Below are 115,895 nucleotides of genomic sequence, written 5' to 3'. Positions count from 1 at the left end.
GGTGGGCCTGGTACTTCTGGTGTTACTGAAGTATCGTCTATTGTAAACACAGACTTGAATTGATCATTAAGAGCATTAGCCTTATCTGTATCATCTGTGATTGTGTTCCCTTCAACTGTCAGGGTTGTGATTCCAGTATTACGACAATTTTTATGAAAAGACCAAAACTTTTTGTTGTTTACTCTAGGGTCAGATATTCTTGACACATGATTGTAGTATGCTCTGCGGCATTCATGCTGAGATGACTTTTTTATATTTTTGTAGTTGGACCAATCACTTGCTAACCCAGTAGAATGGGCTTTATTATATAACCTTTTCTTTTTCCTACAGATACGTTTGGTTCTGGTGGTGACCCATGGTTGGTTAATTGAATCTAGAACTAGGATATGTGTAAGGCACAAGCTCCATACAATCCATACACATTGCTTTGAAGTCATTCCACATCTTCTGTACACATGACGTGGTTGTATTAGAGCTAGTGAAACTTGAAGTAAATTCTGTAATAACTTGTGATAACAGTTGGAAGTCAGCTTTTGCCCACTGATAAAGTTTTCTTTTAGCTGGACACCTGTACTTTGCCGTAATGAATGATTCAACATAAACTGCATCATGATCACTGATTCCTGGGATGGGGATTCATTTATTTATAAGATTTGGCCTGTTTGTAGCAAAAATATCCAGAGTGTTATTTCCCCTAGTGGGAAAGGATGCCATTTGTGAGATACCTGAATCACAGAACAGTTCCAGTACTAAGTTACAAAAAGACACAGGGTAATTATCTCCAATGTGAATTTGTAAGCCAGTCAATGTTAGGGAGATTTATGTCTCCTCCAATCCAAATAATTGCCCCAGGGAAGTCAGTTATTATATCCTGTATAAGATTACATAATGACTGAAGATATGCAGCAACACTATTTGGTGGTCTATACACAGCCAGTACTATAAGTAGCTATAGGTGATGATTTAGCTGGAGTTTGCAAGCAGCTGCTTACGTTGGTTGTAAGAGTTAAGCTTTCCCAATTGTACATCTTACTACATGCCAGAAAGACACCACCATAACCATCATTTCTGTCTCGTCGAAATACTTCGAAGTGTTGTGGTGCAAATATCTCAAATGATGAAATGGTAGGATTTAGCCATGATTCTGTACCAACTATTAAATAATGTTAATAACAATCTCCCAAGTTGTTCATCAAAAAGGTGAGGCCAGAATATTGTGATATTCTCACCACATACTGACTATAGGAAAATGAGTTGCAAAGTAGCTATAGCTTACTATTAAAACTAACACCTAATCACTTTACAAATAATAATAGCGTTTTAATTTTATGAGTACTACCAAGAGTTTCTACACCATTATAAACTCTTGGTACTACCTTTTGCTACCAATCCATATTTCTGTGTGTGTATTCAACTGAATTTGGCTCAAAGAACATAAGATGGCCTTAAGTACAGTGGTGGAGTAATTTAGCCATAATTTGATACAGAAAGTGTCCCACCAGAGAGTTTTCAATAAAAAATAAACGTAATTTTGAGAAAGACCATGGCCATTTCTTGGTGCCTGTGAAGTGCACACTTGTACCTGTACCAACTTCCCTTGGCCACATGACACACATTTGTATGTCTTGATAGCAAATAACAGAGTGTGCAATGAGGGTTTTTATAGCTGTGATGTAGGTTCTATAAAACTCCATGTTTGTGTATCAGCGTTGAGGGGTCATCCGGGTCAAGCGAGTCACATTTTCTCCGGGTCATCCGGGTCCGACCTGGTTTACAAATTATCCGGGTCGTGCCAATTTTCTTTTTGGGCCCACTTCTGACTTAGAAAATTTTTCTCGTTTGGTGAACTTACCGTTTTTGTTTGTTTTACGTAGTCACATTACTCAGGGGGTTGGTGTATCTCGGGGACAAAACCTTCGAATCAACCCAGCTGGGTTCCTCGGGGTTCTTCTTCTCAAGTGATGTAGCGAAGTCAAGGAGCGAATTATACAGGCAGCTAGTCCATAGATATTAGAGCCTATCTATGGGTAGTCTTACTAGGTGGAAATTTCCTTTGCCATCTCACAACACACGAGATGACTGAAACATATTTGCCATGGGCTGAACTTGCTGGGAGTGGAGGAAATGAAGGCTATAAGAACATGAAATAGTGAACACTGAGTATATCTATATGGTATGATAGTGTAAACTGCAATTTGTTAGTTAGTTGGATTTCCTGAGACTACATGAGTAGCTATCTCATGTATCTTCATTTGATATGTCAGTCATTCAGTGTCCAGTTCAGCCGAGGGTTCAGCTTGGTGATCCCACAAAAAGCACAGCTAAGTTTGCATCATTTACTCAGGTGAATTGGCAGGGAAGCACTCATTTTTGTGGGCCCACTTCTGAGTTAGAAAATTTTTACATTTTGTGAATTTACCATTTTTTGTTTGTTTTACGGAAGTCACATTGTTCAGGCATAGATTATATATTCCCCACCTAGGGAATATATAATCTATATGGCTTGCCATTTCTAATCCTTTTAAGTGTGCACATGCAGTACTAGTTTCAGTAGTAGGTGTTCTAGAAGCAGTTCCGTTGGGAGCTATAACATATACCATCATTCTATTATAATCCAATACTATAGTGCTGCTGTGGTGAAACTTCATGTTTACTAAAGGAGATTACGGAACCCACTATGACAATTACGGTCATGTCACTAGGCCAAGAGTTGTAAGATCACTTCAATATAGTGACCTTGTCAAGTATATAGGTCCCAAACACAACTGAGATGTACTTCATGACCTCATTTATAAGACCACCTCAATATACAATAGTGACCATGTCAAGTATATAGGTCCCAATTGGTGTCTAACTTGGTCCGTTGTTGGGACATGAAAACTCATGTACTGTATTAATGACCACTCCTATGATATGTTTATTGTGGCAGCAGTTGGTTTGTTAGTAGTGCTATTTGGGAAGGCTATGATAAAAGAATTTTTTTTGTGGGTGTTTTCAACTACTATAAGCTAACAAAGCCATTGTCTAGCAAATCGTTTTGTGCAGCATATCGATACTGTTGCAACTACTGTGACAAATCGCATGGTACAAAATAAAGGTGATATGTGGGAACCGTTACTTGTGTGTTATCTTGTGAGGTCATGTGATCTTGTCACAGGTGTTGATTGTGGTATTTCATAATGAGATGAATTGTACGGCACTATCACCATGATGACAACTTCAGAGACACTGGTATGATAAGTTGTGTGATTTTTTTTCACACAATTAATTGTGCCACTCTGTTGTTAGGCAAGGTTAACATTACTGTGGACACCTCAACTAGTCCAACACGAAATGTAGCTACCCTGATTTATGTGACATGTTGCCATAGTGATAGCTGTTACAACACAAGGTTTGCATGACAACAGCGTACTACTGTATCACATTTCCGCCATCGTAACAGGCCTACCAAATAAGCATAATTGAAGCCTTACTACAGAGCCCAGTTGGAGTGGTAGCACGGACCATAAAGGTGGGTGTGGTGGTGTGTTGTTACCATCTTGGTGTGTGTTGTGAGGGCCATGTACTTCTCCAGCCTCAGAATGGCTGTGTTGTCAAGGGGATAAGGGAAGCATTTATTGACTATAACAAAGTGTCCACCCACATGATCAAAGCTGCTGCAGGACAGGTGAGCACCAACCACATTCACATAACTATTATTGTTGCCATGGTTACAGAAAGGAGCATCATCACACAAACTACAATTGTGATGTTACCATCTTAAAGAGTTCTACTTCATCAGTGAAGAAAACTAATGATGCCATGGCAACTGGTGGCATGTACAAGTGAGCACGTGCTACAGTATGTAACCAGTCATGTCCATTTAACTGTCTGTCATCACAGGACTAATCTACTGACATTCAAGAAACACACTTCACAAGTCTTAGTTATATACATATACTATCTATGAGAACACTCACCAGATAAGATCCTCAAGTGGATAGTAAGAGTATTTGTATTAATATACCATCATCAATACCTCTATAGGCATCATTAGAAAGTACTGGTTCCAGTACAAATAGATTGCTGTTGTGTATTTTGCAAAAAGTGCATCATCTGACTGTGGGGTATGTTCTTGTAATGCAACTGTGTGGCAGTCATTTGACAATGTTCATTAAGTGTGATAACATACAACATGTATGTGGCTTTTACATATGCATATCTAGTATGACATAGCTGTACCTGTTCTCATGACACCTAGTTGTCACTGCTAATGTGTGCATGCCATTGCTGTAGAGCAGGGTTTTACAGGGGGGTCCACAAAATTTAATTTCACAGATTGGCAGTTCTCCGTGCAAATTTCCCCATTCAAAATTTGCAGTTTACTCAAATTGGCATTCCCGTTTATGTGATGTCAACAATTGATTAAACTAACACACTGTCACTTTATGATGAATCCGAAGAACAAATTGTTAGAGAAAGGGCCTATATATACTACCATATCAGATTGGTTTGTTAGTCGGCTTGATGGTGCACCCTCCTTGCTATCTAAGCCAAAATTTTCTATTTACCATCACTTGTTTCCAACAGAGAATTGAAGTTCCCAGCTATGAAATTCTGTTACAGAATTAATGAACTTAAGGTGACTGATATGTTTATAAGGATGATGACGGACGGATAGTGAACCTTTATGTATCTTGTACAGGATGGATTATTTAATCCCAATGATGACATGCACAAATAAACCATGTGTTTGTGTTGCATGTTTTGTTATACTTACAAGGATGACATTTCTTACAATATAATATTATGTATTGTACACTGACTCAAATTTAAATGTTGATGATCTGAGGTGTTTCTTGAATGTCAGTAGACTCAGTATAGGTTTGTCCTGTGATGGACGGAAAGACAGACAGTTAAATGGACATAACTGGTTACATACTGTAGCACGTGCTCACTTGTACATGCCATCGGTTGCCATGGTGTCATTAGTTTTCTTCACTGATGAAGTAGAACTCTTTAAGACGGTAACATCACAGTTGTAGTTTGTGTGATGATGCTCCTTTCCATAACCATGGCAACAATAATAGTTGTGTGAATGTGGTTGGTGCTCACCTGTCCTGCAGCAGCTTTGATCATGTGGGTGGACACTCTGTTATAGTCAATAAATGCTTCCCTTATCCCCTTGACAACACAGCCATTCTGAGGCTGGAGAAGTACATGGCCCTCACAACACACACCAAGATGGTAACAACACATCACCACACCTACCTTTATGGTCCGTGCTACCACTCCCATTGGGCTCTGTAGTAAGGCTTCAATTATGCTTATTTGGTAGGCCTGTTACGATGGCGGAAATGTGATACAGTAGTATGCTGTTGTCATGCAAACATTGTGTTGCAACAGCTATCACTATGGCAACATGTCACATAAATCAGGGTAGCTACATTTCATGTTGGACTAGTTGAGGTGTCCACAGTAATGTTAACCTTGCCTAACAACGGAGTGGCACAATTAATTGTGTGAAAAAAAATCACACAACTTATCATACCAGTGTCTCTGAAGTTGTCATCATGGTGATAGTGCCGTACAATTCATCTCATTATGAAATACCACAATCAACACCTGTGACAAGATCACATGACCTTACAAGATAATACACAAGTAACGGTTCCCACATATCACCTTTATTTTGTACCATGTGATTTGTCACAGCAGTTGCAACAGTATCGATATGCTGCACAAAACGATTTGCTAGACAATGGCTTTGTTAGCTTATAGTAGTTGAAAACACCCACAAAAAAATTCTTTTATCATAGCCTTCCCAAATAGCACTACTAACAAACCAACTGCTGCCACAATAAACATATCATAGGAGTGGTCATTAATACAGTACATGAGTTTCATGTCCCAACAATGGACCAAGTTAAACACCAATTGGGACCTATACACTTGACACGGTCACTACTGTATATTGAGGTGGTCTTATAAATGAGGTCATGAAGTACATCTCAGTTGTGTTTGGGACCTATATACTTGACAAGTTCACTATATTGAAGTGGTCTTACAACTCTTGGCCTAGTGACTCATATGACCATAATTGTCATAGTGGGTTCACTCAGTATATTACAGCCACACAACACCCAAAACACTACAGCAGAACCCCTCTATACAAGATATGTGTGAGAATAATTATACTTTATAGTTTACACCAGCACAAAGGAAGAGAAGTTCCACTGTATCACACAGAAATGATAAGATCACGCACCTCTCTTTGCTGTCTAATTCAAGTCATCATCTGTTGTACCTGACTAGCTCTCTCTTCCTAACAACCAATCAGAATAGCTCGAAGTTTAAAGACGTCAATGCTAATTACCATTTTCTTTTGAGCTTCTTCCAGTTATTGTAGCAGATTGATCTTGTCTTCTAGTTCCTGTGATGATGTCATATAAGCTCATGCGATGTCACATGACAATAGAGTACACACCTTATCTGTGTCCCCTTGTGTGATGACCACTTTTACTGCTGTCCGTTGTTTGCGCACCTCTCCCTCCTCACGTACAGTGTAGCCTTGTGGTAAACAAAGTGTGATTTGCATAACGTAACCACCCACTTAAAAAGTCCACAAATTTTGACCCAAAATCAATGTCTGTTTGCCATACACTACACTGTAATGAGGCCAGCCAAGTTAAGTTACAATAACAGATTATATACTCACTGGCTTCTAACTTGCTACTTCTAGTTCCTTCAGTGACACATTCCCCTGTACAACAACAACAACAAAGACAACTTCACACCGCTACAAGTATCAAGAAATGTTCCACCAACTAGTAACAGCTTTACTACTCTCCCCCTAATGACTATTTACACATTAGGGTTACCGGTAGCAGGATGCTCTGGGAGCAACAATGTTTTTGAGATTAGCAAGTTGTCTTGCAACATTGTAGAAAACCACTAAACACTATCTCTGTCTCACATGACTATCATCAGTTTAGCCCCACCCCCTTACACTGCAAGGTTAAGCTCGGATATTTGATGATACCCGTCTCGTTCCTTAGCTCCTCTTTCAGCTGTGTCATCAGATGCCTGCCTTGAAGCAGGTCTTTGCCAGTGTCTCCTGAGTCATCTGCTCTATACCAGTGCATCCCTGTGACAATTCGAAACAATGAGCAATATTAACACACATTGTGTCATCAAATATGCCAACCACATAACAATTATTCAAATACGTGATTAGCAGCACCACTTCTAACATACAGTAATACAAGCATAGACATGCCTGGGACTATGATGCATGACCAATCTCCTTTAGTAAACATAAAGCTTCACCACAGCAGCACTATAGTATTGGAATATAATAGAATGATGGTATATGTTATAGTTCCCAACGGAACTGCTTCTAGAACACCTACTACTGAAACTATAGTACTGCATGTGCACACTAAAAGGATTAGAAAATGGCAAACCATATAGATTATATATTCTCTAGGTGGGGAATACATAATCTATGCCTGAACAATGTGACTTCCGTAAAACAAACAAAAAATGGTAAATTCACAAAAATAATGTAAAAATTTTCTAACTCAGAAGTGGGCCCACAAAAATGAGTGCTTCCCTGCCAATTCACCTGAGTAAGTGATGCAAACTTAGCTGTGCTTTTGGTGGGGTCATCTGAACTGGACACTGAATGACTGACATACTGGCATATCAAATGAAGATAGCTACTCATGTAGTCTCAGGAAATCCAACTAACCAATAATTGCAGTTTACACTATCATACCATATAGTGTTATTTACTCAGTGTTCACTATTTCATGTTCTTATAACCTTCATTTCCTCCACTCCCAGCAAGTTCAGCCCATGGCGAATCTGTTTCAGTCATCTCGTGTGTTGTGAGATGGCAAAGGAAATCTTCACCTAGTAAGACTAGCTGCCTGGGTCCTACATATATTTACTTAAAAACGTAATGAATTCCTTGATATATACGGGGAAACTTTAAGTAAGGTACTCCATATCTATTACGGGATAACTTTAAGTAAGCAACGCCACTTATATTACGGGGAAATTTTAAGTAAGCAACTCCATACCTTATACGGGGAACTTTTAAGTACTTTTCAAAAGATCACGTGATCCATTAACCTTAGTGTAGACGTGCAAGACAAAATGGCGAATAGTCAGCTGTAGCATGGTGCCTTTGCGGCATCCGGAATAGCTGAGAATTGGTATCACACTAATTCCTGACATCCAGTTGTGGTAAGCTAGTAATTATACACCTATAATTTGTATCACCTAGTACCCAGGGGTGATTTTTTGAAAGGGGGGCTAAGCTGGACAGGGACATAGGTACTTAGCCAGACATCAGAAGATACCAAACCTTCTCACAAGGCCCTAGTTGTAAGATTCATGTAGTATCCATGGTAAAATTAGCTATTTGGAATCAAGGGCGGATACAGGGGGGGGGGGGTCATTGGGGGCTCTTGACCCCCCTCCAAAAATTATTAGTACACCAAGATCGAGATACTCTAATAGAGAGCAGTCACTCTAATAAAGCAGTCACAGTATTAGAACAGTGTGTAGTGAGCTATTTAAGGATTTTTATGTACTTTACCAGCTATAAATGCGTGGTTGGTGAGGTGGGCAGCTATTGTCAGCTAGTTGTGACCTTTTTTTTTGGTCTCACCTTATCAAACCAGAAACAATGTAGTGCCTCAGTTAAATTTTGACCCCCACTTTCCATAAGTCTGGATCTGCCCCTGTTTGGAATAATGACCACATTAGTGTGCAAACCAACCTAGGGGGTCTGGGGGCATTCCCCCCAGGAAATGTTTGAAAATTAGGCCCTATAAAGGTGAATCTGAGAGTATTTTAGCAGTTTTTCAGTGGAAAATAATGGAAGTTTATTATTTTATCATTCAAATTTTACCTTTCCGTTAAATCAAGACTGATTGCAATATGCATTGAGTATAGCTATCATGCATTCCTTTTTACTTGTAGCTACCAAGCTTTTAGATATAGCTAGCTATATGCCATAATGCATCAGCTCCTCTTAGCCATGCCTAATCTGTGAAGCAGAAACATGTATAGCTAAGTAGTAGTGGTGTTGAACGTCACAACTATGATGCATGCTCCTTAGCCTATTTGTTAGCCATAAAACCAATGAAGTGTACTGAAAATGGAATGCAATGAAGGGTACTAGTAGCTATTAGCTAGTCCACTGGCAATCCTTAGCAAAGTGCAACTATATTGCATTTATGGACTTTCTGAATTTATTGTTGTGATAGTCAATTTATTAGATCTGCCAGGTTATGAAGACTGAACTATAGGCTAGTTACAAATGCCAGCACCATAACCCACAGCATGGGGTCATATCAGAAGGTAACTGATACATATTTTATATTTAAAGCAAAGTGGGTGAATATGCTATAGCTGCCTTATGAGACTGCAAATTTCCAAAGACTACAGTTTGCTAAATGGCTGAATTGGTAACTACATATTATACTGAAGCTGATAAATCTAACCAATTAAACCAACTAACACTTTTTGAATCATATAATTTATTTTAAATATAAAAGCCACACTAATCACCTCTTATAGCCACACTGCTAATCATTTGAATAAAACAAAACCCACAATTACAACTTTTGTAACTGGAGATGCAACCTACAATCGAAACTTGTTTTTGAAGAACTTATAGGAAAAGGAAGCTATATTCTACTGGAACAGAGTTGAACAATAGGTATAGTTACATAGACATTATTTGTGTTGGTAGTGATGTATATAGTTCCTGAAATAATGATACACACAGAAGATATAGGGTTTTATTAGCTAAGTACTAAGGAAGGGGGGCTACAGCCACCTTAGCCCACCCACTCCCTAAATCCGCCCCTGGTACCCACAGTACAGAGGGAATTAGCTATATGGAGATTCACTATTATAATGGCCTTTGGCATTAGTTTTCTTGGCTTCGTGTTGGTTCTTTGGAATTACTTCAAAGTTGGGAAGGGAAACGGTGGGGCATTTTCCACTTCAATTTGTGAATCCCCACTCATTCCTCACCCTGCCCATACTGTGTTAGGGGGATAGGCATTATGGGAATAAAATTAATGTAGTTGTACATTTGATAATCATAATGGCCAATTCAAACCACGAGAAACCAATTAGTTGTAGCAAGGTATCTCTCAGCTTGTTTAGTCCTGTATATCCTTAAATGCACCTATCAATGTAATGTCCGAATACCACAAGTATGGGCTGAGGGTATGAACCTTATACACAATGATATTACAACATAAAAATGGTGGCAATAGTGGGGAACTTGCAATTGTACAGAGGGGTATTGGGAGATGTGGTGATAATGCATGCACTGCAGCAAGTGGGAAGGTGAGGCATATACATCTACTTACAAGACAAATTCTGATAGTTTGTATCCACATCACAACTTTGGTCTGGTTTTACTTAGTCACATCACTTGATCATACATACTACCTTATCTAATGGTTCCATGTCGTAAAAGCCACAAGTGAAATTCCTTTTGGCTACTACAGTTGAAAACGTAGTGAAGACCCCACTAACATGGCTATTTTGTCAATTATGATGTCATTGTGGATAGAGGTTTACCGATATAGGTTTTTGCCATTTTCCGATATCCGATACTGATGTCTCCTAAAGAAATTAAACCAATAACAGATGGTCGATCTGACATTTGCAAGGCACAGTTTTCAACAAATGTATATAACCAGCCATAGATAATACTACACCTATCTATGATCTACTGTAGCTCTTTTATGCTAAATGCAATCTATGGTCTATGTTTGTGGTGTCGCTTCCATTGTGCAACCCAGAAGCACCACAAATAATTATTTTATGCATGCTCCCATCAAGGCTTAAACGGATTACTTTACATTACTTCACATTTTAATGGCTGGTAGAGAAGACAGATTCTGCCTTCCTTAGTTCTCCTGTGGCTTTTTCATCATCTCTAAAGTACTGGCTTTTACTATTTCATTTTAAACAATGGATAAGCACTTCAGCAAGGAAACAATCACCTGTGTTTGTATGGCTTCTAGCTTTGTTCAGCACAGCCTCAATAAACAAGGAGCAGTGACACTAAAAGTGCCACTGATTAAGTAAGAAACCAATGTAATCCCACTGTGTGGATATTGCTAGCAATATCGATTCTTGTAGCACCTTTACCAATTACCGATATGGGCTAAAATTCCCATATTGGTGGCCAATCTGATTATCGGTACACCTCTAATTGTGGATATGGTCCATTAAGGGAAGGTGGAGGTTGTATTGTTAAAATTTAAGGGTGCCCAAGAGCAATACCAATGCAAGATTTGAAACATTCGTTGGATGCCAGCCACTACACTTGTATTACTAAAGCCTGGCTCAAAGTCAGAATATAGATCACATATACATGCAACTGTGTATATCCCCTCCTAGCCATGAACCTCAAGTTTTGCTACATGGGGGTTTATATTGTCGATATGTCTCAGTACATGTAGGCATGAAATTGTAATTTTATGTCAATATCACAATTACATAATAAATATTTCCTGCTTAAAGCTTGTCATATTCCATTTTAACGTCTGTCAGGAAAAAATCACATAATTGGTATAATCATTATCTTTAAAGTAAATTGTCCACTGATCAATGTCTTTATTGTAGGAAACCAGTTCTCCTGTAAACCACTCTCAGTCATATTTTGCCTTTACTTTTCCTCCTATCTTGGGTTTATTGTTAGGACTGGCATCCTTCTTTTTCTTGCCTGCTTTAAGTCATCTTCATCATTCAAAAAGTGTTGCTGCTTGTCTGGAGGACCATAGATAGCTGCAGTATCTCTTGGCTTCTTTTGCTTTGTAATCGATTCTTTTTAGCATCCTCTGATCTACCAATAGCATAATTTTTATGACATTAATCATTAAGCCATTAACTAATATATATTAACAGTATTGTAATGTTGCACACACAGAACAGTCAGTAGGGGTCCACAGGTGCTGGCAATCTCCCTTGTTTCCTGACCTTTCTCCATGAATCCAAAGCTTATTAATATTTTTCTTTCTACCTGTTTTTGTTATAACAGAATTTAATAACTTGTTTATCAGCACATGTTACATACAAGACTCTAATTACAGTGATAATTGTGTTGCAAATAAGTAAACAAATGTAATCGTATTTCTTGTACTTGTATGGTGTGCTTAGATAAGAATCAGTGTGCTGGTAATCCTGTGCATAGCTCATTTGGCATAGCTAACACAGACATTATTGTCCGAATGTGTGTCCCTCCTATTAATTTGTAAAAGTTTGTTAGCCGTATCATTATCATTATAGCTATGTCCCCGTTACACAGCATTTAAACAACACTTAGTAGAAAAGCCATTCTGTATTCAATCCAGTCATTATGGAGAAATGGACAATTCACTGGGAAACCATAAATGCCACTGTGTGGCCAGAGCTACAGAATCAACACCTTGCACTGTAAGAAATTGGACAAAAAGGAGGACAAATGAAAGCATGTGAATGGCATGATGTGTGTGTGCATTGTATATACTACAGTATGCCAAAAGGCAACGATCAGCATCTAACAGCGAGCTTGTATCCTTAGCCGTTCTGACTGAAGGCAGTCCGTCATTCCAAAATTCTGTTTTTAAAAATTCTGTTTTTAAAAATTCTGTATCAATCTATCCGAAACATTTATTGGCTGTTTTGAAGATACTGTTAGGTTTGTTACTACCATAAACAATGAAAGTTTAGCGTGGCTTTAGCAAATTTGACAGAAATTTGCCAAACTTTATTTTGCCTATTAGTTATTTTTATACTGTTCAGTACTGGCCATATACAGTATGTTTGCCAAACATTTCCTGCTTTGCATGCTGATTCGCCAAAATATTTAAGTCACCATCATTTATGGTACCTAACTAGTGCTGCCCATAGTTGCTACATACCTACAATATTTTGCTAGGGTATATTAACACTTGCAAATATTTTACTGACCCTGTTGATAGTGCATTAATAAGCATAGAGGCTATTCTTCCAGCCAACTTAACCAGTCTACATGTATTTATTTAATTCTTCATATGTTACCACTAATATTTATCAACAGACTTCAGTATTATCAAACACACTAGTATAAATTTTGGTTAGGGTCTGCTCAGTTATTCACTTCAACCCATGCTCGCCTTGAGCTTAGAAAAAATTACCTTCGTATGGACATTGAAAGTCATCATTTTGCTAAACAGGCAATACTAAAGTTATGGTTAAGGTTGACACAGATTAACATATTGCTATATAAAGACTTTTCATATTTACAGTAGATTGGATAATGATTGTGTTCTTCATATCCAGTACAGCATCAATGATGGACTTCTGATACGGATAAAAGGAGAGAAGCGAAAAAGATTCAACTAAAGTTAAAACTTTACTGGCCTCGGCACCATCCAAAGAATCATTACTGTGATGGGAGCTCTGAGAACTAAGTGTTGGTGCTGGGCAGTCAGGTGCTTGGACTCTCTTCTACAGGCACCTATGCACACAACACAGTATTATTTAATTTTGTATGAAGATTCATGAGGTATAAGACTCACCAGTGAATGTTCAGTTCTTTTGGGGTTACGTTGTAATAATTCTGAGCAACTGCTGCAAAGAGGCCTTCCTTCAGGACTGCAGTCATAGCATAGAAAATCTGCAGCCTCAATACAGCACACTTCATAATCCATGTGGTTGAACCGTCAAAGTCACGTGATCAAAATCAAGTGCTAAAATCACGTGATACTGGCTAAGGCAGCGAGTGATCATAGAGGGTGTGCGCGATGGTACCACAATTGATTTGGAGCAGCCCAGTAATAAGCTAATAAATACGGTACTGTAGTAGTGAATTCATGGGACGGATTGCGTGACAGTGGAAGGCAGACACGTCACAACTACAGATAACTAAGATCACGTGACGAAATGACTTAAAATTCTCCCGTAAAGATGACGGAGATGATTACTTAAAGTTACCCCGTAATGAAGACGGAACACATAACTTAAAGTTACTCCGTAAGTATGATGGCGCTGGTTACTTAAAATTTTCCCGTAAAGGATATGGTAATTTTTGCGTTTTAAGTAAATTTCTGCAAGACCAGCTGCCTGTATAATTCGCTCCTTCAAGTTGACTTCGCTACATCACTTGAGAAGAAGAACCCCGAGGAACCCAGCTGGGTTGATTCGAAGGTTTTGTCCCCGAGATACACCAACCCCCTGAGTAATGTGACTTTACGTAAAACAAACAAAAACGGTAAGTTCACCAAACGAGAAAAATTTTCTAAGTCAGAAGTGGGCCCAAAAAAAAAATTGGCCCGGGTCGTGTGAAACGAAATTGTTCGTTTGATGACGTGAAAACTTTTTTTTTTCCCGGGGTGCCTGCACCCCTTGCCACCACCCCCAGCACCAGATGGTAAAAGTGCTGGACAAAAAGACTGTAAACTCAAAAATCAATGAGATGGCAACACTTGGCCTTCCGAAATAGCAAGGTCAAGTGCTCCAATAGTCACAGGGCTGCCACGGTGTGACCTTGCTCCAAGCAAGCAGGTCACTGCTGACCTGAGCAAAGAGAAGCTGGTGGAACATCTAATCCATGATACAACACTGCTGTAAGATTGGCCCCGTTGAGTAGATAGCATAGAAGCTAGACGCTTATAAGCAACTGTAGCTGCACTGCCCATTCCTCCAAAAGTGGAGAAAACCAATGGAGTGAATGAGCCCATTTCAACATCTCTTATTCTCTGTTAATACATCCTTTGTTTATCTCTTTCAAACCTTCTGTACAAGGAAGAAACCGCTGTGTGGAAACTTACGTGACGTGGAAACGTGGAAACTTATAAACGCTAGTCGCGTAGCTCTTTCGTGAGCCACGCCCACTTATCGCATTACAAACATACGCTCAGCTACACCCATTCATTAGTAGGTGCAGTCTGTAAACACGAAACTGTGTTCGTCGCTGTCTGCAATCCTACGTGGAGCCACGCCCACTAATCGATTATTGTACGAGTTGTATATATATAGTCCAGTCTTGCAACAGGATAAGTACTTCTGTGAGCCACACCCACTTTAATATATCGGGAAATTGTAATACTAGGTATCATAGATAATATCAGGGGCCGATCTAGGATTTATAAAAGGGGGGGGGGGCTAAGTCAAGGTACTAATCTCTTGGGTAGAGGTGTACGAAGCATACTTCCCAGCATGCGAAGCATGCTGGAACTAGGGGGGTCTGGGGGCATGCCCCCCCAGGAAAATTTGAAAAATTGATGCTAAAATACTGCAATTTGGAGACATTTCCACATAAAATCCCTAATATTTTCTGCCTGTAGATATTTTATATACTGCCATTAGATTATAGGTATGACTCTCTGAAGCATTTTGCTAATGAAAAAGTTTGGGTAGGTACAGACAACCAAGAATAGGTGCATGTTAGAATAATAATGTTGAAAGTGGAAAATTTTGAAATTTGAACAATACAAGATTGAATTTGAGAGCATTTTCAATGGTAATTGTGTACCTGAATTAAGTATTGCCATACATATTAACTACACAAGTAGATGAATGAAGCCCTTTAAACAGACCAATGCACTTCATTGTATGTATAGGTGCAGGAAGATTTGGAAAAATTCCGTAACAGAACCAACTACATGTTTCCAGTGAATGTTCTATTAGAGTAGTTAGCTGACTGCTCTATTAGAGTATCTCGATCTTGTACACCTCCAATGCTGATCCGGGTCCTTGTTGCATAAACTTTAGCATAAATCCACTGATAATACCTTGGAAAGATGTTTATAAGGTGGTTTTATGAGTATTTGTATTATTAGTGATCATATAATTATGCTAAGACAAAATTTCATTATAATACTCAGCATATTGATCAAGTAAAGCCTAAATATGAAGGGGGGGGGGGGGGGGGCTTCAGCCCCCAAACCCTCCCCCCCCCCCCCCCCTGGATCCGCCCCTGAATATATCTATGATCATAGATACTACACCCCTGTAGTATCTATGCTATGATATATCTCTGTAGGTATGCACGAAGCCACACCCAATTGCTGTCTGTAAACTCAAGTAGCTACGTGCATATAATATCTATGCTACGTGGAACCAAACCCACTGACTGATTTTAAATTATAAACTTACCGCGCGGGCTTAGTTATCACATAACTACTCGTTTACTCAACACGAAGCGAACGCTCAAAACATAGTCTCGCTCGCTCGCTCGAGACTACGCGAAACATAGCTCTTATCGCACGCCTCGGCTTTAATTAATCCGTGTCAGTGGGTCATCCGGGTCAGCAGTTGTGACCCGGTTTCAACGCTGTAGCTATCTAATTGCACAAATTTCACAAAACACTATTATGGGTGTACATACACGTAAATACCCTCTATAAAGGTCTAGGTGTACAGGGGCGAATCTAGGATTTCAGAAGGGGAGGTGCTAACATAATGATTGGTTGGCTAAGAAAAGCGACAACTGATTAATACAACTAGCTATAGTGTGCGAAGCACATGCACTCAGCATGTAGAGCATGCTCTATCTAGGGGGTCTGGGGGCATGCCCCCACAGAAAAGTTTTGCAAATTTAGCCTATTCAGTATTAAAAATTGGTAATATTTCTGACTGAAAAATGATGCCACTTTGTTTGTGATTAACAATGCTTGTAAAGCATTGTGAGTCACCTAAGTGTAATAATGATGAAATGACACCATTATTCCAGAACAGTTGTAATACTAGCTGTCATATAAGGGCACTGCCAGTAACTAAAAATATATTCTTTACATAAAGAACAGTAAGGGGAAGGCTATGAATATCAGCTATACATGATCAATACTTGCCATTAATTTTGTGTTTGATATACCTTAATTTAGCGGAACATTAAATTTAGCAATTTAGAGTTGTTTTTTTTTCCAATTGATTTCATCATATCACGAATTAATAAAATTTATATGGCAAATTCATCAATATACAAGATCGCTAAATTTAGTGTATTGGTATAGCTAGTGTGTTTTACAGTCTCATGGCTCAAACTATAATGTCTAAACAGTAACAATGAAGAGAGGGCTTGAGAGGGCAAGTATACACTCACCATGCAGTGTGTAGAGTAATCATGTGTAGAATTTTCCAGCTAGGGGGTCTGGGGTGATGCTTCCTCTGGAAATTTTTGGAATATAGCTATCACAAGATTGAATCTGGAAGCTATTTTAAACTAAATACTCTATTGTACTGAAAGATTGTGGGTACAAGATGGATGAGTTCAGTTGTAAGCAATTTTAGAAAAACATTACAGAACTACATTTTTGAATGATATTGGATTATAAGACAATACATAATAGTGGATTGTCAAAGACAACACACAAGATTGGATTTTAAGGTCATTGTAGAGATTTAAAATGCACACAAAACTAACTTCAACTTTGTAGTACAGTATATATATAGCCACAGACTGTTCTGTTGCTATTTTAATCTGATTTTTTACAACTAGATGGCCCCATCACCATATTAATTTTTTACAACCAGAGTCCAAAGTCACTTACATATGCAACAACTTTTTGGTGACAACTAACCCCCTTAAATAATGTGACAGTGTAAATGCTGTGGTATCATTTGAGCTTATTAAGTTGAGCTTCAAAGGATTTGGGAGTGCAAACCCTGTATGACATTAAATTTTATTATCTTCAATTGATGCTAGATTCAGATAAATGCAGCATGGAACTTTGTTACCAATAAAGCAAAAACAAAAAGTTCTCAGATACTACAGCCTTGTTAACTGTATACATGCATGCTAAGAAATTAATTGTTTTACTTAAGCATGTTAACCCAAGCATCAAGTTTGTGGCAACAACTGAAAATGCCCACTATAAGGCCACATAAACTTAATTATTAGTTTCTCATCCCCGCCCACATGGTCGTTTTTCTTACCTCATTAAGGATTTTTTATACCACTGGTGGATGAGTGCAACTATCCAGCACCTTCTATTTGCTACCTTGCTAGAGCAGTCTAAGAAAACTGCATTCTGAGTCATTTTAGCTAGCTAATTCAGCTATTTGGTCAGTAAAAAATAAAATAAAAATCTGCCCTCCCGCACTGCTATTTTGAGTACAGGAGGATGAGAAACTAATAATTAAGTTTATGTGGCCTAATATTGAACTATTTGACAGACGTTGTTCTCAGAAAGTGATTAGTATATGGCAGGATGTTTGGAGCAATGGTAAGATAGCAGTGCACAGGTCAAGAAAACAAACTGGCAACTTCATGAAAAAAACATTATGATGGATGTTCTATTAGAGTAGTTGACTGTTCTATTAAAATATTTCGATTTTTAGCAGCTTTTAGGTTAAGTCTCACACCAAAAGTATAATTTGAACCCCTCTTAGTAATTCTAAGTAAAGATTAGCCATTCTCCCTTCTCTTTCCATCTTTTCATTGCCCATGCATACGTATAAGATGCAATTGCATCTATACTGCAACTTCTAGAAGTTTCCTAGCTTGCACATGGTAACATTTTGGAGGGGGGTGCTTCAGCACCCCAAGCACCCCCCTAAATCCGCCCTTGGTGTATACAGAGCAATGAACACTTTTAATGAGTGGGTCACATCAACATTTTTAATGTACAATGCTCTATAGCTAGCTGAGTCATCACAATCAAAGTAATTAAGAAAATAATAGGCAGACATTATGCATTCAAAAACTAAAACAAAACTGAGCATTCTAGAGGCAATTGAGATTATAGTACTACTGATTAGCAGAACTTGGTGAAAAAAATGCCATAAGACATTATTTCCTGGCTGATTTACCTTTTGGGGAGTAGAAACATAGGCGATTCTAAGGGGGGGCCAGGGGGAGCCAAGGCCCCCCCTGTTAAAAAATAACTTTTAAAAACTCTTGGGGAAAAGTTGCTGTATAGATTGGCATTGTTATTTTTAGCATTTTTCATGTTTTTAGAACAAATTTTAGGCTGTTTTCAAGCCTTTAAATTGCAAAAATCCTGCAGCTTCTGGGGGTTGCACCCCCAGACCCCCCTGAAAATTCTACTTTATACTATAGCCAAACAACAATAGCTATGTTGTTCCCTACTGGGCCCCCCTGTAGGTCAGGTCTAGAATCGCCACTGAGTAGAAATATATAGAAGTGTGATTGGGAATCAATGAGTACATGGTGAACCCATGCATACTGCATCAAAAGAAAGGATGGTGCCAGAGTTAAAGTTCTCATCTAAATGCACTGCTGCCCCATGCATCTATCAGCTATTGCCTTGAAATTGCAGTGGCCATTACACTTCACTTTCAGCTTTGCTCAGCCGGTTACACAACATTACAAATGAAGAACAGCAGGAGAAGTGCCACTGCAATCAAACCAGTCACCATGGAAAATACAGGTGATTTCAATTTACAAATGTAGAGAAGCCATCATGCTACTTCGAGTCAACAACTTATATTAAGCAGTCAGCAAAAGGAAATGGGACCGGTAAGTCCATGATGCATGCATTGTATGTACTGTGGTATGCCAGAACACCCAGAAGGCACCTGAAGCATCATTGAACAATTAAAAAATATCAAGCCCATAGCTGTCATCAAGTTATGCTTATCTGAAGGCATCAAGCAGGCAGTTAAATTTTATTAAATAAAAATTTCATAGCAATCTATTGGATGCATTTAGGGTCGGCACTTTTGGGTTTGTTTATACCTATCTGATACTGCTCAGGCACCAGCATGGCATTATGAAGCAGTTTTTTGGGTGATATGTTTGGCCACAAAAACCCAAACCTCCATGATCCCTAATACAGTACAGTGTAGCTGCCAAAACTAAAGGACTAGCCAATTGACTCTCCAATGGCTGTATGACTCCTTCAAGTTGGATCTTCTTTAGCTGGCCATGGTTAACAATTCTTGTCTGGCTGCATAAGGTATTCTATGGACTGACTGTCTCAGTGTATGACACAATTTGAACTTGTGGGGTAATATTTAAATTAGGACCATATTTACATCCTGGACGTTCCTATTGGACTCTTCTCCATCCTTCAATAAGTGACTGGGTTTATTGGAATTTGATACCACTACCACAGCCAACTGTCAAACATTCCATCTCTATCAACCTCTAACAAAAAATCTTCAATATGCAATACATAGATTTACCACTTCCTCATAAGTGTCCCAGTCCTCTCTACTGAAATTCCACTCCTAGAAAGCCCTGTTTCTCAAATAGGGCTGGCCAGTTGTATACCCTCTGACCAACCATTCCATACAACCACCCTCTGTAAAGTTGGGAGCCACTCATCAAATCTTAATTACTTCAAGGTCCTCAGCTGTGAAGGGAATCAATTGGTATAGCCTTTTCCTATTGTTGAACTGGTTGTGTAGTGAAGGCTGTACCAATGGATGATGTTATCACTGTTAGTACTTGTAGACTGAGTCATTGAACCAGGTATATGTTCAAGGCTTCGGGTGTTGTCCTTATAGCCCCTTTACTCCATTTGTCACCAGCCTGGGATGGTTATAGCAGTGGCGTAGCCAGGAAAAATTTTTTACCGAGGCAAAGTTATACATTGACCAAATTGAGAGGGTCTATTTCTGACTCAAATGATTCACAAATACTTTTAAGCATTGGTGGTACAGCATTGGCAGGTTGGATGAAGGAACTGAACCGTTTCAGAAGACACTGGGCATTTTTCTACATGCCATAAGTAATGCTCCAGCATACTACAGTATACCATGCTTCAATTATTAGATTAGTTTAATTGCATGCAACACAACTTACTCCGGAGATATTTTGAGCAGTCAGGCCATCCATGAACTGCATCCATGAGCTGTCATAGTCATGCACACTACTTTTTATTGATCTGATGTAATGTTTAAGTCTGAGATAATTATCTCTTTCATGTGATGCTCAACTGCATGTGCTAAGCATGTCGAGCTTGTCTGGGGGAATGCTCCCTCAAGGAAAATTTTGTATATGCTTTGAAAAGGCATGTGGAGCAGGCTATTCTTTTTTATCGTAACTGCTAATGCATGATATGCATGATCAATTAGCTCAATGTAATGCCATGCAGTTAACTCATTGGAACTTTTGAAAAGTAACGTAAAGACAATTTACATAACTAGAAATGATCAAGCAGTGTAATGAAAACAGTGGCTATAATCTGTATTGAATGCTCTATTAGAGTATAATTTATTACGATGACTGCTCTATTAGAGTATCTCGATCTTTTACAAATTCAAGCCACGAAAAATAGAATATATGGCTGTAGTGCTAAGCAGGGCTGGAGCCTATGGTGACATTGTGCCTTTCATGGTGCTGGACCACTTTCAGCTACTGGGGTACAGTACTGCTGTCTAGTAACGTCTGAGTAGAAAATCCGGGGTGCCAAAACTCAAGCCTGCTCAGCCTGTTTTTGAGCATTTTTACCGAGGCAGCTGCCTCGGTTGCCTCAATGGTAGCTACGCCACTGTATAGCCATCCTGACTTGGAGGTGGGAGCTTTGCTGTACCACCTAATCTCAACAATGAAGGTACTGAATGTGTTAGAGGTGCATCTGTTGTTTGTATAACAGGTAATTAAATAATAACTCACCTACTCAAGCACTGACTTGTAGAGAAGTCAAGTTGACTGTACTGGCTGCAAAGAATTCAGTATATAGATGGTCCATATGTGCATGCAGTGAGATTTTCTTTGTAACAAACTCCTTGTAACTTGTGAATTTCATTTAATTGTGCATGCCTTCCAAAGCTCTTTTACCCTGCTCTTCTGAGTTTCCAATTCAATTTATCAACTTCTTTAATCAGCAATCATCTGTTGCAGTTGCTGCCTTACCTAATATCCAATTCCAGATCTAGTATTTTCCAAGGGGGTGCTAGGCTGGGGCATCGGCTTGGATAAGTGGTACAACTAGTAACTATAACTACAGTAGTATAGTGTGTGAACTGTGAAGCACACACAGCATGAAGAACATGCTGCATTTGGGGACAGGAACATTTGCAAATTTGGCCCTTGCTTATATATACAGTAGTTATCTGTGTGTTCATATTACAATGCAGCAATACTGTAAGTGGCCATGGGTAAAACCATAACATGCAAAGTATCAACAACATGACATGTGTAGCAAGTGAACCTGTTATAAAAAATTACAGATTACAGCCATGTTAAGTTGGTCTGCATTAATAATTACCATTGATCAGTTATAAAGTGGAAAATACATAGCTAGGGGAGAGTCTATCATGCTTTTAAGTTTTATTCTCAAAATTATTCCTGAAATTTGTGCTAAATATAAGCATATTGGTTAATAGGGATTTTAATATAAGTAACTGCCCTATTAGAACTATGGATTCAAAATAGACTGCTTTAGAGTATCTTGATCTTTTAGATTGTTTTTAATGCACTGTTTCTGTGGTGTATCCAGAAGATATTTCCATTATACTTAGAGACCCGCCGATTATGCTCATAATTTTACCTGTTATGCTATACTGCACTGCTCAAATATTTACCTATTATGCTTAAATTTATGCTCAATACTTGCCTATTGTGCTCAAATTATGCCCAATTATTTATGCTTCAGTTCCTAATAATTTCCAGTTTATGGATAAATAATAAGTGGTTGAAGCACAAACTTACTTGTCAAAATGCATATCACAAAAAAGATCGATATACTCTAATAGAACAGTCAGCTATGTGATTGTTTTATTAGGGTTACTGACTGTTCTATTAGAGTATATCGATCTTCCTGTGATAGCTGTTTCGATAAGCAAGAATTCATACTATTACACAAATATTCTACCTATTATGTTCAATGCTTTCAAGCACCTATTATGCTCATAATTATGCCAGCGTAATCGGCGGGTCCCCAATTATACTGCAAGAAAAACTTATGACTTTGCACCATTTATTCCTAGAACTCATCCAGTTATTACCTATTACCTATATCAGAAGTTCATAAGCACTGAATAAGCTTGAGCTCCTGCCTATATATTATTAATATTCCCAAAATTATTCTGGCATAATAGATCTATGTTCCCCATAACTAGTAAGTAACAGTTCAGCATAGCAATAGCAATTCTAAAGTTGACATACAGAGAATGGGGTACACAGCATAATGATGTAATAGCATTGCTGTGAAATAAAGTAGAATTCAGGGGGTCTTAATTCTATTGACTTAACTTGATGTCAATGACATTACCAAGATGAAATCACAACCAGCGATAATTATAGTCTATGTCGAAACTGTTTTCAAAGAGTTTTATTATTTATTTTTACCAGGGAGGGAAATTACTTATGGTTGAGAATTTCTAATTCATACTATGGTTATTATAAATTACCTCTTTTGGAAAGTTGGAATATAAGATGATGATGCCACTTTCATTGTTTTTGCTGATAAATAACTTTATATCACTCTTATAACATACTTTTAAATGTAATGTGCAAGTATATAATTGTATTACAAGAGATTATATGTATATACAGTGGTCACATTCGGATTATACATACGTACCACAACTGTGGTTGAGATCGAAAGCGCCACACTGTGGTATATATACCATGATAACTGTGATATACATAATGAGTGATATACCACACTTTGTGGTGTATGTTTTTGTCATATCCTGAGTAATCTATAAAATACACAGTGGTCATGTTTTGATTTATCTAAATATAATAGAAAATGTGTGAAACTTGATTAGGTTCAACCCATGTATCACGTTTGCAGCTACAACTGATATTATCCATTATATATTTAACCAAAGGAAGCTATTCTCAGAATAGCTTTTCAAGCAGAATTGATGCCTAGACACAACAAAAATGCAAAGGATTTTTAAGCAATCGGTATGACAGGATGCTTTGCACAATGATGAGATATGAACAAGAAAAGTGTTCAATTTCAGCATACACACACTCACGTCTGGTCTTTGTTACTTAAGTTTAATGATGGATGTTCTATTAGTCGAGAGTAGTTGACTGTTCTGTTAGAGTATTTGGCTCCATCTTGTGTTTTAGATTATATAGCTATACCGTTCTTATTCTTTCCACCATCTATTCATTGCCCATGTTAAGATGCAATTTCACTTGCAGTATAACTTCTAGCTAGCACACAATAAAATGCGGAGGGGGGCTCCAGGCACTCCACCTTTGCTATCAGTTCTTCTTGATGTAACAGATATTGATGTGTAATAGTTAAGTAGGTAGTGTTTGTAGTTATTAACACTAGAGGTGTATATAGGGCACAAGATATGTAATATATAGGGATGCACATGTATTGGAGAGTTAATTGTTGTTGTAAGCTGTGAGAGTGACAAGTACTAAGATTGTAACATTAACACAGTCATTCTAATAACTCATTACCATGGAGTTATTCTACCAGTGTTTCTTCCTAGACATGCTTAGTAAGTATCATCTTGTGAATGGTCTTCCTTGACTTCTTCTGGGAATTCCTTAGACACCACTAAAGACAACTCTTCTACATGGGCAAGAGATATTTGAAGAGCAGGAGACTACAAAGAAAGTGAAATAGCCCTTCTTCATCCCATAGCGTGGATAGGTTCTCCTCACAACATCAGTGTTAGGAGTACTGTTCATTGGTCTAAGTTTTTCCTTAACTCCAATCCTTAAATCATCACTGGAGGCTGTATAGTGCATGTGGGGGATTCTAGTGCTTCATGCCTGCTGCTGTAGCTGATATAATTCAGTCTGTTAAAGGAAATGCTTTCCTAGACTTTCCTTTCTTCTGGCTACTCATTTCCTAAGCAAAATTAGTTTTCAAGCCTCTATGCTATCTAAGTAGTAGCTCTATACTAGCTCACTAAGCCTGAAGTTGCTATTGAAGCACTCTCCTCTGAACTCAGTAGGACCTCCAAGTGTAAAGTTCTGCTAAGATGCTTCGGCATTCTCAGTATGAACTCCCCAAACATCATGACATTTACGGGCCTTTTATACACATACATATAATGACATATGTATACTTGTAATAGTTTATTGTTCAGTTCTGGAACAGTATTGTTGATCAGTTCTGGAATTTTTTTATAAAAAGGTTACCATGATACATGTATATAATATGATTGTTATCATCTACATGTACTAATTGATTGCGACATTATTATAAGTGGTTAACTCTTTACTTTTATTGCTAGTGCTGTGCAACAATAAAAAGCTACACTGGAAAACGTAGTCATTGTGGGTTACAGCTGCATGGCATACATGAAGTTGATCTAGTTGCTTTATGCTGGAATTTTGATTTTCAAGTATATACTAGGACCCAAATCACTCATTGCATTCGAATTGCATATAGCCAGTGAGCTCATGATATACAAGCCTTTACATTCAAGACTTGCTATTAAGTAACACCCAAACATTATTACAAGCCTTTCAACTATATGTACTGCGTCTGTATAAGTATACAAAATTTCAGTCAATTTGTACACAAAGATCTGTCACTCCAGTAAACTGGATACCTTCCAAAGTATAGTTATGCTGTAGTCAGCTAACAGCTTATCTAGCTAATGAAAGCCATACAAGCACCAATTACATTCATAAGTTATGTAACATAATTATTATAATTGAGTGCAACCACTACTAAGGAGTATATACCCACACTGGCCAGATGAAATACAAAGGGACCTGATCTGCATGCTGTTTGACAGTCTCAGTTGAAAATCCATGCACCTGGACAAGCTTAGCCAGTGTCGAAGTATGCAAAAACTTGGTGTACCTATTAGGAAGCATCATCACTTTTATCAGTAGGTACTGCTCTTACATGTGCAAAAAACTATCTTTATCTGAGTTATAAAGTTTACCATCAATACTTCTAATAGGTACACATGTTTCATTCAAGCTTTTGCATAATTCTAGATAGGTTTTGGCAAATAAAAATTATTTGCACAGGTTGTGTGTAACAGTATGTAAAGTATTCCAAGCTTGACAGTAGGCTAGCTATATGGCCGCAGAATAAGATTGTAATTTAGGATATCTGGTTTCATTTGTTTCTTTATACATCATTTGTGAGTGATGTATAAACTTTTGAGACTGAATTTAGAATTCATCCTAAACATGGCTAGTAGGAATTTTTCATAGCCTCTTCACATGATTTCGTATCACCCATCTCTCTACAGAATATGATTAAGCTGTCCCTCTATTATTGGTGTACACCCATTGTATTAAACTTTGAATGTGGTCCTATAGAGGCTAAAGCTACTCTGTATGTTGTTGTTCCAAAATGCATATAGTTCACTAACTTGAAGGAAGATACACTCATCTTTCAGATATTGACATGTGGGAGTGATCTTGTGGAGGTCATTGTTGAAAATGAACCATGTACATCCCCAACCAGTTGCTCTGTCACCATTAGTAACTCTACCAGCAGAATCATTAGGGGCACGATCATCATAGGTCACTGTCTTTGAATAATGTTCACAGTCACTGATCTGGTTCAACAGTTTCACTTCAAACTTTCCCCTCAGTGGCCATGTTAGCTCATCATCATGTGGACCCTTCATCAGGTACAGGAACACTGACAAGTGAGTACCTTTACCTTTACCAAAACCAGCAGAGTAAACAGCAAGGCACATCTTGTATCCCTTTTCATGAGTGTAGAAAAGGTCACTGTACCATCTAGTGCTGCCTCTTTTTAAAATAGGAAATTTGGTTGTCAACGGCATTAGGCTAGAGTTTGATGTCTCCATCATTATTAGCTGAAAAGACCATCGTGTCAAATTATTACTGAAAATGTCATGGATAATAGTGCTAGATATCACAGCCTCTAATTTGGCACATCTACTTTGGACAGCCTCAAGTTGTTTTTTCATCATTGCTAAATGATTATGTACATTCTTGTTTTCATGGATCGCCAAGTCTTTATTCATCATCTTGTCCTCACACCCTATATTGTGATACTTGCACTGGACCACTTCAAAAGGACACTCCTTTCTGTGTGCTTCTATGTCTTCACAAGAGACGTTCCCTACCTCACACCTGTTGGGACAAGGTAGGGGAAATTTGAGACACTGTTCCTTGTGTTTTCCCTCAATAAACTGATGTTCTCCTGTAATGTGGCAGTACTGACAGTTAACCTTACGACGTGGACATTCCTTCTTAGCATGATCAAATAGATATTGATGCTGCAAGGTTATTCCACATTCATTTAAACACTGCTCAATTTCCAATAGACATTCATTCCTATGCTTCTTCATATCTTCACGAGGGAGATTTCCTACCTGACACTTGTTGGGACAGGGTATGGGAAGCTTGGGGCACTGTTCCTTGTGTCCTCCCTCAATAAACTGATGTTCTCCTGTAATGTGGCAGTAATGACAGTCAACCTTACGACATGAACACTCAGTCTCAATGTGGTTGGTCAAATATTGTTGTTGAAACATCTTCCCACATTTCATGGAGCATTTCACCATCTCAAAAGGACATTCCTTCCTGTGTGCTTCCATGTCTTCACGAGGGACACTCCCTACCTCACACTTGTTGGGACAGGGTGAAGGAAGCTTGGGACACTGTTCCTTGTGCTCTCCCTCAATAAACTGATGTTCTCCTGTAATGTGGCAATACTGACAGTCAACCTTACGATGTGGACACTCAGTCTCAACATGACAGGTCAGATATTGTCGTTGTAACATCTTCCCACACTCATTGGAACACTTCACATCCTCAAACTGACAACCATCACTATTTCCAAGGTGATTGTTGATATCATTCAGTTCACCCTGCCACTCACAACCTCTCTCCTTGTTAGTACACATTACATGAAGTCTTCCAATCTCTCGATCGGCTTGTAGGTTTGGAAAAGAAGTAAGCTCACTACTCTGGCAAAACGGGCAAGTAATAGCAGACTTCTTAAAATGCCAGAAAGAAAATAAGCCTGTATTAGGTTTGTGGAGATTCTCATAATTCCCTAGACAGGACTTGCAAAAGTTCTGACCACAACATCCACTCAAGTAAGCGTCTCGACAAGTATGAAGACATATCTTACCGAGGGGTCCGCCACGCTTTAAATCTAACTTATCCGAGATTCAAATCTCTTGGAATCCCCATGCAATCTACAAGAATCTTCTCAAATCTCTGAATCTCTGTGAAATCTGCAAAATCCATTAAAATCCATGGAATCTTTAAAATCTTCCTAACCTTCGTGACAATATTTTACAATCTTTAAAATCTCGCTGAAATCTTTGAATCTGAGACTACCACAATCAAATCTTAATCTTCTTGTTAGTAAATTTCAGTAAACGTTTGTTGCTGCAGACCTTCAGTGCTGGTCACTGTAAAGCATTAATACAATAATACAATAATACAATACAATATTTTACTCAAGCTCTTGCTTGTTAACACGTATTCTTGCGGCTGTCTTGCACCTAGGCCTGTTCGTCCACGTGTACTGTGCGATTATTGGGTTCTTGTAGTCTACGTATATTGCCAGAGATATAGCCAGTTGTTCCCGCGAGGTTGTTTCTTCTTCGCAACGCCTTTAGCTACTTGACGAACGCGTTGCGGGACAAGCTAGTTAGTGACCCTGACTCGGATCTTTGTTAGGTGAGTCTACATACTGAATTCACGCCTGTGAAAAGAGTGAGCATGGTGCATGTACGGATTCATATCGCTCCTGACATAATAGCCAAGATAAAACTCCAATAGCTAACAGCTACATCTCTGAGCTCTTTAGCTAAATCAGGAGTAGCTAGCACGTCTCGTCAATATTCACATTCTTGAAAATCATCATGCAGTAATTATAATCAACACATCTCAATCTCTATATTCTAGATATAGTATAGACCTCGATATAGACTAGCCAACATTCATGCGACAAATGAAAAGTTTAGCTACACATGTGGGACCCCTGCTTTTAGTGATACGAGAAGTGATATTTGCTATGTAGTTTAATTTGTTATCCCACTCATATGGGACCTCAGCTGTGAAGGCTACTGAAAGCCTTTGTCAGTATAGGGAGTCAGAGACATGCTGGCAAGAAGAATACAGAGAAGACTAATAATCCCTGCTATGGCTCCATAACCATAGGCACATGTCTTGATTGTATGTGGCTGTGGATCAAGTCACAACACAGCTGGCTGGAGTCTCTGAAATCTTAAGGTTTTGGTTACAAATAATTTGCATGCTTTTGAATATTCCTGCACTGGTATCTTGTACCAGCATCCCACAACATTAAGCTCAGGTATGAAAGCTTAGTCCAATTATAATTAGCTATGTAGCAACATGCACTATGTAATGTGTAAGCTTAACTCTACCATGCCAGCAAGTAATGTGTCCAAATGATATCATACTCTTAGCTGAACAGATTCGAGCAGATTAAATTACTATCTCATCTATTACTGTTTAGTGAAAGATAACAGGAGATGAAGCAGCAGCCTCAGGAACTATCCACTACCAGTTTGGAAGTTGATATACTTGCGCTGAACGCATGAACACATCTGATACCTGATACCTTGAAATGCATGAACGCATCTGATACCTTCGCTTAGCTGAGTTTATGTACATATGTATATACATACAATTTACAATACACGCACAAACTTTAACAAGCATGCTAGCTAATAATTTATATCTCAATGGGTCAATGTCCATATCACTTTGCTAACTCAGGTAGACAGTCTCAATGACAGTTGCACTATAAGTTATATTATATATAAGTGTGGAATCTATGTGTAAAATCTAATTGTGTGGTATCTTTGATATCATATTATTCCACATTTGCTGAAGTCAACTACTCCATTGATATGCTGAAGTTCCTGTACACAATTATCGAGACAATTATGCAGTCCAACTGTCAGCAGTTGCAAGAGATGTCTAAATAATGATATAGCTAAAATGTACACAACTTGCATGGACATGGCAAAACAGGATGATTTTAGACATATTATTTGATGCATACAGTACTATAATACAGCTATACATGTGCGGCATGAAAATCTAGGGCAAAGTAGTAGTTAATAATAGTATAATTAAGCTTTGCCAACTCTAGTGTGAGATTTACTGAGTTTATGTGCGTATGCAGGGCTATTTGATTTGATTGAATGCTTTAGCTACAGTGACCAGCACTGAAGTAGTTTGCTATGTCACTATCTTGGTTGCTCAGTACAAATGAAGTATGTACAACTCAAGATCTAGGCATTTTTTCATCACTACTGAGATCACTACAAGGAGAGCTAGCTCTTAGTCATGATTACTTACTATGTGAGGTAACTGTATAGATGCATTGGGAACAGTTCCATTAGGTATAGGCTAACTTGCTACATGTCAGCCGCCAATTTATCTAGGCAAATTAGCCACATATACTAAGCTCTATTGCTGGTAGTATGCAGTATTGCAATAGCTAAAGAGTAGCCTCTTCAGTAGACTCGTACCTCGACTCATACCAGGCACAGAATACGGCTCCACAGCACTACAACATAGTATTTCAAATCTTAACTGAAATCTTAAAATCTTGTCAAATCTCAGTCAAAATCTTGAATCTTTCTTAAGATTTCTCAAATCTCAAATCTAAGTTCTGCGTTACGGACCCCTCGTATCTTACAGATATACCGATCATGCGGAGTGTCTACAAATTTGTATTGATATCCGCTCTTTTCGATCGCCATGTGTTGCAGTTGATTGCAGCAAGTGCTGATTCAATCTTCAGACAAATCCTACATGAATAGAACGCGTAACAATTATGATTCCGCCATCCTACCAATTCCTGGCGCTGCGGTAACCGGTATAAACATAATATTATATCGGTCACGTGGGATAACTAAATTTGATCTGGTACAGAGGTTTTGAGGGGTGGTTGCAGATCTGTACCTCTGTACCTACACTACAGTGAGTGCCTGTGTGTCACTGGACCCTTTGACTGAGCAGAGGTGTCTAGTAAAATATACCTACGTACCCGTCTAAGTCAAAGGTCAAGGCCACCAAACTCGTGCCAAGTCAAAGGTCAAGAGGAAATATTGTAGTCAAGTTACTCAAAGATCGAAAAAGGTTCCGTTAGCCACAGGTCAAAGCGAAATTTTGGCGGGTCAAGACGGACAGTCAGTGTTGCCATATTGTGAATAAAGTTCATGGATTTATGAAAATTTTTAGTTGTCTTGTTTGTGAACCTGAAATAACCTATGAAATGAGCCTTAAAGAAAGATATATTTTATGAACTTTTGGCAATCTCAGTTGCTATCAGTTTTACCACATTTGCACACAACATAATAAAGTTGGTGGAGGTCTAAGCAGGTTGTGACCTTTTGTGGTTTTGTTTCACAGTGCCTACTTGCCTATTGACTCCACCTATTTCGAGGGGTAGCTAACGAGCCAAAATCGTCTATGAAATTTCATGATTTGAAATATTGGTGTCCATATTTCATATTTCAAAGAACATTTCACTTCATATTTCTCCGTAAAATTCAGTAATTACAAATTTTAAAATCCATAAAATTCCATAATTTAAATTTACAAAATCCATAATTTTAGCTGTCCATAAAATACCATAACTCCCGTTACATCTGTTCTATCGTCAACTTTCAAATGTACAAAATTTCAGGCAATATTTCATCTTTCAGAAATAATTTCAAGGGGACCTACGAAATTTCAGGTCATTACCTACCCCTCGACCTATTTATAATGTGTGAGCTATTTTCGGAGGGTGACCATTGGATTTATGAACTTGCAGTTTATACCAGGGACATTCATTTAGCCAATGTGCGATTAACTCTTGGAATAGTCTTCTTGTGGAAGTTATTAGTGCTACCTCTGTAAATAATTTTAAAGAATTATTGCCGGGAGATGCACCATGCATACACAATGTACTAGTATTTTAAAACTTGTTAATTTAAAATGAAGTAGGGATCTATGCAATAAAAAGTAGTGAAACAAGAGATGAATGATGGTCAGTGTTACAGCATACAGTAGCTCAGTAGGATGTCCCTACTTTGGCATTGAACAAAATAATAATAGCTAATATGCCAAAGTAGGGACTTTCCCACTGAGCTATGCTGCAACACCATCGTTCATCTCTTGTTTCACTACTTTTTATTGCATAGATCCCTACTTCATTTTTAAATTAACAATTTTTAAATACTAGCTCGTTTAGTTGTTTTTTTTGTGGCATAGCTGGCTACAATGTAACTTGTATTAGTCCATGCATTACTTTTCCGCATCTGTAGGAATGGGAAAGACAGATACCATCACTTATAAACATCTTGCCCATTTGCTCAGTGAGAAGTGGAGTTCCCCATATTCTGTGGGTATGGGCAGGCTTTGCTGTAGTTCGGAGTTCTCCTTGCTGCACTCTTCAGTAATGTGTATCAGGGGATCCCGTTCTAGACCCAAGCCTCCCTGTGTGCCTCCAGCCATCGACCTTGCTGTTGCTGAGGAGTAGCTACCTGTCTCCTTTAGAGCAATAACACTAATTTTATAATGTGCTTGCTCCTCATAAAAATAACTATGTCTATCATAACAGTGCAACTTGTAACTGTTCTATCATACATGACTGTTGTATTAGACTCGAGCTAATTTAGAGTATATCTAGTCTATCTAGAGTCGGCCAAGGGGGTGTGCAGCTAGCTAGACCTGAGGTGATCTTGTTTATGGTTAAGTAAATAGCTAGCTAGATTGTTAAGAAGTTGGGTCTCAGTATGTTAGTCCACATAGATCTTTATTTGGTGGGCGTGCATGGTCGCAAACCTATAGCGAACTGGATCCTAATCATGCATTATGCATGTTATGGCTAGTGTGTGTGTGTGTGTGTGTGTGTGTGTGTGTGTGTGTGTGTGTGTGTGTGTGTGTGTGTGTGTGTGTGTGTGTGTGTGTGTGTGTGTGTGTGTGTGGTTAATAAGTTGCTGTTGCCAGGGCCCAGGGATATTGTTTTGGCAGTCCACTAGATAAGGGAAACATTTGGTGAGTTCTAGGGTTGGAGAGTGTGAATGCTAACCCTACCTCACCTCAAACAAACTCACCAAAATCTTCCCTTAATACAGACAGTGAAACACATCATTGTGTTTAATAGGCAAATCTTAGTAAGTGTATAGGGTCGAGTTATTTGGTTTCTTCTTCTCCCTGTAGGCTCTACTGACAGCCTTTAATTTAATATTGTTTTCTTTTTTTTTCTTTTTCACCTATATTTTTCTTTGGGGTGCATGTGGTGCTTACTGATGCGGAAGAGTCTTTATCGTGCAGTATCAAACAAAATGTATCTAAGGTCACTCCTAATAAATTCTGTTTACTGTCAGCCTCACTGTCAGCTTTAAAGTTCCACTATTTTCTGATCTTTCTTACATACTGTGCAGGGTCAGTAAAATCTATGGCAGAAGTATACATATTTTGGTGGGTTCCCTTCATTTTGGAGGTAGCTAGTCCCTAGCCGCATAGTAAAGCGTCTCACCATAGTCATTACCACAGTTTGTCATGATGTGGCAATTGAGTCAGTGTTACAAGCCTTATTATTATGGTGAATCTTTTCACTATGCCAAGCTGTGGAGGATGAGACATACCTGGATGTCAGTGTGCAAGGATTTTGGGGAAACTGTCATCAAAATGCTTTCTTTGATGTAAGAGTTTTTAATCCCACTGCTCCTATATAGTTAGTTGTCGTGTCGTAACACAGCAGTTTCTTCTCTGTATAAAAGGTTTGAACGTGACAAACAGCGCAAGTACGAGCAGTGCCGGCCTGTAAGGGATGTTGAAATGGGCTCTTTTACCTCATTGGTATTGGGGGAATGGGTGTGGCCACTACTGCTTACAAGAGGTTGGCATCTCCGTTTGCAGCAAAGAGAGACTAGAGTTATAGTAGTGTAGTGTCCTAGCTGGATTAGAGTTTTTCTTTACTGAGGTCAGCTGTAACCTACTTGCATGAAGTCAGATGAGTCTCATCATGGCAGCCCAGTGACTATCGGAGCATTTGACCTTGTTTCAGGTTAATTTGTATAAATACTAGTAAAATGTGCATATTTTCATGAGTTGATCAACTGATCTTGGCCTGACAAAGTTTAGTAGCTATCAGAAGTATGGCTGGCTCTTCCACAAGGTGAGGGAGACATTTCCCCAAATTCCTTATCCTGGATCCGCCATTGCAAGTGGGTGACACACAGGCGCTCACTGCAGGTAGATCTGCGACAGCGGTCAAAGTCTAAGTCGAAGGTCAAGGCCACCAAAATCGTGCCAATTCAATGGCCAAGGGTAAAAGCTTCCAACCCACAATCGAAAAGTGCTAAAATATCGTCGCTAAGTCACCGGTCAAAGGTCGAAAAGGACTGTTAGTCACAGCTCAAAGCGAAATTTCGGCCGATCAAGACTTTGGCCGCGGCCGCAGATCTACCTACAGCGCGTACCTACGTGACACCCCTTTGCATTGTGTCAATCTGCAAAAAAAAATGTTGTCTCACGTGATCAAACTTCCGCAGCTAGCTTCTCCATTCGTTTACCGGCGATATGATCTGATCATCTGAACTTGCCAGCTAGGAACTGGTAGGATGGTGTAGTGTATATCAAGTAGACTATATTATGTTTGATCATATAGGACATGTCTGAAGGTCGACACATGGCCACGCCAAATGAAAGGAGCGCCGGATATAAATACAAATTTGTAGACACTCCACATGATCGATATATTTGTAAGATATGTCGCCATCCTTGTCGAGACGCTAACTTGAGTAGATGTTGTGGTCAGAACTTTTGCAAGTCCTGTTTAGACATTGGTAAGGATCTCAACAAACCTAGTACGGGCTTATTTTCTTTCTGGCACTTCAATAAGAAGACCGCTGCCACTTGCCCATCATGCCAGAATAACGAGCTGGATACTTTTCCCAATGTACAAGCCGATCGGGAGATTAGAAGTCTTCATGTGATGTGTACTAACAAGGAGAGAGGTTGTGAGTGGCAGGGTGAACTGAATGACATCAACAGTCACCTTGGAAACAGTGACAGTTGTCAGTTCGCAGACGTGAAGTGTTCCAATGAGTGTGGGAAGGTGTTACAACGACAATATCTGACCGATCATGTTGAGACTGAGTGTCCATATCGTAAGGTTGACTGTCAGTACTGCCACACTACAGGAAAACATCAGTTTATTGAGGGAGAACACAAGGAACAGTGTCCCAAGCTTCCTTTACCCTGTCCCAACAAGTGTGAGATAGGGAGTGTCCCTCATGAAGAGATGGAGGCACACAGGAAGGAGTGTCCTTTTGAGATAGTGAAATGTTCCATTACATGTGGGAAAATGTTACAACGGCAATATCTGACCAGCCATGTTGAGACTGAGTGTCCATGTCGTAAGGCTGACTGTCAGTACTGCCACGTTACAGGAGAACATCATTTTATTGATGGAGAACACAAGAAACAGTGTCCCAAGCTTCCCCTACCCTGTCCCAATAATTGTGAGGTAGAGAGTGTCCTTCGTGAAGACATGGAAGCACACAGGAAGGAGTGTCTTCTTGAGATGGTCCAGTGTGAGTTTCACAATGTGGGCTGTGAGGAGAAGATAATGCGTAAGGATTTGATGATCCACAATAGCAAAAAAGCATGTGGTCACTTAGCAATGACAAAAAATCAACTTGAGGATGTTCAGACTAGATTTGCAAACTTAGAGGCAGTGATATCTATTGCTGCTGTGCATAATGTCATCAAAAATACTGTAAAACAATGGAGTTTTCAACTAGCAATGATAGCCAAATCAAACACTATCCTGATGCCAGTAACAATCAAAGTGCCAGGTTTTGTTAACCTATGTAAACCTAAGCGAGCATGGTACAGTGAATATTACTACACTTATGATAAGGGATATAAAATGTGCCTGCGAGTTGATGCTGCTGGTGTTGGTGATGGTAAAGGTACTCACCTGTCAGTGTTCCTGCACCTCATGAAAGGTCCATATGATGATGAGCTAACATGGCCACTGAGGGGGACATTTGAAGTGAAACTGTTGAACCAGATAAGTAACTGTGAGCATTATTCATTGTCGTGGGCGTATGATGATTATACTGATGCTACTGCTAGTGGTAGAGTCAAAGATGCTGTTAATGCTAGAGGCTGGGGAAAATCACAGTTCATTTCTAATGAAAACCTACACAAAATCACTCCCATATGTCAGTATCTCAAAGATGATTGTATCTTCCTCCAAGTTAGCAAACATGGTTACATTTTGGAACTACAGTAGCTAGCTCTATAGCCACATCCAAAGTTCAATACAACATGTCTGTACCTTAGTACTGTAGATAATGCACACAAACAGTTGAAAACAGAAGAAATCTATGGTTGTTACTCTGTATTGCTCTTTCATGGGTCAGTACCAGATATGTATATATACACACATTGCAATTTATTGAAGACTGCTTTATTAGGGAGTTTAATGGTAATTCTGGTAACAATTACATACTGTGCAGTGGTCATCACATACTTAATTGATGTTAAGTCTTAAACTTATATTATGTCAGTGGTCTCTTACTGTAAAGGGAATGGTATGTAGTACATCCCATGGAATATGCTGCTAGTACTTAGGACCAAGTATGATTATGTGAGTACAAAAAAAAAGATTCAGTGAAGAGGAGCCAAGTGGGTATTATCAGACTACAAGCAAGCAGTGTATCATAAGTCTGTCAAGTTAGCTCAATTCAACATTGCAACATCGCCATTTTACATCTAGATTGACTTCTATAAAATCATTTTTGAAAACCTAATACCCATTTCCCAACAAGGTAATACCCCCATGATTGCCATTAACAACCGCACCAATCATATTATAGCTTTTATTCCTGTATGATAAGAGTGGAAAAAGTCCCAATTGTAGTAATTGCGCATGAATCTGACTAAATGACTTTGTGAATGATCTAAGTAGTTGTACTGTAGTATAACAATTGAAACTTAGTTCTTGTGTTTTCTTGTGGGGGTTTTCCACTGCTGGTTGCCCATCTAGTATAATAATAATAAACTAGGAAACCTTATGTCTGTAGTTCCTGACAGATGGTCATCTAGCTAATGAAAGTCATACAAGTGAAATTTATGTTCAAAGTCTTGCGATTAAAATGTTGGATTTCTTTGCCTTATATGATTCATTTTCAAATGTGTTGGTAATATTCTCTCACACAAGTGAAACAACATACGTACATGCACTGCATATGTCATCTAGTGTTCCTTGCCTGCCTTCTTCAAGCAGTAATAGTAGAATGCATTATAAACAAACACACATCACGGATCATAATATCAATAAGGTTTAAAGCTTATACAACATTTATAAACTCACACATCTTCCAAACTGCATAAATTATTGACATTCTGTCACCATTGACAACTTCTATTCAGTGGAATTCAATGAGTTAGCTACTTGCAATTGGCTCACTAAAAAATAATGAGCCACATAGTGGAAATATCTGAATGTGTACCATATTCATAGCAGTGGTCCAGATCAGCTCAGATTAATTTTGAAACCCAAAATAAATTTATAATTAAATAGGTAGCCACTAGCTCAAAAGTTAAATAGTATAACTTATTAGAGTTTACTAACTTACTACCTTATTAGAGGGAGTATTAGAGTTTACTGGGGGGGGGGGGGGTAAGTATGAGACACCTTGCAGACTTGATTAACACTGCTTGAACTTGGCATATAGGCGCTGCTATTGTTGGCATATAGCTACATAAAATTGAGCATTACAATTCCGACCATGCAAAAGAGTTCAACCCATCAGTTACTGGCTATTAGAAGCGATGTTCGCTGATTGTGTATTAGCATTTACACTGATCTTTAATAGTCTTAGTTGACTTGTGTAATAAAGTATTCCTCATACTGACTACCATTATTAGAGTTGAGCAGTCCTGTTTGGTAGCTATACATTATGTTGATAGCTGTTATGGTGACTTTATACTATAAGGATACCGCAAGCAAGCATCATAAATCCACCTCATCTATTCTCGCATGGTAGAATTTCCGCTGCTCCATGAAACTGATATCTCAATCAAAATGTGCAAAAAGTATTAAAAGTTATATGTCTACATAATGCTTGATTCCCACCAATAAAATCACAATAAAAATAATAAGCACTATATATACTTACTTTTACAGTGTTCATTACCCAGTACGTAATGTTGGTGTGATCCTATATATGTGACCCTATTTTGGAAAACCATACATTTGGGCACATAGACCAATTTTCTTTTTTATACCTACAGTGAAGCACTGAGTGGTTATCTAACTTGTGTGAAAATTTTGTGATGATACATTGAAGCATTCCAAAGATATGGCCAATTTACTGTCTAACACATAACAAACTAACTTTTCAATATCAGTTTATAGAAGTGTAGGTGTGAAAAATTGATGACAAATCACTTTGTTGACAAAGATCTCTTTTCCCACAATCTAAAATGGATGAAAAGAGATCCTTGATAGTTTAATCATGTGTTATTTGTACTTTTCCTCAATTAAATCACTTGTATTATTGTCTAAAGACAAGGAAATGTTTGGCTTTGGGAATGAACAAATCACCCAATTTGTAAGTTAATTGCTGTCCCACGCATTGTGAAACTACAACATGGCCTGATATAATTGAGTATATCTCCTAGAATAAAGAAGCTATGGGAGTGAAATTTCACAGTAAGAAGGCTTAATAGTTGCTTTATCAGAATATGCAAAAAAGTTAATTTTATAAAAATCGCTGAAATTTTCAATTGAGCATTCCCACAAATTTTGTATGTGCATGCCCAAATGTATGGTTTTCCAAAATAGGGTCACATATATGGCACGGGTAGACCTAGCTGGTACAGCAATAAGTATTATGTCTTGCGATTGTATTATGTACTGTATTATGTATTCAGCCTCGTGCATTACTGTAACAATGCCAAGTTCCTGACACCTGATTATACTAGATGCTAATGTTATGTCTGTCAAAGATGGTGTGGGAATGATTTTGTTATAATATGGACTATGGTCAACTGCCACATGGCTATTTCAAAAGCAGAGTGCACAAGGGTTAATGTTATGCAATTTGTAATATTGTATTCTTGCTGTTCGCTCCTTCTAACACGTTAAATGCCAGTCCACTATTGCCAAGACTAGAATAGCATTCCTTTCCAGCAGTGGAACTTATGTGATATCCTGTGGTGCATGGGCTAAATAGAACACGTGATGTTACTGTACTTTATCCCTCTTGAGTCTATTCTGGGAGTTGAGGATTTAAAACTTGGAACACATGCACACATGGTTTGATTCCATTCTGTTACCATCTACTACAGCTATAATAATAGGTATATATGAAGACAAATTAATACATCGCATTATGTGTACTATGTACTATTCAGCTAGTGTTATGCCACAAACTCTATATACAGTAAAGGATTGACTATCTGATCTACAGCAATACAACCGGGAGAATAATATAATTATTATGCTCATTTTTTTCTTCCTACATTTGTGTGCAAATTGTTTTAAAAGTTTCTTTTCCCTGTGAATACAGAATACATGGGATCAGTAATATCCAAATAATAGAAAGCTGTTATCAACTAAAAAGTATGTAAAATTACACAGCCATTCACTTAATTACTCTAATAGAGCATACACTTGTTGACAAAATACTCTAATTGAACAGTCAGTTTGTCATTGAATTTCCATTGTAGCTACATTTACTACTCAGTCAATGATTTGCCGCTCTGGATCTAACTGCAATTGTTGACTGTTATGTAGATTGAATTTTGTCTAAAGTCCTTCCTACTCTTGTTCAATAAAATTGTGGAACATAATTACAAAAAATTATTATGCTCCACATATATGTTATGGCAGTGTAACTCTGTACATGTGGGCCTAAATAGTACCATTACAAATGGCACTTCTATTGTAAGTGTGACCTATAGCTAGCTATATATGCATGGAGCATAAGTCTGCATAATAAACATTCTCAGGGATGGATCCAGACTTTAAAAGGGGGTTCTGATCCACTCTGGAGCCTGGTAGCTAGTTGTAGTTTCAAACTAGCTACCTAATAACTAATAATGTTTCATAGCAAATAATCACTCTCCAGCAAAGTTTCATTATTAAATCTTACCATTAGTTCTTTAACTAAAGCATCTATTACTTGGAATTAATTGTAGCTAAGTTATACATAACTCTAAAACAAGTGTAAAACATTAAAATGATAATGGCTAATAGCTGTTATCTTAGAGGCATTTATTGTGCATATCCGTAATAAGTATATTATAACAAGTTGAATTTGGTTCACTGAGCTCAAGGAAAACTTATCAGCAGCACTTACCAAGTAATTTTAAGACTCTTCCAATAAATGAAGTTCTATGGAACTTAACTGAGACATTAGCTAAATTACCCTAATAGTTAGAATGCTCACATTTTTAGTAAGAAAAGGTTAGTTTACACCAACACGATAACAACACAGTACACTTTACATAACCAAAGTCTCATTTCAGTTTACTCAGCCAAGTATCTCGGAGTTACAATTGATTCCAAGTTGTCTTTCAATGCACATGTCAATTACATCTGTAAGAAAGCAAACTCAGCACTGGAATTTCTCCGCAGAAACTTCAGATCTTGACAGAGAAAAATAAAAGTTGATCTTTATTTAACATATGTTAAACCGATTCTTGAATATGCTGTGTCAGTATGGGCTCCCCATACCAGATGTACAATTAATAAGCTAGACAGTGTACAGAGACATGCTGCACGATTTGTAATGTCAAATCATTCTCGGACAAGTAGTGTCACCGATATGCTCAACTCACTGAACTGGAACAGTGTTGAAACTCGAATTAAAGAACTACTTTTGCATACCTTCTATAAAATCATCTATGAATGCGTAAATTTATCACTTCCAAGTTACATCCAATATTCTACACAAGCCACAAGGGGCAATCAGGTAAAGTTCATTCAACCATCTAGTTACCAGGATTGATGCATACTTCTATCCTAATGCCATACAGTTATGAAATAATTTACCTGATTATATGTGACCGGATCTGTGAAAAGGGGTCTTCCACACACATCCAATTCTATGAACTTGGAAGTCCATAACTTACTGGTTAAGAATGATACAAATTTCCTCCATCCATTAATCTATGATGGTGCTCACCAAATTTGAAGTCATATAACTTTTTCCAATCTCAAGTTATGAATTGTCAAAGTTCATAAATTGGATGTGTGTGGAAGACCCCTTTTTGCAAATCTGGTCACATATAGTAGCTATCAGCACACAATCTCTTGACTTTTTCAAAGTGTTACTCACAAACATTATTAATTAACAACATATTGTAGCTAGCTATTATAGTTACTCATGTATAGCAGGCTATGAGGTAGTTAGTTGCAATTATACACAATAATAACAACACAGGGAAAAAAAATTGTTTCTCAGAGTGTTAGCTAAGACCTGAAATTTTTTCCTGGGGGCATGCCCCTAACCCAAGAGTGGTGTCCATGTCTAATTTTTTGGTGCCAGAAAATTGTTAACGGTGGCCTGACATGCAGAATGCAGATTTTTTTTTATTTCCCCGGGGGAACATGCCCCCAGACCCTCCTAGATTTAAGTGTGTACATAACTGAAATTTGGAAACTTGTCACCAAAGTTCTTGGAGCCACGTGGCTACCCTAGCTAGTAATTTCAAAAATTTTGTCTGAGTCAAAGCCAAGCCGTAGGCTACTGAGAATACATCACTTGGGATACATACATCATACATGCTTTGCTAATAAATTTGTTCTTATAATAGCAACATTCATCAATATAAGTAAATATTGTTATATGGCGGCCAGGCTTCAGCCCAGCGATAAGCGAGTGTATCCGAATCATCTATCGCACACTCCTTGTGTTCTTTTTGTTTCGTCTGGCGAAGCACTATAGTCTGTTTAAAGGTGAGATAATATTAGAGCCGGCCTGAGCAAGGGGGTGTCACGTAGGTATGCGCTGTAGGGAGATCTGCGACCGCGGTCAAAGTCTTGACCGACCGAAATTTCGCTTTGACTTGTGACCTCGCTTGTGACTAAGAGCCTTTTTCAATCTTTGACCGGTGACCTAGCGACAATATTTCAGTACTTTTCGATTGTGGGTAGGAAAATTTTTCCCTTGACCATTGACTTGGACTTTGACCGCGGTCGCAGATCTACCTACAGTGAGTGCTTGTGTGTCACCCCCTTGCTGGGGCTAACTGTGTAGTCTCACGTGGTCAGTACGTTATGCCTTGGTTAGGGGGAGTACCCTATGACATGAAAAGTGGTTTGACCAGGTCAGGAGCAAATCCAGGATTTTTCAGGAGGGGGGTCTCTGGGATGGGTGAAAGCTAATCCCCTTAAAGTGTTCACATATAAATGTGCCCTTGGGAAAACTTTAACAAGCATCATGTGTGTATCTAGCTGGAAACTTACACGTTATAGTGCAGCGGTGAGGGGTTTGCCTGATATGTACACCCAAGGGCAAGGGTATACGTATCAGGCAAATCCCAGACACGTCCACATTACCAACTGTTTTTGCAACACTTCCTAGTTTACTGACATCCGTGTTACCAACCATTAGACCTTTATTTGGTGATTATTAGTTTCTCGTCCAGTCTTTCTAATTATTATGATACGGGTGGGAGGGTATTACCATTAGGCCATCATAATATTAGCTAATACACTGATGTACAGACCTTGCACAAATTGTCTTTCTTCCTCCCACAACTTACATTGGTTTTTTTAGTTGCAATTGTGGTCTATCGACTTCATCATAGTGGGATTTCAGTTGACTGTTGAAAAACAGTCGAAAATAGAATTCACTGCAGTAATTGCCAAGGAAAACATCAGTTCTACTGGCAATGGATAGTGTACTGTAATGTTAAAGTTAAAATGCCATCATGTTTCAACACAAATTATGATGGTTTGGTATCACGTGCTCTTCAGAGTAAATAATGGCTTACCATGCAGTAGCCTAAGAAGGATGTGGGTGGTGGATGAGAAACTAATAATCACCAAATAGGGACCTTATGTAACACTTCCTGGTTAGCGACTTCCTTACTACATACGGTTTGCAATTTGTATTTAAAACGTATACAACCGATTGTTGTTTCGAGTGTGGGATGCGAAAGTAGCATGGCCTTTGTACTGGACCACATAAGAATGAAGTAAATTACAAATAACTTGCCAAAGTGTGTCTCTCATAATGGAGTGTGAATCTGAGGTGAATTTGTAGTGGCACCGTTCACTGAAACAGGTTTTGTTGTCGAGATATTGATGTAGAGAAAGTATAAGAGTGGTGAACAGCAGAATTGATGATTCTAGTCTCGAGGTTGGGTTGAATAGCGAAGAAGAATATTAACTGTGTAAGTGGTTGTGTTAGTTTGTATTTCCATTCTAATGCGTACTTCGCTAGTAGGTGCAGTGCAATTACTGAAGTGTGTGCTTACATTTGATTGGTGAAGTCCGTTTAAAGGGCGTATGGTAATCGTGGAACTGTATAGTATGTACTGTATGGCTAAATAGTGTTTTTGGTGTGTTTTTAAATCGTATCCCACAATTGCAACTACACTATGGCTATTAGGTTTTATATACAATTTGAAACATGTAAGAGGAAAGTGATGCAGCATATTGGGTAGACCTCTAAAGGGTCTGGCATTTCTGGCTACATTCCAATAAAGTTGTAGCATGGCAAAGAATGCTCCTAATGGGAAGTTGTGTCCCAACTTGGTATATAGTTGTAACATGGCAATCTATGCACTTGATGAGTGTACATGAGTATTGTACACTGGAAGTTGCCCTTGATCTCCCCACTAAAAGTGATACAATCCTGTTTGTGTAGCTTAGGCCAGGCAAAGTAGATTGCTAGTTTCTCATCAGCCACTTCCTCAACTTTCATATTATTGTAACTGGATCTGTGAGAACCCAACACAATCAATATCGTACAAGCCTAAATTTACAATATAAATACAATAGGTGAAATACGTACTTGCATATTATTTTTAAAATGTAAACTTTGTTTCGTTGCAGTAGATGCAAGAATACAGAAGTTATGGGTGTTTGTTCACATCGAAAAAAATAGTATACGATCAACTAAATTTGCCTTTGTACACTGTATATAGTGAAGAAAAGTAATAGAAGGAAAATCTTACCCAGTAATTCGATTCCCCTACTCATGGCGAACAGTATGGTACAAATTTCAACTCTGTGTGTCATTTTCCTAGAATGTTACAACCATTTTAGTAAGCGCCTGTAATTTATTTTCCCTATACTTGCTGTACAAATCAATCTTTCTGTTGGTGCTACTTTGTAGGGCTGAAACTTAATGCCATATGAGGCTGAAACTTTGGCAGAGTGTGCTTTTTGCTAGGTAGATTATAAATATTTCATAAAAAGGAATTCAAAAAATGCACAGATCCAGTCACAGTTATTGAAGGAAACACCTAAAATCACAGCAACAGCAGGCTATCTGCCACTACAAGGATTATAAAATACCTTCTTAAAGTTTATCCTTACACTTTACTACTTTTCTGAAGCAGGAAGGAATGCTGTCCATAGCTGAAAATGATGGGTAGTTCGTCTATACACCGAAACGCTGGCACAAGTGATCAATTATGGCAGTAATGAATTTAGAGGCGACAAACTATAAATCAACTTTGCCTGGCCTTATTGCTATACTATGCTATTGTAGATCTAGCTTACTACTGTACATATGCAACTTCCTAGCATGCAGTATTATGAATGACAGAGCTCTTGTTTTCATCACACTTCTTCCTGACTAAGTTGTAGAACTACTGAAGCAACTCCTGTATCACACCGTAATTTATACTGCAGTTAAAAATTCATTCTGTGTCTTCTGGACTAGGTCTCAAAAACAGCCGAGTGATATCACGTGATCATATAGACCAAATGTCAGGCCAAGTCAGGTGTAATACCACGAAAGAATAAGTACTGGCAGTAAAACACTAAGATTATACAAATCATACATACCTATGCAACAATATCAGTGACTACAAAACGCATTGCTCACTCTTGTTCCACTCACAGTAGGGGTTGGTCTTCCACCGTTTGCTGAATTTTAAACAATCAATATCACATGTGCTATTATCACCGTGATGTTATAATTATAGTCCGATTGCTTATTAAACTAGTATTTTAAAAAGTTGTCAGTGCCAAAGTAGGGACTTTCCCACTGCGCTATGCTGTAATACCATCATTCATATCTTGTTTCACTACTTTTTTTGTTGCATAGATCACTACTTCATTTTTAAATTTTAAAAAAAAACTAGTCTGTTTGTTGTAGCACAGCTAGCTACATTGTAACTTGTGACTTTTGTTAGTACATGACTGTTGTATTAGAGTATATCTCAAGTCAGCCAAGAGGTGTGCAGCTAGCTAGACCTATAAGGGGCGAGGTCATTTTGTTTACTGTTAAGTAAACAGCTAGATTGTTAAGAGGTGTGGTCTTCATACTCTATCGCTATTAGTCCACCTAGATCTTTAATTGATGGACTTGGTCGCGAACCTATCACGAACCGAGTCCCAATCGCGAACTTGCATATATCTAGTCTTATAGTAGCGCCAGGACTGAAGCGTTTCTGTAATCCAGCTCTGAAATAATTCTGTGGCATCTATATATGTTGCTGAAAGAAAGTGTTGATATGGAAAATTAACTCGTCAATATTGTTTTGTTGGATGAAGAAGACAAGCAGCCTGATTAAAGATAAAAGACAAGGCGCATGTCTACACTCGTCGAGAACTCCAAAGGGTGCATCCCACTGGTGAGTTTGTTATTGTGGCATAAAATGGTGGCTGTACACTGCTTCGTTTGGCCTCTAGCCTTGCGACTGTGGTCAGTGAGACTAAAATTCGAGTTTTGGCAATTTTTTAAAAGTTCTATATCCAGCCACCTGTAAGTGTTTTGTTATATTTTGTATATTATATGGACTAGTACTATTCCATAAAGGTGATTTTCATCGCGTAAAATGTCTCTAGGATGATTTTTAAGGGTGGCAGTACACGAAATTTTTAGGGCAATCCCTACTTAAACAATGCTACCATACCGTTTGATAGTCGTGACTGCTCTATTAGAGTATATCAATCTTTCACGTTCTATAGCTTTCCTCCTTGCAGTTTCCCTCTTAGATTTTGTGTTCAAGGTTCAACCTGAGGAGGAGAGGAGCCTTGAGACCCCAAATACCCTCTTCCCGGCTCTGTCCCTGCAGGCTAACTGTACTTTGTGTAGATTGTAAAACACTCAAAAACAGGGAATCCACTCAGCTTTCAGTGAAGCCCTATTTTGGTGGATTAGGCTGTGATTACCTTGACTCTGACCAGTAATCTGGTGCTGCCCACCTCTTCACAAAAAGTAACTGGTAAAATACAAATCCCATATCATTTTTAAAAAATGTAATTAGTGTATGTACATAAGTCAGATGATTGCTGTCGCTTGAATAAAAGCATTGTGTTGCCAAGGCGTTTTATGTGTGATTTGGTATCTGTATTTCACCAGACCCTTACTTTTTGCGAAGGGGCAGGCAGCGCCAGACTATCTGGCCAGATGATCACTCCAGTTGGTAAGTATGCTTCTGGTCCTTTGCTATTCAGTTTTACATGCAGGCAGGAAGAATTCAGCAACATATATAGCAACAATGAAGTAACTGCTTAGAGTATTTATGATTTAGAGTATATCGGTCTATGCTACTTGCCATGTCAATTGTTAAACAGTTACATATACTTTGTAGCCCTACGTGTACTTTCGAAATCTGGAATTTTCATAAAGCCAATGCAGGTATTTTTCCATGAAATTTCACATTCTTAAAAAAAGATGCAGCTGGTGGACCAGAAACATGATTACCAACTGAAGTAGCCTTTGCTTCAGATTGGCAATATCTAAACTGCATGAGCCCTGGCAAAGCACACTGCTTAGCATTTGGACAATCTGTCAAGTTAGTAGCGGAGGAGTATCACACAGGTGTTTGCTGTAAATCTATCTAATTGTGATCGCTGGAACTGAAAGTCAGTGGTTAAGCCTATGCCACAGTGTAGGTCAGCCAAAATGGAGAGTTTGAAACCCACGATGAATAACCATAGCTAGTCAATTTAAAATTAATGTATGGAATTATACGTAGCTTTTAAGTCTAGAATGTCTTCAAAAAGGTTCAACAGCCTTTAATGCAAGGTGCTGTATATTTTATCACCAGTGTTTAATTACCCTTCTGTAGTAATTCAGTAGTGTATATGTTTCAACTCACAATCAATAAATTTGAATAACATGAAAAGGACTAGCTTAAAATAGTAAAATCTTATGCAATTTCTGTTCAACTAACAAGTGTAATCATATAGTATGGAGTACTGTACATTAGGGATCATGAAGGTTTGGGCTTTTCTGGCCAAAAAATATCACCCTAAAACCAGCCTCACAATACCTTCATGGCACCTTGGCAGTATTGGCTAGGTATAACCAAGCCCAAAAGTGACTTCAGTATGACCTGAAATGCTTCCAAAAAGTTGCTACAAAGTTTTTATAAAAATATTTAGTGGAATTTTCTACTGACTGACAGACTGACTTATGCCTTCAGACAAGTGTAAATTGATAATGGCTAATGCTACAGGCTTGCTGTTCAATGTCGCTTCATCCAGAGATGTGTCTTGGCATACCACAGTACATACAATGTACGCATCATAAGTTATCTTTGTCCTCCTTTGTGTCCCATTTCTTTTTGCTGGCTGCTCATGAGTCAAAGGTGTCGATTCATGGTAGCTAGCACAATGGCTTCCATACGGGAATTGTCTGTATTTTCAATGGTGGCCTTAGAGGCGCTTCTACTGTTCTTCTTTTGTAATGCTGTGAAACAGGCTGAACATAGCTTAAAGCAAAGCATAATGGCCACTTATGAGTCAGTAATTGACAGTTGGAGCATGAATTGTCCATATCTTTCATGGTGACTGGATTGATTGCAGAGGCGCTTCTCCTATTGTTCTTCATTTGTAGCACTGTGTAACGAGCTGAACATACCTGAAAGCGAAGCGTAATGGCCATTCACTTTCGAGTCAGTAATTGATAGCGGGGCATGCGTTCAGACGAAAACATTAACTCTGGCGCTCTGATTTCTTTTGATGCGGTATGCGTGGGTTCACCAGTCATAATAATGTTACAAGAAAGGTAAACAAACAAGTATAAGGAAAATTTAGGAATTTTAAGCTTGATTAGGGATCATAGAAAAAAAAGTGGGGAAACGAGGGAGGTCGCCTGCACCTGCAGATGTACTAGTGGACATTTAATCCCTAATTCAGAGTGGAGGTAAATCAGTGTAGCTATATTATAACCATGACTGAATTAGAGATTAAATCTCCACTAGTATATCTACAGATGTAGGCAACCTCCCTTGTTTCCCAACTTTTTTCTATGATCCCTAATCGAGCTTAAAACTCCTAGGTTTCCTTGTACACACTTGACAGAAAGTAGAGGATCGAGCTACACTACAGCAGTGGATATTGAAACACATGACTGTTAGAACAGAAAGCATATTGCTGAATTAGGGGGACCAGTTGAGGCATTGTGAAACTGCTGCGTACAGAACCATAGGGACCACTAGCACTAAGCAGTAAGCCATATCAAGTCTGTTAAACCAGTTGTAGCATGGTAGATAATTATCTTAAGTTCATGAACACAGTATGAATCCTTGTTATTTTGACTGTTCAATTAGAGTAGTTTATCAACAAGTGCAAGTTCCATTAGAATGACAGCACTTGTATGCTTTTTAATATTGGGAATTCCCTCCCCTTTATTAGTTTAGATAATTGATTTTCTGAAATATTGTCAAACTATATGATTATTTTGCTTAACAAATAAACCAATTGCTTAGCATGGTCAGAATTAGAAAGTTGGAAATGTATTAACATGAAGTCTCACTCACCCAGGAGTGATGCATCATGTGATTTACCTAGTAATGCAACAAACAGGTATTGGACATACTTGATCAAATTGATGTATTGTATTGTTGGCCAACCCACAGCATACAAAATCTGTGGTTGTATTATTTTTGTTTATTTTAATGACAAACAATCATACGACACTATTGTACAATTTTACAGTGAGATTATGGCAATTGCCGTACCTAGTGCAAGTGGTGGATATGAAAATGAGTTTGTTGATGCTCCACCTGATGCTCTTGTGTGTAAACTATGCATCCATCCCTGCCGAAATCCTTACCTGAGTGTGTGTTGTGGGCACAACTTTTGCAAGTCTTGTTTAGACAGTATCAGAAGAGCTATTTCCAATTGTCCTATTTGTCGAAATGAAGAGTTCACCACTTTTCCCAACAAGCTTAGTGATCGAGAGATTAGAAATCTTCACGTGATGTGTACTAACAAGGAGAGAGGTTGTGAGTGGCAGGGTGAACTGAATGACCTCAATAATCACCTTGGAAACAGCAATGGTTGTCAGTTTGAGGATGTGCTGTGTTCCAATGAGTGTGGGAAGATGCTACAACGACAATATCTGACCAGTCATGTTGAGACTGAGTGTCCATGTCGTAAGGTTGACTGTCAGTACTGCCACATTACAGGAGGAAATCAGTTCATTGAGAGAGAACACAAGGAACAGTGTCCCAAGCTTCCTTTACCTTGTCCTAACAGTTGTACAGTTAGTTGTCCTAATTTAATTCATGGTCGTAAAAGACGTGCACATAAACACCAACATGCTAGAAAAGTGATCCGTTGCATTCCTCGTGAAGACATGGAAGAGCATAAGAAAGAGTGTCTTCTTCAGGAAGTTGAATGTTCACATCATTGTGGAAAAACCTTACAACGACAATATCTTACTGGTCACATTGAGATTGAGTGTCCACGTCGCAATATTGACTGTTATTACTGCCACATTACAGGAGAACATCAGTTTATTGAGGGAGAACATGAGGAACAGTGTCCCAAACTTCCCTTACTCTGTCCCAATAACTGTGAGGTAGGGAGTGTCCCTCGTGAAGATATGGAAGCACACAGGAAGGAGTGTCCTCTTGAGATGGTCCAGTGTGAGTATCACAATGTGGGGTGTGAAGAGAGGATGATGCGTAAGAGGAAAAGGGAACATGAAGAGGAGAAGATGGAACAACACTTGTCATTAACTAAGCATAGACTAACAGATAACCATCAAGAATTGTCATTAACTAAAGCTGAGCTGGCTAATACCCAATCACAACTTGCTAGTGCAATTGAACAAATCAACACATTGATGGTAGTACTACACCAGACAGCAGGATGCACTAGCCACACCAGTGGTGCAGTATCAACTATTTCAGTAGCACAGTGGTGGGCCAAGTTGACTGGTATGTCTTTGGTGATCAAATCAGGTGATCAACCTTGTCCAGTAACAATGAGTATTACAGGATTTAATGAAAATAAGAGAGACCAGATTGAATGGTACAGTGATCCTTTCTGTTCCCATGACAATGGATACAAGATGTGTCTTCGTGTTGATCCTGATGGTATTCTTGATGGCGTAGGTACTCACTTGTCAGTGTTCCTGTACCTAATGAAGGGTCCACATGATGATGAGTTAACATGGCCACTTAGGGGCAAATTTGAAGTGAAACTGCTGAACCAGATCAGTGACAGTGAACATCGTTCCGTGACTGTAGCTTATAATGATATTGCTTCAGACAGTGCTGCTGGCAGAGTTACCGTTGGTGATAAAGGTAGTAGAGGACGTGGTCATCCACTGTTTATTTCCCATAAAGATCTCCGCATGGTCACTCCCACATGCCAGTACCTCAAAGATGACTGTATCTTCCTCCAAGTTAGTAAACTGCAGACATAGTTGCATTTTGGAGCTACAACATACACTATGTTTGGCTTTAGGGCCATGTTTAAGCTTGGTAAAATGTGTGTAGTGACAATGTTAATAATGTTTAAAGTTTATTCTGCTGCCAGTTAATAATAGTTTGTTAAACAAACAATCTATACCTTACAATTCATGCTTGATCTGCTTTAGAGATGTTCAAGATCTTAGATCCTAATATAGCAGTACTGACCTATGAGAGAACAATACTGCTGTTTTTCATGTGAATGGTTTTCTGCATAAATTATTGTTCTTAATAGTGCAATTAGCCATGGAACACTCTATAGGTTAAAAACTGAGAAACGAAAGCTGTTTCACCAGCATAGTTGAGTTTTTGGTAGATCTTAATAGAGTGGTCATCTATTCTAATATAACAGTCAAGTGAATGTAATGCGCTGTTCTTCAGTATTGTGAATAATGACCTTGACAATTTACAACTTACCGTATGACAGGACAAAAAGAAAATTTGACAAATTCACAGCTTTGACGAATTAAAATGAAAAGTAAGAAACCAGACACTTATTGGTGTTTGACGAATTAAAGTTTGATGAATTTACTAATTTGTCAAAAAAATTTATTGTCAAAATTTCCTGTCGTATAATATAACAATTTTTATAGCAGTGACTGTTGACTTATGTGCACACACACACTCATGTATGTGACTCAGGTGTGGATCTAAGATAAAGGAGCTGGACAGGGACATAGGTATAGCAAGACAGTTTGCGATACCCAGGGGTAATATGGATGCAGAGGTCAAGTGATAAGATTTGTCTACTATATTATGTGGTCACACATTCAAAGAACAGAACGACATATATAATGTGTGATGCACAAAGAAAATTTGAAAAAATATATATCAGCAAAGGGGTAGCTACACATTAAAGTTTTACCAGCTCTTAAAGACAAGTTGTACAGTAAGAGACTATATCTCTGGTCCATATCAAGACTCACGGTAGTGAGTCGCGCGGCCAAGAAACTACAAAGCGCACGCCCAATTAAAAGACGCGCAGCCACTACTGTGAGTTATTTACGTGTAGGGCCAGTTTTGCAATATTAGTCCTAGATTATGCAACATCTCTCAATAGATTTGTATTGCGTTACGTGATAAAAAAATCTTTGGGAGTCGTCATCATCATAGTTTTCTTGCGACCTCGCTAAAATAAAAAAGTAACCATCGCAAAATAAAAAATAGGCGTATTTCACTTTATTTCTCTACCTTATGTTACAAATACTGTCACGTTATACCAGTCAACATAGCCGTGTTTGTATAGTCCATCTAGCACTGACATTATCCAATCCTGGTTTGCCTATACGCGTATTTTCTTCAATCAAACCTCTAATCCCTACAATAACTTTTAAAGGCACGACGTGGACACAAACTCTAATGCCTGATAAACAAGTTGTGACAACGTGCTGAACCGTAAGTTCCCTAGGGATGGCGTTTTAAGCAGAAATCTTTTAAATTCCATTTAGTGCCACACCCCATGCGAGCGTTTATAAATCGCCAGTTGTCTTATGGTGTGAAGAACAAAATCACTAGCGAAGGTGCTTTAAGCATACTCTTCAATTCTCTATTTACATGTAATTTTTAATAGATTAACCACAAAGGCCGATAAGGTGAATACAAAAGGTAACAAGCCTTTAGGGGTTACCACCTCTATGTAGTGTTTACCATGTAGCTTGTGTTGTGGCTTTCTTTAAGTATTATGCACACACAAATGGTGCAACAAAATTTTGTAATGGATTGCTCGAATGTGGTTCGTGGTGTTGTGGCTCGAATGTGGTTCGTGGTTTGCCAGTGACCATGTATGAGTTGGGGTTGTTCCACACAACTTACACAATATTCAAATTTCATGATGGCCATGAAAATTTCTTGCCATATGGTAAACATACAACAATGTGTAACAACGTTAATCAACATCACATCAAGACTTGACTAAAATAGTTTCAACAATAGTGATGATTTCTTGTATGTCAGCATGACGATACTGAGACCTGTAAAAGAATAAGCAGACACTGAAGTTAACCTTAAATTAAACACTCATGCAACTGACCTAGAACATTGGTCGCAACACAAAAAACACTTGTTTCGATATCTGATGACACAATCCAGCAGGCACTGAATTAAAAGAGAATGTACAAAAAATCAATATGCCGGGCTGTATCAATAATAGCATGGATAATCAAAATGAACAAAAATTATATCCCAGGCTAAGTGAATGAATAACATAACTGTTGGGTAAGCATGTCAAACCTGAACATTAGGACATTAGTCAAACAAAAGTACGCTATCACAACTTGGTCATAATACAATGTTTGTACCACTGGTTGCCCAAAAATTGTGCCATTCCAGGACAACAGCATAATTATGAAACAAATAGTTACTACAACACAGAAGGCTTACTGTTGCACTGTCTACACTGATATACCATAATTTAAAAACATAACAGGTAGGCATTAAATACAATACACTTAACATCTGGGTACTAGGAAAAAATCACTAACATCACAACATGTAAACTGACCTAGAAATTAACACCCTTGATGCCACTACAGTCTACACTGGATATTTGTTTGAACCCATCAACACTATACCCGATACATCTGAATAGACTGACCTGCAAATTCACATCACTAGTATACAGTGATAATTGATAACTACAAAAACAACAATTGCAATAATACAATTCTTCTGTACGTCAACTGACCTGAAATTCATGACACTCGATACCAAGACCTGTAAAAGAATAAGCAGGCACTGAAGTCAACCTTAAATTAAACACACATGCAAACTGACCTGGAGCATCGGTCGCAACACCAAAGACACCTGTTTCGATATCTGACGAAACAATCCAGCAGGCACTGAATTAAAAAGAGAATGTGCAAAAAATCAATATGCCAGGCTGTACCAATAAAGGATGGATAATCAAAATGAACTAAAAATATATATCCCATATGCGGGTAAAGTGAGTAACATAACTGTTGGGTAAGCATGTAAACCAGAACATTAGGTCATTGGTCAAACAAAAGTACGCTATCACAAACTGGTCACTGATAATTGATAACTACAAAAACAACAATTGCAATAATACAATTCCTCTGAACGTTAACTGACCTGAAATTTATGACACCTGTATCTTTGTTCTTGCATGGTCTCAACTTACATATGTACCATGATCACATTCAACTGCTAGTGGATAAACCAGTATGACCAGATGGCCTGCAAAAACCAACAAGCAGGTGTTAAATACAATACACCTAAAGCCTGGAATATGAAAAATATTATATAAGCATTATTCCACACTGATATAGTAATACATTATAGGACGTTGTGGAACTTGCCTAAACGTGTAAACTTGAACATGAGGACAACTGCATAATCTGGACACTTGGAATTGTCCAATACCTGATGAACAAGTTAGTACTAATGACATTCACTTCAACATTTTATCCCAGCTGGGTGAATCTCTTGTAACTGAGTAAAAAGGCATTTATTTTCCACCTGCAACCAAAATTCAACATTTCGATCTGTGGTTGAGTGTACATAAACTGACCAGGAAAATCAGTATGCCATAGCTGGGGTATGGAAATGGTTCCTTTCCTTCTGTTGTGACATTACTTACAGCTGACTGGTAAATGATCATCGATGTCCCCGTGGACCCCAACAATGAGTATATCAATAACTTTACAAGTTGGAATGAATTTCCTTTCAACATGTGGTGGAATGAATTTCCTTTCAGCATCTGGTGGACAGGTCCATAAACCCTATCGCACAAACACGGTGAATCAGTGTGTGGCGATGTGACACGTTACACAAACTTCACTCCTCGTTTCGTTAGCATTCAAGACCGGCATACATCATAGAGTACCTCGATCAGTATTCTTGACTCTTACTTCTTCAAGCGTTGCTCAAGCGATGTAGTTTCTCACGAGGGGCTCGAGTTTCTCATTAAAGTCGAGCCGATTAAAGTACGCCTCACCATCTAGTTACATTCTTAAACCATTCAATTTTAAAACCACGTATCACGAGTGTCCGCTTAAGGTAATTAGGGACTTTCCACGAGATTTCCCCTAAATAGATCACGTGTTAGTTGTCAATCCGGTGGATTCTGGTGGTATACATGGTTCAACACTGCGGTAAGTGTACATATGCTGTCAATAATTGTTTGTGTACTGCTAAACTAAGTTATTTTTGTGTGATAAGCATGCTTGAGGAAGGGTCTGGGGGACGAGACTAATGTTTTGACAGCAGTTGATGATGGCCAGGCAAAGAACTGCGAGAAGAACTACTGTGATAGTGTGATAGTAGGGAAAAATTCCCACCCCTATAGCTCTGCCTAGGGGCATTATCTACAGCTACTGTATTATGTTGCCGATATGTACATCCAGGCCAAGAATAAAGGTGAAAGTGTTAAGGATCCATTGTACATACAGGCTGTGGAATTTACTAGTATTTTAATTGTAATCATAAGTTATGTATTATGTAACATCATGCACTTTAGCAGGTGATAAGTTCAAACACATCTGCATCTGCATGCAACCCCTTTCTGATAGACAGAGTAATAATTTCATGGAGCGGATACACTCAGAGAGGTGTTAATGCTATACTAGAAAATAGTGGGATCAGTGCTTTGCCTTTGTTGTTTGCCTTGTATGTGAATGAATTGCCATCTTTGGTTTCCATCTCCCTTTCACTGTTTGCTGATGATATCAAACTTTATTGAACTATTCGCTCACCTGAGGACTGTTTGCAATTACAGCATAACATAGATATTCTTGCACAATGGTCTAAAAATAGCTTTTGTCTTAATATACTTCTACGCATTGGCAATAGTCTGTAACCATCTGTATACCCTACATGGAGTTATGCTTGAGCTCATGAGGACATATGTGATTTGGGAATTTGCATGTATTCTAAACTAAAATTCCACATCCACACAGATTTTGTGAAGCTAGTCACATAGGTCTCATTTTTAAGTTTTTGAATTTAAGGACTCAGATATGATTCTTAAACTATAGAAATCTTTAGTGCGTCAGCACTGCGTCCATTATTTGAGTATAACAATGCAATCTGGGACCCAAATTATTATGTTATGGACAGACAAGAAATGTAGGCCATTCAACGACAAGCCACTAGAATAATTCCCACCTGTTGTGATCTGCCGTATTATGATCAACTGCATTATTTAAATTACCGTCATTACAATATCAAAGGTTTAGAGGAGATTTATTACTTATGTATCAAATGATTAACGATTTCTATGGTAGTAGTACAGAAATTTTGTTTTGTCATTTACTACAATTGCATCAACAAGAGGACACAGTGATAGTATGAAATTATTCAAGCCCCACACAAATTGTTTATCAAAATCTTCTTTTTTCTCAGTTAGAGTGATTAATGATTGGATTTCTCTATCCCAGTCAGTGATTGATGCCAATTCCCCTAGGAATCTGCTGGACAGACACCATATAAATGTAATGTATGGTTTATAATTGGTAAATTGTGTATGACTTGTGTGTATGATTTGGATGTACAGGTTTATTCCTCTATCCAAAATTTACACAATTACAATTATGATCATAATAGCTATTGGTATTATGATTGAGCTGCACCATGAATTAAGTTTTACTGCATGCATGGGACTTGCCTGCTATGCTGTATGCTGTGTTTATTTCTTTAGTTTAGGGGACTCCATAACCAGACATCTCTTCTCTCACAATTTTCTCCAAAGTTCATTTTATGTTTAACCAATGCAATTGGTATAGCTATCTGGCTAGTCTGTGGTCTAGCTGTTAGGAAGTAGATAAAATTTGTTTTGATTAACCGTTGTATTGATGCTCTGTGTGTGTGTGTGTGTGTCATTTGGAAAGTAATTTAAATGTTTTCAATTTGATTGTATATCAGATTCTGAGATTACATCTGCACATTATGATGGTTGCAACATTTGTGTTGCTTGAGCTGTATAGAAAAATTGGCTATCTACACTTAAACATGATGTCACTTATACTGTATTGTAACATATCATGAACGTACGTGTCGTATGTACAGTTTGTTAGGGATATCTCTATACACATTGTCCATGCAAGGTATGCTGCACTATAGTTTTCTTGTTATATGCAATTTCTTGCATATTATTCATTTTCAGCAGTCATGGCTCTGTTCAAGACCTGTTCAGTTTTCTCAGACCAGAATGCTGTTAAGCACAACTATATTCTACACCCTATCAGTAATCTCGTCAAACAAGGCAATAATGGTAGGCACATGTGGCCTACTGGGCTATTGAATGCTCAGAGCCAATTAGTGTTTTCTTGGTCAAAACTGATTTTTTAAGAGACTGAGTTGCCATCACGAACTGAGAAATATGTGCATGGTATCCAGCAATACTGCCACGTTATATGCAGGAGTATAAACAGAAATTGTCAAGTGGCACGAGTAGGTCAAATTTTTAGTAGGTCTCTGATCAAATCTAAATTCCATTTAGACGTTTAAGTAGTAGTAATAGCTAGTGCCCTAAAATGGCCTTTTTGACTTAGGTAACAAAAACAAAATCTATTATGGACATATGTAAAGAAAAATGACTTCAGCAAAATAGCTAGTGATCTATTAAAAGGGTAATAAGTTTCAAGTTTTCTAATAAGAAACAAGTAAGACACTCATGCACAGGGCCTTAGCATCCTTGAGGCCCTATGCAGAATGAAATTTGGAGGCCCCTCCTTAATTGGCAGACAACAAATGTGACTGGGCCTGCAAGAATAGGGCATGTGGGTACATGATTTTTGTCTACTTTTTCAAACGTTCGTCACTCATAACGTTTTCCACCATGATGCTATGGCAATGCAAATTTCAGCTCTTAGTAAGCATTTAATTGCCTGTAGGATGCAAGATACAGAATGCAAATATTCTGTTCCAGTACTGAGATATGACCTGTAAAGTGACAGAAGGTAGTCTGTGCCCACATGCCCTGTTTTTGCAGGCCCGGTCACAAATACAAATGGATATTTTGGCTATGTATATAGATGGTGTTCTTAGTAGTGCTATATACAGTATTATGGCTGCATATAAGGTAGTGTGTAGTGTGAATGCAATTGGCTTCATGAATAGCATTTTAACACATAACTTTATAGTCAATTTAAAAGTTTGAGGCCCTTTTAAATATCCCTTTTTGCCTTGAGGCCCCAGACAGGCTGCCTACTCAGGCTCTGCTCATGCATGCTGTACTTGCATGCCTGAGTCTTCCCAGTATTCAAAATCCTGAATTCATTATCCACAGTAATATAATTCCTAGTACAAACTATGCATGTGTACTTCATAAACCCATTGTAAAGCTGCAACCTGACACCTTACATGTCATCTCACAAAACAAACTCATCAAAAGTTACTCAATTCTTCAGACTGTATAAAATTATAACCTATATACTGACATGCATGTATGAGTTACCACTCAGCATAAATTCTGCACATTACATAGCCAGCTATAGGGTATATATAGCTAATACCTACAGTACAGTACAATACACGCATGTGCCATGCACAAGCATAACCATGCCGGCATTATGTCAATTAAGAGGCATGATTCATACTGATGGTATACTGATGTCTCCCACGACCACTTGCAAAGTTACTATTGCATACTACACACACAGACACTGTTGCTAGTACACAAGAATGCATGCACACATACACACACATATGTATGCACACACCACACAAGAACACACTACGCACAACATACATTATGTGCACACACTTTCGTTCCTTCTTCACTGCCCTCACTGGGTCATGCAGCCTTCCTAACTGAAAGGACAGTCAACGGTACTATAATAGCATACCTGGTTTACTGTGACATCAACCCATGCAGTAGTATGTGCCCTACATCCACCAAGCCATGCCTTTCCTCAGTGCAGACTTGTAAGCTTACACACACGCACCATATCCAACAATTAAGCGACTTTTAATTTAAAAAATTTTATTGACAAGATACACGCGTCTACACTGGAAGCAGGTTTTCAAGGCTCTGTTATGGAGCGTCAGATAACTTTTAAACCTTTCCCCGGTTCTATAGCTAGCAGGAATGGCCAGCATGACATCTATTTTCACGTAAAATGTAACAGCTTAATACGGCCTTTTTCATGGTACAAAGTAGGGGTTAACGAGTGCCATGAAAGTTGATACAATGCAAGAGAGGTGATCAGATAAACACATTCTGGCTATTGAACGGTCAGTTGATCCACTGATTATAGAGCTGCGACATTCTATTTTAGCTAACAGATCCGATATCTCTTCCACTGTCCTTGACTGTTTATCTGCTCAGTGCTAAGGCTTCAGTTGCCAACATTCACTCTGCACCTTGAACTTTCAAGAACCATGCTCGCCACAACTTATATACGTTCTGCTCACATTGAATATTGGAAATCAAAACTGGAACCATTAACTGTTCAAAATAAATTTTTAGATATTGTAACTCTGGAGCAAGCTTGCCCTCTGTGGAAGAGATTGATGTATGGCCTCCCTGAAAAACAGCTGTCCTTCCTGCTACGTGCTGGTTGTGACACTCTACCAACCCCTATGAACCTGGCCAGATGGAACATCATTACTGATCCTAGATGTGCTCTTTGTCAAGCTCCTCAACCCACAACAAACCATATTTTGACTGGCTGTCCTGCTGCTCTAGATCAAGGCAGGTATACCTGGAGACATGATTCAGTTTTACAGGTCCTTGTTCATGGGCTCCAACAACATTTACCTGAAACATTCAAACTTTACGCTGACCTTCCAGGTTATCTAGCTAGTTCCAGCCCCCCTAGTACCATCCCAACCAATCTTTCCTCCACCCTCAGCAGGCCTGACTTGGTATTGGTTTCTAATGATTCCATTTGTTTGTTCGAATTGACGGTACCAACTAATACCCAGCAACATCTTCTTGCTGCTAGAGCTAGAAAGGAAGATCGATATAGCTCCTTGCAATATGACCTCCAGCTTTCTGGGTTAACTGTCAATCTTGTTCCAATTGAAATTGGTTGTTTAGGCCACTTTTTGTCAGAAACAATTGCTCAAATGGCTACTGCTTGTGAAGTGCCAAAGAAAACCATAAGATCCTTGTTTGAGCAGGCAGCTCGCATTGCTGTGTCCTGTTCTTACAGAATTTTTAATTCTAGAGCCTCCCCGGGCTGGGATCTTTTAGACCACCTTAGGTAAACTTTAAGTATTACATATAATTATGTAGATATAGTTTTATTTTGTTTTTTTTGTGTATTGTAATTTAATTTACCTTTAGTTAATGTAAGTCTTGCCAGGGCTCCTGTACTGATCCATCAGCATATGGTACCCCTGTGTCTAGGCCCCTGTATACTTGTAATGTATATTTTGTCTTAATCATTAAGACGCGTACGTTTATTCTCTCACTGGACAAACTACAAAGCCAAGTAACTAGTCACAAAACTAATTTTTTTGGTAGCTAACTATAAACGATCACGTTACATGTAACCATAGATAATAGACACCCCACCCTGGATTGGAAACTCTTAAGCCCCCCCTGACCAAACTGCGTTTCGCGCCCCTTTACATCATGGACCAAGTGGTTTCATAGCTAACTGCGACTGGTATATAAAGCAGCGATATAATGTATTATACAGTTAAATCGTTATCTACATGACAATGGCCGTTTCATCTGAGTATGACGATTGCAAGACCGTTTTGCGTGATGTTTTTGAGTCAGAGGAGCTGAAAATCCAATCAGACTACAGTGCCAGAATTAAGCAAACGGTAGAAGAGATCTGCACTGGAACCAGTAACGAATTTGAAGAGTGCTTTCTTCGTGTTAAAGAGAGTGTATGCGCTATCAAAAGTGAATCTAACGCGAAGGAGCCGTGTTTCAGAAAGATGTACTTGTTTTTGGCCGAGAAGCTACCAGAACTCATCAAGATGTTACCTGAAAGGCTTAATGATCCAATACTATGGCAGGTATAGCTGATCTTATAGCGTACAATAATTTGATTGGTATACTACCACCCCTATGTATTATCTATGAGATTTTCATGTAGCTATATATAGCTATAGCTAGCTAGTTAATCCATACATCCGATATTAACTGCATGGTGTGACTATATAGTTATATTATATGATTGTGATGTGATTATGATGTGACTGTGATCAAGACACACGGTAGTGTGTCGTGCGGCCCAAGAAGCCGGCGCGCCACACCGTGAGTATATTGACAGGAAGAAAGAAAACGTCATTTTCACACTTTTGTATCTCGGTGATGGCTTATCCGATTGAAACCAAATTTGCTGCAGAGTTGCCCGCCAGCTAGGGGAGTCTACATTCCAACTTTGAAGGAAATCACTCAAGCCATTTCCGAGATATGAGCGGCCAAAGTTTCGTTTTTTTTTCTTCGTTTTTTTTTTTATTCTTCGTCTTTTCGCACACTTGCAAAAATTGCTATAAAACGCAAACGCGTGCTCCGATCGCCTTGAAATTTGGCACACAGAAAGGGAGTCCAAAGGCGCATCCTAGCATCAAATTTGGTGCAAATCCGATGAATGGTTCAGGAGTTATGACCGATTATTCGCGTAAAACAAGATCGATTTGTTGTCACGCCTACAGGGTAAACCGCTTCATGGAATGAGCTGAAAATTGCTATGTAGATGGAGTAACCATCGTAGGAGTGCCTTTTGGTAGTTTGAAAGGAATCGAAATTAAGACCACGGAGATATGACACAAAATCCAACCTGTGTCACAATTACGCGATCGATTTTTAGTAATAAAAAAGTATTAGTTTTTACGCCTACTAGGCAAACCGCTAAGAGCAATGAGCTGAAAATCGGTGTATAGCTGGAATAATCTTCATAGAAAGTCCTTGCAGTAGTATAGAAGAATTGGATTACAAACCACTGAGTTATAATTCGAAAGCCAACTCTGTGTAGCAAATGCGAGATCGAGATACTCTAATAGAACAGTCACCCTAATAGAGCATTCAGCTAATTTATTTACTCCATTATAGAATTCTATTACATTACAAGTTATTCTGTAGGGACTTCAGCTGCAAACAGTTAATCTTATAGACAGTTAAGCAAGAAGCAAGTCACCCTGTGGAGAATTAAGCTACAAATATATCACTGTAGAGATTCAGAACATTACAAGTCACGAGAGTTCAACTATAAACAAGTCATGCACCCTGTAGAGAGTTTACCTACAATTAAATCACTCTCTAGAGAATTCAGCTACACACAAATCACTGTGCAGAGAGTTCAGCTACAAACAAATTATCCTGTAGAGAGATCAGCTACAAACAAAACACTTTGCAGAGAGTTCAGCTACAAACAAATCAATCTTTAGAATGATCAGCAACAAACAAATCAACTTGAAGAGAGATCAGCTAGAAACAAATCAACCTGCAGAGAGATCAGCTACAAACAAATCAGCTTGTAGAGAGATCAGTTACACACAAATCAACCTGTAGAGAGATAAGCTAGAAAAAAATCACCCTGTAGAGAGTTCAGCTAAAACAAATCAACCTGCAGAGAGATCAGCTACAAACATATCACCTTATAGACAGTTCAGCTACAAACAAATTACCCTGTAGAGAGATCGACTACAAACAAATCAACTTGCAGAGAGATCAGCTACACACAGATCAACTTGTAGAGAGATCAGCTAGAAACAAATCACCCTGTAGAGAGTTCAGCTAAAACAAATCAACCTGTAGAGAGATCAGCTACACACAAATCAACTTGTAGAGAGCTCAGCTACAAACAAAGCAATGTGCAGAGAGATCAACTACAAACAAATCACCCTGTAGAGAGATCATCTAGGAACTAGACACAATGTAAGGAGTTCAGCTACAAGAAAATCACCCTTTAGAGAGTTCAGCTACACACAAATAAACCTGCAGAGAGATCAAATCACCTTATAGAGAGTTCAGTTACAAACAAATTGCCCTGTAGAGGGATCAGTTACAAACAAATCAACCTGCAGAGAGATCAGCTACACACAAATCAACTTGTAGAGAGATCAACTACAAACAAATCACACTGTGGAGATCAGCTAGAAACTAGACACAATGTAAGAAGTTCAGCTACAAGCAAATCACCCTGTAGAGATTTCAGCTGCAAACAAAGCACCCTGTAGAGAGATCAGGTAGAAACTAGACACCATGTAAAGAGTTCAGCTATAGAAGAGGTCACCTTATAGAGAGTTCAGCTACAAAGAAACCGTCATGTAGAGAGTTCAGCTGCAAACAAATTACTCTGTATAGAGTTCAGCTAGAAAAAGTCACCTTGTAGAGAGCTCAGCTACAAAGAAACTGCCATGTAGAGAGTTCAGCCTCAAACAAATTACCTTGTAGAGAATTCAACAACAAGCAAATCGCCCTGTAGAGAGATCAGCTAGAAGAAGTTACCTTGTAGAGAGTTCAGCTACAAAGAAACCATCATGTAGAGAGTTCAGATACAAAGAAAGCACCATGTAGAGAGTTTAGCTGCAAACAAATCACCTGTAGAGAGTTCAGCTAGAAACAAATCACGCTGTAGAGAGATCAGCAAGAAGAGGTCACCTTGGAGAGAGTTCAGCTACAAAGAAATCACCACCTAAAGAGTTCAGCTACAAAGAAATCGCCCTGTAGAGAGTTCAGCTAGAAGAAGTCACCTTGTAGAGAGTTCAGCTACAAAGAAACCATCATGTAGAGAGTTCAGTTACAAAGAAACCACCATGGATGTAGAGAGTTTAGTTGCAAACAAATAACCTGTAGAGAGTTCAGCTAGAAACAAATCACCCTGTAGAGAAATCAGCTAGAAGAGGTCACCTTGTAGAGAGTTCAGCTACAAAGAAACTGTTATGTAGAGAGTTCAGCTACAAAGAAAGCACCATGTAGAGAGTTTAGCTACAAACAAATCACCTGTAGAGAGTTCAGCTACAAAGAAAGCACCGTGTAGAGAGTTTAGCTGCAAACAAATCACCTGTAGAGAGTTCAGCTAGAAACAAATCACCCTGTAGAGAGATCAGCTAGAAGAGGTCACCTTGTAGAGAGTTCAGCTACAAAGAAACCATCAGGTGGAGAGTTCAGCTACAAAGAAATCACCCTGTAGAGAGTTCAGCTAGAAGAAGTCACCTTGTAGAGAGTTCAGCTGCAAAGAAACCATCATGTAGAGAGTTCAGTTACAAAGAAACCACCATGGATGTAGAGAGTTTAGCTGCAAACAAATAACCTGTAGAGAGTTCAGCTAGAAACAAATCACCCTGTAGAGAAATCAGCTAGAAGAGGTCACCTTGTAGAGAGTTCAGCTACAAAGAAACCGTTATGTAGAGAGTTCAGCTACAAAGAAAGCACCATGTAGAGAGTTTAGCTGCAAACAAATCACCTGTAGAGAGTTCAGCTACAAACAAATCACCTGTAGAGAGTTCAGCTAGAAACAAATCACCCTGTAGAGAAATCAGCTAGAAGAGGTCACCTTGTAGAGAGTTCAGCTACAAAGAAACCATCATGTAGAGAGTTCAGCTACAAAGAAAGCACCATGTAGAGAGTTTAGCTGCAAACAAATCACCTGTAGAGAGTTCAGCTACAAACAAATCACCTGTAGAGAGTTCAGCTAGAAGAAGTCACGTTGTAGAGAGTTCAGCTACAAAGAAACCGTCATGTAGAGAGTTCAGCTACAAAGAAAGCACCATGTAGAGAGTTTAGCTGCAAACAAATCATCTGCAGAGAGTTCAGCTAGAAACAAATCACCCTGTAGAGAGATCAGCTAGAAGAGGTAACCTTGTAGAGAGTTCAGCTACAAAGAAACCATCAGGTGGAGAGTTCAGCTACAAAGAAATCACCCTGTAGAGAGTTCAGCTAGAAGAAGTCACCTTGTAGAGAGTTCAGCTACAAAGAAACCATCATGTAGAGAGTTCAGCTACAAAGAAACCACCATGGATGTAGAGAGTTTAGCTGCAAACAAATCACCTGTAGAGAGTTCAGCTAGAAGAAGTCACTTTGTAGAGAGTTCAGCTACAAAGAAACCATCATGTAGAGAGTTCAGCTACAAAGAAAGCACCATGTAGAGAGTTTAGCTGCAAACAAATCACCTGTACAGAGTTCAGCTAGAAACAAATCACCCTGTAGAGAGATCAGTTAGAAGAGGTCACCTTGTAGAGAGATCAGTTAGAAGAGGTCACCTTGTAGAGAGTTCAGCGACAAAGAAATCACCACCTAAAGAGTTCAGCTGCAAACAAATCACCCTGTAGGGATCAGCTAAAAGAAGTCACCTTGTAGAGAGTTCAGCTACAAAGAAAGCACCGTGTAGAGAGTTTAGCTGCAAACAAATCACCTGTAGAGAGTTCAGCTAGAAACAAATCACCCTGTAGAGAGATCAGCTAGAAGAGGTCACCCTGTAGAGAGTTCAGCTACAAACAAACCAACCTGTAGAGTGATCAGCTAGAAACAAATCACCCTGAAGAGAGGTCAGCTACAAAAAATCACCCTGTAGAGATATCAGCTAGAAACAAATCACCCTGAAGAGAGGTCAGTTACAAAAAATCACCTTGTAGAGAGATCAACTACAAACAAAACACTTTGCAGAGAGCTCAGCTACAAACAAATCAACCTGTAGAGAGATCATCTAGAAACAAATCAACCTGCAGAGTGATCAGCTACAAACAAATCAGCTTCAAACAAATCAGTTTGTAGAGAGATCAGTTACACACAAATCAACCTGTAGAGAGATAAGCTAGAAACAAATCACCCTGTAGAGAGTTCAGCTAAAACAAATCAATCTGCAGAGAGATCAGCTACATACAAATCACCATATAGATAGCTCAGCTACAAACAAATTACCTTGTAGAGAGATCGACTACAAACAAATCACCCTGCAGAGAGATCAGCTACACACAAATCAACTTGTATAGAGATCAGCTACAAACAAATCACCCTGTAGAGAGATCAGCTACAAACTACACACAATGTAAGGAGTTCAGCTACAAATAAATCACCCTGTAGAGAGTTCAGCTAAAACAAATCAACCTGCAGAGAGATCAGCTACAAACAAATCACCTTTTAGACAGTTCAGCTACAAACAAATTACCTTGTAGAGAGATCGGCTACAAACAAATCAACCTGCAGAGAGATCAGCTACACACAATTCAACTTGTATAGAGATCAGCTACAAACAAATCACCCTGTAGAGAGACCAGCTACAAACTAGACACAAAGTAAGGAGTTCAGCTACAAGCAAATCAACCTGTAGAGCAATCAGCTAGAAACAAATCACCCTGTAGAGAGATCAGCTACAAACTAGACACAAAGTAAGGAGTTCAGCTACAAGCAAATTACCCTGTAGAGAGTTCATCTACAAACAAATCAACCTGTAGAGCAATCAGCTAGAAACAAATCACCCTGAAGAGAGGTCAGCTACAAAAAATCACCCTGTAGAGAGATCAGCTAGAAACAAATCACCCTGAGGAGAGGTCAGCTAGAAACAAATCACCCTGAGGAGAGGTCAGCTACCAAAAAATCACCCTGTAGAGAGATAAGCTAGAAACAAATCACCCTGTAGAGAGTTCAGCTACAAGCAAAACACCCTGTAGAGAGTTCAGCAACAAAGAAACCACCATGTAGAGAGTTCAGCTGCAAACGTATCACCTTATAGAGAGTTCAGCTACAAACAAATTACCTTGTAGAGAGATTGGCTACAAATTAATCAACCTGCAGAGAGATCAGCTACACACAAATCAACTTGTAGAGAGATCAGCTACAAACAAATCACCCTGTAGAGAGATCAGCTAGAAGAGGTCACCTTGCAGAGAGTTCAGCTACAAAGAAACCACCACATAAAGAGTTCAGCTGCAAATAAATCACTTGTAGAGAGTTCAGCTACAAGTAAATCCCCCTGTAGAGGGATCAGCTAGAAGAAGTCACCTTGTAGAGAGTTCAGCTACAAAGAAACCATCATGCAGAGAGTTCAGTTACAAACAAATCACCCTGTAGAGAGATCAGCTAAAAGAAGTTACCTTGTAGATAGTTCACCTACAACAATTCACCCTGTAGAAAGATCAGCTAGAAGAAGTCACTTTGTAGAGTGTTCAGTTACAAAGAAACCATTATGTAGAGAGTTCAGCTGCAAACAAATCACTCTGTAGAGAGTTCAGCTACAAAGAAACCGCCATGTAGAGAGTTCAGCCTCAAACAAACCACCTTGTAGAGAATTCAACTACAACAAATCACCCTGTAGAGAAGAAGTTACCTTTAGAGAGTTCAGCTACAAAGAAACCATCATGTAGGGAGTTCAGCTACAAAGAAACCACCATGTAGAGAGTTTAGCTGCAAACAAATCACCTGTAGAGAGTTCAGCTAGAAACAAATCACCCCATAGAGAGATCAGCTGGACGAAGTCACCTTGTAGAGAGTTCAGCTACAAAGGAATCATCATGTAGAGAGTTCAGCTGCAAACAAATCACCCTGTAGAGAGTTCAGCTACAAAAAAAATCACCCTATAGAGAGTTCAGCTAGACGAAGTCACCTTATAGAGAGTTCAGCTACAAAGAAACCATCATGTAGAGAGTTCAGCTACAAACAAACCAGAGTTTAGCTGCAAACAAATCACCTGTAGAGAGTTCAGCTAGAAACAAATCACCCTGTAGAGAGACCAGCTAGAAGAGGTCACCTTGTAGAGAGTTCAGCTACAAAGAAACCATCCTGTATATAGTTCAGCTACATTTCAATTCACCCAGTAGAGAGATCAACTGCAAAAAAATATCCTGTGGGGAATAATGGGCATGTAATAAATATATGTATATAATTTGTATAATTACTAATAAAATCAAAAGCAATTGAAGCATTAAAAATCTTCTTTAAGTTCTTTTCTTCTTCCTGTGGTAAAGAAAAAAACACATGGGTTAAAAAAGCCCCAAAGCCAGCCATAGGCCGGCTTTGCAGTATACAAATACAAAAAGAAGTGATATCTAATCAAAAACAGCCAAGCTGTAAAAAAAGGTGCGGCCCCCAAAAAGGCCATGGTGAAAAAAGATGTGAAATCCAAGGTGGCGGCCAAGAAATGGCTGTGATGGTAGGTTAATGGTTACATTTTAATAACGACAATTCAGGTGAATTTTGTGGCGCTTGGTCTTGGCACCAAATTCACCTGAATTGTCGTTATTAAAATGTAACCATTAACCTACCATCACAGCCATTTCTTGGCCGCCACCTTGGATTTCACATCTTTTTTCACCATGGCCTTTTTGGGGGCCGCACCTTTTTTTACAGCTTGACTGTTTTTGATTAGATTATATATTACATAGATGATAGTAGAAAGACTGTATACAATGACACCTGATACTCAAGTACCAATGTTTAATGTGGATGATGATGATGAAAGGATTCTTAGTGATGTAGAAGAGAATGCTATCTTCTATGTAGCTGGATATGTCATCAGGAAGCTGATTTATAAACATCAAAGAAATAGCAGTGAAAACTCTAAAGTGTTTGTTTCAACCCTATGGGACATGCTAGGTGAAGACTGCAACAGTATAACTGCCATAGCATCATATTGCGAGTATGTGAAGATATGGTTAAAGAACAATGATCGTGGAGGACTGAAGCATGTGTCTATTGACACATATAATTGCTTCAAAGCCATTGAACTGGTATCTTATAAACTACTCATTAAGGGCCACACAAAGAATGAAACAACACTACAAACATTGAATGACCCAAATGTAATATTCCATTGGGAATTTATCTCAGATATTGCTGATGAAGTAACATCATTAGCATTGTTGAAGGAGGTCATAGATTTGTGGTTCACTATCAGAGGATTTTCTGTTGCTAACAGATTATTTGAAGATTATAAAATAGCATCCAAAGTGAACATTAAAGGCAAAAAAGGTATACGGAAAACACTACAGTGACTAACATTGCATTGACTATTATGTGCGTATGAACAATTTTGTATATGTATAATTATCATGTAATAAAGTCAGCTAAATTTTATTCTCCTGCTACATGGACGTTTGGGCAGTGGTCTTGAGAGAGGTGATAAGTCCAGCGTTTGTCTTTTACGAGTAATGCTTTTACTGCCTCCCAATGCAAGAGATTTCTGAACAATCAATGCCTGAGTATTATCCATAAACTGTGATACTGATGGATTATCATTACGATGACCCCTAGCTCGCTGCTGAGCAAAGAAAACTTCTACTGTGTCCTGGTTAAATCTCTCAGTCAATAAGTATTCTGCTCCTTTATGTGAGAGTAAGAAGTTGGCTAGTTCAGGCAGTGTATGTGCTGTAAAAAATACATTATACGTATATAACATAGTACATGTCTTATAATGATAATAATGCTTACCACAAATCCTTATACCATCCAATGTCTGCTGTGGCAAAGTGCAATGCTGTTTCGCTTCTTTGGGAATGGATTGATTTTCTGCAACCCATGACTCCCAATCCCTCAGGTATGGCAGGAGAGTATCTTCAATCCACTAGAATAGTGCATGCAGTAGCTTTTATGTAAACTTTTCTATGGTTTACCTTAAATCGAATATCGTTTAGTTCTATTGGCTTTAGGTTTGGTTTCAATTTTCTATCTGCCTCCTTCAGACTCCGGGTATTAAAAATGACAAAAAACTGGTCAAACACTCGGCAAAATTTTTCTGTTTCTTGTGTATCGCTGGCTATGGATGTCTTACTAAGATTGTTCCTTAGGGTTTTAAAACCATTTGCCACTGTAGTACTTAACACCTGTGATGTGATCCATCATAAATTCATGTGCAACATGATACTTTGTACCTGTACAGCTAAGCGAACAGTCATCCTTGAATAGGACATTAAAACTAAATGCTCTCTCTTTAGTTTTTGTCCAATATACAGTCCTGAGTTTGCTGAACTCAGTTCTGCTAACTCCACCAGATGAGACCATCTGATTTCACATCCATTGTTCTGCAATATCTACAATACGTGATTTGCATTGACAATAAGTTGTTACACTTACAATGAGGTTGCGAGATCTGTTGTGCTGTGAGTTATGCCAGGCATTACGAACTGTTTTTATCAAATGTGGTACATCCGCCATGAAGTAAATGTTACCAGATCTTTTGCATATATTAGGTGTCACATAAGTGACACCAGACTTCACAAATCGATCAATCTTGTGAAGTTTGAAAAACCTTCTGTTTGGAGATGCACCATCTGCTGCCACACAAATCACTTGGAGGCCAGCGATTTGCAGCATCCTGATTGCTCTCCAGACAAGATAAACCAAATAGTTGGATGTGACCCCTATAAACACAAAACATTCAACATTGATGTACATATACACAGAGTAATTAACAGACCTGTGGTTGCAAATTGTGCAAATGGAAAATTTAACTTGAAAAAGATTCCCCTGACCATCATTGTAAGCATGTGCGTTGCTACTGTTCTCTTCTTCAAGATTGAGTTGTTAGAGCATTCTTCAGCTAAAGCTGAGAACCGGCGATCAAGACTTTGCTGGCCATAATCAACAAAACCTTTAATAATTCCTGTATTTTTTGTCAAAAACCAAATCTTCCCGGATCTTCATTTCATCAAACACCAAGACTACAAACCTATATAACAGACAGCATAATATTATCTATGATGTAACAGTACATAGTTTAAATACGTCAGTCACTACACCGGTTCCACGTACGTCTCCCACGACTCTCCAGTGCCCGCGTACTGATGTTGAGACTGATGTGATATTGACGGGCGTTCAGTCAGGTACAGATGTGAAATAAATTTTGTTCAATCTTATATTTATGTTGTATAACTGCAGTCAATATTCGAACCGAGTCGTGACCATCTGGTCAGAAGTTACATTGCTCTTTGACTGGAAAAGTCGAAAGAAACGTCGTCGTCGTATTTGCCACATATGGCGATAGCCACACCCACTGAGATTGGTGGATATGAACACAAGTTCGTGGATGTCCCACAAGATCGATATATCTGTAAAATTTGTTACTATCCTAGTCGAGATCCTTACCTTAGTGTCTGTTGTGGAAATGTTTTCTGTAAATCTTGTTTGGATAATGTCAAGAAAGCTACAAATGAGGCCACAAGCACCATTACATATGCATGCCCGATTTGTCGTGCAGATGAAAAAGAATTTGTCACTTTTCCCAACAAGCAACTTGATAGAGAAGTTAAAAGTTTCCATGTGATGTGTACTAACAAGGAGAGAGGTTGTGAGTGGCAGGGTGAACTGAATAACATAAACAATCACCTTGGAAACAGTGATGGTTGTCAGTTTGAGGACATAAAGTGTTCCAATGAGTGTGGGAAGATGTTACAACGACGATACCTGGCCTGTCATGTTGAGACTGAGTGTCCACGTCATAAGATTGAATGTCACTACTGCCACTTTACAGGAGAACATCAGTTTATTGAGGGAGAACACAAGGAACAGTGTCCCAAGCTTCCCATACCCTGTCCCAACAGGTGTGAGGTAGGGAGTGTCCCTCGTGAAGACATTCCAGTACATAAGGAAGAATGCCCTCTTGAAATGGTATGGTGCTTTAAAAAATGTAACAAAATATTACAACGGCAGAATCTGCCCGGTCATTTTCTAATTGATTGTCCACATCATGTCGTTAAATGTCACTACTGCCACACAATGAAAGAGCGTCAATTTATTATGAGTTCACTGCATTTAAGTATGTGCCCCAAGCTTCCCCTACCTTGTCCCAATAAGTATGAGGTAGGGAGTGTCCCTCGTGAAGACATGGAAGCACACAGGAAGGAGTGTCCTCTTGAGATAGTCCAGTGTGAGTATCACAATGTGGGGTGTGAGGAGAGGATGATGCGTAAGGACCTGGAGATACACAAGAAAGAGAAAATGGAGAAACATTTGTCACTGACTACATTTCAATTGACGACTGCATTGAAGCGCATTGACACATTAGTAATTGCACTACAGCCCATTGTTCCACAAGCATATAATTGCTACAAAGGTATGCATTCAGCAACATCCATAATAACAGCAGCACAGCGATCTCTCAACTTAATAACCATGGCAGCTATGATTAAATCTGGTAGTCAGGTGTGTCCAGTAATCGTGAATATCACTGAATTTAGTAAAAAGAAAAGGGATCAGGTAGACTGTTACAGTGACCCTTTCTACTCTCACGATAAGGGATACAAGATGACTGTGCATAATTATTTTGATGGTTGTGGTTCTGGTAAAGGTACTCACCTGTCAGTGTTCCTGTTCCTTGTGAAGGGTCCACATGATGATGAGCTAACATGGCTACTGAGGGGAAAGTTTGAATTGAAACTGTTGAACTAGATCAGTGACTGTGAACATTATTCAAGGACAGTGACCTATGATGATCGTACAGAAGATGATACCGCTGGTAGAGTCACTGTGGGTAACAGAGCTGGTGGGGATATAATAAATTCATTTCCAATGAAGACCTCCACAAGGTCACTCCCACATGTCAGTATCTTAAAGATGATTGTATTTTCCTCCAAGTTAGTAAACTGTAAACATAATTACACTTTGGAACTACAACATACAGTTAGCCTCTAGGAAAGTTCAATACAATGTGTGTACACCATTAATATAGTGACTATATTTATATTATTAGTGCTGCAAAATCTTCCAATATATTAATACACAAAAAAACAGTTCATATGAAAAATGGAAGAAATTTGTAGTTGTATTGTTCTCTCTAATAGTTCAGTACCAGGGACACTTGAGTCATACTATAGTTTTGTGTTGTATCCATGGTTGCTGAATGCCCCACCACCATAATCTTGTCCAACATCAAATTTATCCATTGTGTCTTGGGTAACTACGTATCTGTGTGTTAGTGGCTCTAAATTATTGATATTATAAGTGCTATAGAGATCTTAACATGTTTTGGAACATTTCTCTATAGTCAGTCACTCTCTCGTGTTGAAAATGATAGATCTCAGCTGTGGAGAGAGCAATAAGTACCAACTAATCTTAAATAAGACACATCACCAAGTATTCAGTGTATTCTGAAGCCATGTCATTACAGTGCAAAGCATGTGTGCATATCACAATGACCCTGAGAAGCTGGGACACTCAGCCTCATATTTATGGTATTGTACCTCAAAAGTAGCACATCATGTACATTGAAGAATTATAAGTAGGGAGTAATGGAAGCACACAGGAAGGAGTGTCCTCTTGAGATGGTCCAGTGTGAGTATCACAATATGGAGTGTGAGGAGTAAGAGGAAAAGGAGAAGATGGAACAACACTTGTCATTAAGTATAAGCATTAAGTAAGCATAGGCTAACAGATAACTGTCAGTACCTCAAAGATGACTGTATCTTCCTCCAAGTTAGCAAACTGTATAGACCAGTTACATATTTTGCAACTATGACATACACCATGTTCAGCTCTAGGGCCACATTTAATGCTTGTGTAGTGACAATATTAATATTTTTTTATTCTGCTGCCAGTTAATAAATACAATAAATCTATACCTTACAATTTGTGCGTGATATGCTTTAGTGATGTTCAAGAATATGCTAAGATCTACAATATGCTTTGTATCATATCCTAATAATTTAGAGCCAGTATATAACCCACACATAGTTACTAAGTTACAAGACACACTAGATAACTTTGATGTTGGACTATACATTATGGTGGCAGTCAGATACAATAATATTCGCCAGGAGCTTTTAAGTGCCAAAGTTGCTTATAAGCTCCTGGTATTACTATGATTCAAGTACTGACCTATGAGTGAGAGAACAATACTATTATTTTTCATATATTTTATAGGTCAGTACTAGTCTGGCGCTGCCGACCCTTTTACGCCGCTCGCTTTTTTGATTAGTTAGGCGGCGCACGCTGTATAAGGGTCTGGTCACAACCGCATACTAAACTCGTGTACGCTGCCACTATAGTGGCAGCGTACACAAGCGTGCAGCGAGCGCCGTCCAACTAATCAAAAGGCGAGCGACTTAAAAGGGTCGGCAGCGCCAGACTAGGTCAGTACCAGATATACACATCAAAGACTGCTTTATTAGAGAGTTTTGATGGTAATTCTGCTATCAACTACTATATGCAGTAGTCATCACATACTTAATTGGTTTTAATTCTTCTAGAGTACTAAACTTACATGTAAGTGGTCTTCTACTGTAAAGGCAATGGTATATAATACATCTTTAGTACATCCCATGGAATATGCTGCTAGCGTTTAGAACCCCTATTGGATTACTTGAGTACAAATAAAAAGATTCAGTGAAGAGCAGCTGAGTGGGTATTATCAGACTACAAGTGAGTAGTGTATCATAGGTCTGTCAAGTTAGCTCAATTCAACATTGCAACATCGTCATTTTACATCTAGATTGACTTTTTCTATAAAATCATTTTTGAAAACCTAATACCCATTTCCCAACAAGGTAATACCCCCATGATTGCCATTAACAACAGTACCAATCATATTATAGTTTTTATCCCTGTATGATAAGAGTGGAAAAGGCCCCAATCGTAGTAAATATTGCATGAATCTGACAATTTAAATGACTTTGTAAATGATCTAAGTAGTTGTACTGTAATATAGCATAATAAACTAATTGAAACTTTAGTTCTAGATCTTGTGTGTATTATTATTTTTTTATTTTCTCTTGGGAGTTTTTACCCACTGCTGGTTGCCCAGCTAATATAATAATACATTCAACAGGAAACCTTATAATTTCTGTAGTTCCTGACAGATGGTCATCTAGCTAATGAATTTAAAATCATACAAGTGAAAATTACGTTCAAAGTCTTGTAATTAAAATACTGAATTTCTCTGTCAAACGTATTGGTAATAGTATTATCACTATCTCACACACAACATGCACTGCATATGTTCATTTATGCTTCTTGCTTGCCTTCTTCAAGCAGTAATAGCAAAACAACTAGAATGCATTAAACAAACACACATCACAGATCATAATATCAACAAGGTTTAAAGCTTACAGTATTTGAAAAAGGACACCAGTTGAAATTGTAGAAGTGAGATTGTGTGCCAATCTCAGTTTTTTAATGGTACATTCCTCACAGTGTAGCTGGTGTTGTTGGCAAGTCATCACCAGCTCATATAAAATGGTGGAACATTGTGGTTCATCATGACTAAAACAATTATAGTAGTTAGCCTGTAAACATGTCCATTAAACCTACACATCTTAACGATCCAGCCCAAACTGCATGTTGACATAATTATGCATTCTGTCACCATTGACAACTTCTATTCCATGGAATTCCATGAGTTAACTATTCATCTCACTAAAAATGAGCCACATGGTGTACAGTGGAAGTGTCTGAATGTGTACCATAATATTATACAAAGCAGTGGTCCTAGGTCAGCTCAGATTAATACTGAAATCCTCATGCACCCAAAATATATTATAACTAAATAGTAGCCACTAGTCAACTTCACTCAACAGTTAAATAGTACGATAACTTATAGTTAAATAGTGTAACTTAATAGAGTTTACTAACTTATTAGAGTTTACTATAATTACCTTATTAGAGACTTAGAGTTTACTGAGGGGGGAAGTACGAGACCTTGCAGACTTGATCAACACAGTGCTTGAACTTCGCATATGGGAGCTGCTACTGTTGGTCATAAAATTGAGCATTATTATAATTTCAATTATGCAAAAATCACTTATTTTATATACATGTTCCCAAAATTATCAACCCATTAGTTACTGGCTAACAGAAGTGATGCTCGCTGATTATGTAATAGCATTTACACTGATGTTATAACTTCAAATAGTCGTAGTTGGCTTGTGTGATAAAATTGACTGCCATATTAGAGTTGAATAGTCCTATATACTCTACAATGTTTGGTGTACAATACTATAATTATGTTGATAGCTGTTACAGTGACTACTATAAGGAAGCATCATAAATCGGCCACAGTACAGCTATTCTCACATGGGAGAATTTAGGGCTGGGGGATATTATGAACATATTGGAATATCAGGATAGTATCGCCATCACCTATCATTAGACTATCAGATAGTAGTTAACATGTAAAAATATGTAGATATTACTGCAAAATTCTTTTTAAATTAATATTTGGGAGTGCAAGTTAGCCTAAAAAGGTTGCAATTGTTTAGTCTATTAGCAAAAACATATCCATAAGTAAGTACTTGTAGAATATAGGTGAATTTTCACTATCATTGTGCTTTCGTCCATTGTGAACAGTGCTTACTATTGTTTGGACATTGAAAAATCCCTTATCGTCCACCCCTAGTAGAATAATTTCCATTGCTCCATGGAACTGGTATCTCAATAAAAATGTGCAGAGTATTAAAAGCTATATGACTACAAAACAAATGTCTGATTCCCACCAATACCTTCACAGTAAAAAAGGACTACTTAATTCTTTAATTATAGTGTTTATTACCAACTAAGTACACTGTAATGTCCTATATGGAGCTGGTACAGCAATAATATTCATGCAGTCTCATGTGCATGCTTTACTGTAACAATGCTGAGTTCCTGACACCTGATTATAGGATGCTAATGTTATGGTCCTTGATGAATTCCCCAGTTCATGGTAAATAGAATGATGCAAGCCCCAAATCCGTAGCCCATTGCACTCGAGAGTTGTGATCAATTAAACAAGTGCCTGTATTTTATTTCCATTATAGGCACTGTAGTTTTGCTCTTCTTATCAGCTCCTGTGATTCAAATACTGACTTGGGAGAAAACAATATTACTATTTTTCATCTGAATGGTTTTCTGCATAAAGTGTAATTGACCATATGGAACACTCTACAGGTTAAAAACTGAGAAAAGGAAGGCAAGCTGTTCCACCAGCAGTAGGTTGGAGCATAGATGTGGGGTGTCTATTATCTAGGCTCTCCAACATTGATTATAATCATCATATAAACAATTGCAATGGGAACAGTGGACTTGCACGTAAAATTGGGAAAGATGGCATACAGGTCTAGCTGGGATTTCAAAAAATGGGGCTTTCTTTTCTGAGGATGGAAAACAGGCATGAATTTATGTGTAGTTTTGTGTATACCTTTTGGTTATGTAGTTAAAAGATGTGTGTACATGGCCAGAAGAAAAGCAAATATATTTCCTGTGCCATGCATTATATCCCTGTATAGTCATTTGTCTCTGCTGGAATTTTATACTCTTACTTTCCTCTATATGATATACATTTTCTTTTCTTGCAATCTATGATAGTGCACTATATATACAGCATCACATACATAAATCTATGCTGTCTACAGTTTACTAACTTGAAGGAAGATACAATCATCTTTTAAATACTGACATGTCGGAGTGACCATGTGGAGATCTTCATTGGAAATAAAGTTTGAATATCCCCAACCAAAAGTACAGTCATCATCATAAGCTCTAAGAAAAGCATCATGTAGGATAATATCCTCATAATCATCATAATTCACCATCATTGAGTAATGCTCACAGTCACTGATCTGATTCAACAGTTTCACTTCAAATTTTCCCCTCATTGGCCATCTTAGCTTATCATCATGTGGACCCTTCATCAGACACAGGAAGACCGATAGGTGGGTATCTTTAAATTTACTAAGACTATTACCACTAACATAAATGCTCAGGCACATTCTATATCCTTTGTTGTTTGAGAAGAATGGATCACTGAGCCAATTAACCTTCCGTACTTTATTCTCTGTGTACTTTGATAGTTTCACCACTGCTGGGCATATTTGAGTACCTTCTGCTACCCTTGTTGCCATAGTGGTTAAATGACTAGACCATTGTGGGGGTTCAATGAGCTTATTAACAGATCCAGTAGTACTGATCAAACGATGTACCATTACCTCAAGATTTCCTAGCCTGTTACATGACAGTGATACTTTAGCTTCAGTGGCTGATAGTTTATCTTCAGTTTTGGCTAGTTTAAGTTTAGTCATTAGCAAATGCTCCTCCATATTCTCCTCTTCATGTTCCATCTTCCTTTTACGAATCATGCTGTCCTCACACCCCACATTGTGATACTCACACAGGACCATCTCAAGAGGACATTCCTTCCTGTGTGCTTCCATGTCTTCACGAGGGACACTCCCTACCTCACATTTGTTAGGACAGGGTAAGGGAAGCTTGAGACACTGTTCATTGTGTTCTCCCTCAATAAATTGATGTTCTCCTGTAATGTGGCAGTACTGACAGTCAACCTTACGACACGGACACTCAGTCTCAACATGACCGGTCAGATATCGTCGTTGTAACATCTTCCCACATTTATTGGAGCACTTCACATCCTCAAACTGACAACCATCACTGTTTCCAAGGTGATTTTTAATGTCATTTAGTTCACCCTGCCACTCACAGCCTCGCTCCTCATTACTACAAAACACCTGAAAACTCCTGATTTCTCGATCAGCTTGTTTGTTTTCAACAATAAAAAAATCTATCTTGCGGCAACATGGACAAGTGTTAGTAGTTTTCTTTACATCATATATACAAGACTTGCAAAAGCTATGCCCACAACATACGCTCAGGTAAGGATCACGGCAAGGATGACGACAAATTTTGCAGATGAAACGATCATGTGTGTTCTGGACAAATTTATGCTCAAATCCGCCAATTTCATTAGGCATGATGGGTGTAATTGTAATTTCATCACTTTCATTGGGCAGGTTGTGTAGCTTTTGTGAAGACTCTATATAAACAGGAAGAAAAATTCATGTCACATACATAAAATCCCATCTCATGTTAGTGGGTAACATGACTTAGAACACACACACACACACACACACACACGTCTCAAATAAACAAATGTGACTACTACTACTACTACTACTACTACTACTACTACTACTACTACTACTACTACTACTACTACTACTACTACTACTACTACTACTACTACTACTACTACTACTACTACTACTACTACTACTACTACTACTACTACTACTACTACTACTACTACTACTACTACTACTACTACTACTACTACTACTACTACTACTACTACTACTACTACTACTACTACTACTACTACTACTACTACTACTACTACTACTACTACTACTACTACTACTACTACTACTACTACTACTACTACTACTACTACTACTACTACTACTACTACTACTACTACTACTACTACTACTACTACTACTACTACTACTACTACTACTACTACTACTACTACTACTACTACTACTACTACTACTACTACTACTACTACTACTACTACTACTACTACTACTACTACTACTACTACTACTACTACTACTACTACTACTACTACTACTACTACTACTACTACTACTACTACTACTACTACTACTACTACTACTACTACTACTACTACTACTACTACTACTACTACTACTACTACTACTACTACTACTACTACTACTACTACTACTACTACTACTACTACTACTACTACTACTACTACTACTACTACTACTACTACTACTACTACTACTACTACTACTACTACTACTACTACTACTACTACTACTACTACTACTACTACTACTACTACTACTACTACTACTACTACTACTACTACTACTACTACTACTACTACTACTACTACTACTACTACTACTACTACTACTACTACTACTACTACTACTACTACTACTACTACTACTACTACTACTACTACTACTACTACTACTACTACTACTACTACTACTACTACTACTACTACTACTACTACTACTACTACTACTACTACTACTACTACTACTACTACTACTACTACTACTACTACTACTACTACTACTACTACTACTACTACTACTACTACTACTACTACTACTACTACTACTACTACTACTACTACTACTACTACTACTACTACTACTACTACTACTACTACTACTACTACTACTACTACTACTACTACTACTACTACTACTACTACTACTACTACTACTACTACTACTACTACTACTACTACTACTACTACTACTACTACTACTACTACTACTACTACTACTACTACTACTACTACTACTACTACTACTACTACTACTACTACTACTACTACTACTACTACTACTACTACTACTACTACTACTACTACTACTACTACTACTACTACTACTACTACTACTACTACTACTACTACTACTACTACTACTACTACTACTACTACTACTACTACTACTACTACTACTACTACTACTACTACTACTACTACTACTACTACTACTACTACTACTACTACTACTACTACTACTACTACTACTACTACTACTACTACTACTACTACTACTACTACTACTACTACTACTACTACTACTACTACTACTACTACTACTACTACTACTACTACTACTACTACTACTACTACTACTACTACTACTACTACTTTTCATTAAAAGAATTACATGTACACACAATTGTACAGAGAAAGAACAGAATCATGTACAAGTACATAAGATAATGTTCATTAAATCACATTTGTACACCGTAAGACATGAACAGTTCCAATTACGGCTGCCTTTTGAATGGTACAAAATAAACTGTTAGAAAAGTCTGGGATACGACGAAGGTGAGTAATACAGTTAGAAGATACAACACCTGTACATCCAACCACCACAGGGATAATTATCACCGGCATTCTGTACATCATGTGATAATCATGTGCCAATGATTGATACTTCTGTAACTTTTCTTGCTCCTTAGAGGGCACATTTACATCAGCTGGACAAGAAACTTCAATGAAGTAGATCTTCTTAAGGTTATAGTCAAATAAAACAATATCTGGACGATTACTCAGGTGGTGACTGGCAGACTGTAAGCTAAAATCCCACAGGATCTTCACTGCCGATGATTCAACCACAGCAGGGGGTCTATGAGTGAACCAACACGAGGAACCAGGTAAAAATCCATGCAGCCTCATCAAATGCCAATGCACCACTCCAGCTACTAAGTTATGACGATATAAATAAGCAGTGGCAGCCAATGATGGACAAGCTGCCAACAAATGAACAACAGATTCTTCATGCTCTCCACACAATCTACACATTATAGAAGGAATGCTCATCTTCATAATCTTAACCTGAAGAACTCTGGTAGTGATGGCCTGATTCTGAATGGCAAGTATTGTAGACTCCGACTCTGAGTGAACATGGCTACTACTACTACTACTACTACTACTACTACTACTACTACTACTACTACTACTACTACTACTGATTTAATGAAATTTTACATGTATCACACGGTGTACAGATAAAGTAAATGATGCAACAAGCTGTGACAGACTGATTATTAGTTTATTATTGTAATCATCGATATTATTGTAATTATGATTTGTTATAAATATCTGTGGTTGTAAATACTTTGTGTGTGACAACTGAATGAATCATTAGAGTTGGTGTTGAACTTGTACACGTGTTACATTGGTAGCAGAGGATGGTTGTTTAGTCATGACGACTACGTCAAAGCACATAAGTTTACCTACCCCCTTTTCAAGTGGCGATCCAGTGGAATGGTTCCGGCGGTTCGAAATTTGTTGTCGCGCCAATGATTGGGATGAACTAGAGGGGGAGGCGGTAGCAGTGTGGTTTGACCTTTCAACTGAGGAACAGGGGACGTATAAGACAGCGAAAGAGAAGATAGTTGAGCAGATGGCACCTGCTCGGTTCGTGACCTTGGCGGACTTCCACAGAAGGTGTTTGCAGCCTGGTGAATCCTTATCAGTGTTCGCCCATGAATTGAAGCGATTACTGGAACAGGCATTGCCAGCGGCTGACGGCAACACTAGTAAGCAACTCCTCCTCCATCAGTTTATCAACGGACTACCGGCTCGTCTTAGTAAACAGCTACGTGCGGCGGGCGAAGTTACTGAATTGAAGGTAGTAATGGAGCGGGCCAAGCTGTTAATGACTCTGGAACAGGAGCAGGAAGCGTCAGCAGCAGTCCAGTCATCTGAAGTAACCGTCCTCAAAGATCAGATTGCACATTTGACTGAACAAGTGGCAGCCCTCACTACTTCTACCAGGCAAAATAGGAAACCTGCAAGTATGTTGTGTTATCGGTGCCACCAGCCAGGCCATTTACAGAGGTATTGCCCAACAGCCAGAAGATGCTTTAATTGTGGACAACCTGGACATTTAGCTAGAGAGTGTCAGTCAGGAAACGTCAACGGGGCACCCCAAAGGGGGCTGGGGTACCCCAAGAACTAACTAGACCCCCATCTGGTGTGGGCAATATGGTAGTGGTGGCTGCTGTGCGATCCAGTGCAGCAGTCATAAAGGGGCGCCTGGCACAGAAAGAAGTAGACATGATGGTTGATTCAGGATCATCTATCTCTCTAATAGAAGAATCTGTTGCAAAAGCTTATGTGACAAAAACTGAAGCACCCCCTAAAGGACTCCAGTTGGTCTCAGCAGAAGGAAAGGAGATACCTGTTGTAGGGTGTACCACACTTCCTGTGTGCCTGGCAGACCTCATAGTCAACCATAAGTTTGTGGTGGTACAATCCCTAATATCCCCAATAATTCTTGGGATTGATTTTCTACAATGGCACAGTTTGGTGTTGGACTTTACCACCAGTCCAGTTAGTATTGTATCTAAGCAAATTAAATCTGATTTGAAACCTTCTTTGCCCAAATGTGTGAAGCCACTGTTGAATGCAGCTAAGGTGTGTGCTACAGGAGTGAATGGTGAATCAGAGGATATCATTGACAACTGTGCTATACCTCTCTTTGGTAAGTCCTCACTAAAATGTGTAGATATCCCTAAATGTACTAATCCGTTGTTGTTGGCAGTTTTGGAGCAGCATAGGGATCTGTTTCGTCAAATTCCAGGCCAGACTCAACTGGCAGAACACTTCATTCCAACCAATGGGACACCAGTGAAAATACCTCCACGGAGGATACCAGCACATTTCCGAGCGCAAGTAGAGGAGCAAATACAAGCCATGCTGCAAGATGGCATAATTGAAAAAAGCTCAAGCCCGTGGATGTCGCCAGCAGTGTTTGTCCGTAAGAAAAATGGTGATGTCCGCATTTGTGTACACTACCGTGCACTGAACAAGCAGACAGTGAAAGACTTGTATCCTCTTCCTTTATCTGATGAAGTTCAGGACAGACTAGCAGGCTGTACTATGTTTTCCACGTTTGACCTGCGTAGTGGATACTGGCAGCTTCCAGTACACAAGCCAGATCAGCTCAAAACTGCTTTTTGTCCTGGTCCTGGTTTGGGTCTTTTTCAATTCTGCAGAATGCCCTTTAGCCTGACTGGGGCACCAGCATCCTTTCAGAGATTGATGAATAGGATATGCCGTGACCTGCCGTTTGCTACATCTTACCTTGATGATGTTTTAATTCATTCACGTTCGGTTTCGGAACATCTCCAGCACCTCCAAACATTCCTTACTCGTCTTTCCAATGCAGGCCTCACGTTAAGAGGTGAGAAGTGTTACATTGGGTTGAGTAAGGTGAAATATCTTGGGCATCTGTTCTCAGCAAAGGGTATGGAACCAGATCCAGAGAAGATTGCCGCTGTTCGTGATTGGAGTACTCCTTGCAATGTTACTGAGCTCAGAAGTTTTTTGGGTCTAGCGTCCTACTATCGACGTTATATACGTCAATTTGCTGACATTGCTACACCACTACATGCCCTTACTAACACAGGCGTTGCATTTGTCTGGACATCTGAGTGCCAAGTAGCGGTTGAGGCTCTAAAAAAGGTTCTGACAGAAGTACCCATCCTGGCATATCCCAATTTTGCTCACACGGCCGTCCAGTTTCAATTACACACAGATGCCAGTGCTACTGGCTTGGGAGTTGTTCTGGAGCAAGGTGACAGGGTCATCGCATATGCTAGTAGGACCCTGACTACTGCAGAAAAGAACTACAGCGTTATCCAAAGAGAATGTTTAGCTATAATATTTGCTTTGAAACAGTTTCGTCATTACTTGATTGGCAGACGTTTTACTCTTCTTACAGATCATGCACCATTACAGTGGCTAGCAGGTCAGAAAATGGAAGGGTTATTAGCTCGCTGGGCCCTTTCCATGCAGGAATTTGACTTTGCCATCGTTTATCGGAAAAGTACTGAAAATGGCAATGCTGATGCCCTATCTCGCAAGCATTTCCATAGTGTTGAGGCAGCTGCAGCAACATCTTGCTCACCGAATTTGTTCCATCTATACCAACATAGTGATCCTGTAGTTCGCCAGCTCCATGATTCACTTTTACAGTCCCACACATCTCCAAAAGGACATAAGTGGCATCGACATCCGCTCCGGAGGTACAGGCAAATATGGTCGCAACTACTTATACAAGATGGCATAGTTTTCAGACAGTACACTCCGGGTCCAACAGCAGATGCTCTGTTAGTCCCAATTGTTCCCACTTCACTTCAAACCAAAATATTACAACAGTGTCATGATGCTGTCAGTGCAGGACATGTTGGACCTCAGAAAACTGCTGAAAAGGTACGTAAGCTGGGATATTGAGTTGGCTTGCTTCAAGATGTTAACCAGTACTGTAGCAATTGTGTCACATGTCAATCAGCCAAGCCTGGACTTTACTTGGACGAGAAACAGGTAGTTCGATGCAAGGGGCGACTTAACAATTCCACTTTGCCTTCAGAAGCCAAGAGACCTATTCTTTTGCCTAAGGAAGGAGTGTTTGTAAGATTATTAATCAAGAACATTCATGTTAGGAACCTACACTCAGGTGTGAGGGATACACTAGTCTGCTTACGAGAGAAGTATTGGGTGATCAAGGGATGGCAGATGGTGAGAAGTGTGGTCAAGCTATGTGTGCTGTGTAAGAAACATGAGGGACATCCGTATAACACAGTCTTACCGCCAGACCTTCCTAGTTCAAGAGTTTCTGAAGATCCCCCTTTTTCTCATGTAGGTCTGGATTTTGCGGGGCCCTTATTTGCTAAGGATAAATCGACACAAACAGAAGTCAAAGTGTACGTATACTTGTTTACGTGTGCGTCCACAAGAGGGTTACATCTGGAATTAACTCGGGGATTGGATGTTGACAACTTCCTGCTTGCTTTGCGACGCTTTTCTGCCAGAAGGGGACTACCAGCAACAGTTAAAAGTGATAATGCTAAAACTTTCCGGGCTGCCTCCAAAGAAGTGATTAAGCTGACTCGTTCTGAAGAAGTGCAGAAATACTTGGCTAACAATAAGGTGACATGGAAATTTATTGTTGAGAAGGCACCGTGGTGGGAAGGCTTTTATGAAAGGATGGTAAAGGGAGTGAAAGGTAACTTGAGGAAAGCAATTGGGTGCGCCAACTTAAATTTTGAAGAACTTCGTACTTTGCTGATTGAGGTAGAGGCTATACTCAATACAAGACCTTTGAAATACGTACAAGAAGACGATGAGGTCAGTTACTCATTATCTCCATCACAATTGTTGTATGGAAGACGAATAACCACCATGCCAAATGATAATCATTTTGATGTCATCAGCACTTACGCAAGCTTGACAAAGAAGAGAAAACACCACTACAGGTTGTTGGAGAACTTCACTAAGCAGTGGAGGAGGGAATATTTGACTGGATTAAGAGAGACTCATTCTCGACACCAGAAAGGAGCAAAAAGAGATACAGCAGTTGTTGGAGATGTAGTGATTTTAAAAGATGATACTACAAAGAGAGTCTTTTGGAAGTTGGCGGTGATAGAAGAATTGATGACGGGAAAAGATGGTCAAGTTCGAGCAGCCATAGTAAAAGTTGTGAATAGTGAAGGGAGACAAGCAAGACTTCGACGCAGTTTAAAGCATCTTATCCCGTTGGAAGTCCAATATGACAGTAACTGATATAATAATGTATTTGACAGGTTTTTGGTTGTTGTAGTTGTTGTTGTTAATTTCTTTTTTTGCACACATTTTTTTTGTTTTTATAGTTGTTTGAACACTACTCCGTGCTTCAAACATGGGGAGTGTAAGAAATGTAGGCATTAATTTAGGTTTGTATTACGTGCAATGGTGTTGTATAGCACGTGAGAAGAATGTTCGAGAGAAAGTGTTAACACGTGTGATAAAAGAGAAAGAAGTTGTTAGGGGAGTGTATACGACCTGGGCTCATTCAATATATACTGGATACTCTCCCAACAGCTGTCTTACCCACTCTATCTCATGTTTTCAAACAGTCATTGTTAACCCAGATACAGCATCAGATCCTCCTTTATATGCCACCTGAACAGTTTGGTTTCCAGAAAGGGTCCAGTACTTCGGATGCTGGTGTCTCTCTATCACCACTGCTATTAACCACAGATCAGAGGTTAGATTGGTTGCTCTGGACATCAAGGCATTTTTGATCATGTGCGGTGGGATGGCCTCTTAGAACATCTTTGGAGCGTCGGCTACTGTGGTAGAGTATTCCATCTATTAAAATCCCATTTATCTGATCGATACATAAACTCCTTGCGGTTGTGGTAGCTAGTAAACAAGTTCACCTATACAAATATACAGTGGAACCTCAATTATCTGGATCCCACTTATCCGGATTCTCGGTTAACCGAACTACAGAAATAACTGCTCTATTACTGTTCTATTAGGGTAGTTGATAATACTGTTTTTTTTTTTAAAGTTCTTCACACTATTTTATGGTTATTTATACACAGTTTCAGAGATACAGACTTCTCAGACTTATGGACCACCCCTGGTCACAAGGAGTTCGGATAACTGAGGTTCCACTGTACTGTGTAAAAATCTTTTTGAGTGTACATGCTATAGTTCATTTCAAAACCGCGATATTTACAATAATCGTGATAATAAGCTCCATGATAACCGTGGAAGGAAATTTCAATATCGCCCAACCCTAAACTGTATGTATGTATTGCATCATTGAAACAGCAAGGTTTACAAAATGTTAAAAAAAAATAGGACCCCCTATAAGCCAAATTTCTTACCACTGTGTCCATGCAATTATCCATTCCCTAAATATACACTATATGTTATAATTAAAAGTTACAGTTTAACCAGTTCTTTTATACCAAAGGCTTCTGGTAGGTTATAGAAATTTTTTAGAACATTTTTGTTAGAGAGAGTTGTTCCACTGAGTAACAAATGAAAAGTATGTTTGGAACCTACATATCAATAATAATGTATATGTCCTTTACACAGCCTTCCCTGCATATAGAAAACAACGTGTAAAACGTGACTGAAGAGAGATCACCATACAGTACGATAGTAGTGTATAGTAGGGACCACAAAAGAGTAGGCATGGCCCACAAAATAACATCACCAAAAAGCCAGCCTCAATTTTCCCTGAGAACAATGAGGCAGTATTGGTTAGGTAAACAAAGCCCAAACAAGCTTTCAAATCGACCTGAAACACTTTCAACTAGTTGCTACAGAATTTTTAAAAATATATATTGAACAGAATTTTCTAGTGACTGACCGACTGACTGAGTAAATGACTGATGCCTTCAGACAAGCATAACTCGATAACGGCTATAGCTACAGGCTTGATTTATCCACTGTTCGACGTTGCTTCAGCCCGAGAAGTGCCTTTTGGCATACCGCAGTACGTACAATGCATTCTTCATGGACTTACCAGTGTCCTTCTTTGTGTCCCATTCATCTTTGCTGACAGCGAAGTGTCGATTTGACAGTAGCATGTGATGGCTTCCCTTTGTAACAGAATCGTCTGTATTTTGTAAAGGATCTAGGGTATTTTTCATAGTGGCTATTTTGATTGCAGAGGTGCTTTTCAAACAGTTCGTTATTTGTACTGTTGTGTAATGGCTTGAACATAGCCGACAACAAAGTGTAATGGATACTTCACTTTTCAGACAATATAACTGGGTGCACAGCACCATTTCTTTCTTTCGGTATGGTACTTTTCAAACAGTTCTTGATTTGAAATGCTGTGTAACGGGTTGAACATAGCTAACAACGAAGCTTAATAGATACTTCACTTTTCAGACGATAAGGTGCACAGCACTATTTAACATGTGGTACGCATGGGTTCACCAGTCATAATAATTGTTTACAAAAAAGTTAACAAACAAGTACACTAAAAAGTTTGGAATTTCCAACTAGATACTGAAAGAAGTTGGAGTAGTGCACGATATTAAATCACAGTAAAATAATAAGAAGTGTTATATCCCTACTGTGCTCAAATTACCATAACAGAAATGTACAGTAGGGACATTACACTTCTTATTGTTTTACTGTGATTTAATATCGTGCACTCAGTACTCCAACTTGTTCCAGTACTTTTTATTGATGTGCTATGGTCCCTACTCTAGTTGAAAATTCCAATTTTTTTTGCGTATATACTATGGGAGCAGGGTGGAAAACAGAGAGATGGGTGGGTAGAACCAATAGAGATGTACCAAGGCTATAATATATAATATCATGTATATTGATTGGTATTGGTATTAAAAGTAAGTAAACATGTTCACACATCCCACAATGGCTTTTCTTGGCTAGCATGTGGAATTTAAAATGGAAAGTAACACTCAGCTATAACTAACAGAAAGAGGTATGTAGTTATTGTTACTATACAAACACATACCTCCAGATTCTAGTGAAAGAGGTTTATCTGGTAACACAAATTCAAGTGATTCAATATCATATTGTTGCAGTCTACTTTTATTTTCTAAGAAATTAGCCCTTGCACTACAAAGAAACATTCTTGGGATCAACCATCGAATCTCAACACATCCTTTGAGAATACCTGCTAGTACAATTACTGTTTTATTAACACCAAAGAGATTTCCAACACATGACTGATGATCTTGGATATCTTTAAAAGTTATATCACTCACTGATTTATTCCACTTTTCTTTAACGGTAACATAGAAATTGTCATCAATTTCAATCCCAGGAATTTCTTGCAAGATATCTTGTACTTTTTTATTGGAAATTACACTTTTATAATATTTAACTAGCTTAGTAGCTTGATCATCTACAGATGCTATTTTTTCCATAACCTGGATGTTTAACCAACTCCAGTGGGTAGGATACAGTGCCAGAGTTTCAAATAGTTCTGCTAATGTACTTGCTGCTTGCATCTTCTGCTTTAGATCTTCAGAATATCCAATTCCCAGCTCAGTGTTAGCATTTGCAAAGCAAACATAACGTATCTTACTCACATTGACCTTGCTTTCTAACCATTCTAGCAATTTAAAACTAACACAAGTAAAGGCAGTGTCAATTGAACAGCTGGTGATATCCAAACCCTCAAGTATATCTTGCTGACAGGCTAAATCAGATCCTATAGAATTTTAAAATAACTACAGTAAAATTACTGGCTACTACTGATCTGTTTAGTACTGTACTGTACACTGTAGATACAGTATAGTGAGTATACACATAATGCACTGTCCTAATGTATTTCGTGTATTTCGTAGACTGGATTCACGGACTGAACTCACTAACTAGGCTGGAAACAGCTTCTTTCCAATAATCCTAGGGGTGCACCGATATAAATATCGGTATCGGTACCGATATGCATTATCGGCTATCGGTAAAACACAGTTGAAATTACCGATATGTATAACATTATTATTATTAAACATGCACCTTGTGAAATCGCTTCGTAACGATTGTTCAGTAAGCGTAGATAACCTGCATTACGCACCAACTACGTCACGTGATATATGCAAGAAAGGTAAGCGTACGCTAGTGCAAAAAAATCGCTTTTGTAGCATACAGTGACTAATATATAATGCCTAAACCGCTTTTATTTAAAGCTGGCAAGGGAAACGCTATATTAACTCAGCGCCCATCAAGCCATTACCATAACGCATGCGCTTCAAATTGGGTGTATGTAACGATGCCACGTGTCAAAGCAGTTATTTGGGAATACTTTAAAGTGTCTGAGCGAAACCAGCGTTTCGCAGTTTGCCAGTGTTGCGAGAGCGATGTATCCCCTGGTGGCCTCACAGTTAAAACTTTTAACACCTCCAATTTAATACATCATCTGAGAAGGGAGCACCCTATAGATTTCAAAGACTATGAAGAGAAGAAGAAGGTGCAAGAGCTGAAAGAAAAAGAAGCAGCTGAAAAGAATGCGTGGAAGGATCCAAAGGAAACAAGAATGAAGCAGTTATCACTGGTAGAAACAGAGGCAAGGTCAAAAGCATGAGACATCAATGATCCCCGTGCAATTCGTGTGCATCATAAGGTAGCTGAAATGATGGCTTTGGATTTTCAACCATATTCAATTGTTTCAGACACAGGTTTTACTGCATTGCTTAAGACCTTGGAGCCCAGATACACATTGCCAAGTCGCCGCTACTTTACTGAGGATGTCGTCCCTGGTATTGCAAGTGCTATCAATTCAAAGCTAGCTGTGGTATTGAAAGATGTAACATATCTCAGTTTAACCACTGATGTTTGGAGCACTAGCTTGACCAACCAATCGCTGATCAGCCTCACTGCTCATTGGTTAGAAGATAGTTTTGTGAGAAAATCTGCAGTCTTACATGTAAAACATTTAGATGGATCACACTCAGGGGAAAAGATATGTGAAAGCATAGAATCAATGCTTGAATACTGGAAAATATCAAAGGAACGAATCCATTTAGTATTGACTGATAATGCTAGCAACATGAAGAAGGCCCTCAGAGATCCTAATCTGAGTGGGTTTGGCTGTTTTGCACACTCGCTTCAGCTAGTTGTTAATGATGGTGTGTTGTCACAGCGGGTGGTCATTGATGTTCTGGCTGTAGCAGGAAGTATTGTAGGCCACTTTAAGCATTCAACACTCGCCTATCATTTACTAGATGAAATACGTGAGCGTCTTGATATACCAAAACATAAATTGCAGCAAGATGAACCAACACGATGGAACTCGACACTCTTCATGCTTGAATCCATCTATGAGCAAAAAATGGCACTGGCTGCTTATGCCACTGAGCATGGTGGTATCACAATGCTGAACAGCCACCAACTTGATATAATTAGAAAACTAGTTGCGCTTCTGAAACCAATTGAAGAAGTAACCAAGATGATCTCAACAAATTCAACATGCATTTCAGCTGTGATACCATTGGTGAAGATCTTGAAGAAAATGTTTAACAAACACGATGATGATGCTGGCATAAGGACCATGAAATCAGAGATGCTGACCTCATTGGAACACAGATTTGATAGCATTAAGCAGATAGATGAGCTTTGTGTTGCTACTATTCTAGATCCACGATTCAAGCATCACTTTTTCATGGAAACAGAAACACAACAACTGGCTAGAGAATATTTGATTGATAATTGCAACTACACTTCAGGTGCTGATGAACCCCCTAATAAGAGGGCACGCCATGACCATACCACCACTTCAGAGGACAATGATCAGGCATCATCTAGCAAAGTATGGGAGTGTTTTACTGAACTACTGGAGGAAGCTGGGGCAACTAGTGATGTGGGAGGAGGAGCTGAAGGAATGGTGGATAATTATTTATCAGAACCACTTATTGATTACAAAATAGGTGACCCTTTGAAGTGGTGGCATGATCATGGCAGAAGATATTCATTGTTGGAAAATATAGTACAGCGGTTTTTGAGTGCTCCACCAACTAGTGTTCCATCTGAACGGCTGTTTTCTGGAGTTGGGAACCTATATAATGAAAAAAGAAGCAGATTAAGCCCAGAACATGCAGAAATGCTCTTAAGTATTAAGTACAACAAGCATTTAGTTGATTAAACAAACAGTTAAAGTTCTAACAGTTCTCTCTATTGCTATTAATTGATTTTGTTTATATACTTTTATATCACTTAGTTATTTTTACTAATATCGGTATCGGTATCGGTAATTTTGTAGCAAATATATCGGTTATCGGAAAATTGGTAAATTCCCATATCGGTGCACCTCTAATTTATAATCCAGCCATTTACTAGGTCTTGTAATGCTGGAGACACCATTATCAGGCTATAACTGCTAAATCAATGTTGGAGGGTAACACATTACTTATGTAACGAGTTATGTAATATTATTACTTTTGTGGTAACTAAGTAATATGACGAATATGCTATAAAAGCTAGTATTGTAACTCAAGTTACTTTATTTACAAATGTAATGCATTACCTAAGTAATGACGTTACTGTAACAACTTGAACATTAAGTAATTTTATTACTACCAGTGACCAAGTTACTAATCTTGTTATGAGTAACGCTTAGCCACAACGAAGTAATGAAGCCCACCTTAAATTAATGAATCAAGCTTATTGACCAGTTACTTTCCCTAGCAAACTAAAATTGTGCGGTTTTCGCTCAGCGGGTCACAAATTTTATTAAAAATTTACTATCATCAACATCATTGTAGCCATTTCATGGCCATCACCTTTGATTTCACAACTTTTTTCACCCAGACTTTTGTTGAAGACCACACCTTTCTATATAGCTTGGCTGTTTTTGCATGGATTGCCATTACTTGCAGCATGATCAGTTGTATACTAAACATAAATGCTTGCTATGTTTCTACTACTGAATTACAGAGGAAACAACACATCATTGATACAAATGTGTGAATATATGTATCTCACCTGCTGCCACACTGCTCATACTGGCTTCAACTACAGAAAGGAAAGCATGTAGCCATTGCTTTATTTTAATTCAAGTATATGTATAACACGTGGTGTATACATTTACTCACACATAATATTTCATAAGTATAATAACTTGTGTGCTCTAACTTTCATAACTACATGTATACTGAATAATAGACACAGTGCTGAGTGGTTTTGATATCTCATAGATGACACAATATTGTTACTTGGTATTGCGGTATAACTATACTTCAGTTTCAATATGCCTTATTTGATGTAATTTTATACCTCTACTACTAAAATTTAATTCAGATGCAAAAGTACAGTTTCTAAACACTTTTACTCAAGACAGAATTGTCTTAGCAAGTATTTTCAAATAATTGTACACCTGTCTATATCCTTCCATATGTACACTTTTCATACAAATATTTAAGCTCTAAAAGACTGTATAATAAAAATCTATAGTACTGAGGTGTTAAGAAAGAAATTAGACAGTATCAAAATCAGATATCACAGTTTAACTAAATACTCAGTATATTGCTCAGCACTAGAGTTACGCACAGTTGAGTCTTGGATAATGTAACACCACAATCTACATCAAGATCCACAGTAGTGTATCTGCAACCAAGAACAATGGCATGCCACACCATAATTAAATTAACAAGGAGAAAGTGTGTAAGTCTTCATGGTCCCACACTGATAAAAAATCACTCTACCACTTCCTCTACCAACATACAATTTTAACAGATTCAAACTTCAATTCTGTGTGCAAAAGTACAGGAATCAATCATGGGATAACATTGGATGCATCACGTGATTTGCTGGCACTAATCTGTGTATCTGCATACGTAAAAGTCACTGAGCTGCCTAGCAAAAGTACCTATGCACTTGCACTTCTAATTTTCACACATGTGTGTTATTGTAAATGCTGCAAAGTTTCAAGCCAATTTTTGGGGGGGGGAAGGAGGGGGGGACTGCCTCCTTACTTTTCAAATAGATGGGGGGGCACATGCTCCCCCTCCCCCGGTTTCCCCAGTTTTCCTGCTCTTGTCTTGGCTGCATGAACTCTCCTGGCAGCATTCAGATCATCTATTTTGCTGGTACGTAACTATGGATATCACTTTTTTTTTCCTTTCTTTTATTTTTTTAATTTTTTTTTTTTACAAGAACAACAGAAACACCATCAAACAAATGAAAACCATTCTTTGAGCTAGCCATTTAAGTAATTATACTTGTATACAAACTGAATGCTCTAATAGGGCGACTGTACTATTAGAGTATCTCGTGCACTTGCTACACATAACTGGATTTTACATTTGGCTTTTACTCCAATTCTTCTATACTACTGCAAGGACTTCTATGATGATTATCCCATCTACACACTGGCTTTCTGCTCACTCTTCTAAGTGCCAGGTGTGAAAACTAATAGTTTTTTTTATTCATGAAATTCAGTTACATGATTGTGACACAGGTTGGGTTTTGTGTCATCTCCATGGTCTTAATGTCGATTCATTTCAAACCACAAAAAGGCACTCCTACGATGGTTATTTCATATATAAAAAATTTCAATTCATTCCTTCAAGGGGTTTACCCTTTGGTGTGACAGAAGTTCGATCTTATTTTACGCAAATAATCGGTCATAACTTTGTGACTGTTCATCAGATTCCCACCAAACTTGGTATTGAGATTCGTTTTAATGAGCACTTTAAGTGTGCAAACTTTTAGCCTGATTAGAGTACACGTTTATGTTTTATGTTGGATTTTGCGAAGTGTAGGAAATGAAGAAGAGAAAAACAAAGAAATTAAACTGAAACTTTGGCTACTCATATCTCAGAAATGGCTGTGGTAATTTTCTTCACATTTGATATGTAGACTTCCCTACCTGACAAGCAAATCTGTAGCAAATTTGATAAGGGATTGCGGGGCTACATGTGTGAAAATTATGTTTGCTTTCTTCCTGTCAATATACTCATGGTGTGGCATGCTGGCTCCTTGGGCTGCACAACTTGTTATTGTTTATCTTGACAAGTGCAAAAAAAATTACAACTGCCACACACAAAAGTGATAAAGGTGTACTCGCACACCAAGTTTAATTTAATACTGATCCAAAATTTATTCAGTATTTTGTACAATCATAATTATGCATAAAAGATTGATTTTTCTGTTATGACAATGTTGTGTATATAGATTAACTATTGTAACGATTGATGGCCAGTCCCTATTGTCAGCCGAATAAGCATTTAATGGTGACCACTAAAATAATTTGAAGTCATGCATAAATTTCTGGAGCAGATGCTGACTTCATTACTCTAACCTACAAGCGGTACAGGTACATTGCATTACAGTTCTTGCAATGTTTAATTGATTTTGATCAAAGTATACTACTAGGCTAAGTTACTAGTCTTTAGAGTAATCATGTGGATGCAACAATAATAACGCACAGTACTCAAAAGACTCACGTGAACTACAACATGAGTTCTAAATATATCCTATGCATGTGTTTATGTACATGTAAGCATTCAGCATGACACTGAGTTATTATTACTTCCGACCCATTTGGCACTGCAAACAAAACTAGTCAACAATCAGTCACTTATTATAGCTACCTTTCCTTATTTCCTTACTTTACACTGTATATATATGTAGTAGTTGTAACATGGGCACAAGTGATTTGCCTGAAATATATGCACAAGCACAAGGACGCAGGCAGAGTACGAGTGCATATATTTCAGGCAAATCACAAGTGCCCATGTTACAATTCCACTTGGGTGATTCACCTGCAAGTGTGGGGAAACTGCAGGAATGCTTTGCAAGTGTATTTATATGGGACCATGTGAATTTCGATTGTGGATAATGTTGTAAGGGCAACAACAAGATGCTGCTGAGAGGCTCAATGTAAGTGTATCGACACAACCATGCAGATTGTGTTTCGATTGTGGATATGCAATTAAACACAGGAAACCCAAATGCGAGCTGAACAGCTACTAATTAAGCTTAAGTGACACTATAAAGTACTTACTATACTAGCCATAAATAATCTAAAGCAATGAATATGTTTACAGCGTTATAATGGCCTAGTCAATTAAGCGCCACGCCCAGTCACTACGTGCTTGTGGACATCGCGCCAGGTGTCAAAACAGCAATATAACGACGATTCAAGTGCACTAAAGTACTTACTTTACTAGCCATGAATAAACTAAAATAGTGAGTAATATTGTTAACACTAATGGCCAAATCAATTATTTTAGCGCTACACCTAGTGTCTGGACATTGCCATGTTACTATACAATCAAAACAGCAATGTAAACTAACCTTTGACCTTCTTCATTCAGTAAAACAACAAACTATCTTTTTTCTAAAGTCCATGATCTATGCTTTGGCTCACTTTACAATATTAAAACCCACTATCGATCCTGTGAAGTGTCACTATATTAAAGCAGAGGAGATCACACAGTTTCATCACAGAAATCAGATGATTTCTGAGAATGCTTGGAATGCATTAATGAGAGCAGGAGGTAGTATATACAAGTTATATACCACTTTAGTGTGGGAATTCAAAGGCGCCACTCAGTGTTTAACTCGCTTATTGCCCGGGCAATACCATGGGAAAGCGGTTTGCCAATGACTTTGATGCCCAGCCAGTTCAAAGAAACGATACGCTTTGACTCGTTATATTGAGCGACATAGAGCTTTGCATATTGTGGGACTCGGTTTTGTAGTGGTTGCTAAGCTGAGTATATTCGCTAAGATGGAGTAGTTGGTTGTTAGTAAAGGATAATGAAGGCACAAAATAATTGTTTGGGCAATCGTGGATGCATATTTCTACCCACCGCGTATCAGCCTTTGAACAGACCACAGAACGGTAAAACTACTACTACTACGCTGAAATAGGTTAGTAACTTACAGTCCTAAGTACTTACCATAATAACTTACTTACTGTCCCAATAGCGAAGTTAGTTGGCTTAACTTAGTACAAAAATGATAACAATATAAACTCAATCCCACAATCACAAGTTTTCTAACATAGCATGTTGAAGCATAGTAACGTATTAATGATGTTTTAATGTATGGACGTTTTGATGGCTACGCTTTTAAACCACAATCAATTTTCAGATGCTACTGTATAAAACAAACGGGATGAGTTCTCGTTAGTTCTTTCACCTATTAGGTGAGTGCACCCCAAGTGTCACTTATACCATGGCTGCTTGGGATTTTGCTGATATATACACCCACAGCCCTCGGGCTTTGGGTGTATATATCAACAAAATCCCTCGCAGCCGTGGTATAACTATTAAATGTACCACTCTGCGTGGGCAGTTCAAAGGCACCGCCAGTGCCATAATTTGTATATTGCATTGCTGCAGACCGCAGCGAGTGCATTATAACTTATAACGCACTTGTTGCGGTTTTGTAGACCACAACGAGTGCATTATAAGTTATAATGCACCGACCGCAGTGCAATATACAGATATTGCACTGGCTGCGGTTTTGTGCAGCATAGCACAAGTGCCGGTGGCGAAGACCACTACGACACCTCACCTAATAGGTGGAAAGACACTTCACAGATCACTCGAATTCTTTTATAGCCTGACATGTAAAGGTCGATTGTGGGCCATAACGTCACCAATACGTATAATGTTTACAAGCAGCCAATGGCGATCGAAAAAGCCAACATGTGTGGCCACAACTCTAGTCTACATATATATAAACGTACTTATACACATTACTAGTCTGGTGCCATCTTAGCCCAGATTAAACTGTAGTCCACTTCGACAATGACTCAATAAAACAAATATATTCTAAATAATACTAACCTTTAAGTTCGATTGTGGTAACCAGTTTTGTCATGCCACCAGATTCGAGTTTAGCCAGTGTGAATAGTAAGAATTAGACTAGTATCGTTTTGTAGTTAGGTTTTGTTTACTTAAACCGTCTATTTAGCTGCTTTTTTTCACTCGAGAGAATCACTATGGCGATTAGTCTGGCGTTTAGTCTATATGGCGATTGAGTGATCACGCTGGCATGCTGAGCACTACATGATGAGAGTCGAACAGCGAATGCAGGTTAGTGATATAACCCATAGCGTACTAGCTTTCAATATCTCAGGTGGCTGCAGGGGGAACGTCATCGCAACGTCCAGCTTGGTTACCCACAATCGATGTTAGAAACCTGGCCTTTATAAGTGTTACAGCTGTCTTGTGAGACTCTCCCCACCTATTAGGTGAGTGGTACATAACAGTTATACAATGTGCACTCGTGCTCTGCCTGTATAAACGTACTTGCCTTCGGGCCTGATGGCCCTCAGGCTCGTGCGTTTATATCAGGCAGAGCACTCGTGGCCGTTGTATAACTATATAATATTCCTCCTAGGAGGGATATAACTTGTATATACTACCTCCACTTCTCGTTAATGCATTCCTGAGCACTGATAGCAGTGCTATTATACCACCTATACATCTCCTTTTCCCTTTGAAGTGAGGTGTGAAAGTGGTATATAAATATATATATATATATATTTGGGTTTAATTAACTCACTTTGTGGTAAACTCAATTCAAGGCCACTGGCAACATCATTCAAGTCAATGCTCTTAACAGCACTTATAAGCTGGTTCCAGGAAGCATCAACAGATGTTTCCAACCACGTACTAAACATCATTCTGCAGCACCATTGTATATTGTGTTTACTGCCATCTCTTTCAATGTTCACTAGCAATCTCTCGTGTCTAGTTCCAGACCTAGATCGTACCACTTCGGAGCGACTGACGATATAACATGTTTGTTTAGGTCCTTCATTGTGGGCCGGGATCCGCCTACATTTAAAAACATTTATATATACCTTGATGCCTCGCTTGACACACACACGCGCGCACACACACACACACACACACACACACACACACACACACACACACACACACACACACACACACACACACACACACACACACACACACACACACACACACATCGAGCTTCTTTGTATTAACAATTCCTATGATGATAACTCACCGGTAGATGTCACTGTACGATATGTCATCGCAGCGCATAAAGTATCCATCTCTTTGCACACGTGATTGTCGGTCCTCGCGTGAGCAAAATTGATATGGACGGATCTTTTCGACTATCGACGAGTCAAATAGTACTAAAAACTTATCGTTGAAATACGAGGATCAAGACTCTAGTCTAAAACTCAGGAAGTCTATTGGACCCTTCCGAGTCACCTTCTTTTAATCAAACACTCCGGCGTTTGTGAAGTCGCATAAGCTAGCATAGCAAAAGTAAGACTGAGATAAGTTAATGATTTTCTCCTTTATGTACCACATAATTATGTACCACATATATATAGAACATTGAACCCTGCAAGTAACATAATGGCGATAGCCACGCCTAATGAAATAGGCGGATATGAAAACAAATTTGTTGACACCCCGCACGATCGATTCGTCTGTAAAATATGCCTGCATCCTTGTCGAAATCCTCATCTGACTGGATGCTGTGGCCACAACTTCTGCAAGTCATGTCTGGACAATGCCATGCATGTGAAGACTGCTGTTGTTTGTCCATTTTGCCAAAATGAAGAATTCTCTACATTACCTAACAAACAAGCAGATCGAGAGATTAGGGATCTTCATGTGATATGTACTAACAAGGAGAGAGGTTGTGAGTGGCAGGGAGAACTGAAAAGCATCAACAATCACCTTGGAAACAGTGATGGTTGTCAGTTTGAGGATGTTAAGTGTTCCAATGACTGTGGGAAGGAGTTACAACGACAATATCTGACCAGTCATGTTGAGACTGAGTGTCCATATCGTAAGGTTGACTGTCAGTACTGCCACATTACAGGAGAACATCAGTTTATTGAGGGAGAACACAAGGAACAGTGTCCCAAGCTTCCCCTACCCTGTCCCAACAAGTGTGAAGTAGGAAGCGTCCCTCGTGAAGACATGGAAGCACACAGGAAGGAGTGTCCTTTTGAGATGATCCAGTGTGAGTATCACAATGTGGGGTGTGAGGAGAGGATGATGCGCAAGAGGAAGAAGGAACACGAAGAGGAGAAAATGAAGGTACATTTACTGATGACTAAACTTAAACTTGCTAAAACAGAAGACAGTCTAACATCCACTGAAGCTAAATTGACCTCTGCAGAAGTTAGACTTGGCAGTCTTGAGGTAATGGTGCATCGTTTGATCAAATCTACTGGGTCATCTAATAGGCTCATTGAATCAGCACAATGGTCTAGCCATTTATCTACTATGGCCACAAAGTATGAATCTATTGCACAGATATGTCCAATAATTGTAAAAATGCTTAAGCTTTCTGACAAAACAAAGAAAGCTAGTGATCCCTTCTACTCTCACTACAAAGGATACAGAATTTGTTTCACTGTTTATCCTACTGGTATTAATGATGGTGAAGGTACACACATGTCAGTGTTCCTGTACCTCATGAAGGGTCCACATGATGATGAGCTTACATGGCCACTGAGGGGAAAGTTTGAATTGAAACTGTTTAACCAGATCAGTGACTGTGAGCATCATTCTAGTTTTGTGATCTATAATGATCGTAATGCAGATGGTACTGCTGGAAGAGTCAGTGTGGGTGAAAAAGCTTTAGGTTGGGGAAAACAAAAGTTCATTTCCAAAGAAGATCTCCACAAGGTCACTCCCACATGTCAGTATCTCAAAGATGATTGTATCTTCCTCCAAGTTAACAAACTGTAGACTTGGGACCATGCACATTATACCATAAAGTAGCTATGCATAAATTAGTTCACAACACTATTATGTTATTCCCTGTATTCCCTGTATAGATTAAATGTTAACTTGATGAGATTAGCATTCATTCAACAGGACAGGTGAAGTGATAATTACAGAGATTATATTGTTGTGACATGACATGATCCAAATGAGGATTGGATTGAAGGAAACTGATCCAAGAACTACCAGTCCTTTTCCAGGTCAAGTAGACAGATCACTCACTGTGCTAATTATACAACCATCTTGGGTATATATTCAGTTAAGGTGGTGTTTGCATAACTAAGGTTCTATGGGTATGTCCTTATTTTACAGCCTAACGGTTTTTACATAGCGTAACGGTTTTTACATAGCGTTTTTGTGATTACAATGCCAGCTTGACAATGTTGTATTGTGTCTACTGTATGGGAGCCCAGTACAAAGTTAGAGAGCAAGTGAGATTAAAGATGATTGCAGATGTGATGTAACTCACTTTCAAATCGGTCAGATAGTGGAGTCCTCAAAGATCCAGTCTTGGCCCAAAAAAGCTAGCTCTAGCTATAGGATAGCTGCATCTCTTTAATACTAAAATATCATAGTTTTGTTAGTCTCATAGGTATCTTGATTAATCAAGCTACACTAAAGTAAAATGAGACAAAATGTAATCTAGATGGATGACCTTGTACACAAATTCATGAAACATATACACCACAGCTTTTTGAAATAGTTTTGAAATGGTCTCTAAAGAATGAGAATATGAAGTTAGCCTTATCTGATATACTTAAAGTGGCATAAATAATGTGGCCATCATAACGAGGTGGTCTTATCATACAGGTGGTCTATTGTAGAGGTGGTCTTTGTAAAGAAGTGAGTACTATTAGCTATTTCAGAAGTTTTGAACAATTTCAGTCAGTTTTCAATTTCCACTGTTTCCAATGTAGTTTGAAGAAGTAGGCAAAGTTTTATTTGCCCACGTTGTTGCAAGCCCATGATATATGTTTGGTTAATGTATGGCTGGCCTGCAAATTCCAATGTTACTCCATACAGTAGGGTAAACATTCTGATGAGATGCCCTGTTGCTCCAGATGATCATCCTGATTTGATCATTGACGGTCAGTGTAGATACATGCATGTGTGTGCTTGTTTTATGATCAATTCCTTTATTTTGCATTAAAAATGAGCTAGGTTTGTAGTATCAAATTCAATTCTTAGTTGCTGTCCATTCATGTAGATAGAAGTCATCATAGCAATTTTGTGCATCCACTGACCCTCTCTTCTTCTATTTGGGCAGATTGGCAGACTGTTGCACTGAGTGTGTACGTCTTGATACTTGAACACGCTGTAAAGGGTCGTATAGATACCCATTATCCATATTAAACTAGGCTGGTGAGCTTTGTATTGCATTAAACTCATACTTATTGCCATCTCTTAAAGACCACCTCTTTACAAAAGCCACATTGTAACTAGGTCCAAAAGTAGCTAAGACATACTTAATGATCTTGTTATTGAGACCACTTCATTGTAGTGGCTGCCTCCTTACAAAGACCTCATTGCAATAATAACCACATGTAAGTTTCAGACCCACATCATGAATCACATCAACAAGGTGGGTGGAAGAGACTTGTGTACCACAGAAGTGTGTTAAGTACATAATAATTATTAATTTTGTTTATGGATGTACAGGCATAAGCCTTTATCCTTAAAATACAAATACAAATACAAATATAGAACTTAAAAAGCGAGTGTTTAGATGTAAAAGTGTGTTATGTGTGAAAATATAAACTGTTAATTAATCTTGGTGTGAACAATCCATAGCGATTGAGAGGCTAATCAATTACCAGAGGTATCCATCTCAGCTCTAATTTGTGAGAACAAAGACTGAATTAATAATTTCCCCATACAACCTTGTTCTTAATAAAAAGTTTATTGCTGCATATTTTGATTGCTTTAAATTGAGTTTCTGTTTGCTTTACGTTGAGTTCCTGTTTGACTTAAATTCCATCTTTCTTTTAAGAGAAGTGACTCAATATGCCGTTCTTCTTGAGACATGTCTGGTTTAACCCTGATGTATTTGGGTAACTTACTGGCTTTAGATACAGGTTTTTGCAATTGAATTCGGCGACTTTGCAACTGAATTCGTCCCGTTTGCAATTGAGTTCGTCGCTGTTGCAATTGAATTCGTCGCTTTTGCAATTGAATTCGTCGCTTTTGCAGTTAAATTCGTCCGTAACAAGAATGGCAGCTGGAGCAAACACGAAAACATGATGTAGCAGCTGCTACAAGAACTTGTTCCAGTACAACGGTAATAAACAACTCTTTATAAGGCAATAATTCTTCCTCTACAGCCTATCCAGCAACATTCCAAACTCTACTACGCCATTCGTGATGGGTGTGGTCACTCGCGAGCAAGTTAATTAACTTGTCAGACAGCTATCAACTTCGCGTACTACCAGCTTCAATTACCTTCTAGTGTCTCAAGTGTACGGTTGAACTCTCCAAGGCATAAATAGTTCATCTCTTAATGAACGGGTTGGTTTCTTGGAGCCGTTTTGTTTATGACGAATTGTAATGCAAACGCGACGAATTCTATTGCAAAACCGACTAATTCAACTGCAAAACCGACGAATTCAATTGCAAACGGGACGAATTCAATTGCAATACCGACGAATTCAATTGCAAACGGGACGAATTCAATCGCAAAGGCGACGAATTCAATTGCAAAAACCTGTAATAACAATGACGTATCAATAGCTGTTGAATCTGACAAGTATTGGCTGAGGTTTCTGAGATTGATCATGGTATTTACCCAGTCTTAAAATGTCTCTATAGATAGAGAATTAATATTACTTTCAGTTTCAGTGACTATAGTGGTAACTTTATCTAAGTCATGATTAAATCGCTCAAACCTAGGTGTTCCCTTGCTACATTCATCTATGCCATGTAAATTACCACATTAAACTTATGATCTCCTTCATTGGGTCTGTTTGTCACCTTGGTGGTGGTAGATGGCTGGATTTGTTTGGTTTAAAATTGTTGGAAGTCGTCTGTGTTTCTTGCTGAAGTTGATGCTGAGAAGTGAAAGATTGAACTGGTTAATTTGCAGATATTGTGGCTCTAAGTAAGACCACCTCATTTAATAGGTCCTCTACCATAGTCTTCAACTCCTGCAGCTGCTTATCCTGTGTGATCAGACAGCAATGGGGACAACAAAAGGGATCTTCACTTTCCTGTAGTATTTTTGAATAAAGCTTACAATAGTCCAGTACATTGCCAGTGGATATTGCGATCCAAGAGTTACTAGTACCTTCACAGAAAATCATTTCCTGACCATCTGTATCATCATTGGCATCTATTATGCTGTCTAAACAGACTCACAGATTGTTGAATTTTCGCCTGGTGAGTTCTGTAGTTCCCTTTTCTTTTGGAGCGTGTAGTGGTTGTCATGGTAACTTGTACTTCTAATTTTCTGGTAGAAACAAAACAAGAACAAACAAAACAAACAGAACGATTGTCTGGCCTTTACTGGTACCGGTGAATTAGTTAAGCCAGCGTAAACTTGACCTCGGTTTTGTATTGTTGGCGTTGAGTGGCCAACTAACTCCAAACGACTGACCCTAAAGTCAAGTCCAAAGTAGACTCCAGGTAGCGTCTTGGGCGTTTCCAGGGAATGTTAAACGACCCCAATAGTGTAATGTAAGTCCAATACACCCAGCGAAAATATCTTACCAATCACATTGAGATTGAGTGTCCACGTCGCAATATTGCCTGTCATTACTGCCACATTACAGGAGAACATCAGTTTATCAAGGGAGAACATGAGGAACAGTGTCCCAAACTTTCCTTACTCTGTCCCAACAACTGTGAGGTAGTGAGTGTCCTTTGTGAAGATATGGAAGCACACAGCAAAGAGTGTCCTCTTGAGATGGTCCAGTGTGAGTATCACAATGTGGAGTGTGAGGAGAGGATGATGCGTAAGAGGAAAAGGGAACATGAAGAGGAGAAGATGGAACAACACTTGTCATTTACTAAGCGTAGACTAACAGATAACCATCATTAACTAAAGCTGAGCTGGCTAATACCCAATCACAACTTGCTAGTGTAATGGAACAGATCAACACATTGATGGTAGTACTACACCAGACAGCAGGACGCACTAGCCACACCAGTGGTGCAGTATCAACTATTTCAGTAGCACAGTGGTGGACCAAGTTGACTGGTATGTCTTAGTGATCAAATCAGGTGAACAACCTTGTCCAGTAACAATGAGTATTACAGGATTTAATGAAAGTAAGAGAGACCAGATTGAATGGTACAGTGGTCCTTTCTGTTCCCATGACAATGGATACAAGATGTGTCTTCGTGTTGATCCTGATGGTATTGTTGATGGCGTAGGTACTCACCTGTCAGCATTCCTGTACCTCATGAAGGGTCCACATGATGATGAACTAACATGGCCACTGAGGGGAAAATTTGAAGTGAAACTGTTGAACCAGATCAGTGACTGTGAACATCGTTCAGTGACTGTGGCTTATAATGATCTTACTTCAGACAGTGCTGCTGGCAGAGTTGCCGTTGGTGATAAAAGTAGTAGAGGACGTGGCCATCCACTGTTTATTTCCCATAAAGATCTCTGCATGGTCACTCCCACATGTCAGTACCTCAAAGATGACTGTGTCTTCCTCCAAGTTAGCAAATTGCAGACATAGTTATATTTTGGAACTACGACATACACCAAGTTTAGCTCTAGGGCCATGTTTAAGCTTGGTACAATGTGTGTAGTGACAATGTTAATAATGTTTATTCTGCTGCCAGTTAATAATATTTTGTTAAACAACTTTACAATTCATGCTTGATTTGCTTTAGAGATGTTCAAGATCTTAAATCCTAGTATAGCAAAGTGAGATGCTTTGTAATATTATAATTTAGAGCCATGTAATCCACACATAATATAGTTACTAAGTTAAAGTCATACTGGATAGATTTAAATGTTGGACTATATTATGGTAGCGGCAGTCAGACAATAATAATATTCACCAGGAGCTTATAAGTGCCAAAGGTAAGCTCCTGATATTACTATTCAAGGACTGAGAACAATACTACTACTTTCATGTAAATGGTCTTCTGCATTATTGTCCTTATTAGTATGGAATACTCTATAGGTTAAAAACCAAGAAAAGGAAGCTGTTTCACCAGCATAGTGGTAGATCTTAATAGACTAGTCATTTATTCTAATATAACAGTCAAGTGAATGTAATAAGCTGTTCTTCAGTATTGTGAATAATGACCTTGACAGTCTACAACTTACCGTACGACAGGAAATATTAACAAAAGGAAAATTTGAGGAATTCACAGCTTTGACAAATTAAAATGAAAAGGAAGAAGCCACATATCTAAACACTGAATTTTGAGGTGCTTATTGACGTTTGATGAATTTACTGATTTCTCAAATTTTTCTATTGTCAAAATTTCCTGTCGTGTGGTATAACATTTTTTATAACAGTAACTGTTGACTCACGTACACATACACACACACCATGTATGTGACTCAAGTGTGGATCTAATATTTTTGTAAAGGAGCTGGACAGGGACATAGGTAATTAGATATAGCTTATGCTAGCAAGACAGTTTGCGATGCCCAGGGGTAATATGGATGCAGAGGTCAAGTGATAAAATTGTCTACTTTATTATGTGGTCACGCATTCAAAGAAGAGAGTGACATATTGAAGCACAAAGAAAATTAAAGAAAAAAGATCAGCAAAGGGGTAACTACACATTAAGTTCGATTCTACCAGCTCTTAAAGACAAGTTGTACAGTTAGCTATAGAGACTACATCTCTGGTCCATATAGCTGCTACAGAGATGTCTAGCTATTATACAAATAGCTACATAGCAATCAAACTTAGTGATTTTTGTTCCTTAATTTATTTCAGCCTCTACTAAATGGCATTCATTTTCAATTGTTCCACTATACAGACCACCATCAACTCTTTCTATTTCTAATTTTTGGTAATACTCCATTTATAAGATTCATTTAATATCCTATCACTGTTAAAATGTGATGCATTTTGTCGTGCTGTGAAGACGTATATACAGTATTTTGGTGCCATGAGATTTTAAAAAACTCTGCTTTGCATAATAATTGTGTATTGCTTTTGTGTGTTTTTGTACATTCGTATTCTATGTATTTTTTTGTATGCATGTGTGTAAGGTTTTGGAGAAACACCTTTGTGCAGGCTTGGCCTTTTGGTGTCACCCTTTCTGATAAATAAACTACTTTGGTTCAGACTTCTCCACATTTTATACCCCCGGCCTCCAGTAATACTAACACCATTTAAGGGACACTAGTTTAAGTTATTTAAATACCATTTCAAGATTGAATTGTAGATCTAATTATTCTTAAAATGGGTTTACCTGCATTTGTAGTTAATGCTAATTCTTTAATAGTTTTAGCTCCTTCATAGATAAGTATACTTGTTTGATTTTAGATTTGGTTTTGTATAATGTTAAGGATCCATTGTACATACAGACTGTGGTCTTTACTAGTATTTTAATTGTAATCATAAGTTATGTATATGCAACGAAGCACTTTAGCAGGTGATACTGTGTAGAAAACTCAACATCTGCATTTGCATGCAACTCCTTTCTGATTGGTCAGGCAAATAGAGTAATAGTTCGTAGACCGGAGACACTCAGAGAGGTGTTGATGCTATGCTATTATTACATATAACTGTTTTATGTAATTGCCTATTATAATTAGCTATGGTTAATTATCACTTGTATAAGTGACACATCAACAAACACTTATATTACATGACCTATAGACTTTCCATGAAAACTACCAAATTTTCTCATGATCATGGATATGGTGTGGATGGTTTAAAATTGCTTGAATGGTTGAGATGTTTTCTTGTTGACAGGTCACAGGCACCAACATGTGCGTATAAATGGATCCTTGTCTTCTTGGGTAAGAGTACATAGTGGAGTCTGCAGAGATCAGTGCTTTGCCCTTTGTTGTTTGCCTTGTATGTGAATGAATTGCCATCTTTAGTTTCCATTTCCCTTTTATGCTTGCTGATGATATCAAACTATTTGCTCACCTGAGGACTGTTTGCAATTACAGCATGACACAGTTTTGCACAATGGTCTAAAAAATGGATTTTGTCTACTATAAGTGTAAAATCCTACATATTGGCAATAGTACTACTAACTGCAGCCATCTGTATACTCTACATGGAGTTATGCTTGAGCTCGTGGATGACATACGTAATTGGGAATTTGCATGGACTCTAAACTAAAATTCCTCATCCACACAGCAAGTAAAGCTAATCACATTTTAAGTCTATTGTTTAAGTTTTTGAATGTAAGGACTTAGATATGTTTCTTAAACTATACAAATCTTTAGTGTTTCCAATACTTGATTATAACAATGCAATCATGGGGCCCAAATTATGTTATATACAAACAAGAAGTAGACGCCATTCAATACCAAAGCCATTAGAATGATTCCAACCTGTTGTCTGCTAACTGCATTACCATCATAACGGTATCGAAGACTTAGAGAAGATCTATTACTATGTATTAACAATTTCTCTGATATTAGTACAGAAATTTTTTGTCATTTTCTACAATTACATCAACAAGATGATATAGTATGAAATTATTCAAACCCCACACAAATCGTTCATCAAGATCTTCTTTTTCTCAGTTAGAGTGATTAATGATTGGATTTCTCTACCCCAGTCGATAATTGATGCCAATTCTCCTAGGAATCTACTAGACAGACACCATATCAATGTACTGTATCATTTTGTATGACTCGTGTGTATGATTTGGATGTACAGGTTTATGCCTCTATCCAAAATTCACACAATTACAATTGTGATCATAATAGCTATTGGTATTATGATTGAGCTGCACCATGAATTAAGTTTTACTGCATGCATGCATGGGACCTGCCTGCTATGCTGCATGCAGTGTTCATTTCTTAAGTTTAGGGGACTCCATAACCAGACATCTATTCCCTCACAATTTTCTCCAAAGTTCATTATTATGTTTAACCAATGCAACTGGGATAGCTATCTGGCTAGTCTGTGCTCTAGCTGTTAGGAAGTAGCTAAAATTTGTTCTGATTAACCATTATATTGATGCTGTGTGTGTGATTTGGAAAGTAATGTAAACGTTTTCAATCTGATTGTATATCTGAGATTACATCTGTACATTATGATAGTTGTAGCATGTGTGCTGCTTGAGCTGTATACAAAAATTGGCTATCTGCACTTAAACATGATGGCATGCCCTTATACTGTATTGTAACACATGTGACCGGGCCTGTGAAAATAGGGCATGTGGGCACAAACTACACCCTGTCACATAACATGTCATATCTCAGTAGTGGCAAAGAATATTTCAATCTGTAACTTGTGTTGTAAGGTCAACTAAATGTTTAATAGGTGTGAAAAATTTCATGGCAACAAAGTCATGGATTACAAAGTTATGACACATCAAAGTTAGAAAAAACAGGCAATTTTTATGTGCCTACATGCCCTATTTTGCAGGCCCAGTTGCATATCATGAATGTACGTATGTACAGTTTGTGCATGGTTTCTTTAGGGATGTCTCTATAGACGTTTTTCCAGTATAACGAAGTTGTCCGTAAAATCCGGAATTAGTCACGTTGGTAGGTAACGCAACAATGGCGGCGCTCTGTGAAGCCAAAGAATTACTTTTCCGAGGCCAGGAGCTGGTTGATGAAGAAGTAGAGTTGCTTGCTACATTGTTGCAGAAGCTGAAGGTGCAAGAATTGAAGACGCTCGCTAAGGAAGTTCACGTTCGTTTAACCGGTTCCATTAGAAAGGATGACATTATCGATCGAATTATGGGGATGGCTCGTATTGGGGCTATGCAGTGTGGAAATCCCGAGTCAGATGAAATCACCACCATATCTTACTTGACTGAAGAAACAAAGCGCGTCCTTCGCAGCCTGCCATCTTTTGCGAGTGTGACTTGGTGGGAAAAGAAGTTGTCTGGAATACTGATGGAGTTCACCTTAATGAATTTGGTAGTATATCTTGTGTATGGAAGGGACAAGACGTTTGATATGCAAAGCATGAATGCGTACAGGCAGTTGAAAGCCTTTAAGTTCTTTTATGACGGCTTTGTAAAGAATGTATGGCTGTATCAATGTCCTGTCAGCAATGATTTGAATTTGAGAGTCCTGTACTTCAGAACCTATGTATATCATTCCCTGTCTTGTGAGACTCCACTTGAGGTGTATATTGCAGTCAATGGTGACAATGGCGACGTGTATGCTGGGAAATGCTTTTGTGTATCAGGGTAAGTGACCAGTGGGTTTAATGCACCTATAATTGTATCGCCCCACTCCCTTGGGCATAGGTGGAGCTTTACAGGGGAAAAGTATTGGACATCTATTCATTAAGTGCCCAAGTATTTTTTGTTTTTGTACTTTCTATACAGCATCAAATAATCCCCATGTTGAAACTGGGCCTTATGCTATGTCAAATCCCCACCATAGTCCCATATATATATATATATAATAGTTTAAAGGCAATACAATGATAGGTGCAAAATTTATGTATTATGTACACTATGTACTTTATAGGTTAGGTCAGGCATGCAATCACATTGCAGCTCTTTTGTTTTTTATTGATTATCATGCTAATGATGAGGAATTGCCATCAGAATTATCAAAGACTTTGCAACCTATGGCTTGGCAAAAGAAATTGTTTCTCCAGAATGTGCACGGAATATGAAATTTGTGAAACCTAGTCATAGTGACACCCCTAGATCTGAAACACAAGGAGTTAGTGAAATCAAGAGAAGCTCATTTGATCCACGTTTACCAGAACATCGCGTTGAAATTGATCGAAACCATTTACATTTGTTATTGACAGATTTGCAGAATTCTGTACCCAATACAGGCCTACAGCAGTTTTGGCGTGACTCGCCAAACCCTAGATGTTTGCAGCCTGCTGCAGAGATCAATAATCCTAGTCTTTGGAATCATGTTTTATTCTCACACAAAACATGGAACAGTGAAACACATGCTGTACAAGTTGATCCATCTGTAGTTGATTGTCATCGCTTCATTAGTAGCATGCAGCTTTCTAACAGTCAAGTGGAAGCAATAGAAGCTGCTACTCGTACGCAGTCTGATAGTGAACTGTGGATAGTGCTACATAAAGGAAGGCTCACTAGTTCTCGGTTTGGTGAGATATTGAAGAGACGAGCTGCAACAGATCCAACTAGACTATTTATAGACATTATGGGATATAATGGACCCATGGAGCACATACCTCCTGCAATGCGGTGGGGAAAAGAAAACAAAGCAAAGGCCAGGCAATGTTATTTAGAAAACAGGCAATCTATTGGTGAAGACATGATAGTGCAACCAACAGGGTTACATCTTCTACCTGACAAAAGTTTCCTAGGAGCATCATCAGATGGGAAGATATTATGTAGGAGTACTGACACTTGTTGTTATGGCTGTCTTGAAATAAAGTGTCCATATAGTATTAAGAGTACCATCACAATTGAACTCACTCCCACTGAGATAGCAGAACAGTTTCCTACCTTTTTCATGAAGAAAGGATCTGATGGCCTCTTACACCTTCCTACCAACCATGGATATTATGCACAAGTACAGGGAGAAATGGCAATATTAGGTGTTGAGTGGTGTGACTTCATTGTGTACAGCAATGGCGTTGTGGTGGTAGACAGGATTTTGGCTGATGCAGACTACTGGAAGAACCTAGAAGAGAAACTAGAACAGTTTTACCTCTACCATGTTGTACCAGAACTGTTGTCGAGGTGCATATTCCTAGAGAAGTTTGGAGTGACTGCATAAAACTTTGTATTCTCACACCCAGGCTCTCTTCATTAGTGATTAGAAGCAACATAAAAAATTCCTAGCATTATTATTGTTGCTAACAAACTAAGATAAGCCATAGACCAATCCAATATATTGACAAAGTCTGGTCCATTGGTGCTACAAGGAAAATGCCAAGTGATAAGTGATTTTATCTTATTTGTACTTGTGTATTTTCTTTGTATGTGTATCACTACACTGTTTTACAATATTTCAAATATTACAACATTAAAGTCATTAATTAAACAACCAGGGGATTATCAAAGTTAGTAATATACATATATACATACTGAGTTAACATCACTAACCAAATCATACATTGTGCTAGGGAACTTTTCATTCAAGACTTTAAAACGACGTCCTCTTCCAATTGCCCTTTCCACATGGATGCGTAGTTCAGCTATTCTCCGGGTCTTCTCGACATCTGAGGCTGGCATTTGTTTTTGCTTAGATTCTAACCGAGGAGGAACATTTAGTTACTTCTGTCTGGCACTCGATCTATAAGAAGTAATATAACAATAAATAAAACAAAGCATTATTTACAATTCAAGTTCAAAAAAATAAGGATTGTCCAAAGCTGTTAATAGTCTCACGTAGCCAGACCTTTTTCCGTGCAGGGGCTTATCGATTCCATTTAAAGTGCCAGCTTGCAAAAGGGCCTGGGAGATTTGGAGTAGCAAATCTGTAGGGTGTTAATGAAACAAGTGGTTGCAGTGCATGATGCAATGTCACAATATATATTTTATAGCTATAACACGCTTACAAGGGATATGACAAATATATATGCACAAGCACTGCAGGCGCGAGTGCTTATATTTTTGTCATATCGCGAGTAATCGTGTTATAACTGTTATATTCTACAGCCCAGTAGATGAAACGATTATAGATGGCAAAGTATATTGAAACAGCACCTGTTGAGTAGACATCCTTGATGGATCAGACATTTTAGATTCAACGGTGCCACGCCCATTTACTCACGATTAGTGAAGGAGACAAAAGTTCATTGAAAATCCTCCTTACTCAGGTGAGTGATTCTAGGCTCTTGTCAGTATTAGAGACTTGAAATCCTTGATGGATCAGGCATTTTATATTATATAGACTCTATGGCGGTGCCACGCCTACCCACTCGCGATTATTGAAGTTAGTGAAGGAGACAAAAGAGTTCATCGAAAATTGCTCAGGTGAATAATTGTTGGTTGATTTAGGTGCTTGTTATTAGATAAGAATTTCGCGGAATGTGTGAAGTTACACTATATATGGTAAGCATAGCCATGCACAAAGCGTGCATGGGATATCAGTTATATACCACAGTTTGCCTGGTATATCAGTTATATACCACAGTGCGGCGCTTTTGATCTCAACCACAGGTGTGGTATATATATATGCAGTCTCCGTTGAGTTCGATTCAAAAATAATTAGAGTCTGCATATAATTATTGTGACATTGCTTTGCGACATGAAGAATATAACCATTTAACCATGTAACACCCTACAGACTTGTAGGGTGCTAAAACAAGTTTGTTATTCCAAATCTCCCAGAATCTTTTACGAGCAGCAGCTTATTGGAATCAATAAGCCCCTGTGTGGAAAAGGTCTGGCTACGTGAGACTAAGTTCCAAGTTCAAACACATAAGTACATAAGAGTATTTAGGTGCAAGCGTGCAATCATTATTACAGTGAAATCTGTCTAATCTAGTCAACTTGGAACTAAATATTTCCTGGCTGGTGCCAGGCTGAATTAGGCAGAAAACACTATTGGGTGCAGATGAGTTGAAATTACCCAGTTAGCTAGGAATTACTGTACTGAACTAACAACTACCATACCTATTTCTGCTGGGATACAACAATCTGTGGCAATATCATACTTTGGTTGTAACAATTCTGGCTGCAAATCTATCAGTAAACTCGTGTCGTCTACAAGTTCCGCTACCTCGAGTTCTGCCCCAATGATACAGTCTTCCATCAGTGGTTCTTCCCTTGATTCTTCACCGTTCTCTACTTAACGAGTGTATGGGCCAGTGTACATGTGGTCATTGTTAAAACCACGAATGCTTCGACGATTCTTCTCCTCCTCCACTCTTCTAAGCTCCAGCGCGTCTCTCTCTTTTTTGGCAGGTTATATAGAGCCGGTACCGGTTACACTGTTTTGCCGGCTATTTTGCCGGCAGTGGAGGGTATAATACTTAGAATGTTACGTGCATTAAAAAAAACTTGTACAAAAAACCGAAGAAGAAACCAAAGCTGAACCCTAGCCTACCCCTAACGCTAAGGAACTACTTTTCGCATCCCCTAAGGTTGAATGCTCGGGGGCAACCTACTAGACGCGTGCCCTAAAGTTGAATGCTCGGGGCAACCTACTAGTGCCGGCACAATAGCCGTTAGTGTTTGCAAACCGGTACCGGCTAAATATACACTTCGCTCTTCTTTCCTTCTCCTCTCCGTCTGTGATTTGACTCGACGGCCAGCACGTTCAAAACGAGACAGGGTGGCATTACATTCAGCAGTTCGCGGCTTCTTGGCTTTAATAGATGGTAAGGTAAATGCGGGTATTTCCGGACAGCGTACAATTCCGGACACTTTGGTACCTTTATCAAGCTAGCCGAGGAACGAAACAACGGATTGCCTTGAAATTTCTGCTGTAAATAGCTATTCTTATAGGGATTATAAAAATCTAAAAGTGTGTTCTAGTTGATTCATTCTTGGGTGCTATACACGAAGTGTCCGGAATTGTGCGCTGTCCGGAAATACCCGCATTTACCTTACGTAGTCAGGGTTAGTATACACGTTAGACTTTTTGCCCGTTATGAAATGTTCTGAACAGGCCCGGGCTCCTTTACCCGGTTTCCAAGCCGAACCATCGCTGTTCTTCCTTGAAACAAAAGCAATCCACTTTCGACGACGCTCTTCCTCTTCTTTTCTTTTTGGAAACCGATAAAAACTGATAAGGCTTTGCTTAGACTTGCGGTTATTACAACCTACAACCACACAAGTGGTTGGCATAGTTGCCTACCAATGTAACGCATTTCCGGATTTTACTAAGTTAGTCCGTTACACTGGAAAAACGTCTATAGCCGACACTGTCCAAGGTATGCACTATAGCTTTCTTGTTATATATGCAATTTCTTGTATATATTCATTTTCAGCAGTTGGGTTCTGTTCAGGACCTTTTCAGACCAGAATGTTGTTAAGCACAGTCAACTATGTTCTACACCCTATCAGTAATCTCACCAAACAAGGTGATAATGGTAGGCACATGTGGCCTATTGGACTATTGAATGTTCAGAGCCAATTAGTGCTCTCTTGGTCAAAGCTGAATTTTTTAAGAAACTGGGCTGCCATCAAGAACTGAGAAGTATGTGTATGGTATCCAGCAATACTGCCATATTATATGCAGGAGTATAAACAGAAATTGCCAAGTGGCATGAATAAGTTAAATTTTAGTAGGTCTCTGATCAAATCTAAACTCCATTTAGAAGTTTGTAGTAATAGCTAGTGCCCTAAAATGGCCCTAGTGAATTAGGTAACAAACACGAAATCTATTATGGACATACATACGTACCTCGAGCAACGAAAAGGACTTCAGCAAAATAGCAATAGTGGCCTATTAAAAGGGTAATAAAAGTTCACATTTTCTAATAAGAACCAAGTAAAACACTTATTGCACAGGGCCTTAGCATCCTTGAGGCCCTATACAAAATGAAATTTGGAGCCCCCCCCCCCCCCCCCCCCCCCTTAATTGGCAGACAAAAAATTAATATCTAATCCAAAACAGCCAAGCTGTAAAAAAAAAGTGTGCGGCCCTCAGAAAGGCTATAGTGAAAAAAGATGTGAAATCCAAGGTGGCGGCCAAGAAATGGCTGTGATGGTAGGTTAATGGTAAAAATTTTAATAACGACAATTCAGGTGAATTTTTGTGCCGCTTCACAAAATTTACCTAAATTGTCATTATTAAAATTTTTACCATTAACCTACCATCACAGCCATTTCTTGGCCGCCACCTTGGATTTCACATCTTTTTTCACCATAGCCTTTCTGAGGGCCGCACACTTTTTTTACAGCTTGGCTGTTTTGGATTAGATTTCATTTCTTTTTGTATTTGTATACCCCAAAGCCGGCCTATGGCCAGCTTTGGGACTTTTTTAACCTTTTTTTTTTTCTTTACTACAGGAAGAAGAAAAGATGAAGTAGATGTACTTTAAATATTTTATCAGTAAATGTACAAATTATATATATAATACATATATTTATTACAGAACTGTCCATGGTGGTTTCTTTGTAACTGAACACTCTTCAAGGTAACTTCTTCTAGCTGTTCTCTCTACAGGGTGATTTATTTGTAGCTGGATTCTGTACAGGTGATTTTTTTGCTGCTGAGCTCTTTACAGAATGGTTTCTTTGTAGCTGAACTCTCTACAAGGTAACTTCTTCTAACTGATCTCTCTACAGCGAGATTTGTTTGTAGCTGAACTCTCTACAGGTGATTTGCTTGCAGCTGAACTATCTAGATGATGGTTTCTTTGTAGCTGAACTCTCTACAAGGTAATTTCTTCTAGCTGAACTCTCTACATGGTGGTTTCTTTGTAGCTGAACTCTCTACAAGATAAATTCTTCTAACTGATCTTTCTACAGGGCAATTTGTTTGTGGCAGAATTTTCTAAAGGGTGATTTCTTTGCAGCTGATCGAACTCTCTACATGGTGGTTTCTTTTTACTGTAGCTGAACTCTCTACAAGGTAATTTCTTCTAGCTGATCTCTCTACAGGGTGATTTGTTTGTAGCTGAATTCTATACAGGTGATTTGTTTGCAGCTGAGCTCTTTACAGAATGGTTTCTTTGTAGCTGAACTCTCTACAAAGTAACTTCTTCTAACTGAACTCTCTACAGGGAGATTTGTTTGCAGCTGAACTCTCTTCATGATGGTTTCTTTGTAGCTGAACTCTCTACAAGGTAACTTCTTCTAGCTGAACTCCCTACATGGTGGTTTCTTAGTAGCTGAACTCCCTACATGGTGGTTTCTTTGTAGCTGAACTCTCTACAAGGTGACTTCTTCTAGCTGATCTTTCTACAGGGTGATTTGTTTGTAACTGAATTCTGTACAGGTGATTTGTTTGCAGCTGAGCTCTTTACAGAATGGTTTCTTTGTAGCTGAAATCTCTACAAGGTAACTTCT

At 38.6% G+C, this 115,895-nt stretch overlaps 11 protein-coding genes and 2 long non-coding RNA genes across 36 annotated transcripts; 9 read left to right on the top strand and 4 right to left on the bottom strand.

Moving 5' to 3' along the window:
• The first annotated feature begins 1,871 nt into the window (after positions 1-1,871).
• Positions 1,872-4,826, top strand: LOC136252357 (uncharacterized). Of its 3 annotated transcripts, none has more exons than XR_010699473.1 (9): positions 1,872-2,173; positions 2,221-3,231; positions 3,289-3,391; positions 3,443-3,511; positions 3,575-3,667; positions 3,721-3,824; positions 3,883-3,982; positions 4,027-4,106; positions 4,570-4,826. It is a non-coding gene; the product is annotated as an uncharacterized lncRNA (long non-coding RNA). The 3 variants fall into 3 exon arrangements; XR_010699472.1 differs by having other exon boundaries at positions 1,874-2,173; positions 3,717-3,824; XR_010699474.1 differs by lacking the exons at positions 3,883-3,982; positions 4,027-4,106; positions 4,570-4,826 and having other exon boundaries at positions 1,875-2,173; positions 3,721-3,825.
• Positions 4,660-14,723, bottom strand: LOC136252355 (uncharacterized). 14 transcript variants are annotated; one of them, XM_066044791.1, is made up of 14 exons: positions 7,807-8,099; positions 7,733-7,750; positions 7,607-7,678; positions 7,259-7,318; positions 6,989-7,126; positions 6,698-6,742; positions 6,467-6,549; positions 6,356-6,412; positions 6,248-6,304; positions 5,531-5,604; positions 5,251-5,473; positions 5,095-5,187; positions 4,938-5,041; positions 4,661-4,870 (listed from the first exon to the last, which is right to left on the bottom strand). In XM_066044791.1, exons 4-8 carry the CDS (start codon positions 7,296-7,298, stop codon positions 6,380-6,382), a joined length of 339 nt encoding a protein of 112 aa, XP_065900863.1. In that variant the 5' UTR covers positions 7,299-7,318; positions 7,607-7,678; positions 7,733-7,750; positions 7,807-8,099; the 3' UTR covers positions 4,661-4,870; positions 4,938-5,041; positions 5,095-5,187; positions 5,251-5,473; positions 5,531-5,604; positions 6,248-6,304; positions 6,356-6,379. The 14 variants fall into 14 exon arrangements, 11 of the variants coding, with proteins under 11 accessions (XP_065900857.1, XP_065900858.1, XP_065900863.1 ...); XM_066044790.1 differs by adding an exon at positions 14,107-14,719 and having other exon boundaries at positions 7,607-7,913; XM_066044789.1 differs by lacking the exon at positions 7,733-7,750 and having other exon boundaries at positions 7,607-7,727; positions 7,777-8,099.
• Positions 14,724-26,114: 11,391 nt separating this feature from the next.
• LOC136252346 (TNF receptor-associated factor 4-like) lies at positions 26,115-28,098 on the bottom strand. The gene has a single exon (XM_066044772.1). The coding sequence runs from the start codon at positions 27,724-27,726 to the stop codon at positions 26,137-26,139; it is 1,590 nt and encodes a 529-aa protein (XP_065900844.1). The 5' UTR covers positions 27,727-28,098; the 3' UTR covers positions 26,115-26,136.
• A 6,073-nt stretch (positions 28,099-34,171) lies between these two features.
• Positions 34,172-36,341, top strand: LOC136252344 (TNF receptor-associated factor 4-like). The gene is made up of 2 exons (XM_066044770.1): positions 34,172-34,423; positions 34,476-36,341. The coding sequence occupies exon 2, from the start codon at positions 34,479-34,481 to the stop codon at positions 36,108-36,110; it is 1,632 nt and encodes a 543-aa protein (XP_065900842.1). The 5' UTR covers positions 34,172-34,423; positions 34,476-34,478; the 3' UTR covers positions 36,111-36,341.
• Positions 36,342-41,711: 5,370 nt separating this feature from the next.
• On the top strand, positions 41,712-50,835 carry LOC136252343 (TNF receptor-associated factor 4-like). 3 transcript variants are annotated; one of them, XM_066044768.1, is made up of 2 exons: positions 41,712-41,789; positions 48,963-50,835. In XM_066044768.1, exon 2 carries the CDS (start codon positions 48,970-48,972, stop codon positions 50,680-50,682), a length of 1,713 nt encoding a protein of 570 aa, XP_065900840.1. In that variant the 5' UTR covers positions 41,712-41,789; positions 48,963-48,969; the 3' UTR covers positions 50,683-50,835. The 3 variants fall into 3 exon arrangements, with proteins under 3 accessions (XP_065900840.1, XP_065900839.1, XP_065900838.1); XM_066044767.1 differs by lacking the exon at positions 41,712-41,789 and adding an exon at positions 41,967-42,046; XM_066044766.1 differs by lacking the exon at positions 41,712-41,789 and adding an exon at positions 42,046-42,160.
• A 1,711-nt stretch (positions 50,836-52,546) lies between these two features.
• On the bottom strand, positions 52,547-55,099 carry LOC136252359 (uncharacterized). Of its 7 annotated transcripts, none has more exons than XR_010699478.1 (8): positions 54,258-55,099; positions 54,046-54,205; positions 53,819-53,923; positions 53,501-53,768; positions 53,412-53,440; positions 53,229-53,361; positions 52,758-52,822; positions 52,547-52,698 (listed from the first exon to the last, which is right to left on the bottom strand). It is a non-coding gene; the product is annotated as an uncharacterized lncRNA (long non-coding RNA). The 7 variants fall into 7 exon arrangements; XR_010699479.1 differs by having other exon boundaries at positions 53,229-53,440; positions 53,501-53,565; positions 54,258-54,468; positions 54,523-55,097; XR_010699481.1 differs by having other exon boundaries at positions 53,229-53,440; positions 53,501-53,565; positions 54,258-54,468; positions 54,573-55,097.
• A 5,162-nt stretch (positions 55,100-60,261) lies between these two features.
• Positions 60,262-68,947, top strand: LOC136252354 (uncharacterized). Its single transcript, XM_066044782.1, has 2 exons — positions 60,262-60,664; positions 67,973-68,947. The coding sequence occupies exons 1-2, from the start codon at positions 60,353-60,355 to the stop codon at positions 68,579-68,581; spliced, it is 921 nt and encodes a 306-aa protein (XP_065900854.1). The 5' UTR covers positions 60,262-60,352; the 3' UTR covers positions 68,582-68,947.
• A 1,230-nt stretch (positions 68,948-70,177) lies between these two features.
• LOC136252348 (TNF receptor-associated factor 4-like) lies at positions 70,178-72,306 on the top strand. Its single transcript, XM_066044775.1, has 2 exons — positions 70,178-70,408; positions 70,464-72,306. The coding sequence occupies exon 2, from the start codon at positions 70,560-70,562 to the stop codon at positions 71,970-71,972; it is 1,413 nt and encodes a 470-aa protein (XP_065900847.1). The 5' UTR covers positions 70,178-70,408; positions 70,464-70,559; the 3' UTR covers positions 71,973-72,306.
• A 4,518-nt stretch (positions 72,307-76,824) lies between these two features.
• Positions 76,825-97,835, bottom strand: LOC136252342 (TNF receptor-associated factor 4-like). The gene is made up of 4 exons (XM_066044765.1): positions 97,645-97,835; positions 92,107-92,136; positions 88,136-88,837; positions 76,825-78,321 (listed from the first exon to the last, which is right to left on the bottom strand). The coding sequence occupies exons 1-4, from the start codon at positions 97,763-97,765 to the stop codon at positions 76,901-76,903; spliced, it is 2,274 nt and encodes a 757-aa protein (XP_065900837.1). The 5' UTR covers positions 97,766-97,835; the 3' UTR covers positions 76,825-76,900.
• Positions 97,836-98,165: 330 nt separating this feature from the next.
• On the top strand, positions 98,166-99,974 carry LOC136252351 (TNF receptor-associated factor 4-like). Its single transcript, XM_066044778.1, has 2 exons — positions 98,166-98,387; positions 98,456-99,974. Exon 2 carries the CDS (start codon positions 98,481-98,483, stop codon positions 99,828-99,830), a length of 1,350 nt encoding a protein of 449 aa, XP_065900850.1. The 5' UTR covers positions 98,166-98,387; positions 98,456-98,480; the 3' UTR covers positions 99,831-99,974.
• A 40-nt stretch (positions 99,975-100,014) lies between these two features.
• LOC136253478 (TNF receptor-associated factor 4-like) lies at positions 100,015-103,899 on the top strand. Its single transcript, XM_066046154.1, has 2 exons — positions 100,015-100,071; positions 103,555-103,899. The coding sequence occupies exons 1-2, from the start codon at positions 100,015-100,017 to the stop codon at positions 103,897-103,899; spliced, it is 402 nt and encodes a 133-aa protein (XP_065902226.1).
• Positions 103,900-103,943: 44 nt separating this feature from the next.
• LOC136253477 (TNF receptor-associated factor 5-like) lies at positions 103,944-104,548 on the top strand. Its single transcript, XM_066046153.1, has 2 exons — positions 103,944-104,058; positions 104,118-104,548. Exons 1-2 carry the CDS (start codon positions 103,944-103,946, stop codon positions 104,546-104,548), a joined length of 546 nt encoding a protein of 181 aa, XP_065902225.1.
• A 2,049-nt stretch (positions 104,549-106,597) lies between these two features.
• Positions 106,598-110,974, top strand: LOC136252353 (uncharacterized). Its single transcript, XM_066044781.1, has 2 exons — positions 106,598-109,175; positions 109,462-110,974. Exon 2 carries the CDS (start codon positions 109,609-109,611, stop codon positions 110,704-110,706), a length of 1,098 nt encoding a protein of 365 aa, XP_065900853.1. The 5' UTR covers positions 106,598-109,175; positions 109,462-109,608; the 3' UTR covers positions 110,707-110,974.
• Positions 110,975-115,895: the final 4,921 nt, after the last annotated feature.

The sequence above is a fragment of the Dysidea avara genome, chromosome 4 (genome assembly GCF_963678975.1).
Source record: "Dysidea avara chromosome 4, odDysAvar1.4, whole genome shotgun sequence".
In the NCBI taxonomy this organism is placed as follows: domain Eukaryota; kingdom Metazoa; phylum Porifera; class Demospongiae; order Dictyoceratida; family Dysideidae; genus Dysidea; species Dysidea avara.
Note: the sequence above shows the minus strand (reverse complement) of the source record. Positions and strands in the feature narration are given on the sequence as shown.

What these genes read in the sequence shown, in the direction of transcription:
- LOC136252354 (XM_066044782.1), top strand. Translation starts at nt 60,353, where the DNA reads ATGACAATGGCCGTTTCATCTGAGTATGACGATTGCAAGACCGTTTTG. An exon ending in ATGATCCAATACTATGGCAG is followed by an intron (nt 60,665 to 67,972) that starts GTATAGCTGATC and finishes TATATTACATAG; the next exon opens with ATGATAGTAGAAAGACTGTA.
- LOC136252353 (XM_066044781.1), top strand. Translation starts at nt 109,609, where the DNA reads ATGAAATTTGTGAAACCTAGTCATAGTGACACCCCTAGATCTGAAACA.
- LOC136252344 (XM_066044770.1), top strand. Translation starts at nt 34,479, where the DNA reads ATGTCTGAAGGTCGACACATGGCCACGCCAAATGAAAGGAGCGCCGGA.
- LOC136252351 (XM_066044778.1), top strand. Translation starts at nt 98,481, where the DNA reads ATGGCGATAGCCACGCCTAATGAAATAGGCGGATATGAAAACAAATTT.
- LOC136253478 (XM_066046154.1), top strand. Translation starts at nt 100,015, where the DNA reads ATGAGGATTGGATTGAAGGAAACTGATCCAAGAACTACCAGTCCTTTT. An exon ending in CCAGTCCTTTTCCAGGTCAA is followed by an intron (nt 100,072 to 103,554) that starts GTAGACAGATCA and finishes CAATACACCCAG; the next exon opens with CGAAAATATCTTACCAATCA.
- LOC136252348 (XM_066044775.1), top strand. Translation starts at nt 70,560, where the DNA reads ATGGCGATAGCCACACCCACTGAGATTGGTGGATATGAACACAAGTTC.
- LOC136252346 (XM_066044772.1), bottom strand. Translation starts at nt 27,726, where the DNA reads ATGTGTACTAACAAGGAGAGAGGTTGTGAGTGGCAGGGTGAACTGAAT.
- LOC136253477 (XM_066046153.1), top strand. Translation starts at nt 103,944, where the DNA reads ATGGAACAGATCAACACATTGATGGTAGTACTACACCAGACAGCAGGA. An exon ending in GTGGTGGACCAAGTTGACTG is followed by an intron (nt 104,059 to 104,117) that starts GTATGTCTTAGT and finishes TGAGTATTACAG; the next exon opens with GATTTAATGAAAGTAAGAGA.
- LOC136252342 (XM_066044765.1), bottom strand. Translation starts at nt 97,765, where the DNA reads ATGATGTTTAGTACGTGGTTGGAAACATCTGTTGATGCTTCCTGGAAC. An exon ending in TGAATTGAGTTTACCACAAA is followed by an intron (nt 92,137 to 97,644) that starts GTGAGTTAATTA and finishes TCCTTTCTGTAG; the next exon opens with TTGAAGCCAGTATGAGCAGT. An exon ending in TATGAGCAGTGTGGCAGCAG is followed by an intron (nt 88,838 to 92,106) that starts GTGAGATACATA and finishes AAAATTCTATAG; the next exon opens with GATCTGATTTAGCCTGTCAG.
- LOC136252355 (XM_066044784.1), bottom strand. Translation starts at nt 7,861, where the DNA reads ATGACTGAAACAGATTCGCCATGGGCTGAACTTGCTGGGAGTGGAGGA. An exon ending in TCCGAGCTTAACCTTGCAGT is followed by an intron (nt 6,743 to 6,988) that starts GTAAGGGGGTGG and finishes GTTGTTGTACAG; the next exon opens with GGGAATGTGTCACTGAAGGA. An exon ending in CACAAGGGGACACAGATAAG is followed by an intron (nt 6,413 to 6,466) that starts GTGTGTACTCTA and finishes ACATCATCACAG; the next exon opens with GAACTAGAAGACAAGATCAA.
- LOC136252343 (XM_066044766.1), top strand. Translation starts at nt 42,111, where the DNA reads ATGCCTTGGTTAGGGGGAGTACCCTATGACATGAAAAGTGGTTTGACC. An exon ending in ATGAAAAGTGGTTTGACCAG is followed by an intron (nt 42,161 to 48,962) that starts GTCAGGAGCAAA and finishes ACAATTTTACAG; the next exon opens with TGAGATTATGGCAATTGCCG.